Raw genomic sequence first — 144,179 nt, forward strand, 5'->3', positions numbered from 1 at the left:
ACCTATTCCTTCTCGGAGTCTGAAACGTTCCGGAAAGTGTCCCTTATGTATTCCTCCGGGGTTACGGTTTCAATAACATTGGTTTCAACATTTATGGGATTACCTGAGATATAATGTTTCATTCTTTGACCGTTTACCACCTTCGGATTTGTGCCTTCGAAGTTGTTGATTTTTATGGCACCGGAATGGTAGACCTCCTCGATAACGTAAGGACCTTCCCATTTAGAGAGAAGTTTTCCTGCACAAAATCTTAAACGAGAGTTGTATAGCAATACATAATCACCTACATTAAACTCACGCTTTTGTATCCTTTTGTGATGCCATCTTTTAACTTTTTCTTTAAACAACTTGGCATTTTCGTAGGCTTGGGTTCTCCATTCATCAAGTGAGCTAATATCAAATAAACTCTTCTCACCGGCAAGTTTAAAATCATAATTAAGTTCTTTAATAGCCCAATAAGCCTTGTGTTCTAGTTCGAGAGGTAAGTGACATGCTTTTCCATACACCATTTTATACGGAGACATACCCATAGGATTTTTATATGCAGTTCTATAGGCCCATAATGCATCATCTAGTTTCTCGGACCAATTCTTTCTAGACCTATTAACAGTCTTTTGCAAAATTAATTTGAGTTCTCTATTACTCAATTCTACTTGACCACTAGACTGAGGGTGATAAGGAGATGCAATTCTATGATTAACATCATATTTAGCAAGCATTTTACGGAAAGCACCATGAATAAAATGTGAACCACCATCAGTCATTAAATATCTAGGGACTCCAAATCTTGGAAAAATAACTTCTTTAAGAATTTTAATAGAAGTGTTATGATCAGCACTACTAGTTGGAATAGCTTCTACCCACTTATTAATGTAATCAACAGCAACTAAAATATGTGTATATCCAATAGAGGAAGGAAAGGGTCCCATATAGTCAAAGCCCCAAACATCAAATGGTTCAATAACAAGTGAATAATTCATAGGAATTTCTTGACGTCTACTAATATTACCAATTCTTTGGCATTCATCACAAGATAAGACAAACTTACGGGCGTCCTTGAAGAGAGTAGGCCAATAAAAACCAGATTGCAGTACATTATGTGCAGTTCTATCTCCAGCATGGTGTCCTCCATAACCTTCGGAGTGACACTTGCGTAGGATATGTTCCTGTTCATGCTCAAGTACACAACGTCTAATAACACCATCCACTCCTTCTTTATAAAGATGTGGGTCATCCCAAAAGTAATGCCTCAAATTATAGAGGAACTTTTTCTTTTGTTGGTATGTGAAACTAGGTGGTATAAACTTAGCAACAATGTAATTAGCATAATCAGCATACCATGGAGCAATATGAGAAGCATTTATGACATTTAATTGCTCATCAGGAAAGCTATCATCAATAGGTAGTGGGTCATCAAGCACATTTTCTAACCTAGACAAGTTGTCTGCAACGGGGTTCTCAGCTCCTTTTCTATCAACGATATGCAAATCAAATTCTTGTAGCAAGAGAACCCATCTAATAAGTCTAGGTTTAGCATATTTCTTTTCCATAATATATTTAATAGCAGCATGATCAGTGTGAATAATTACTTTAGAATCAATAATATAAGGTCTGAACTTATCACAAGCAAATACAACTTCTAAGAATTCTTTTTCAATAGTAGCATAATTTGTTTGAGCATTGTCAAGGGTTTTACTAGCATATTGAATAAAATTTAGTTTCTTATCAACTCTTTGTCCTAGAACAGCACCTATAGCATAATCACTAGCATCACACATAATTTCAAAGGGTAAATTCCAATCAGGTGGCTGAACAATAGGTGCAGAAATCAATGCTTTCTTAAGTATTTCAAATGCTTCTACACAATCATCATCAAAGACAAATGGTATATCTTTTTGTAATAAATTAGTCAGAGGCCGAGAAATTTTTGAGAAGTCCTTAATGAACCTCCTATAAAAACCGGCATGACCAAGGAAACTTCTTATACCTTTGATGTCCTTGGGACATGTCATCTTTTCAATAGCATCAACCTTGGCTTTATCAACTTCGATACCTCTTTCAGAAACTTTATGCACCAAGACAATACCTTCATTAACCATAAAGTGGCACTTTTCCCAATTCAAGACAAGATTAGTTTCTTCACATCTCTGCAAAACTCGATCAAGGTTGCTCAAGAAATCATCAAAAGAAGATCCATAGAAGGAAAAGTCGTCCATGAAAACCTCACAAATCTTTTCACAAAAGTCAGAGAATATAGCCATCATGCATCTTTGAAAGGTAGCAGGTGCATTACATAAACCAAAAGGCATACGTCTATAACCAAAAGTACCAAAAGGGCAGGTAAAGTAGTCTTTGATTAATCTTTGGCTGACACAGGTATTTGAGAGAAACCAGAATAATCATCTAGAAAGCAAAAATGTGTATGTTTGGAAAATCTTTCTAGCATTTGATCGATAAAAGGTAAGGGGTAATGATCTTTTTTAGTATCCTTATTTAATTTGCGGAAATCAATTACCATCCTATAACCTGTAATAATTCTTTGAGGAAGCAATTCATCTTTATCATTAGGAACAACAGTAATACCTCCCTTCTTAGGGACACAATGGACAGGGCTTACACACTGACTATCAAGAACGGGATAAATTATACCTTCCTCAAGGAGCTTTAGTACCTCCTTTCTTACCACTTCTTTCATTTTAGGATTCAGCCGGCGTTGATGATCACGAACTGGTTTAGCATCTTCTTCCAAATTAATTTTATGTTGACATAGAGTGGGACTAATGCCCTTAAGATCATCAAGAGTATACCCAATAGCAACATGGTGCTTCTTTAGAGTTTTCAATAATCTCTCTTCTTCATGTTCTGAAAGGTTAGCACTAATAATAACAGGATATATCTTTTTCTCATCAAGATAAGCACATTTAAGAGTATCAGGTAACGGTTTAAGATCAAACACAGGATCACCCTTGGGTGGAGGAGGATCCCCTAGGATTTCAACAGGTAAATTGTTTTTTAGAATAGGTTCCTGTTTAAAGAATACTTCATCTAATTCCCTTCTTTCATTCATAAACATATCATTTTCATGGTCTAGCAAATATTGTTCTAAAGGATCACTAGGAGGTACGGCAATAGAAGCAAGACCAATAATTTCATCCTTACTAGGTAATTCTTCTTCACGGTGTTGTCTACTAAATTTAGAGAAATTAAATTCATGAGTCATATCATCTAAACCGACAGTAACAACATCTCTTTTGCAATCTATGCTAGCATTAACAGTGTTTAAGAAGGGTCTACCAAATATAATGGGGCAAAAGCTATCTTGTGGGGAACCAAGAACAAGAAAATCAGAAGGATATTTAGTTTTCCAACACAAGACTTCAACATCTCTAACAATTCCCATTGGTGAAATAGTATCTCTATTGGCAAGTTTAATTGTGACGTCAATATCTTCCATCTCAGCAGGTGCAATATCATGCATAACTTCTTGGTATAAGGAATAAGGTATTGCACTAGCACTAGCCCCCATATCACATAAGCCATGATAACAATGATCTCCTATTTTAACAGAAATAACAGGCATGCCTACCACAGGTATAGGTTTATCTTTATCATGGGGTTTAGCAATTCTAGCAGTTTCATCACAGAAATAACTAACATGCCCATCAATATTATCAGACAGGAGATCTTTAACAATAGCAATATTAGGTTCAACTTTAACTTGCTCAGGAGGTGTATATGTTTTAATATTGCTTTTACAAACTACAGTTGAAGCTTTAGCATGAGCCTTTATCCTAACAGGGAAAGGTGGTTTCTCAACATAAGAAGTAGGAACAATAGGATCATTATAAGTGATAGTCTTTTCTTCAACTTTAATAGGTGCAGCTACTTTTACTTCTATGGGAGGATGATATTTAAACCACGTCTCCTTGGGGAGATCAACATAGGCAGCAAAAGATTCACAAAAAGAAGCTACTATCCCAGAGTCAAGTCCATATTTAGTGCTAAATTTACGAAAAATATCGGTATCCATAAAAGATTTAGCACAATCAAAACTAGGTGTCATACCTGACTCCTTAACATTGTCGAGGTCCCAATCTTCAGAGTTGCGTTTAATTCTTTCCAATAAATCCCATTTGAATTCAATAGTCTTCAACATAAAAGAGCCAGCACAAGAAGTATCAAGCATGGTGCGATTGTTACCAGAAAGCCGAGCATAAAAATTTTGAATAATCATTTCTCTTGAGAGCTCATGATTGGGGCATGAATATAACATTGATTTAAGCCTCCCCCAAGCTTGAGCGATGCTTTCTCCTTCACGAGGCCAAAAATTATATATGCAATTGCGGTCACGGTGAACAAGATGCATAGGATAAAACTTCTGATGAAATTCCAATTTCAATCGTTTGTAATTCCAAGACCTCATATCATCACATAGCCTATACCATGTCGATGCATCTCCAGGGAAGACCTTCTTAACAACATCTCCGGGTACACCTGCAAGCTTAAATACTCCACAAACTTCATCCACATATATCACATGTTCATCGGGATGTTTTGTTCCATCTCCTAAAAAGGGATTAGCTAGCAGTTTTTCTATCATACCCGCAGGAACTTCAAAGCAAGCATTTTCATTTTCATTTTCATTTTCAGTAGATTCAGTAGGTTGAGGAGCAACTCTTTGCTCTACTAGTCGGGGTGAAGATAACCCAAACAAGCCCCTTTGAGGATTACTTTCCGTAGTAACAAGTGACAGTAAATTTCAGCACACTATATAAATTTTTCCTTACAAAATTCCACCTACCAAAGGCGCTTCACTCCCCGGCAATGACGCCAGAAAAGAGTCTTGATGACCCACAAGTATAGGGGATCTATCTTAGTCCTTTTGATAAGTAAGAGTGTCGAACCCAACGAGGAGCAGAAGGAAATGATAAGCGGTTTCCAGCAAGGTATTCTCTGCAAGTACTGAAATAAGTGGTAACAAATAGTTTTGTGATAGGATAATTTGTAACGAGCAACAAGTAACAAAAGTAAATAAAGTGCAGCAAGGTGGCCCAATCCTTTTGTAGCAAAGGACAAGCCTGGAAAAACTCTTATATGATGTAAAGCGCTCCAGAGGACACATGGGAATATCATCAAGCTAGTTTTCAGCATGTTCATATGATTCGTGTTTGGTACTTTGATAATTTGGTATGTGGGTGGAACGGTTCTTGGGTTCTGCCCTTACTTGGACAAGCATCCCACTTATGATTAACCTCTATTTCAAGCATCCGCAACTACAACAAAAGTATAAGGTAAACCTAACCATAGCATGAAACATATGGATCCAAATCAGCCCCTTACGAAGCAACGCATAAACTAGGGTTTAAGCTTCTGTCACTCTAGCAACCCATCATCTACTTATTACTCCCCAATGCCTTCCTCTAGGCCCAAATAATGGTGAAGTGTCATGTAGTCGACGTTCACATAACACCCCTAGTGGAGAGACAACATACATCTCATCAAAATATCGAACGAATACCAAATTCACATGACTACTAATAGCAAGACTTGTCCCATGTCCTCAGGAACAAAAGTAACTACTCACAAAGCATAAACATGTTCATAATCAGAGGGGTATTAATATGCATATAGGATCTGAACATATGATCTTCCACCAATTAAACCAACTAGCATCAACTACAAGGAGTAATTAACACTACTAGCACCAATCCCGGAATTAGAGACAAGAATTGGATACAAGAGATGAACTAGGGTTTTGAGATGAGATGGTGCTAATGAAGATGTTGATGGAGATTGCCCTCTCCCGATGTGAGGAGTGCTGGTGATGACGATGGCGATGATTTCCCCCTCCGGGAGGGAAGTTTCCACGGCAGAACAGCTCCGCCAGAGTCTTAGATTAGTTCCGCCCAGGTTCTGCCTCGTGGCGGCGGAGTTTTGTTCGAGAAGATGGCTTATGATTTTTTTTCCATCGAAAGACTCCATATAGCAGAAGATGGCCACCCGAGGGCCACCAGGGGGCCCACGAGGTAGGGGGGCGCACCCAGGGGGTAGGGCGCGCCCCCACCCTCATGGGCAGGGTGTGGCCCCCTGGTGAAGTTCATGCTTTCAGTATTTTTTATATATTTGGAAAACATCTTACGTGAAGTTTCAGGACTTTTGGAGCTGTGCAGAATAGGTCTCTAATATTTGCTCCTTTTCCAACCTAGAATCCCAGCCGCCGGCATTCTCTCTCTTTATGTAAACCTTGTAAAATAAGAGAGAATATACATAAGTATTGTGACATAATGTGTAATAACAGCCCATAATGCAATAAATATTGATATAAAATCATGATGCAAAATGGATGTATCACTCAGCTCGTAGAGCTGCAGGAACTCGGTAGGGTCGGCGGTGTCGTCATAGCATGGAGGCAGGTCGGGCTCGAACTTCCCAGGCCAGACGATGCTGCGGAGCCCGAGAGTGAAGGCTCGGCATCCTGCAATTGTCACGGGAGCCCGGCGTGGTGGTGGAGCCTGATCTTGGCGCTCGCGCGCCACCATCACAGGCGGCACGCGGTCTTGATGTGGTGGTGCACAAGGCGCTGGAGCACCTTCTTGTGGCCGCTCGATAGCCTGGCGGCTTTCTTCTCCATGCGCGGGCACCCTGCGCGGCGGTTCACGCCATGGGGCCGCGCGCCTTGGTCGGAGGGAGACTTCTTGACGAGGAGGTGGCGGAGGCACTCCATGGGCTACGTCGCCCGCGGCAGGCGGCTGGTGAGGCAGCGAGAGGGATGGCACGGGAGAGCCCCCAGCGGCACTGGCAAGCTCGGCGATGCGGTCCAACTAGTCTTTGTAGAAGTCATCGACCGGGCGGTAGCGTAGGAGCTCGTGTGCCATGAGCAGTGTAGCATGCCCGTCCACCGCCCTGCGACGAGCGTGAGATGACAAACCGGCCGGAGTTAGCGAGTGGTGGCTGTGCATCCATCACGCCGCATGGAGGGGTGCAGCGATGCAGCTTGCTGCTCATGCCCCGCTGGGCCGGTGGCGGCAGGTGATGGAGAACGACGGGGAGGTCCGCCGACGGGCGCCGTCTGGTCAATGGGAGCGGCAAGAGTTGCCCAATGCTCAACATGGGCTCGACGAGCGGCAGTCATGGAAGTAGTGGAGCGGCAGTGAGTCGCTCGGTGGAAGAGAGGCTCCGAGGCACTCCTACCTGGCACGCCAAATGTCGGATCTGGGGTTCCGCAGACCCTTGAGAGGTTCGAACAATTGTCTGCGTGTGAAGAACTCGTCCTCACCAATCTGCCTGCTGCATGGTTCCTAGGCCTAACTTGACGAACCCAAGGGACAAGAGACATAGTGGTTTACCCTGGTTCAGGCCACCTTGCGGTGTAATACCCTACTCCAGCTTTGTGGTGGATTGCCTCGAGGGGCTAAGGATGAACTAGTACAGTGGTAGAACAGCCTCAGGAGGTGAGGTGTTCTTGAGCTTGATGAGCTAGTGGGTGAGAGGATGATCTGAATGATACATCCCCTTCTATGGTGGTGGCTAAGTTCTATATATAGCGGCCTTGGTCCTCTTCCCAACTACAAGGCAGGAAGGGATCCCATAACGGCCAAATTTGAAGGGGGAGAACTAGTACAAGTTATCCTGACAAAAGTAGTCTTCACCTGCGAAAGCCTCTGGTGGTGGCGCAAAGGTGGGCCCCGCGATGACCTCCATCCTGCTGTCTTGGCATTATTGGTCTTGTTGCACCGATATGGAAACCTTTGCTTGATTCCTCGGGACTCCATGCCTGCTCTTGCCACCTTTGCACCAAAGGGGAAACTGGTACACTCCGCCAGCTGGCGCCCACCTGGCCTTGGTCGTCATGGCTCACGTCATGTGAACCTCGTGAGGTGCACCTCGCCTTGATATCTCCGCTCCTCGGGAGCCAGCCTAGTGAGGCTGCCCCAGGGAGGCCTTGGTGTCATCCGCCTCGCGAGGGTCTTGGGTTGTCGTGGGCCGCAGGTAGGCAAGTCTGGGTACCCCCGTTCCTAGGACGCCGATAATAACCCTTTCTTTGACTGATCCATTTTGAACTTCTTCAAAGCTTTATGAAGGTATGTGCTTTGTGAATGTCCTATTAAGCATCTTGATCTATCCCTATAGATCTTGGTGCCCAATTGAAAGTGCAACTATCCCTGGGTCGTTTTGGTAACTCCTAACAACATATAGCTCATTGAACTAAAGCTCTTTCAAGATGATCATTTCAGAAAGTTTGAAGATTGGCATGGCATGGACTAGGAATGTGGAACCCTCAAAATTCTAAGGACACACATTGGCTCAAGCTCAAGACTCTACATTTTCATTTTAGTGATCCAGGATCACATTGAGTCCATAGGAAAAGCCAATACTATTAAAAGGGGATGAGGTGTTGCTTAATGGCTTGCTTTCTCAAAATGCTTAGTGATATGCTCCAAAAGCCCTCAACCACTTTCTCATATACACATATGTCCCAAACCAAAAGTCAAACTCGGCCCCAACGATTTGATCTATGCTGCGCCACCGAGTTCATTTGACATAGCCATAGCCAGAAACCCTAATTAGTTCGGTCTCACCGATAGGGATCTCTGACTCACTGAGATGGGATTGCAAACTCTCTGTTTCCCTTTGTAACGTTTCGGTCCAACCGAGATGAGCGATCGGTCCCACTGAATTCGCAATGCAAACTCTCTGTTTCCTTTTCATAACGTTTCAGTCTCACCAAAATGAACGATTCGGTCCCACCGAGTTTGCCTGGCCAACTCTCTGTTTGCCTATTACGAAAATTGGTCTTACCAAATCTATGTGTTTGGTCTCACCGACATTACATTATGCCCCAACCCTAATGAAATCGGAACCACCGAGTTCACATGTTGGTCCCACCGAAAAGCCTAACATTCACATTTTGAACTGAATCGGTCTGACCGAGTTTCATGATTCGGTCCCACCGAGTTTGGTAAATTGTGTGTAACAGTTGTATTTTGTGTGGAGGCTATATATACCCCTCCACCCACTCTTCATTCATGGGGAGAGCCATCAGAATGTGCGTACACTTCCAACATACATTTTCTATGAGAGAACCACCTAATCATGTGTTCAGACCAAGATATTCCATTCCAACCACAAAAATCTTGATCTCTAGCCTGCCCCAAGTTGCTTTCCACTCAAATCATATTTCCACCAAATCCAAATATGTGTGAGAGAGTTGAGTGTTGGGGAGACTATCATTTGAAGCACAAGATAAAGGAGTTCATCATCATCACACCATCTATTACCTTTTGGAGAGCGGTGTCTCCTAGATTGGTTAGGTGTCACTTGGGAGCCTCCGTCAAGATTGTGGAGTTGAACCAAGGAGTTTGTACGGGAAAGGAGATCGCCTACTTCATGAAGATCTACCCTAGTGAGGCAAGTCTTTCGTGGGCGATGGCCATGGTTGGATAGACAAGGTTTCTTCATCGTGGACCCTTTGTGGGTGGAGCCCTCCGTGGACTCACGCAGCAGTTACCCTTCGTGGGTTGAAGTCTGCATCAACGTGGATCTATGATAGCACCACCTACCAGAACCACGCCAAAAATCTTCGTGTCTACATTGTGTTTGCTCCCTCCAAACTCCTCCCTTTACCTTCATATGTAATGATTTACATTCTGCTTCTATACTCTTAGATTTGCATGTGTAGGTTGATTGCTTGACTTGTGTCAAGTTGCTAAAATCTGCCAAGACTTAAAATTGGGAGAAGGATAGATTTTTATTTGGTCAAGTAGTCTAATCACCCCCCCTCTAGACATACTTTCGATCCTACAAGTGGTGTCAGATCTTTGATCTCCATTTGCCTTTTTTTACATTGCTATGGTGATCATAGCCTTGGTTTCACAACCTAGGAGAGTATGGCGTCTAGCGAGGGAAATTACCACCGTAGAGGTCCTTGCTTTGATGGTACTAATTTTGCTAGTTGGAAGCATAAGATGAAAATGCATATTCTTGGACATAACCCCGCCGTTTGGGCTATTGTGTGTATTGGCTTGCAAGGTGATTATGTGATGGGAGAGAACTGAACCTTGAAGCTACCGCAGAAGAGTTGAAGATGCCGTAATACAATGCTCAAGCTTGCGATATCCTCTTCAATGGATTGTGCCCCGAAGAATTCAACAAAATCAGCCGTCTTGAGAATGCAAAGGAAATTTGGGATACATTGATTAATATGCATGAAGGTACCGACTCTGTCAAGGAATCCAAATTGGATGTGCTTCAAAGTCAACTTCACAAGTTCAAAATGATGGATGGTGAAGGTGTCACTGAAATGTACTCTATGCTTGCTCTCATCACAAATGAGATTGCCGGCTTAGGAAGTGAAGAGATGACCGATAGATTCATCATCAAGAAGATCCTAAGAGCCTTCGATGGAAGATATGATACCGTGTGCACATTGATCCAAATGATTCCCAACTACAAAGATCTCAAGCCAACGGAAGTGATTGGAAGAATTGTTGCTCATGAGATGTCACTCAAGGATAAAGAAGAGCTTCACAACAAGTCTAGTGGTGCTTACAAAGCCTCATGTGATGCTCCTACATCATCAAGTGAGAAACAAACCTTCAATGAAGAATTGAGCCTAATGGTGAAGAATTTCAACAAGTTCTACAAGAGTAGAAGCAAAGAAAGAAGTTCCAAGTCAAGGTCCTACAATGAGAAACGATCTTCTAGTAGTGAGCGTAATTGATACAATTGTGGAAGACCCAGATAGTACTCCAATGAGTGTATGACCCCCTATGAAAGAAGAGAAGATTCACCCAAAAGGAGAAGTACAAGAGAAGAATCACCTCCAAAAGAGAGAAGGAGTAGAGATGATCGTTATGAACGAAGAACATCTCGGAGAAGCAAGGATTCAGAAAGGAAGGACAAGTCATCAAGGAGCTACACAAAACGAAGGCATCAAGCTCATGTTGGTGAATGGGTGTCGGGTTCCGACTCCGACAATCACTCCGAGAGAAGTTATCACTCCGACTCCGAATATACTCAAGATGAAGGTGTTGCCGGTCTAGCACTTGTGTCAACCAACTCCTACGACATATTTGACTCACCAAATGAAGGAAATTGGAAGATGCTTCATGGCTAAAATCCCAAAGGTATCACACCCCGAGTATGTTGATTTCAATAGTGATGAAGATGATTTGCTAGGTGATGATGATTTACTAGTTGACAACTCTAGTGATGAAAACTATGATGAAATTGCTATTAATCATGCTAATCAAGATAAAATGAATGATGATGATATGAAGGAGATTGAGTGTCTAACTAAAGAACTAAACACTCTTATGTTAGCTCATGAAACTACCTTGGAAGATCATCGAGAGCTTTTAAAGACTCATGAGAAGCTACTCTTTGAAAAGCTCAACCTTGAGAAAGAGCATGGGTTCTTAAAAGCAATCAATGATGATCTTCGCAAGAAAAGTTCTTAATACATTGCCAAGCATTTACTCTTGTCTACTTACATGCCACAAGTTAAATCTAGTAACAAGAACAAGAACGATTCTTCTTCTAGTACTAAAAATAATCATGCTAAATCCAATGTTGTTGCTTCTAGCAGTTCTCTTGATTCCACTAATGATTCTCTTAGCCAAGTTACACTTGAGCAAGAAAATAGCTTGTTGAAGGGAATTATAGAGAAAGGTGTTTACAAGAGCCTTGCCGGAAGTAAGAAATTTGAGGAAATTGTACGCAAGCAAGGAAGGCACCGGAAGAATCAAGGTGTTGGTTTTGAACGAAAGTTCAATGCCAATGGAGTTGAGTGGGAAGAAGATCAATACCCCAAGATGAAGTTTGTTCCTCAAAAAGAGAAGTATGATCCTACTTCTTTCCAAGGGACACAAGCTCAAGATGATCTTCCACCACAAGACCACAAGCAAAAGGGCAAGAATAAGCTTCAAGAGGAGATTGATGCATTTGAAGAAGCTCCCAAGGCCTGGTCAAGTGGGTTCCCAATACTACATCAAGTTCTACTTCATCAAGTACGACTACAACTCCAAGGATTCCCATCAAGATGATGTGGATCCCAAAGAAGAAGAACTACAAAGTTCTTAAGGGTGACTCTGCCAACATACTTCACTCATATCATCTTGGCAAGGACAAGGGAAAACAACTTCCACATCTTGCACTAGTTCAAGGAGTCACAAACACTCTTGTTGGTAAGACAAGGGACAATGTAACCTAATGCTTTCATGGACATCATCTTGTGTGAACTTCACTCTATGTCTATGGATATCCTTGTTTGTTCCTTGTGGGACTAACCCATGTAGGTATTGAAAGTGCAACTCACTCCGAAGGATTGCTCCAAATGATCTACATAAACATTGAGAATCCACATCTTCAACATCTACATGAAGTCATCATCGACAAAACCCAAGGTTAGTTCATCCCTCTTAGGGGGGATATCACATCTAGGGGGATCTTTACTCTAAATATTGGGCTAAAGCAACTCTAATGGTGTGAACACAACAATGCTTTATGTAAAAGAGGTAACCCCATTTGTGCTTAAACGATGAGTATGACCTACGATCAAATGTTCTCATTTGACTCCTCAGTCAATAGACTCATATATAGATGACCTAGTCATCGCAAAATTGCTTGATAGATGCTAGAGTGTTTGTGCATGCTTTGTCACATATTTCATCTGCCATTTTATTGTGTGAGCATGTTGATTGCATATTTTACTCATTTGAGGACATCCATTTGTTTCTTCGGTTTTTTGACCCTTTTTCTTTTGCCAAATGGATGGACAAGAATACCTAAGAACTTCCTCTAGCTATCTATGATTTTCTCGTCTCAAACTCTATTCATGCTACATCACAAAGTTTGATCAAGTCAGATTCAAACACTCTGTGTGAGGAGCACTCGGAGTCCCTGATTCATCGTAGACTTAAACTTCCAAAACCTCTCTGTGCATTTCGGTCTGACCGATTCATCCTTTTCAGTCTGACCGAGTTCACTGAGTTGATCTAGGTTTTCAATCTTGGTGCAACCGATTAGAACTTTTCGGTCACACCGAGTTTTAGTAACCGCTTGCGATTCCGCATCTTGGTGCCACTGAGTTGTTCCACTCGGTCACACCGACAGTGTTAGGATATATATACCGTCGGGTTGAATTTTGTAAATTTCTCCAAAACCCTTCACCCCACGCGTGTCCTGCTCTGCCACCTCAGGTCTCCTGATCATCCTCTCATAGCTAGCGACCTCCCGCCACTGGTCTCCGTCGCCGTCAATGGAATTCAACCCCGCCATTGCCGCTGTAGCGAACTCACCGCCGAACAAGGGTATGAGTTTGAAACTTTGTGCAGTCCCTTACTCCGATTCTTAGCACAAAGAAAATTCCATGTTCTTTACCACGTACGATATCATCCTATCCAACAAGAACATCCCTTAGATTAGGTTTGATTCGAAAATTTAGGGTTAGGTTTCCACCGAAGTCATCTCGGACTGACCGAGTTGTGGAAATCGGTGTCACCGATTTGGCCTAGGCCATTGCACTTGCACTTTTTGGTCTGACCGAAAGTTGCAAATTGGTGTGACCGAGTTCAACTCTTAGTGAAACCCTAGCAATCTCGGAGTCACCGATCTTTGTCTCAGTCCGACTGATTTCACTAGTTTAGAATCCAAAAGTTGCTTCTGTGTCACCGAGTTTAACAAATCGGTATCTCCGAAATGCTTTATGTGGAAAACTAAAACTAAGTTTTTGACTCATTTGTTTTGCAAAAACTCTACATTTTGTGATGCTCATCCACTCTATCTCATCTATAACTATTCACAGGGTCAGTAGTCAGTTTGCTTTGCCAGTATGTCTGATCAGAGTGATAGCCTAAACAAGTCAGAAGAGTAGATGAACCTGAGTGAGGGCACTAGTCCCTCTAGCAGCTATGATGAGGGCAGCATGAGCACTCCAAGCAATTTGCCCAAGGCAGCTACAAGGACAAGGAAGAAGAGAAACCCAGACTCAGAAGATGAGGATTATGTGGCTGCTGAGGAGGAAGTGAGCTCCAAGAAAAAGGTGCTGAAGAAGGAATATGCTGCTGCTGCAACAAAGCCTGGCATGCATAAGAAGGCCCCTGCAAAGAGGGTGCCAACCTTAAAGGTCAGGGCCTCAACTGTTGAAACTTCCAAGTCAAGTGTTGAAGAGGCTACTAGAGAGGGTAAGAAAAGGAAAGAAAGGATCAAGAAGACCATAGAAAAAGTCATTGGAAGATCCTCCATGATGGAAGATCTAGAAGAAGAGGAAGAGGACGATGCACCAGTACCCATGTCACAAAAGCTGATGGGGGATGCCATCAAGTCTGGGGCTGCCCCTTCTAAGCCCAAGACAGCTCCCAAACCGTCCGCTCTAGCGCCAAAGACTGCACCCAAGAGGAGCACAAGAAATATTCCTGCAACCGCAAAGAACAAGGCCCCAGTGCCTGAGATTGATGAATAAGATGCTGAAGCCCAAGTGCTTAGAAACTCAAACCCAAGATTCCAGATCATGATGGCAACCATCCAGTGGCAGAAGACATGAACATCAGGAAGGATGTAGGTCTCAGACTTTGGAGACAAACTGATCCATATGCTGCAAGGAGAAGGACTACTGTGGAGTACATGTTCTGCACCAAGGAGTAGCAAGATTTCTATGAGACCATCTTGCTTGATAAGAAGCCCATTGTGTGTGATATGAAGTGGGCATATTCAGAATACATTGATGAGAATGAAGATCATTTTCCAGGAGTGCATGAATGTTTCAGATCTTGTGGAGTAGATGACTTTGTGGGTCAGAAACTCACTAAGTGGAATGACGAGCTTATTATGCAATTCTACTCCACATCACACTTCTATCCTGATGGTAGAATTGTTTGGATGTCTGACGGTACACTAGTAGAAAACAGGGCTTTGGTTGGAGCCTGCCAAGCCCATTAGGCCTAGTTCAGTCAAGAACCGGGACCCATGGGGGGCATATGTCCCGGTTCATGCGCCCAGGGGCCTGGCCGGGCCTCGGGAGGCATTTGTCCCGGTTTATGTGGACCCATTTGCCCCGGTTCTAGGAACGAACTGGGACCAATGGGCCTTGCTCCTGGCCCACAGCCATTGGTGCTGGTTCGTGCCTAGAACCGGGACAGAAGGGTGGCCTTTAGTCCCGGTTCCAGCCACGAACCGGGACCAATGAGGTGGCTATATATACCCCTCGCCCGCAAGCAGAGCACTCCACACTACTTTGTTTTTTCTGGACGGCGAGGGGAGAGCTTTGTGGTGCTCTAGGTCACCTCCTACGCGCATGAGGTATTCGATGAAATGCCCGAGCCACACTAGTTAAGCTTTCTCCTCTTGAAGCTCGACCCCCAAGCTCCATTTTCCCCGACGATCACCGAGGGTTCGAGGGTCACCGAGGGGCCTAGGGTTCGAGGGTTGAGGGTAACAGAGGGTTCAAGGGTCTTCAAGGGGCCTAGGGTTCGAGGGTCGTCGAGGGGCCTAGGGTTCGATTAACAAAGTATTAAAGAAATCCATGGCTTCATCATTAGCCGGAAGTAACCGGGGCATGATGGTACGAAGTTGTGCAAAGTTGTTCTGGAACGGAGTCCCGGATAGGATAATTCGCCTTTTTGTACGACTTTCAGCAAAGGCCTGCCAAATAGCGATATTCAGATGGCTCTTTATCGGTGTCAAAACCGGCGGATCTCGGGTAGGGGGTCCCAAACTGTGCGTCTAGGCGGATGGTAACAGGAGGCAGGGGACACGAAGTTTTACCTAGGTTTGGGCCCTCTTGATGGAGGTAAAACCCTACGTCCTGCTTGATTAATATTGATGATATGGGTAGTACAAGAGTAGATCTACCACGAGATCAGAGAGGCTGAACCCTAGAAGCTAGCCTATGGTATGATTGTCTGTTGTAGTTTGGTCCTACGGACTAAAACCCTCCGGTTTAGATAGACACCGGAGAGGGTTAGGGTTACACAAGGTTGGTTACAAAGGAGGAGATATCCATATCCGTACTGCCTAGCTCGCCTTCCACGCCAAGGAAAGTCCCATCCGGACACGAGACGAAGTCTTCAATCTTGTATCTTCATAATCCAACAGTCCGGTCAAAGGATATAGTCCGGTTGTCTGGAGACCCCCTAATCCAGGACTCCCTCAGTAGCCCCTGAACCAGGCTTCAATGATGATGAGTCCGGCGCGTAGTATTGTCTTCGGCATTGCAAGGCGGTTCCTCCTTCGAATACACCACGGAAGAATTTGAATACCAGGATAGTGTCCGACCCTTCAACATAAGTTCCACATACCACCATAGAGAGAATAATATTTCCACAAATCTAATTTGCTGACTTGTTTTGGCAACACGACATTATGTCATGGACCGGTAATTATTTGAACCGTTTCCTTTAACCAGCCCCGCACATAACGCGAGGCAGTTTTTTGACACGTCTTGTCAAAGCAGAGATCATGTCCCCTTCTCGCGGGATTCTCATCAATATGGGTGTGGGTAACCCAACCGCGCCATCGATTACAGCGCTCGAGGGATAAGCGAGTTTTACCAGGCTAGTGGGGACGTTTAGTTTCGTCCGCCAATATAAAGGGATAAGGATTCACCTTTTCATCCACGCCTTCTTCCTCCTTTGCTCATCCATTTTCGCACACTCGAGCTCCAGCGCCCAAGTCCGCACTTCCCACCTCAACCTTCTCCAACCATGTCCGGAGCAGGAGGCAGGTGGATGGTCTCCTCCGTCATGGAGGGACACATCAAGAAGCTGAGGAGAGCCGGATATCTGCCCGACGACATCGCGCACCGGCTCCCAGATGAGGGGCAGCTCATCCCCACCCCCAGGCCCCATGAGAGGGTAGTGTTCCTTACCCATTTCCTCCATGGACCGGGATTCCCTCTCCACCCATTCGTCCGGGGGCTCATATTCTACTACGGCCTGGATTTCCACGATCTGGCCCCGAACTTCATCCTCAACATCTCGGCGTTTATCGTCATGTGCGAGGCTTTCCTCTGCATCAAGCCCCACTTCGGCTTATGGCTAAACACCTTCAATGTCAAGCCGAAGGTAGTGGGCGGCCGCCAGGTGGAGTGCGGAGGTGCCATGGTGGGCAAGATGCCCAACGTCACATGGCTCGAGGCTCCTTCGTGGAGACCATAAAGGGGTGGCAATAGGGGTGGTTCTACATCACCGAGCCGCGTGACCCTGCATGGGCAGCGGCCCCCGAGTTCCGATCTGGCATCCCCACGCGGCTCACCTCCTAGAAAGAGAAGGGTCTGTCTTGGGGTAGTTCAGGAGAGCTGACTGGACTCCAAACGTGTATTCAAAACATGGTGAACAAGAAGCTCAAACTCGTCAACGTAGTCCAGGTCATGATCATCCATCGGATCCTCCCGTGTCAACAATGTGCCTTCAACTTGTGGGAGTTCGACCCGGCCCAGCACCAAACTCTGAACAGGCTCTTCGATACAACACACGAGGATGCCTGGAAGGTGCTATTCAAGGGTGCTGAGGTTCCTCCTCCTTCTACCGAGGATCGCGGATTCTGCACGAAGCGCCAAGCCAGCGCGGTAAGCTGTTTTACCTCTTATAGGATACTTGTTTTACATGGTTTGACTCTATGCGGGATCTAAGCTCCATTCCTTTGACAGGACTGGCAGGAAATGGCCGGACATATCGACTGTCCGGCTCCTTTGCCCGAAGGCCCAGCAAACGCTCTCCCGACGGAGATGCTGACTCCGGCTCCTTACAAGGTGCCAGAGAAGACCAAGAAGGCCAAGGGAACCCGAAAGAGTTCCCGACGCCAGGTGTTATCGGACTCATCGTCCGATGACTTTGCGGCACACTCCTCCCCCGGAGACGAGGAGGAAGAAGAAGATGCTCCCCCTCCAGGCGGGGGAGACAGGAAAAGGAAGGCCGCCCCAACTGGGGGGGGCGAAGGGTCCAAGAAGGGAAGGACTCTCCTTCCGGACAGCTCCACCGCCGCCGCCGAAGGCGAAGACGACTGGTTGCCCAGGGCCAAGCCCCCGGGGAGGTCGTGAGTATTCGGATACTAGAGTAACTCATAGCATTCCTTTGTCGCACTGCTTTCCCTAACGCCGAATATGATTATGCAGGCCACCACGAGCCCGTATCGATGTATCGTCGGACCGCTCCCTGGGCTCGTCGGATATGGATAGTGATCCACTTCCGACCGCCACCTCCCCTTGCCCTGCGGAGGTGTTGACTCAAGAGGCACCGGGTCGAGGGGAGACAGTCCCGGAGGCACCTCAAGGCAACCTTCCGGACTCCGGGAGCCGAGGGGACAAGGCCCCTGAGGGCCCCGAGTTCGGCCCTCAGCCGAACACCGCGCCGGAACCTCTAGCGGTTCCGGATTCGGGCAGGCGGCCTCCTTCCAAGAGGGGCAAGATGCCTGTGCCGGTGACCTCTGTCCATCCAGAGGCACCGGACAATCTGTTGGGAGCGCTTCGCAACGCTTCCATCGACGAGGAGCACCGCACTATTATGAGTGCGGCGGTCCAGAAGGTTCAGTCCGCCAAGAGCGGATTGATTGAAGCCTGTGCCAGCCTTCTAACAGGCTTTGAGGTAAGTGTTAAAATATAGGAAAAATATTACCGCATAGACAGTAGCCCCTGATGCTTGTTCGGTGTTCACAAAGAAAAGCCGAACAGAGGATCAAACAACATCGCAGGAGTCTAATATAAGTATGTCAATATGCGTATGCAGGCTTCGCTGCTGGCCTCAGCCGCACTGACTGCGGAGGTCACCACACTGAAGCAGGACCTCGAGGGGTCCAAGAAAGAGCTCGGCCTTGCCAAGAGGAAGCTCGAGGAGAACAAGGGTAAGTAATACCCTGTCTATGTATATATAAAAGAAGACGCGATTGCAAAATGACAAGATCATCGTATATTTGCCAAGGGCAACGACCGAGGTGGCGACCCTGAAGCAAGCGCTAACTGAGGCCGACGACAAAGCGGCCAAGGAGCGAACCGAGCGGGAAAGGTAGGAAGCACGGGTGGGCGAGGTGCAGCAAGAGCTCCAAGCTCTCGTGTCGAAGCATGAGGCGTTGGAGCGTGACTCGAAGACGCGAGAGTCCGAGCTTGCCGCCACCCGTGAAAGTGCAAAGAGTGCCAAGGCCGAAGCATAGAAGGCCCTCCAGGAGATTCATGTGATGAGGAAGATAGCGGCGGGTAAGGCATTCTATATGCAAAGCAAGCATGTGAGAGTAAATTACCTGTTACTTACCCGACTCCGGAGCTCTCCAGGAGCATTCACAGATTTTCCCCACAGCGTGTCGGATGCCGCACAGTTTTACCAGGCCGAGGAGGGGAGCTCAATGGAGAAGTTGTTCTTGTCTCAGTATACTGGGACCGAACACCTGGTGCCTATGAGAAACCAGCTGAAGCAGCTGGTCGAGCTACACAAAGCGGCCGAACATGCCATGAAGGGCTTTATAGTCCAGCTGTGGCCTGGCGACGCCCTTCCGAACAGCTACTTCGGCCTGGTGAGGCGGCTTGTGGATGCCTGTCCACGGCTGGAAGTCGTCAAGCGGTCCTTCTGCATTGAAGGTGCACGCCGGGCTTTCGCCCGTGTGAAGGTGCAATGGGCCAAGCTAGACGCCGTGAAGCTCATCAAGGAAGGACCGCCGCAGGGCAAGGAGCATCGCACCCCCAAAATTTATTATGAGGGTGTCCTGAAGGGTGCCCGTCTTGTAGCGGACGAATGTTCAAAGGATGTAATATTTGAGTAAACTTGCTCGTGTGATCCTGTATGATGAAAACCTGTTTCATATGCGCTATGCAATGCTTGTTTGAATTTAAAATATTACCTTCTGTTTGGCTGTTTATCCAATCTGAGAGATGGCTAGTCCTCGGCTTCTGCCCCCATGCCGCGAGTGCTAGGGTGTTCTTGATAAACCTGAGCACTCTTGTTCCCATTTTTGGGTCCTTCGAGGGAGTGCTCAGCACAGCGAACAAGGCAACCGGACTAATAATGCTTTATCACTCTCACTTAGCCATAGAATTCTATAATTTTAAATTTCGGCGAAGCCCCTGGTATTCGGAAGGCCGAATTCGGGGCGCGATACATGCCTTTAAGCCGGACAGGACCGACTCCTCGCTCTAAGCGGCATAAGTCTTTAGGGACTCGAAACATCGCCGAACAGCGACCAGTCTCTCGCCTTATCATGACAATCAGTTTTAGCTTTCTCTACTGAGGTGCTTAGCCCAGCAGAACTGGGGCACAATCGCAGTAGTTCTCCTAGCGCTACCTTAGCCGATGGAGCGGAACGTAAGGTACCAAAACATAGTAGCCGGGCAAACCCAACATTTGACCAAAGACATGATTCGGAGCTCATGCATATAATGCTATAAGTTCGGTGTGCCGCACTTGTGAAAGTGTTCGGACTTCTCACACCAAATTGTGGGGTACTTAAGCCCCTGGTGTGTTGGTCATACCAAAGTGTATGGTTGCAAGGTGTCATTAATGAACACACATATATATATATATATATAACAAGAATGCAATAATAGTCGTAATGTTATTCGTTGTTTATTCAAAAAGATGCGTTAAAGCAGAATGATACAGATAGTGCGATAAGCAAAAAGTAAGACTATGTCCCTTCCAAGGGCAAGCTAAGGAATAGTATTAAACAAATATTTCACTCGTTATCGTAATCCACCTGGGAGTTCCGTGGTGTGACGTAGCTTTCTACCTCCTTGGTTGCTGCATCGTGTGTTCGACAATCATGCTGCCGCACAGGGTTTCCAGAGATTAAAGTCCTGAAAGAGAAAAATAACAAAGCGGGAAGCCCCTAGTGCGGTTTAAGCCGCGTATTGGGGCGTGTCGTAGTTGTGTCCCCCTCCCCGCCTGTGCCCATGGTATTTTTAATGCGTAATTATGTACGCGTGGCACAAATTTCGCCGTTTGGCTGGGACTGGGGTGGGGGCCGCATTGCTACACGAGCTCAGATCGTGCCAGGCGGTCTAGTTGCCGATTACTCCGAGCGCGCTTGAGGGTGTCCGGGTCTTGAAACACCGAACTGGTGGATTGCCTTGAGAGGCTGCTTTGCGCTTCTGCTGCGAGGGCCGCAGTGTGCTCCTCCGTACGGATAGAGCGCTCTGTGTTTCCATTAACTGTGATGACCCCCCGAGGTCCTGGCATCTTGAGCTTGAGGTATGCATAATGCGGTACCGCATTGAATCTTGCAAATGCGGTTCGCCCAGCAGTGCATGATAGCCACTGCGGAACGACACTATATCGAAGATTAATTCTTCGCTTCGGAAGTTATCCGGGGATCCGAAGACCACTTCCAGTGTAATTGAGCCTGTGCAATGGGCCTCCACACCTGGAATGACGCCTTTAAAGGTCGTTTTTGTGGGTTTGATCCTTGAGGGGTCTATACCCATTTTGCGCATTGTGTCCTGATAAAGCAGGTTCAGGCTGCTGCCGCCATCCATAAGGACTCGAGTGAGGTGAAATCCGTCAATGATTGGGTCTAGGACCAGTGCGGCGAATCTGCCATGACGGATACTAGTGGGGTGGTCCCTGCGGTCGAAGGTGATTGGACAGGAGGACCATGGGTTGAACTTTGGGGCGACTGGCCACAACGCATATACGTCCCTGAGCGCACGCTTCCGCTCCCTCTTGGGGATGTGGGTTGCGTATATCATGTTCACTGTCCGCACTTGTGGGGGGAACCTCTTCTGTCCTCCGGTGTTCGGCTGCCAGGGCTCTTCCTCATCATCGCTATGTGGCCCCTTATCTTTGTCTTCAGCAATTAACTTGCCGGCCTGCTTGAAGACCCAACAATCCCTGTTGGTGTGGTTGGCTGGCTTGTCGGGGGTGCCGTGTATTTGACACGAGCGATCGAGTATACGGTCCAAACTGGACGGGCCCGGAGTGCTTCTTTTGAATGGCTTTTTCCGCTGACCGGGTTTAGAGCCTTTGAATCCGGCATTGACTGCCGTATCTTCAGTATTATCGCTGTTAATGCGGTGCTTATGCTTGTTGCGATGTGACCTGCTATTGCCGTCCTTGGTATCCGAAGTACCATGGTTCTTTGACATATTGTTACTGCGAGCCAGACAGCTGTCTTCTCCCGCGCAAAAGCGGGTCATGAGTGTCGTGCGGGCTTCCATAGATTTCGGCTTTTCCTGACCAAGGTGCCGGGCTAGCCACTCGTCGCGAATGTTGTGTTTGAAAGCTGCTAAGGCCTCTGCATCCGGACAATCGATGATTTGATTTTTCTTTGTTAGGAACCGAGTCCAGAATTGCCTGGCCGATTCTTCTGGCTACTGATTTATGTGGCTCAAGTCATCGGCATCTGGTGGTCGCACATAAGTGCCCTGAAAGTTGTCGAGGAATGCGGCTTCCAGATCTTCCCAACAGCTAATGGACTCTGCTGGCAAGCTGTTAAGCCAATGCTGCGCTGGTCCTTTGAGCTTTAGTGGGAGGTATTTGATGGCGTGTAAGTCATCGCCGCGGGCCATGTAGATGTGGAGGAGGAAATCCTCGATCCATACCGCGGGATCTGTTGTGTCGTCATATGATTCAATATTTACGGGTTTGAAACCCTCTGGGATTTGATGATCCATTACTTCGTCTGTGAAGCTTAGGGGGTGTGCGGCGCCTCTGTATTGGGCTATATCGCGACGCAGCTCGAATGGGTCTTGCCCGCTGTGTTTGTCCCGGCCGGATTTACTTTTACTGTATCCGGCGTGACGTTTATTGTCTCGCATAGTGTCGCGCCCCCGTGATCCGTAGATCGATCTTGCATGTTTTGCTTTGTCCTCCAATACGTCTCGCAGGTCTGGTGTATTTCCCCATGCTTTTTTATTTGAATGGCGTCGGGGTGCGGGCTGAGTTTTTGGCTGGAATGCTTCTCTATCATAGCCACGAGGTGGCCGATCAGCCGCGTCATACGCTTCTTCCTCCAGTCGAGGTAGCAACCTGCATTTTGGGTAACTCTTGGAGGGGCGCTCGAGTTTATATTCCTCGGCCGCGAGGACTTCAGTCCATCTGTCAGCTAGCAGATCTTGATCAGCTTGAAGCTACTGCTGCTTTTTCTTAAGGCTATTTGCCGTGGCCATAAGCCGGCACTTGAAGCGCTCTTGTTCGACGGGATCCTCTGGCACGTCAAATTCGTCATCGCGAGGCTTGCCTTGTCTTCGGAGGGGGGCATGTAATTATCATCCTCCGCTTCTCCGTCTGCCGCTCTCTCAGGAGGGCTGGCTCCTCCATCCTCCTGCTCTAAATCTTGCTGGAGGGGATTGTTGTTATCTTCGGCACTATCCGGAGTGTTATTATCTCCTGTGCCGGTATCACCACTTTTGCTTTGGCGGGACTTAGAGCGGCGCTGCTGACGTCGGCGTTTGGGTTGCTTCTTGGAGGGGTTATCCTCTGTTGTCTCGTCGCCATTGCCTTCTTTGGGTGTATCCACCATGTATATATCGTATGATGAGGTGGCTATCCAGTGCGCTGTGGGCAGTGGTTCCTCTTCATCTCCCGCATCGTCGTCCATACCGTCGATGTCTTCGGAGTCGAAGTCGAGCAGGTCGGTTAAGTCATCTACAGTGGCTACTAAGTGGGTGGTGGGTGGGCTGCGAATTCCTTCGTCGTCCGCATCCCAGTCCTGCCGGACATAGTTCGGCCAGGATCCCCCTGACAAGGAGAGAGACCTTAGTGAGTTCAATATGTCGCCGAAGGGCGAGTGCTGAAAGATATTCGCGGAGGTAAACTCCATGATCGGCGCCCAATCGGATTCAATCGGAACGGGCGTAGGCGGTTCGGAGTCCGGGGCCGGAGAAAGATCCGGCGGTTTAACAACACGGCTCTCGTGCAAGGTAAGGTCGATGTTCGGCTCGATCGCCGCTGAGGGTAAGGCCTTCGTGGCGGGGTCCGTCCACCCGTCCATGGACAACGCAACTGGCTCCGAATTGAGGGTCGGAGCGACTGCCGGTGCGGTCTCCTGAACACTGTCAGATGGTAGAGCTAAATCGTACTCATCATGACTGCATGACGCACAAGGCAGAGGCTCGAATCCATCGAAGATCAAGTCACCGCGGATATCGGCCGTGTAGTTTAAGCTTCCAAATCTAACCTGATGGCCAGGGGCGTAGCTTTCAATCTGCTCCGGATGGCCAAGCGAATTGGCCCGCAGTGCAAAGCCGCTGAATACAAAAATCTATCCGGGGAGAAAAGTCTCACCCTGGACTGCATCACTAACGATGATAGAAGGAGCCATCAAGCCTAACGGCGACGACACAGAGGAACTCTCAATGAAAGCACCAATGTCGGTGTCAAAACCGGCGGATCTCGGGTAGGGGGTCCCGAACTATGCATCTAGGCGGATGGTAACAGGAGGCAGGGGACCCGAAGTTTTACCCAGGTTCGGGCCCTCTTGATGGAGGTAAAACCCTACGTCCTGCTTGATTAATATTGATGATATGGGCAGTACAAGAGTAGATCTACCACGAGATCAGAGAGGCTGAACCCTAGAAGCTAGCCTATGGTATGATTGTCTGTTGTAGTTTGGTCCTGTGGACTAAAACCCTCCGGTTTATATAGACACCGGAGAGGGTTAGGATTACACAAGGTCGGTTACAAAGGAGGAGATATCCATATCCGTACTGCCTAGCTTGCCTTCCACACCAAGGAAAGTCCCATCCGGACACGAGACGAAGTCTTCAATCTTGTATCTTCATAGTCCAACAGTCCGGTCAAAGGATATAGTCCGGCTGTCCAGAGACCCCCTAATCCAGGACTCCCTCACTCTTGCTGAACTTTGTACGAAAAAGCAAATTATCCTATCTGGGACTCCATTCCAGAACAACTTCGCAGAACTTCGTACCATCATGCGCCTGTTACTTTCGCCTAATGATGAAAACATGGTTTTGTTGAATCCTTTGACACTAGAAAAACGTGACATGAGGGGGTTGAGGGTGAGGAAATAGGGTAGAGGGTCGTGGATCGTCCGAGCGGTCGGGTGTCGAGGATCGCCGAGGGGTCGACAGGTTGCCTAGTGTCAAAGTATTGAAGAAATCCAAGGCTTCATCACTAGCCGAAAGTAACCAGGGCATGATGGTACGAAGCTGTGCAAAGTTGTTCTAGAACGGAGTCCCGGATAGGATAATTCACCTATTTGTATGAATTTCAGCAAAGGCCTTCCAAATAGCGATATTCAGAAGGCTCTTGCTAAACTTTGTACGAAAAAGTGAATTATCCTATCTGGGACTTCGTTCCAGAACAACTTTGCAGAACTTTGTACCATCATGCGCCTCTTACTTTCGCCTAATGATGAAGACATGGTTTTGTTAAATCCTTTTACACTTTACAAATGTGACATGAGGGGGCCGAGGGTCGAGAAATAGGGTAGAGGGTCGTGGATCGTCCAAGTGGTCGAGGTTCAAGGATCGCCGAGGGGTCGAGAGGTTGCCTAGTGTCAAAGTATTGAAGAAATCCATGGCTTCATCATTACCCGGAAGTAACCAGGGCATGATGGTACGAAGTTGTGCAAAGTTATTTTGGAACAGAGTCTCGGATAGAATAATTTGCCTTTCTATACGAAGTTATTCAAAGGCCTTCCAAAAAGCGATATTCAGAAGGCTCTTGCTGAACTTTGTACGAAAAAGTGAATTATCCTATCTGGGACTCCATTCTAGAACAACTTTGTAGAACTTCGTACCATCATGCGCCCGTTAGTTTCGCCTAATGATGAAGACATGGTTTTGTTGAATCCTTTGACACTAGACAAACGTGACATGAGGGGGTCGAGGGTCGGGGGTCATCCAGGGGTCGAGGATCTAGGTTTTTCAATAATGCCCCCATTATGGATGTGCACAAGTTGATCAAAACCCTAGAAGCGCTGCCGAGGCCACCCAAATTTACCAAGTTAAAAGAGTGTTGTCGTCGAGGCCACCCTGAACCCTAGAAGCGTTGCCGAGGCCACCCTAAACCCTAGAGTAGCGTCGAGGCCACTAATATGATTCCTTGTTGTGATTAGCTAGCTAGGTCTACGTTTGCCACTAATATATCCATATGTCATGTTTGTATAGTAATTGCCATGTTGTAATATTTGCAGAAACTATGGAGCACGGCCGAGACGAGGAAGCAGAACAGGTGTTGGGCGACATAATCGCAGCCGGAGGTGATGTCATGTCGTATCTCAATGACACTGATGGTCTAGAAGGAGAGGGTGAATTAAGCTACGGTTATCAAACAATGGAGGAGGAAGGACATGATTATGATGGCTCCGGTGACCGAATGTCGGTGCAACAAGGAGACCGTGATGACCACTCCGATGATCGAACAGAGTCCGGCTAGGTATATATATTAAATAAGCCTATGCTGACTAGCTAATTGATGCGTTCATTGTTTTGGTATGTACACATATTAACTCTTATCTTTCTTCTTTTTTCTAGCCCTACGGATCGAGCACAACTTCGGTAAAGAGACGAGGCCTGAAGAAAAAGTTGCGCTCAGATGAAAGGTTCACGATCATAGCAATCGCGCGCGATGGCCAACCGATTGAACCCATCCGGACCAAGGAAGCATCTTCTGCTCAGTGCGGGGTTCTTGTTAGGGACATGATCCTGATCAGCATCCAACAATGGAATAAGTCTAAGAAGGAAGACCCTGAGGTGTCTTATGTCAACGATAGGCAGAAAGATGATCTTTGGGACGCGCTGAAGGCAAATTTCACCCTACCGCTAGAGGAGGATCTGGAGAAGCCAGTTAAAGAGCCATTGATCAAGTCTCATGCTCTTAAGAAGATAGCAGATCTATTCAGGAGGTGGAAGAATGAGCTGAAAACAACGTTTGTCGACAAAGAAAAGACACCAGAATTCACCGTCCGATATGAGAAGATCAGAGAATACTAGGATGCATTTGTGGACCACAAGACATCGGACAAGAGTAAGAAGATGTTAGCGACAAGCAAGATAAATGTTGCGAAGAAGGAGCATCACCATCGCACGGGGTCAGGTGGCTACCCCAAAACCCGGCCATTGTGGGCCAAGGCTGAGAATGACCTGCTTGATAAAGGGGTCGAACCAGAGACATTGAACTGGCCAGACCATTGCCAGACTTGGTTCTTCGGGGTTGGCAGAACCTTGGACCCTGTAACAGGGAAGTGCGTTTGGACGAAGGAGCAACTGCGAATACCCGTCATGAAGCTTCAGGACTATATCGCCACAGCACAGCAAGGGATGTTCGTTCCAGACAGAGAGAACAACGAGCTCACAATGGCCCTCGGGAATCCTGAGCACCCTGGACAGACACGAGGCACGCCAGGCTCTGTTCCATGGAAGGCTGGGTTTCTGGACGCAGGAGGTTACAAATGCCAGGAGAGGAGGAAGAAAGTGGAGCATACCCAACTGCAGAAGCTGCACGCAAAGCGCTAGAGGAACGAGAAGCAGTTCACATCAAGCAACCTGCCAAAGCTACCCCCGCCATCTCAGCAGAGAAGCAGCGTGGCTTCCACCGAGCTGCTTCAGCTAGAGCCTGTCTTCACGGCTACTGCTAGCTACCCCGTGGATGCTATTACGAAGTCTCAACATTGCCACCTTATGACGCAATGGCGGAACTTCAAAGTCAAGGCGGCTGTCGGCTCTGTTCGACCTCCTGAACCCGACGCAACTTTTCACTGCCGGCCAATTCCAGAAGGATATGCTAGGGTGACGGTGGACGAACTAACGGAGGGATTTGAGGAGCTCGACCTTGACCACCCTACCGGTTAAGGGGAGACTCGGGTGGGTTCAGCTCTCAAGACATCATGCCTATGGCGGAAGAAGCTCATCAACCTTCCAAACTGGACGCCTCCGCCTCCTCCTCCGGCGAGTCAGGGCACTTCGCCTCCTCCTCCGGTGAGTGATCAGGGCACTCTGCCTCCTTCTCCGGCGCGTGGCGGCACTCCGCCTCCTTCTCCACCTGCGTCGGCGCACCCAAGCAGCCAGCCTCCTCCTTGTCCTCTTCGTCAGCAAGGGCGGAAGAGACCCGCCGCTGCTCCGGATACTCCAGCGCGTTGTAGTCCTTCTCCTCCGCCTCGTAAGCAAGGAAAGAAGAAAGACGCGGCCACTCTGTCTGCTGCGGTGTCTGGCAGTACAACCAGAGGCGGGAGGCAATATAGACGGTCCATCGCTCAAGCCTCTAGAGAACTTACCATACGAGAGGACTGTGGAGGAAAACACGAAGATCATGGAAGCCGAAGTGAGGGACTTCTTTGAAGCGGTGAAGGCAAAGAAACATCCACCTTTGGAGGAGAAGATAGATCCGGTGAAAGCAAAGCGCACACTCAATGCCCTGAAGAAACCACCACCGTCTCCGCCGAAAACCAACTATGAGCGCATTATTGGAAAGTCATTTATCGAAGTGGAGCGGTCAAGAAGTACTATCAGTGATCAAAGGTTAGCAGAACGACGAGCTGGGAAAAAATTGACCAGCTCAGCGAACAAGCGAACCAATCGTGCCCCCCCTCCCCCGCTCAAGGTGTCTAGCGATATCGTCGCTAATCATCCGGTGATTTTTTCCAGTACCAATCTTGGAGATTACCTGCCCGACGATGCATATTATGATATAATGGAGGTGGACAAACACAAATACCAGTATGGGAAGCCTCTCGTGAAAGATGGAACTACTCTGACAATGATGATGCGAAGATTCCATGATTGGTACATGAGAACATGCAGTGAGTCTAGGGGGAAGGATACTTTGATGCTGAGAGTTAAAGAGGAGCACGACCTTGTTGGAATTGAACTGTTGTCTGTTCCATTTGAGGATTTCTTCTAGTGGTTCAATCAAAAGACCCTCGATAAATTAACGGTCACTTGCTACTGTCTCTAAGTACTACTTTTGTCATTAAGTCTCTCTATATATATAGCTCAGCTCTTTCATTGCATGTATATATAAATATCCTCACTATATTATGCAGATTGAAGATCGTCGAATGCAGAAAAGCAGAAATCTATGATATTAGGTTCATTAACTCAAAGCTCATGGATGTATATACGGTTAAATTTGATGCCAAAGAAACCGAGGCCAACTTACTACGATCGTTGCTTCAAAATCAAAACAAAGATAAAATGCTCTTTCCTTACGACTTCAAGTGAGTGTTACTGTCTTGTGCATATTCGGTTTCCCTTATTACTCGAGGTTATAGTAATGTAATTGATGAGTTATGCATGTGTGCGTAGGTTCCACTATATTCTCCTAGAGATTAAGCTTGAGCAGGGACTAGTAACTGTCTTAGACTCGAGACGAAAATCTCTCGAGGACTATGCGGACATGACTAAAATTCTCGATAAGTAAGTTCAATCAATCATTATCGCACCATATTGAAAACTTTGTTCATTTCCTGATATCATGTAATTGTTTTCTTTGTCTCGCAGTGTTTGGAAAGTATTCACCGCTCAAGCTCCGGGACTGTCGAGGGAGCTGCGATGGACATACCCGAAATTAAGTAGTACTAGCTAGCTAGTTCCACGCATCTCTATCCCGTTGATTCTAGCTACTTCCATCAATACCATTTATAATGCTTCATTATCAGTTTGATTGACCTCTAGTTCTCGTAAAGTGCTTGTGGCAGGAAACCGGGAATGATTACTATGGATACTACGTTTGCGAGTTCATCTACAACACGATTCGCAAAAAAACCTTGGACTACTCTAAAAGACAATTTGATGTGCACAAGCAATAATATTCACGACTTCATTTTATTACCATGATTTGTGTTAAGTTTCATTCATACATCTGTATTGACCCCCTTCTTCAAATTAGATGTCGCAGATGCGGGATGAACTCCTACCACAAGATCGCATAAAAGCAATTCAAGAGAAATTGGCGGGATTGTTTCTTGACCACGTCATCAATAAAGCTGGAGAATACCATGTGGAACTTGAGTTCATATGCTAGGGGATTGTAAGAGATCTTACATTGTATCTCTCCCTAATAATAAAGCACGGATTGACTTTGTCGGGTTCACCGTCACAATATGCTTCTTCCCGTGATTTTACGCTTTCAGTTTTAATTTAAAACATAATTGAGGTGGTACTAATTTTTGTCTCTACAGTATTATCGAATTTCATACGTCGTCCTCGCTGCCATACTGCTTCATAAGTAACGGCCCATTTTTTTATGGGCCACTAAAAAGTTGAACTTCACGGCCTGCTCTGATGTCCCCTCGCTAGGTATAGGTAAACAGAGTTTGATTATGCCTTTGCTAAACTTTTAGATCCGAAATAATAGTCCCACCCTGCCCCTTTACATCAAAACCTATCAACTTATATGCTTTTGGACTTGCAAAAATCAACAAGCCAGGGAAAAAGGTGAGATGTGATTCATGTTTAGCCAAGAAATTGAAGAAAGATGCCTACCGCATGTATTATGCGTCATCAATCGAAAATGCTAAAGCGAGAAAATGAGGACAGGCCCATGAATCCAAAGAAGAAATATCATGGGGTGCCTAGCCATTTGCCGTTGCAGCTAAAAAATAGATCATAAAGAAGCAGAGAGAGAGCCTGAAGAACAGTGTCACAAGCAGCATGGGGTGCCCAACCATTTGCCGTTGGAGCTAAAAAATAAATCATAAAGAAGCACAGAGAGCCTGAAGAATAGTGTCACAAGCAGGCCATTGATTTCTACAGAAACAGACGAGCTCTCGCATACTCCTTGCGCCACCTGCAGCCACACGCACGCTAGCACCAACAACCTCAAGTCGAGCGGCATCCGCCCTAGCGAAGCCCGGCAGCAAGGCGTCGCCCACACGACCACTCTGGATCCGGAGCCCCGAGGGGGCCTCGACGCTGATCCACGCCCCCGCCCCGGCAAGAGCCGCCGACGACCCTGAGCAGGCCACTTCTGTGTCAACCCATCTCCTGCGCGTGCAGGCCGCCCGCCAGGAGCCCTGCCTCCTTCGCCCCATACCGGAGGGGCTCCCCACCACCACGGCACGGGGATGCCGCCCCGTCCGCAACAACAATTTGTGTTGCCAAAACATCCCGTGCCACCTTGGCAGCCTGGCCCGTCGCCGCCACAGCATGGGCTGACCGCAGTGTCGGTGAGGTGCCCGGCATATAGAGGTCGGGGGCGCTGGGTTCGACCCGATATCGTCCTGGGGAGCGACACGGGAAAAAAAACTGGCAAGCACATGTGTGGGTTCCCATACGATGCAGGAGCGCCAGTGATGCACCTGGTTTCTTCTAGCAATTAGCTGATGTGTCGATCCGTAAATTATTTTCCTATTTTTATTAATGACACAACCCCCCCCCCCCCCCCCCGCAAATAAGGAAATTGCATCTAGGTCCTTGAGGAACCCAACAACCACTCACTCCACCGCAAATTGAGGGCACAGTGCCACTGTCGACGGTCTCTGAAATCCATAGTCGGACCTTTTGCAGACGGGAATTCTTCCAGCAATGGCCCCATCGGCCTAGCGCACCAGAGAATAGGCGGAAAGGATCCACCACCACACCTCCCTCACCATCGACGAAGAAGGTAATAGAACTGGCGTCGCTCCTGTACAACAACCATGCGCCCAGATCAAAGGACGACGAAGAAGAGCCTCCCGTCCAAAGGGATTTGGTGGAATACAAATTTGGCACCGCCGCCATATAGAACAATGGCAAACGACGACGACCAAACACACTATCTTACCACTAACCGGCGAGAAGACCAGACCTCCAACTCATTAACGACCGAATCACGGGGACGGGGAATGAGTTAAGGTAGAAATTATTCCCTGTGCCGCCGTATCCACCATCCAGGCATTAATTTTTTTATTCCCTTGCAACGCATGGACATATTTACTATGAAAACTAATCCACTGTCTTTGTCTTACTGTTTTAGTCCTTGGTTCCAATTAACCCGAACATTAAGAAAAACTTGCAGAGGGACGCATGGTCCGCTATTTATATTTATAATAAAATATGCTCAATTAGTGAATCTATACATAATAATAAAGGACGGAAGATTTCATGGTTCTCCATAGGTCATTCTTTTATATCTGTTTATTTTGTTTTAAGTATAAAAACCGATGGCTGAGATTAAAAGTATGTCTACAGTTGATTAAAATTACCCACCAATGTCACCCATAAGTGAGGAAAAAACGATTGGTTTTTCTTCTTGTCCGTCAAAGAGAACAATTCATAAAAAACAATCTATCAACATTAGCCAGTATACGTCAGGGGAGTCGAATTCGCCTCTTAAGCCCAGCTCGAGCCCTACTAAATCTGTGACACTCGACAAAGGGACGCTCGCAGCATCTCTGGCTGGCCTTGGTGGATTAGGTCGAGCATCTGGCGCGGTCCATGCACGTCCGGAACACTACAGCTCATGGTGGTAGCACGTGATGCTCTTAGCCAGCCGGGCCAAGGTGCGTGGGCGCTCGGGGTGCGGTTGCTAGCAATGGCATGGTAGCGACGATTAGGAGCGGTGCGCCGACTGCTGCTGGTAGGTGTGAAGCTCGCGGCAGTGCACATGGGTTGAAGGCCAGTGGACAAGAGTGAGTGACGCGCATCTACCGGCACAGGGGCTCGGCACACCATCAGCAGCTGACAACATAGTGGGCGGCCAAGGCACGTCTGCAACACTACGGCTCTCGGTGGCACACTAGCATGATGGTGCGTGTTTGCAACCCGGCAATGACCAGCTGGTGTGGCTCGTGCGATGTGATGGTGGTAGTATACGTGCTGGCAGCGTGCCAAGCCAAGCGCGTGGTTGGTAGCGGCAACGGTCCATGGTGGTGACGACTAGGAGTGATGCGGCGACTCCTGCTGATAGGCGTGAAGCTTGCGTCAGCACATACATAGGGAAGGTTGCCAGGCGAGAGTGTTTGACGCGCATCTGCTGGCATGGGCTCAGCAAACTAGCGGTAGCCGGTAACGTAGTGGGCGGCAACATCAGACCACGAGGTTAAAGCTAGCAGTGGTGCGAGCAAGCATGACAGTCTGAGGAGCCAAAGCACGGCGGCGTGCTCGACCAGCACTGGCGTGTGCTCCTTTTTATCTCCCGTTGCAACGCACAGGCATTTTTGCTAGTGAAAAAAAGGCCTAAAAGACACTTAGAAACAGCTGCCCTAAAAGTGCACCATTCACAAAGAAAGTGTTTAGTTTTTGTTTTTCTTGGCCTTTACTCACTAGGAAGCATGGCCTCCAAGTCCAACGACACATACATTTGCTAGACTTTTTCTAAAGATCACCTGCTTCAAATAATAGTTCTTCTTCATGTTAGGGATATTTGAGGTGGGTCATAAATCAAATAATCACTTATGGTTTAGGCCATGCTTATTGTCATCACTCATATTTTAGGCCATACTTATGTTTTTTTAGAGAATTCATAATGATTAGATTAGAAATAGCGGAGTCGATGAGATTTTCTCCCGTTGCAACGCACGGGAGCATGGATTGACTCCATGGGTTCACCGTCACAATACGCTTTCTTTCTGTGAATTTACGCTTTCGGTTCAAATTTAAAACATATACGCGAGGTGGTACTAATTCGTGGTCAAAACCGAATCTGATCGAAAGAATCTGCCTGGACCACACGCAACGAGGCCGAATTATTCCAGCCCGAGCTGGGCCTAATTATTCCGGCCCACATTCCGGCGGCCCGAAAAATGTTTCATGTGTTGGCCTTGGGCCTCGGCGCGGCCTTTATAGGGCGAAAAAAATGAGAAGAGAACGACATCCTATCCTCTCGTCAATGTGTACGCACGGCATCACATGGTCCTCTCCCTGCACGACACCGCCGCCATGGATCGCGCCGCCGCGCGCGGCCCATCTTCCTCTGCAGCTACTCCTCCAGCAGCGTCGCCGTCGCCGTATTCTTCTTCCCCTCCCCACCTGCCGCTGACTTCTCACCCCACCCTCATCCACCTCGAGGCGGACGTCTCCGATTTAGATAGGATTCGACGGTGTGTTCACATAGGACTACTGCTCCAACACGTAGCCATGGAGCCAACCTAGATTTCACACCAATTTCCCTGGCATAAGAAGAAACCCTAGAGTGAAAGCACAAGTAAATTTCATTGCATGTTCGTGAGACAAAGTTGCTCTGCGGGAAACGTCCAATGTCGCCTCCACCTACTTCGCTGGAAGACCATTGTAACGCCCCAAGCCAGAGCTTCAGATGCCTTCCATGTTTTCTGAGATTTCGTTGTGTGTTTTGTTTTTGCTTGTTGTATTCATCATTGCATCATGTGCATTGCATCATGTCATCATGTCTTTAATCTTTCCAACTCAACTAAATAAACCATATGGATCTTCGATCCATTTAAATTGAGGGAACTCACATGGTGGTTTCTCTTTATAACATACCCTCTTGATATTTAGGGAGATATTATAAAATATTACATTGTTTTAGTATCACCCATGAACCCACTTGCATATTAAATCCCTTGTCCTTTTTCTTCTTCAAGTTCGACTCTTTAGCCTTGCCAATAATTCTTTTACCATTTTCCGGAACTCTACCAAAATTCTCAACATTTTTGGATACTCCTAAAACCTCGTCCTAGTTCAAACCCATCTGAATTAAATTCAAATGAGTTTGAATTCTTATCGTTCGATCTGGCCTTTTCTAATTTTCTCGAACCGAGCATATTTTTGTGAGTTCGGGAAAATTATCCCCATGCCCAAAATCTTTTCCATACCCTCTATTTATTTGCCTTTTTTTTTCTTTTATGCTAAAGAGATATGAGGGAGAGAGACAAGCCCGGCTGGACACTTGGGCCTTAGTGCCAGGCCGACATGGTTCCCCACTATCCCACCTAGGCCCAACCCCCCTAAATCCCACCTAACCCTCTAACCCTAGACCGCACCCTAGCACCCCTGGCCCGATCCCCTCACCCTCTTCCCTCGTACCCTTCCACCCAGCGCCGCCAGGGAGAAGCCCGACCCCATCCCCGTACGCTCGAACCCCCACTCCTCCCTCTCGATCTTCAACACAGCTAGCCACGCCGCCGCGCCTCCTGCCACTCCACCTCCGACCACCTGCCATGGCCTCCTCCTCGGCTTGAAGCCCCACGCCTTGGTCTTCTTCCCCGCCTCCTTGCCATGGCCACGTGCCCCTCGAGCCAGCAGGTCGATGCCCTGCCTCGCCGTCGTTCGCCTCCGGCGAGCAGCCGCGCCATGGCCTTCCTCCTGTCCCGCAGCAGAGCACCCCAGCGCCCATCTCCCGCGCCTCCCCGAGCAGGAACTCCGCCTTCCCTGTGCCCATGCTTCGCTGACCGGAGGCGTCGTCCTCGACCGTCGCCAGCACCGCTGCCCCCGCCTACGTCCTCTGCTCCGTACGTCTCGTGCACTTCCTTCGTCTGCGTGCCCAGGGCCGCGTCAGAGCCGTCTCCCGGGCCAAGCTGCTGCCATGCTCCGGCACCGCCCTCTGCTTCCAGCGAGCCGCGCCGCTCCGCTACACCCCCTCTCCTGCCTTGACTCCAAGGCCTGGACGTGCTCTGCCGTCTGCCATCTCCAGATTGCTCCCTCCTGCAGCTCGTTCATGCCCCGGTCACAAACCTCCAAGGCCATCGTTCAACGTTGAGACCTCCGCCCCGGAGTACCTCAAGTTCGTCTATACAAAACTACAAAGTACCTCTACGCACGGATACGCCAAGACCGTCCAGGATTCACCAAGTATCGGTTCGAGTACGACTACCGTCGAAACCCCGAGGACACCGAGTACGACTACACAGGATGATGCATCAAGTTTCGTGGCTGTCTACATGGAAGTACCACTACCGTCATCGTGGATTCGTCAAGACCCGTATGCCACTACCGCCTCTGAAGAACCGTGTAACGATACGTCAAGTTCGACTACGACTTGTGAACAACTACGCGGGATTCCTCGGATGCCAAGTTCAACAATGCGTCAAGTTCCTCGTTGTGACCCCGAACATCTATGGACAAACTTGTGCTTATAAGAACGTGAACGCCTACCTATGACCCTCCAAGTTCGTCCACGATTCCTATGTACCACTACCATCGACGTGAACCACTACTTCCACTACGGCATGTACAACTACCGTCGCGAGAACGTCTACTTTCACCACTTCCACTACGAACTCGTTCCGCTCCGTATTTGCACTTTTGGAATGTATAACCGACGGAATGACGCCCGTGAACAAATGAATGCATGTTGTATGAGATGCACCCTTGTTCGCCTCAAGTCCGATTTGTTGGTGCACGTTGCCCCTCTTTTGCCTTGTCACCAACATGTGGGAACCCGGTATCCGGGATCACCCCACCATCCTTGTGTGACTCGCTCCGCACACTTGCTCTTTTGCACCGGTACTCCAACGAGTTACCGGAACCGATATGTTGTCGTGGCATCATTTTTTGGATTCGTTGCCGTGGCACCCCTTTCATTTCCGCCACGATGACAAATGCTTCATATCATGTTCATGTCAGCTTTTTCATAAAATTGCATCCAACTTGAATAGGTTATCCGCATCATGATAACAACTTCAAGAATGTTTAAATTGTTGTTTGCTTCATTTGCTAAATGCACATGGGGATTTTCCGGAATGGTTGTTGTTATTTCCGGCCTCATTTAAACTTGCCTAAATAGTTAGTTTAATTATGCTTCACCTCTTGCCATGTTTAACAATATTTAATATTGTTGAGTACCTAAACGAGAGAGAACTAAATAATTGATGTGGTGTTTTGTCAATATGCATCCCGTTGCATATTGAGCTCCACTTAACTTGTAGTTTTGTTTGTGCACTTTGCCATGCCATGCCTCTTTTAAACCAGACATGCATCAACCTTGGTTGTGCATGATGCCATGATTATGTGATGGTTGTTTACTATGTTGTTTGCTTCTTTCCGGAGTTGCTTCTTCGGATTAGTTCCGATAACGTCGCGTTTGTGAGGATCCGTTTGACTACGTCTGTTTGTCTTCTTCATGGACTCGTTCTTCTTTCTTGCGGGGTCTCAGGCAAGATGACCATACCCACGAAATCACTTCTATATTTGCTTGCTAGTTATTCGCCTTATTGCTATGTCGCGCTACCTACCACTTGCTATATCATGCCTCCCATATTTCCATGTCAGCCTCTAACCCAGCTTTCTTAGCAAACCGTTGTTTGGCTATGTTATCGATTTTGCTCAGCCCCTCTTATAGAGTTGTTAGTTGTAGGTGAAGATGAAGATTCTTCCATGTTGGAACATGGATATGTTGGGATATCACAATATCTCTTATTTAATTAATGCATCTATATACTTGGTCAAGGGTGGAAGGCTCGGCCTTATGCCTGGTGTTTTGTTCCACTCTTGCCACCCTAGTTTCCGTCATACCAGTGTTATTTTCCTTGATTTTGCATTCCTTACGCGGTTGGGTGTTATGGGAACCTCTTGACAGTTCGCTTTGAATAAAACTCCTCCAGCAAGGCCCAACCTTTGTCTTACATTTATCTCACCTAGCCTTTTTCCCTTGGGTTTCCGGAGCCCGAGGGTCATCTTTATTTTAACCCCCCTCCCCCCCGGGACAGGGCATCTCTGAGTGTTGGTCCAACCTGAGCGATGTCTGGCGCCCCCTGGGCAACCAGGGCCTATGCCAACCCGACGTCTGGCTCATCCGGTGTGCCCTGAGAACGAGATATGTGCAGCTCCTATTGGGATTCTGGGATTCCGAGTCTGATCGGGTCTTCCTGGGAGAAGGAATATCCTTCGTTGACCATGAGAGCTTGTGATGGGCTAAGTTGGGACACCCCTGCAGGGTATAAACTTTCGAAATCCATGGCCGCGGTTATGTGGCAGATGGGAATTTGTTAATGTCCGGTTGAAGAGAACTTCACACTTGACTTAATTAAAATGCATCAACCGCATGTATAGCCATGATGGTCTCTTCTCGGTGGAGTCCGGGAAGTGAACACAGTTCTTGTGTTATGTTTGAACTTAAGTAGCTTCAGGATCACTTCTTGATCACTTCTAGCTTCTCGAACGTTGCATTGCTTCTCTTCTCGCTCTTATTTGCGTAAGTTAGCCACCATATATGCTTAGTGCTTGTTGCGGCTCCACCTCACTACCCTTTCCTACCCATAAGCTTAAATAGTCTTGATCTCGCGGGTGTAAGATTACTGAGTCATCGTGACTCACAGATACTTCCAAACAGTTGTAGGTGTCGATGATACCAGTGTCGGTGACGCAACCCAGCTCAAGTCGGAGCTCGATGAAGATCTTGATCGTTGTTTTGTTTCGCTTCCTGTTGATCAGTAGTGGAGCCCAGTTGGGACGATCGGGGATCTAGCATTTGGGGTGGTCTTTCTTTATTTTGGTTACGTAGTCAGACCTTGATTGTATTCTGGATGATGTATGATATATTTATGTATTGTGTGAAGTGGCGATTGTAAGCTGACTCTTTATCCCTTTCTTATTCAGTACATGGGATTGTGTAAAGATTACCCCTCTTGCGACAGACCTACCATGCAGCTATGCCTCTAAGTCGTGCTCCGACACGTGGGAGATATAGCCGCATTGTGGGTGTTACAACCATGTTCGACGATGCTCCAAACATCGCCGAAACTCTGGGTGCCGGTTCTCGATGAGGTATTGCAACTAAAGCCATAATTAGGATTGGAATTATCCTATTTGTTTTTTTTTTCTAAAAACCTACACTTAATGAAACAAACACAAACTGAACCTTAATGTGCTAATTCCTGATCTTTCATTAACAATGTCTAAGGTATTAATTCAGTATGTACATGTGGCCATCATGACATGTCCGAAGTTATAGTTAGGTGTTGTCCTTTTTTGTCCCTCCAACAAAATCTGGGCACTCATGGCGAGATATATATGCATGCTTTTCATTTTTGCTGCACCTTTTTTTGTTTATCTTTGCTGCGCCTTTTTAGTTTTAGTTGGTGGTTACCTTCATCCTACTGAATTGAGCAATCGGAGGTGCTGCGGTCTTTTGGCAAGCATGTTCTATGTTCTATGGTTATGCATTTGCAGGATACCATCTCAGGTCATGGATCCAATGTGGCCGCTTCGTCCTTCACTGAGGACCTTCTCATCCCCACAGAGATCAGATGTAACCCAAACAGTTGGAAATTGTTGCTCAAGTTCTTGCTTCAACAAATTTTGTTCCAGTTATAATTTATGGCCATACCATGTATTAATTATTCCTATAATGGTCATCTGAATTTGCAGAGAAAAATAGATTATGGAAGTAGGATCCTTACCTTATAAGATGGATGAGCTGTAGGATTTGATTCTATTCAGCTTGAATTAGTTTTTGACTATCATGTTATTTGTATTAGGAGTTCATGCCTTCCATCTCTAAATTTTTCGGGTTGTTGGTGCATCCTGGGAGTCACATTGTTATGCATGCTAACAAACATTACGATTGGAAGTCTTACCCTGTACGTTATTAATATCTTTTCCACTATACCGAGGTTCAACAATTTATTTCGTGTTAGTCACACAAGAAGTTTGGTTTTCAGATTTGTTTTGACAAAAGTATTTGGTTCAGCAATTTAATTCATACTGAGGTCACACAAGCAGTTTCATTTTCAGATTTGCCTCGAGAAACATATTTTGCAGATTATCCTTGCATAAGTCATTGATTTCTGCAAGTTCCTTTCTTCTTATTTATTTCTTCTCTTGGTTCTGATGTACTTCTATTTGTTTTCATGATGATTCATGTGTTTTGTAGTTTTTATTGACACAATCTTCTCTCTAAACAAGATCGAATCCCATTGTTACAGTGAAGTAGCTACCGGGCAGTGAGTCCATCGAGTAACACGAGACCGCTGGATGGCCTGAGAAGCACGGGAGGTGTGTGGCGGGGCGGAGAAAACCACGAGGAAGTGTGGCAACGGAGTGCAATCCTAAAGAAGACGAACATTGCGAAGATAGACCCTAGCCAAGCACCACCCAATTCGCTTTCGCAGACCCATCTAATGGCCATCAATTCCATTGGTCCAACCTGCTGCATTGACCTTCCCATGGATTCACTATTCGCTACTTCCTTGCTCAGCTGCTTCTGCTATGTTTCTTCTCCATGGCATTGCTGGCTGCTGGCGTGCCTGGCATCCTGCCTTATGTGACCTGATATGATGCTCCTCCACGTGTTCCACTCACCCCAGTTCCCATGAGGAGAGATGTTGTTATGCGGTTCTGTAGATCTACTCCATGGCGATGATGAAGTCGCCTCCAGATGCATAGCATGATCTCGGGATCATGGTCAGGTTACTGACTCAACTCTTCGTTTGGCTCTGTTCGTGTGGATCTATTCAAGTGCATCTGTAAACTTTGTTTATGTACAACTATTGTTCTAGCGCTTGTGTCTATTTTTTGGTAAAAAGAAGATTTCTTAATCTAATTAAATTGAGGTTTTATATTGACATGAAATTATAACTGAATTTACTATTTAGCTGACAATTACAACAATTATTTGTATTGTATTTGTTGTATAGAGCTGTCTACACAACGGCCAAGGGCATGTGCTTCTCCTACCACTCACGCCTTCATCCTATTTGAGTCAGAATGGCTTTGGTGCCCTCTCTCGCTCATGGTGAGGCCATGCACACTTGCCATGGATGTGGCTACGAAATCTTAGACTGAGTCGCTTCGGTCGGGCAGTATTCAGGTACAACACACTTTGCTCCACCATTGTTGGTTGTTGTACATCATATGCTTGACGAAATTTCGGAGGTGGTGGTGATCTAGCTCTTGCTAGACCATCCTTATTATGAATCATTATTGGGTTCTAGCAAAGGCTTAGGAATTGATAATTTCTCATTTTTATCGCTGAAAATGAAGTTCTTACAAGATTCCCACTGTCAAATTGTTATAGCAGCACAAGTGAAAATATGTCCCTATTAAATGCTTAGATTCTATAGCAACCTCTGATCTATAATTCTATATCCTAAATTACTATATTGTGTGCTTTTGTGAAATAAACTGTATTGATTCAATTTATATATATACATGGTTTTGCTCACATCACAAATATGTAACAATAAGAGAGGTCCTGAGTTCAGTTCCAACCAAAACATTTAAATTCCAGTTCAACATTGCATACTCCTATCTAATAAATGGTCATATGTTTTGGATTAACGTGTGAATTTCTAGAAAATTCCTCCCTTACGGGGATGCCAGATTAGAATTTGAAGGAGTGCTTGGCCCTGAGCAGGCAGTGCCTGAGAACAACGATGACAACATCCTGGTGCATCAGGGCGCACATCATAACCAAGCTATGTCGCAAGCAACTAGGCACGCCTCAGGCTCAAAGTCCGGTCACCGTGCATGCGAGCGGTAGCAGCCACTTACGTCTCTTCCAAGAAGGTCGGTGCCGCCTTGGAGGAGCACAATGAGAGAAGCAAGTCGACACCGGCTGCAGCGGCGCACGATCCAGAAAAGGGGAAGGGCCGTTGGGAACAACAGACACGACGGGGGAGCATGCTAGGCATGCCGATCATCAGACACTGGCAGCGATGCCGCCCCCGATGCCATAGTACACGCAGTCGTTGTAGCAGCCGCCACCGCATGACATGATCTATGGGCAAGTGCCTGCTCAGCAGATTACAAGAGAGGCCACGGCAGGGCCCCACTCGCCGAGACGATACTTCTCCTATTGTGCTTACTTGCTGGCCTTCTATGTGGCGACGAGAAGGAGCTGGAGGTTCAGAGGCTCAGGTTGGCATCGCTAGGTGAGTTCCCTGCTGATTTGTCGAGCACGTGATTTAGACTGTAGTCGGGCTCCTTCCCAACTCTGCTGGGCCTAATGAAGAGAAAGAATCAACTTTTGAGCATAATTGGTTTTGTTTAGAGGTGTAGTCAGCTAGATCCTGGCAGGAAGCTGGACAACATCGTCAAGGAGAAGATGAGAACAATGCGATGCTCAAGAAGCATGCTCCAGTTTTGGTAAATGAGTAGTGATGTTGTTGCAACCACCAAAACAAATCTGAAAAATAGGACAAAGAAAAACAGTTTGAGAAGTTGGTTAATGATATGGAAGATCAAGTAAAAAAGGTGAATTATTGGTACTTGAACTTGATCACAAGGGTCGGATCGTGCAAGTACATGTTGTATTAGTTTACTAGGCTAGGACAGGTCGTAATGGTGGTTGCTGGCAGCATTCTGATTCTATTCACATGGTCGTCAGGTTGAATAGATAAAAGAAAACCTAAACAAACACGAAAAAGGCCCTAAGAGAGATGCAATTTGGATTTATAGGAACAATCACTTCATTATTAGTAGTGGAGATAAAGAAATATGAGACATGAAAACATGATGAGAGAGGAAAGATCACTGGTCCCAAGAAAAAAAAAATGTAAATCCCATGTGATTCTGCAATAGGAGAGGGCTAGACACTTTATTTTTTTTAAATTCTAAAATCACATTTGGTACTTTTGAATACTTTTAATACTGTTTTGCTTAAGTCAAAAGGACATTGTTGTTGGAAATATGCCCTAGAGGCAATAATAAAATGGTTATTATTATATTTCCTTGTTCATGGTAATTGTCTATTGTTCATGCTATAATTGTGTTATCCGGAAATCATAATACATGTGTGAATACATAGACCACAACATGTCCCTAGTGAGCCTCTAGTTAACTAGCTCATTGATCAATAGATAGTCATGGTTTCCTGACTATGGACATTGGATGTAATTGATAACGGGATCACATCATTAGGAGAATGATGTGATGGACAAGACCCAATCCTAAGCATAGCACAAGATCGTGTAGTTCATTTGCTAGAGCTTTTCCAATGTCAAGTATCATTTCCTTAGACCATGAGATCGTGTAACTCCCGGATGCCGTAGGAGTGCTTTGGGTGTACCAAACGTCACAACGTAATGGGGTGACTATAAAGGTATACTACAGGTATCCCCAAAAGTATCTATTGGGTTGACACGGATCGAGATTGGGATTTGTCACTCCGTATGACGGAGAGGTATCTCTGGGCCCACTCGGTAATGCATCATCATAATGAGCTCAATGTGACCAAGTGTTTGGTCACGGGATCATGCATTACGGTACGAGTAAAGTGACTTGCAGGTAACGAGATTGAACGAGGTATTGGGATACCAACGATCGAATCTCGGGCAAGTAACATACCGATTGACAAAGGGAATTGAATACGGGATTGATTGAATCCTCGACATCGTGGTTCATCCGATGAGATCATCATGGAACATGTGGGAGCCAACATGGGTATCCAAATCGCGCTGTTGGTTATTGACCGGAGAATCGTCTCGGTCATGTCTGCGTGTGTCCCGAACCCTTAGGGTCTACACACTTAAGGTTTGGTGACGCTAGGGTTGTAGAGATATTAGTATGCGGTAACCCGAAAGTTGTTCGGAGTCCCGGATGAGATCCCGGACGTCACGAGGAGTTCCGGAATAGTCCGGAGATGAAGATTTATATATAGGAAGTCCAGTTTCGGCCATCGGGAAAGTTTTGGGGGTAATCGGTATTGTACCGGGACCACCGGAAGGGTCCCGGGGGTCCACCGGGTGGGGCCACCTATCCCGGAGGGCCCCATGGGCTGAAGTGGGAGGGGAACCAGCCCTTGGTGGGCTGGTGTGCCCCCCATGGGCCTCCCCCTGCGCCTAGGGTTGGAAACCCTAGGGGTGGGGGGCGCCCCACTTGGCTTGGGGGCAAGTCCCCCTTGGCCACCGCCCCCCTAGGAGATCCCATCTCCTAGGGCCGGCGCCGCCCCTTAGGGGCCCTATATATAGTGGGGGGAGGGAGGGCAGCCGCACCCAAGTTCGTGGTGCCTCCCTCTCCCCTCGTAACACCTCTCTCTCTCTCGTTGGAGCTTGGCGAAGCCCTGCCGAGATCATCGCTGCTTCCACCACCACGCCGTCGTGCTGCTAGATCTCCATCAACCTCTCCTTCCCTTGCTGGATCAAGAAGGAGGAGACGTCTTCCCAACCGTACGTGTGTTGAATGCGTAGGTGCCGTCCGTTCGGCACTTGGTCATCGATGATTTGGATCACGACGAGTACGACTCCATCAACCCCGTTCTCTTGAACGCTTCCGCTCGCGATCTACAAGGGTATGTAGATGCACTACCCTTTCCCTCGTTGCTAGATGACTCCATAGATTGATCTTGGTGATGCTTAGAAAATTTTAAAATTCTGCTACGTTTCCCTACAATTGTTTAGCTACTTGCAAAGCTGTTTGAATGGTACATTATTTTAAACTAATTTTTATACCCGTTGCAACGCACGGGCATTTTTACTAGTATATATATATAGCCAGTAGCGTCGGATAGATATACGACAACTTGTTTGACCAATCTCTCAGAGAAGGAGAGGTCGATAACTTCTCTCTGTATATGTTCATGAAGATCTTCTGTACTTAATTGTTTCCTTCATTTGCTTACTAGCTAGCGTGTCGAGTCCTCTCTATACGTATAGTACGTAGCGTCGACCAAGCACGGAGATTAGAGAGGGCACTTCTCTCTATTAGCTAGCTAACACAATATGTGAAACCCCTAAATTAACCCTACAAAACCCCCCAAAACCCCCAACCCCCCCTTTCAGAAAAAAACAAAAATCCTAGCCCATCAACTGCTGACGCGTGGAAGCTTATTGGTCCTGGTTGGTGCTACCAACCGGGACAAAAGGCCCCCTGCCTGGGCAAGCCGCAGCGGCCACGTGGAGGCCCATCTTTTCCGGTTGGTGTAAGAACCGGGACTAAAGGTGTTGGGCTTTAGTACCGACCCTTCAGTCCTGGTTGCCGAACCGGGACAAATGGGCCTTATGAACCGGGACAAATGGGACTTTTTCTACTAGTGGTACAAGGTACCAAACAATAGTTTGCTAAGTGGGAATTTTTTCAATGCCCCTGAAGAGCATGAGTATGACTTGGATGTCTATGCCAAGAAGAAGAAATACCACAACTCAATGGCCAACGTGTACAAAGAAATTCCACACAAAGCCCTGGAAACTCATAAGCTAGGATCTGCCCATTATCTGTTATCTGGTTTGGCCACACTAAACACTATATTGAGGCATACATTGTGTCCCAAATCTAGAGATCATAGGATGATTAGTGGCCATTCCATCAACTTGCTGCAATTGTTTGATGTGCCCCAGAAATTCAAAGTCATGAGCCTGATAGTGGAAACAGTCAAGAGGACAGCTGCAGATAAGAAGAGATCATGTGGGTATGTTCCACATATTCAGATGCTCATCAACTCCAAGATGGGCACTAGAACCTACTGGTTAGATAAGGAGCATCTATCGTTGAGACCAGATTTTGAGGACAACACTATTGTCTTGACTAAAGAAGATCCTACATTTGCATAGGCACAAGAGAAAAGAGAGAAAGCCAAAGCTAAGAAAGCTGCAAAGATGCCAAGTGCTGAAGAAGCATCTCAAGTGTTTCTCAAGAGAAAACAAGATCAACTTGGATATATGATTCAAGCCACCTTGAGAATTGAGAAGGGTTTGGCCACCCTGACTCAGAACCAAGAGAGCTTGGAAAGGATCATTGAAACAAAGTTCTATGATCTTGATCTAAAAGTGATAGAGATGCAGACAGTAGTTGAGCAGCTCCAGGAAGAAGCTGAGGAGTGGAATGGGCAGGCTACCACAGATGGCTTTCAAAGAGTGCCAAGAGGTCAGAGATCTGCTGTAGTGCCAGTGACTGACACTAGAGCTACTACATCAGCACCTGCAGGCCCAACCATAGTGCCACCTCCAGTTGCCACTCTGTCGGTGTCAAAACCGACAGATCTCGGGTAGGGGGTCCCAAACTGTGCGTCTAAGGTTGATGGCAACAGGAGACATGGAACACAATGTTTACCCAGGATCGGGCCCTCTCAATGGAGGTAAAACCCTACGTCCTACTAGATTAATATTGATGAGTATGGGGGTTACAAGAGTTGATCTACCATGAGATCAGAATGGCTAAACCCCTAGAAGTCTAACCTATCTGATTATGATTATGATTCTCTATCTCTACGGACTAAGCCCTCCGGTTTATATAGACATCGGGGGGGGGATTAGGGTTGTACAAAGTTGGGTACAGAGAAAGGAATCTTCATATTGGGATGCCAAGCTTGCCTTCCACGCCAAGGAGAGTCCCATCCGGACAAGGGCGAGAATCTTCGGTCTTGCATCTTCACAGTCCATCAGTCCGGCCCACGTACCATAGTCCGGACGCCCGAGGACCGCCTAATCCAAGACTCCCTCAGTATCCCCTAAACCAGGCTTCAATGACGAGGTGTCCGGTGCGTAAATTGTCTTCAGCATTGCAAGGCGGGTTCCTTCTCCGAACACTCCAACACAGTCTTCGGACGCAACGAATGTGTCCGGCTCTGCAAAACAAATACCGCACACCACCGCAGAGGAAATAATATTTTGCGAGTCCAATCTGCTAACAATTTTTTTGTGATGTGATATCACGTAACCACCTGGTTATTATATCGAACATTTTCCTCCGCTTGCTGTTCCACGTTCCGAGACTCGGTTTCATTGGCATGTCTTGTCGAAGCAGAGATCGTGTCCCCTTATTGCGGGATCCTCATCAACACGGGCGTGGGTATTCCAACCGCCTGATTGGCATGATTCCTTAAGAATAGGCAGGTTTCAAGGTCGAAAAGGAGGCGTTCGATAGTTATTACCTTTATAAAGGGACTAAGGACCATATGGCTTCTTTATGCCAACCCTTTCCTCATCCTTTCCAACCTCGAGCTCCAGCGCCCAAGGTTTCAATTGTTTCAAGCTTCCCACTCATGGTCGGCCCCATTCCTCAAGGTCGGTGGGTGCCTTCCTCCGTCACAGAGGAGGACATTGTGAAGCTCCGGGCGGCCAGATACCTGACCACAGAAATCTCTCACAGGCTTCCTGCTCAAGGGCAGGTTATTCCTACTCCCAGATCCAGCGAGAGGGTCGTATTCATCTCCCACTTCCTCCAAGGGCTGGGGTTCGCCCTCCACCCCTTTGTTCGAGGGCTTATGTTTTATTACGGGCTAGATTTTCATGATCTAACTCTAGACTCCTTCCTTCATATCTCGGTGTTCATTATTACGTGCGAGGCTTTCCTCCGTATTACCCCACACTTCGGCTTGTGGCTTAAGATGTAACACCTACAATGCGGCTATATCTCCCATGTGTCGGGGCACGACTTAGAGGGATAGCCGCATGGTAGGCATGTCGCAAGAGGGGTAATCTTTACACATTCCATGTACTGAATAAGAAAGGGATAAAGAGTCGGCTTACAATCTCCACTTCACACAATACATAAATAATCCATACATCATCCAAGATACAAACAAGGTCTGACTACGGAACCAAAATAAAAGAAGAAAACCCCAAATGCTAGATCCCCAATCGTCCCAACTGGGCTCCACTACTGATCAACCGGAACAGACACACACAACGAACAATATCTTCATCGAGCTCCCACTTGAGCTCGGTTGCGCCACCTGCACTGGTACCATCGGCACCTGCAACTGTTTGGAAGTATCCATGTGTCACGAGGACTCAGCAATCTCACACCCGCGAGATCAAGACTATTTAATCTTAAGGGTAGGAAAGGGTAGTGAGGTGGAGCTGCAGCAAAGCACTAGCATATATGGTGGCTAACTTACGCAAAAGAGAGCCAGAAGAGAAGCAAAGCATGGTCGAGAAACTAATGATGATCAAGAAGTGATCCCGAAGCTACTTACGCTCAAGCATAACACAAGGCCATGTTCACTTCCCGGACTCTGCCGAAAAGAGACCATCACGGCTACACACACGGTTGATTCATATTAATTAAGTTAAGTGTCAAGTTCTCTACAACCGGATATTACCAAATTCCCATCTGTCCATAACCGCGGGCACGGCTTTTGAAAGTTCAAAACCCTGTAGGGGTGTCCCAACTTAGCCCATCACAAGCTCTCACGGTCAACGAAGGATATTCCTTCTCCCGGGAAGACCCGATCAGTCTCGGAATCCCGGTTACAAGACATTTCGACAATGGTAAAACAAGACCAGCAAAGCCGCCCGATGTACCAACATCCCGATAGGTGCTGCACATATCTCGTTCTCAGGGCAACACCGGATGAGCAATCCATACAACTAAAACCAGCCCTCATGTTTCCCGAGGTGGCACTGCAAGGGGCTCTAGTTCGGACCAACACTTAGACCAGCACTGGCCCGGGGGGGTTAAAATAAAGATGACCCTTGAGTCTGCAGAACCCAAGGGAAGGTGATAGGTTGTTAGGAAAATGTAAAACCAAGGTTGGGCCTTGATGGAGGATTTTTATTCAAAGCAAACTGTCAAGGGGTTCCCATAACAACCAACCGCGTAAGGGACGCAAAATCAAGGAACATAACACCGGTATGATGGAAACTAGGGCGGCAAGAGTGGAACAAAACACCAGGCATAAGGCCGAGCCTTCCACCCTTTACCAAGTATATAGGTGCATTAAAGTAAATAAGATATAGCAATGATATCCCAACAATATCCATGTTCCAACATGGAACAAAACTTCATCTCCACCTGCAACTAACAACGCTATAAGAGGGGCTTAGCAAAGCGGTAACATAGCCAAACAACAATTTGCTACGAAAGGTGGGTTAGAGGCTTGACATGGCAATATGGGAGGCATGATATAGCAAGTGGTAGGTATCGCGGCATAGAAATAGAGCAAACAACTATCAAGCAAAGATAGAAGTGATTTCGAGGGTATGGTCATCTTGCCTGCAAAGTTCTCAAAGTTGACGAAAACTTGATCCTCGTAAGCGTACTCAACGGGTTCCTCGATCACGTACTCGTCTCACGGCTCTACCCAAGGCAAGACCACAAGCAAAGGAACCAAGAATCAATCACGGTGCAATGCACAAGCAACATGATGCAAAACATGGCATGATATGCGAGATGTGATATGCAATGCATATGCGTGCTTCAGAAGGGAAAGATCGAACTAGGCATCAACTTGGCAAACCGAGTGTAACGCTGGAAATATGAGATGATTTCGGTCGAAATCGATATAAATATCACCGGAATCGGATGCACGGTTTGCAAATGGCAAGCAAAACAATAATGGCACAATTCTGCGATTAACAGCACGATGCCATCTAGAATGCAACAAGAAACTAAGCTACTGCACTCCAACATAGCAACAAAGCACATGGTAGTGATCTACTCAAGATGCTTCACAAAACATGAACACTGAGCTACGGCTAAAACACACTAGAACATGTTCAAACAAACATGGAAAAGGAGCAAAAGATATCAGCTTCACAGACTTTGTGAAAATACTAACATGCCAGGAATTAGCATCAGGAAGACATGTTTAGAGCAAGAAAACAACATGCTACAGGAACAGATCATAGCAAACAAAGGCATGGCATGAATCTACTAAAATCATAGAACAAAAGTCTCTTACTGACCATGAGCCAAAAAGGATCAGAAGATATGATGGCAGCCATGTAAACATAGCAAGTTTTAATAACAGTTTCAGACTTAGCAGAAAACTGAGCATGGCATAAACAGAATTATGAAGGCATCTTTGCGAGCTCAAATCACTCATCACAAAGCCTTGCATGACAAACTAAGCATAGCATCCGCAAGAAGACATGTTCATGAAGCTAACCATGGCAAGAGAAAGTTCATAGCATGCATGGATCAACTAGAACAACCATGGCAAAATTGATTAACATGTAAACAATCTACCAGGAACATTTTATAGAAAAAGTAGAGCAAGATTGAGACATGCTAGGGCACTCCATAATTGCAAAAAGGGCATGGATGGATAGAGCACAACCATATGTCCAAATCATCCTTACTAAAGCAACTCAAATAAAGCATGTATCTCACTGTAGCAACATGGTTACATGGCATCAAAATAACAACAGACAAAAGACTTAGCCAAAATCCTGAGATCCTGAAATCAGCAATAACACGAAGGCTATTTGCATGCTTGTGCTAGTCACCACATTGATCACAAAAATACATGGCAAGCACCCCTGTAAAGATGGCATGGCATAGATCAAAACACATGTAGAGCTCATGCCCATATGCAGCACACAACAAATGTGACAAAAATGACAAATCATCATAATCTGCTAAGAACCAGCACCTAACAATTTATAGCACTCTTGCATCAGTGATTTGAGCATCAAGATGGACTCAAACAAGCATGCCACAATGGAATGAAATGAATATCATCTCCCAATGAACATTTTGATATAACATGCGCACAAAACGGAGCATCACACAAGAAGTTATGGCATGTCAAAGGAGGCACCCGCATGCAATAATTAACAGACTTAGGATTATTTCGGGGTCAACCTCGAAAATGGATTTGGATTTGGACTGGGGAGTTCGCCAGACTTGGCACCAGAGACGAGGAAGGAGAGGGCCAGCGATGGAGGAGGGGCTTGCCGGAGTGCTCCCGGCGACGAGGGCGACGCGGAGGCGCGAGATCCGGTCGGGAGGCGCGGGAGCGGGCACGACACGGCGGGGCGGTGACCGAGCGGCGACGCGGAGTTCGCCGGCGGCGAGGCGCGCGACAGGGCGCGGGAGGCGGCGGCGGTGGTGGGAGGCGGCGGAGCGCCACATGGCGTCGCGCGGTTGGCCGGACGCGGTGGCACGATTTGTCCGGCCGGACCCGGACGTGTCCGGCGACGGCGGGGGAGGATTTTTAGGGTTTTGGACCTGGATTTTGGATAGGGAGGACATATTTATAGGTAGGAGGAGTTTAGAATGTCCAAATGAGGTGTAGTTTTTGCCCACATGATCGTGATCCGACGACGGAGGACATGGGAGTGGTTTGGATGGGTTATTCGGCCGTTTTGGAGGGGTGTTGGGCTGCAACACACAAGAGGCATTCGCGGTTACCCGGTTAACTGTTGGAGTATCAAACGGACTCCAAATGGCACGAAATTTGACAGGTGGTCTACCGGTGGTGTACCAAGGCCGCTTGGCAAATCTTGGTCCATTCTGAGAATGTTTAACACCCGCTCACGAAAAGAGACAAAAAGGGACGCCGGTTTAAGTAGGATTGTTGGATTGAGAAACAGACAACGGGGAAAATGCTCGGATGCATGAGACGAACACGAATGCAAATGAGATGCACATGATGACATGATATGAAAAGCATGACATGAACAAAAGAAAAACAAAGACGAAACCCAACCATGAAGGGAAAAACATATCACATCTCTAGAAAAGGCAAGAGTTGGAGTTAGAAATATGGAAAGTTGTATCCGGGGCGTTACAACACTCCACCACTACGAGAGGATCTCGTCCCGAGATCTAGGATGGCACCAGGAAAACGGGAGAGGAAGGCGAAGAGGTAAAACTAAGTTGCTTCTTTGACAAACGAGTGAAACCAAAGAACCTTGAGAGGTTAGCCAATTTCGAGAAAAGAATACAACGGAGATGATCGAAGTTGAAAACACTCCGTTAGAAAAGAGGAACAAGGAAGAACAAATTCGAACAACACTCCGGTTGAAAAGAGATGCAAGACTTGAAAAGATGAAAAGAACCTGAAAAGAGGACACAACACTCCGGTTAAATGGATAAGCATGCAAAGAACACGATCCTCGCAACTCAAGATGATTTGAGAAGAGAGCAAGAACACAATGCCTCTGGAAGAAAAGAAAGAATGGAATGGCATGAATGGAGGGCAACAAGATCTTAAGAGAGCATGCTTACAACAAATGCTAGAACAGAGTTGTTGGATTATCAACAACGAAAGGATAAGCTTGATGTGGTCTTATCGAAGACACCTCAAAATTATGAGGTGACAACCTGCCACTCACGGAAAAGATTTGATTGGGAGCTAGAAAAGATAAAAGCTTCTTCCACCGAGGTGATAAGAGAACTTGGATCATAGGTAATCATCACAAAGAGCAACATTCCCAATGGAAGGATTTAGGTGAAATATATACCAAGATAACTCCAAGGAATAAAATGATGGGTTTAAATATCTCATTCCTGAACTTGTGAATCGTGAAACACCAAGCAATTGTCAAAATGACGTAACACCACCTCAAAAAGATAAGGTTGAACGAATTGCACTTCAAAATGCAAGATGGAGAATGCTTCAACTCCTCAAAACAAGAAACGAATCAAGCACCATGTTTATTTTTAGAGTATAGCTTGGCGGAACTTAACTTCGAAAGAAATCTTGAAGAACAATTGAAGAATGAAAAGAATCCTTGATGAACCACCATGTAGAACCTCCCAGAAGAACTCTGGTAAACAAAAGGATGATATAAAGAAAGATAAGTTGAAAACACAAAGTGAAGCCTTGCGATGATTTAGATGGAGCTTTGCAACGAGATAATGTGGAAAACTTGGAGCTCCGGGAAAGAAAAGATGAAGCATCTCGAACCGAGAAATGTCACATGACGAACAACTCTGGAACGAAGAAACTAGATCACTTGGATGAAACAATAATTAGAATTACGTTATGCTTATCCTTCACCAATTAAATTGATGACAAGCAATGGATTTGGTATACTACTTATTCTCATAGAAAGGATTAAGAGAGATATGGTGCAAACTTGGGAAGGTCTTCAACGAATCACCGGTCGGGATTGGAAAGAACAAATGAATTGATATGAGAACATAGGAAGAGGAATCTTGAACAAACCACCGTAAGAATTGAACATGAAAGTAGCAAAGGCACAACTCACTGGGAAGACATGGAAAACGAATGAAGATACTTGAGGGGATTTTATACAAGAGAAGGAAGAGATCACGAGCTGATTAGAGAATACTTGAATGAAGCACCAGTAAGAATTGGAGAATGAGAGCAGAAAGCTGAGAATGAATAAACCCGAAATGATGGCCTTCGGAGAATCAAACTGAAAAGACTCTTGAATTGCTCCGGAAGGGTGAAAAGCATTCTCAAAATCGAAAACAATTACACGAGGATGGCATCAAGCTAGAATCACGAATCTTTGAGAGAACAGATAAGATTTGGAGGAAAACTCTTCTTTGGTCTTCAAAAATCCAAGAATGACGACGAGAAACACCACCATGAATTGTTGAGACACTCCGGGATGAAAATTAGAAAGGTTGAACCGACGATGACAAGAATTTGACAGATCTTGGAGAAAGACATTTGACTGATGACAAATCATTCTTATGTCAAACTTTGAAATGAATTTGAGGATAACTCCGAAAAAATTAGAAGAGTCAGGTAAGATCCTGGGAAAGACTTGTGGGTTAGGGCCCACTCAAAAGATACACCGTTGAGTGATTTGAAAGAGAGATTGCACTGGTTGAATTAAATGGCTCGAAATAGATAACAACATCGAGATATCTTGAACGAATTAGCAATGGAAACATGAATCTTCTGAGATGTCTTCAGCACTCCGAAACAATTGAATAGCGAGAGGTGAATAAATAAGAGAGTCTTCGGTAAGGACTTCCAACATGGAAAGCATGTGAATCAATGAAAAAGATATGATCAACACCGAAAACTTGCATTGAATCCACCGGAGAAGGAAAAGAACGAAGAATGATGAACTTGTAGAGCATCTTCATGAGAACCACCGGGTAAGAACATTGACGGAAAAGAATGGAGAGACTTCACATCAATAAAAGGATACTTGATTAAGACATCTGATTCCTTGAAGAAAAAGGGTGAGAGGGCAGGAAAGCAAAAGGCGGCTCGGGACGGATGAAACGAACACCATTGAGAAGAACTGAAATTTGATCTCGCGAATGTTGAAATGGTCGGATCCACTTGAAGAGAAGCATACCGGTTAGAAAAGAATTAATATGGCCATCTCGATGATCTGAAAGATTAGTATTCACATAGAAATATGAGAACACCGCTTGGAAAAGGTATGGAATCAACATTTTACTTTGAAGCAACTCGAATACCACAACAAAAAAACAAAACAAGGATTTGGCTTGCAAAATAAGCTGGAAAAAAACATATGATAGATCCCATATTGTATCATGTGTTTGTTGGAAAGATATCCTACGAGATACTTGATTTCCCACCTATAAACTCCTGAAACTTTCTAGTTATGCAATCAGGTGTAGGGGATACGTGGGAAGCATAATATCTCACCCAAACTAACAATACCTACATCCAGCTGTATCCATCTTTCAACACATAACCAAGAAAACTTTGGAAATCGTGTACCTCAACCTTCGAAAAGCATCCGTTATACGAGTTATGGAAATACTCCTGAACTCCCGCCCCAGTACTGGGTGGCGTCGAGGTTATCTCACCAACAACTGCATAAAAGAGATTTTCATTGTCGGCGAAACTCAGGTATTCCAGAACTGAAGCGATAAAATTGTGACGACAACACCTCGGAGCTCAACTCCCCGGGACACTGCCACAACCCCTAAATGTCAGGAGGCACCAAGAATAATGTTCTCGTCACAAAACTATTGGAACAATTCCAAGATACCTGCGTGATCCTAAAATTTTTTTCCTGAAATTTGAGGAGACAAGAGTCAAAACTTCTACGTCAGGAGGCCTCACCAGAGCGACGAAGGGACTGAGGAGTAAAAGAATCCTACTCTCCGATATATATAATCCTAAGACTCAAAACATTTTGGTCTAGGCTCAACAACGTCAGTGATTCGATCAAGCAGGGGGCTCCTAAGTCAGGAAAGGCTCTGATTACCAACTTGTAACACCAACAATGTGGCTATGTCTCCCACGTGTCGGGGGAAGACTTAGAGGCATAGCCGCATGGTAGGCATGTCGCAAGAAGGGTAATCTTTACACATCCCATGTACTGAATAAGAAAGGGATAAAGAGTCGGCTTACAATCGCCACTTCACACAATACATAAATAATCCATACATCATCCAAGATACAAACAAGGTCCGACTATGGAACCAAAATAAAAGAAGAAAACCCCAAATGCTAGATCCCCGATCGTCCCAACTGGGCTCCACTACCGATCAACCGGAAAAGATACAAACAATGAACAATATCTTCATCGAGCTCCCACTTGAGCTCGGTTGCGCCACCTGCACTGGTATCATCGGCACCTTCAACTGTTTGGAAGTATCTGTGAGTCACGAGGACTCAACAATCTCACACCCGTGAGATCAAGACTATTTAAGCTTATGGGTAGGAAAGGGTAGTGAGGTGGACCTGTAGCAAAGCACTAGCATATATGGTGGCTAACTTACGCAAAAGAGAGCGAGAAGAGAAGCAAGGCATGGTCGAGAAGATAATGATGATCAAGAAGTGATCCCGAAGCTACTTACACTTAAGCATAACACAAGGCCGTGTTCACTTCCCGGACTCCGCCGAAAAGAGACCATCATGGCTACACACGAGGTTGATTCATTTTAATTAAGTTAAGTGTCGAGTTCTCTACAACCGGATATTTCCAAATTCCCATCTGCCCATAACCGTGGGCACGGCTTTCGAAAGTTCAAAACCCTGTAGGGGTGTCCCAACTTAGCCCATCACAAGCTCTCACGGTCAACGAAGGATATTCCTTCTCCCAAGAATACCCGATCAGTCTCGGAATCCCGGTTACAAGACATTTCGACAATGGTAAAACAAGATCAGCAAAGCCGCCCGATGTGCCGACATCCCGATAGGAGCTGCACATATCTCATTCTCAGGGCAACACCGGATGAACAATCATACAACTAAAACCAGCCCTCATGTTTCCCCGAGGTGGCGCTGCAAGGGGCTCTAGTTCGGACCAACACTTAGACAAGCACTGGCCCGAGGGGGTTAAAATAAAGATGACCCTTGAGTCTATAGAACCCAAGGGAAGGTGATAGGTTGTTAGGCAAATGTAAAACCAAGGTTGGGCCTTGCTGGAGGAGTTTTATTCAAAGCAAACTGTCAAGGGGTTCCCATAACACCCAACCGCGTAAGGGACGCAAAATCAAGGAACATAACACTGGTATGACGGAAACTAGGGCGGCAAGAGTGGAACAAAACACACGCATAAGGCCAAGCCTTCCACCCTTTACCAAGTTTATAGGTGCATTAAAGTAAATAAGATATATCAATGATATCCCAACAATAACCATGTTCCAACATGGAACAAAACTTCATCTCCACCTGCAACTAACAACGTTATAAGAGGGGCTGAGCAAAGCGGTAACATAGCCAAACAACGGTTTGCTAGGAAAGGTGTGTTAGAGGCTTGACATGGCAATATGGGAGGCATGATATAGCAAGTGGTAGGTATCGCGACATAGCAATAGAACGAACAACTAGCAAGCAAAGATAGAAGTGATTTCGAGGGTATGGTCATCTTATCTGCAAAGTTCTTAGAGTTGACGAAAGCTTGATCCTCGTAAGCGTACACAACGGGTTCCTCGATAACGTACTCGTCTCACGGCTCTACCCAAGGCAAGAACACAAGCAAAGGAACCAAGAATCAATCACGGTGCAATGCGCAAGCAACATAATGCAAAACATGGCATGATATGCGAGATGTGATATGCAATGCATATGCGTGCTTCAGAAGGGAAAGATCGAACCAGGCATAAACTTGGCAAACCAAGTGTGCCGCTGGAAAGATGAGATGATTTCGGTCGAAATCAATATAAAGATCACCAGAATTGGATGCACGGTTTGCAAATGGCAAGCAAAACAATAATGGTACAATTCTGCGATTAACAGAACGATGCCATCTAGAATGCAACAAGAAACTAAGCTACTACACTCCAATATAGCAACAAAGCACATGGCAGTTATCTACTCAATATCCTTGACAAAACATGAATAGTGAGATACAACTAAAACACACTAGAACAGGTTCAAATAAACATGGCAAAAGTGCAAAAGATATCAGCTTCACAGACTTTGCATGCTTGTGCTAGTCAGCAATAACACGAAGGCTACTTTGCATGCTTTTGCTAGTCACCACATTGATCATAAAAATACATGGCAAGCACCCCTATAAATATGGCATGGCATAGATGAAAACACATGTAGATCTCATGCCCATATGCAGCGCACAACAAATGTGACAAAAATGACAAATCATCATAATCTGCTAAGAACCAGCACCTAACAATTTATAGCACTCTTGCATCAGTGATTTGGGCATCAAGATGGACTCAAACAAGCATGCCACAATGAAATGAAATGAATATCATCTCCCAATGAACATTTTGATATAACATGCGCACAAAACGGAGCATCACACAAGAAGTTATGGCATGTCAAAGGAGGCACCCAGATGCAATAATTAACAGTCTTAGGATTATTTCGGGGTCAACCTCGAAAATGGATCTAGATCTGGATCGGGGAGTTCGCTGGAGTTGGCACCGGAGACGAGGAAGGAGAGGGCCGGCGATGGAGGAGGGGCTCGCCGGAATGCTCCCGGCGACGTGGAGGCGCAGGAGCGGGCGCGGCATGACGGGGCGGTGACCGGGCGGCGGCGTGGAGTTCGTCGGCGGCGGGGCGCGTGGCAGGGCGCGAGAGGTGGCGGCGGCGGCGGCGAGCGCGGGCGGCGCAGTGAGCGCGCGGAAGCGAGGCGGCGGCGGGGGCGCTCGGGCCCTGGGTGCGCGGCATGGGCCTGCCCTGTGCCAGGCGGGCCGGCGGCGGTGGGAGGCGGCGGAGTGCCACGTGGCGTCGCGCGGTTGGCTGGACGCGGTGGCGTGATCTATCCGGCCGGACCCGGACGTGTCCGGCGACGGCGGGGTAGGTTTTTTAGGGTTTTGGACCTGGATTTTGGACTAGGAGGACATATTTATAGGTAGGAGCAGTTTGGAGTGTCCAAATGAGGTGTAGTTTTCGCCCACACATCGTGATCCGACGACGGACGACATGGGAGTGGTTTGGTTGGGTTATTGGGCCGTTTTGGAGGGGTGTTGGGCTGCAACACACAAGAGTTATTCGTGGTTACCCGGTTAACCATTGGAGTATCAAACGGACTCCAAATGGCACGAAATTTGACAGACGGTCTACCAGTGGTGTACCAAGACCTCTTAGCAACTCTCGGTCCATTCCGAGAATGTTTAACACCCGCTCACGAAAAGAGACAAAAAGGGACGCCGATGCAAGTAGGAGTGTCGGATTGAGAAACGGACAACGGGGAAAATGCTCGGATGCATGAGACGAACACGAATGCAAATGAGATGCACATGATGACATGATATGAAAAGCATGACATGAACAAAAGCAAAACAAAGACAAAGCCCAACCATGAAGGGAAAACATATCACATCTCCGGAAAAGGAAAGAGTCGGAGTTACAAATATGGAAAGTTTTATCCAGGGCGTTACACTTAAGACCTTTAATGTGAAGCCAAAGGTAGTCGACAGGGGACGAGCAGAGTGCGGTGGTGCTACAATGGGCAAACTTATCAACGCTCCCTGGCTAAAAGGATCCTTCACAGAATCTTCCAACTTATGCCGGCGGGAGTGGTTTTACATCACTGAACCCCGTGGCACCAAGTGGGTAGCTATACCTACGTTCTGATCTGGCCCTCCAATTCAGCTTGCATCATTGGTCAATAAGGGGTTGGACTGGGGATCAACCGATGAAGTGCAGACTCTACAGAGCCGCATTCGGAGTCTCCTTGAGAAGAACACCGAACTCATCGACGTGATTCAAGTAATGCTAGTCTGTCAGGTCCTCCCGTGCCAAAGACGGCCCCTCTGTATGTGGGAGTTCAATCCAGAAGGACCACGAACCCTTCAACACTTCTTCGGTGCGACGCACAGAGGAATGTGGAAGTTTTTTTCGGGAAACGAAAACAGTGGCCGGATACTATAGAGGCAGTTGGCCTTGACTGCAACCATCCGGATACCTCGGTAAGCACATGACTCTCGAATACATCTTAGATACGCACCTCCTAATAAGATGCTGGGAAAACCATCTTCTTCCAGGGCTGGATAAAGAAGGCGGAGTGAATCAGGTGTTCGGCTCCTCTTCCCGAAGACACAGCTAGTCTCGTATTAACAAGGATGCTGGTCCCGACACCATACCAGGCGCCGGTGGAAGAGGAGAATGAGGAGAGCGGGGGACCCAAAGGTGGCTTCCATCCTGGAGGCAAACCACACACTGTGTCCGGGGAGACTAGGGCTCCCTCTTTCGAATACAAAAGAGAAGGAGAAGCTGACATCCCTTCTTCCTATGGTAAGAAAAGGGCCACCTCCGAGAGTTGGGAGGTAAGGGCTCCTATGCGAGGCAAAACGCCCCTGTTGGAAGGTGTCGTTGTCGCACAATCCCTTCATAAGGACATGCCTCCAGCCGAATCGTAAGTGAACAAAGATATTTTAAACATGCCCTGTTCCTTTTTTTCTTTGCAAAGGTAACATCTAGAATATGTGTTTTGTAGTCCGGCACACAGTCTTCCTCAACAATCCTCCTCCTCGAGGGACCTTCTACCAGAGATAATGGAAAGCAAAACGCCTCCACAAGCTTCCTCGCCCAACAGGGCAGACGATGTCGAGGTGTCGTCCCGGAGGGTCTTTCCCGATCAGGGGATAATGGAGCCGGCACCCCAAGATGAAACTTCGGCCGCCCAGGGTCCAAAGTGTGCAATCCTTACAAGGGTTAACCATAAACCCTCCGGACTATCCATTTTACAGCCGGAGACGACTCTAGGGTCAAGTAGACATACCCTTTCAAAGGGAGTTCGTACTGTCACAGTTGCTTCCGGGAATCCGGATGCGCCGGATACACGGACAAACATGTTACGGTATTCGTCAATCTCAGAGGAGCATCGTACCTTGATGGGTACGGTGGTTGAGAGGATTCTACCCATGAAAAGCGGATTGAATGAAGCCTTCATGGGCCTGCTAAGAGGCTTTGAGGTATGTAATGTTATATTTTCGATTGTGCTCTGTACGCAAAATGCACCTGTGTATAGATAGTAGCCCCTGAGACTCTGGTTGGCGCCCATAGGTAGGTAATCAGAGGATTGAAAAAGATGTCCCCAGGTAATAATCTAATGACTGGAAACACAGGCTATTACCTGCATGACGAATGCCCATGCTACAATGGTTGTAGGTCTGGAGCATAAGCTTGATGTGGCGGATAACGACATCACGCTTATTAACAGGCGACTCGACGAGGCGCAAGGTATGTGTTAGAGTATGTATAGTAACATGAGCACGAAGCTAGAATTATGTTCTGAGACATGCATATCTGCAGATGGTGCTGCCGCGGTTGAGACCCTTCGGCTGAACCTTCCCGAGCCAAGGAGCAAGCCCGGATGAGTAATGTGGCTGCCAAGAAGGCAGCTGATGAGTTAGAAGCCAGACAGGCTGCTCAGCGCCAGTGTGAGGAGAGAATGGCCACTATGGCGCGCGAGCAGCTGAAGGAAGCCACTGTCCGGTGCGAATTCCTCGAGAAGGATAACAAGGCCAAAGAAGTCAATCTCGACAAGGCATTACAAGAGGCAAGAGAAGCACGATCTGAGTCTAGAGCGGCTCGGGAAGAGATCCAGTAAGTTGGGGAGATAGCGGCCGGTAAGCCTTTCTTATTACACACTAAGTTCGGAGATCCGAAGTATGCCCCGCTTAATCAAATGTGGAGCTCCCCAGACGCCTTTTTGGACTTGCCGAAGAGTGCCTCCGATGCAACGCAGTTTTATGAAGTGCAGGAAGGGCATGCAACGGAGAAGCTTTTTTGGTCACAATTCGGCATGCCGAAGCGCCCACTGTTGCTGAACGAATAGATGGCCCAGTGGGCTGAGCTCCACAAGATATCCGGTTCTGCCATGAAGGATGCCGTAGTGCGGATGTGGCCGACTGAGCCAGTTCCAAAGAGTTATTTGGGTTTGGTACGGCGACTAGGTGATGCGGTGTCGTGTATCGACGCTATTAAGCGGTCCACATGCATTGAAGGTGCACGGATGGCCCTTGCCCGTGTGAAGACGTACTGGGCGAAGATGAAGGCCACCGATGTTGCAGCGAAAAGTCCACCTGAGGGCAAGGAGCATCACACGCGAGAGTATTATTTTGAGGATGTCTTAGAGGGTGCCCGCCTGATAGAGGGTCAGTGCTCGAAAGAGATGATGTTCGAGTGAAATGTATTGAAATTGTAAAAACAATATTAATATATTTGAAGATTATGCCTAGAAGTTGTGTTTCCTCCTGTGCGGCCGTTTTTGTATAATCTGGAACTTTTCCAGTCGTCGGCTTCAGCCCCCTCGCATAATATACGAGATTGTTCGGTAGAGCACTTGATCACTCTTGATCCAACCTCTTGGTCCGTGAAGGAGGTGTTACTGCGGCGAACTAGGCAATCGGACTATTGGGCTTTAGCACTTTCACTTAGCCATAGGAGTTTGACGGTGGGTCTATGATATAGCCCCTGGTATGTACGCAGTTATCCGAATATGGTGCATTACATGAGTGACCAGAAGAATGGTCCTTCGTGCAATACGGAAGGAATCGTGAAAGATTCTAATAAGTCATCGAGTGGTTGACCAGCTCTCGCCGCATCATGACAATCAGTTTTCGGCTTTCTCTACTGAGGCGCTCATTTGGATAAACCGGGACACAATCGTAGTAGTTCTCCCTTTACTACCCTAGCCCATATAGCGGAACATAAGCTAGTAAGCACAGGAGCCGGGCAACCCAACTATTGACCAAAGACATGATTTGGAACTGATGCATATAAGGCCAAACTTGCGACGCCGAAGTGTGCTATAAAGCTGTTCGGACTTGTCGGCAATTCATTTGTTCCCATATCAAGCCCCTCGCAACCCACGCCGAGGTGAGAGTGTGAAACAACCGGAGAAATTCAGCTTTTTTGGAAAAAGTGAATACTGGATATGGATTATGTTTACTGGGATCTGATCGATATGTCAATTGCCATTTTACAAATAGTAATGCCACGACCCAGGCTATTTGACATGCCGGTGGTCGAAGGCTGAGGGAGAAGGCACTATACAGGCTCAAAATAGAGAGTGTGGTCTACAAAATTATTTGGACCTCATGTCGCACGTCTGCGCCACGTTGCCTCGGTTAAAGGATTCCTTTAACAGGAACAACCTTGGGGTAAGTGTATGAAGCCGAACTCCGAAAGAGTGTGTGAGATGACCAATATTTTGCGTCACCTGTGATAAGATAAAAAGAAATAGTTAGAAATGAAAAGGAGGAAATGGGAGTGCTTGTAGGCTTGCCCGTATTGTGCCTCTGCCGATGGCCAGGGTATTTTAAGTGCATAATTATGCATGCGCGGTACAAACTTCGCATGATTGTGAGGCGAACGACAGAGGCTGAACTGCTAATTCTGCTCTGAGACAGATTGGTTCCATTTAATGGAAACCGGCAGCTTAATGGCCGATGAGTTGTGCGGCTTGACGAGGCCGCTTTGTGCTTCGGCTGTAATGGTCGTAGTACAATCCCCTATACGGAAGGAGTGTCTCGTATTTCCGTTTATTATTATGACGCCATGCGGACCGGCCATTTTATGTTTTGTGAGGGCGTAGAGTGGGACCGCATTAAATCGAGCAAAAGCGGTATGCCCCAGAAGTGTGTGGTAGCCACTTTGGAATGGGGCAATATGAAAGGTCAAGCCCTCGCTTCGGAAGTTGTTTGGCTAACCGAAAATGACATCCAGTGTGACGTAGCCCATGCAGTGAGCTTCTACGCCGGGTACTGCTCCTTTGAGGATTGTTGTGGTCGGTTTGATTTTAGAAGGATCAATGCCCATTTTGTGGACAATGTCTTGGTACAGTAGATTAAGGCTACTGCCGTCCATAAGGACTTTCGTGAGGTGGAACCGATCAATGATTGGATCGATGATCAGAGCTGTCGATACTTCGGGACGGGTATGACTAATTTTTTGGGGAACCCGCTCTATGGCGGATGTGTCCTGTAGTGCACGCGTGTGCTCCCCTGTAGGGGTGTGCGTCGCATATACCATTTTTACGGTTTTCATTTCAGGGTGGGGGGGATTGCTTCTGAACCCCGGTATTCAGCTGGCGAGTTTCTTCGTCATCGCTATCACTGGGAGGCCCCTTCCCCTTGTGTTCGGCTTTTAGCTTGCCGGCTTGTTTGAAGACCCAGCATCTTCTGTTAGTATGAGTAGCTGGTTTATCGGGGGTGCCATGAATGTGGCAGGGCCGATCCAATATCTTACCGAGGTTGGATGGTTCGTCTCTATTTTCCTTTGATGGCTTTTTCCGTTAACCGGGCTTGGAGCCACTGAATCCGGCGTTAACTGTTGTGTCTTGTGTTATTTCATCATTATTATGACACTTTTGTTTATTGCGTCATGGCTTTCCGTTGCCATCTCGGACTTCGGAAGTGCCCGGGGTCGCTAGCGCCGTTGCTCCTACGAGCGAGCCAGCTGTCTTCTCCCGCACAAAAGCGGGTCATTAGAGCGGTAAGGGCTGTCATGAATTTTGGTTTTTCTTGACCGAGGTGGCGAGCGAGCCATTCATCCCGGACGCTGTGTTTGAAGGCCGCGAGGGCTTCGGCATCCGGACAATCAACAATTTGGTTCTTTTTAATTAAGAACCTATTCCACAACTTTCTGGCTGACTCTCTGGGCTGCTGGATGATGTGACTTAAGTCATCGGCATCTGGTGGCCGGACATATGTACCTTGGAAGTTATCGTGAAAGGCGTCCTCCAGGTCTTCCAAGCTGCCAATGGAGTTCTCTAGAAGGCTATTTAGCTAGTGTCGAGCTGGTCCCTTCAGTTTTAATGCTAGGTATTTAATGGCGTGGAGATCATCGCTGCGGGCCATGTGGATATGGAGAAGATAGTCCTCAATCCATACCGCGGGATCTGTTGTTCCATCGTATGATTTGATATTCATGGGTTTAAACCCTTCTGGGAATTCGTGGTCGATTACTTCGTCGGTGAAGCAAAGTGGGTGAGCGGCGCCTCTATATCGGGCCACACTGCGACGTAGCTCGGATGGAGTCCGTCTGTGGTTCTCGGCCCGGGCGTGAGGATGACTATTGCATCTGGCTAAATAGTCGTTATCACGTGTCGGGGCACACTCCCATGATCCATAGATCGATCTGTTCTGACCTGCTCTACCGTCCAAGTCCTGCCGTAGGTCATATGTGTGTCCCTGAGATGTTTTATATCTTCCTTTACGGTGAGGTATGGAGGCTGGTGTTTGGCTTGAGTTGCCGCTCTATCCCGACCGTGTGCTGGTCGGTCAGCCGCACTGCGCGATGATGGTACGGGCTCCAATGCGTCGCCATCGAACTAAGGTAGCAATTTGCGCTTCGGGTAACTTTTTGCTGGGCGCTTGAGGCCCTATTCCTCGGCTACTAGGACATCTGTCCATCTATCATTGAGAAGATCTCGATCAGCTTGAAGCTGCTGCTGTTTCTTTTTTAGGCTCCTTGAAGTGGCTATTAGCTAGAGCTTGAAGCGCTCCTGCTCGAGAGGTTCCTCAGGCATGATAAAATCCTCAGTGCCGAGGCTCGCCTCATCCTCAGAGAGCGGAAGATAATTACTGTCCTCTTAGTCTTCGTGTGTGGCCTGTTCATCAGAGCTAACTTGCCCGTCTTCCCGTTCATCTTGTCTGGAAGCTGCCTCAACGGGGTCTTCATTGTCATCGGCACCGTCCGTAGTGTTATCTTCTCCTATGCCGGTGTTGCTATCTTTGCTGTGGCATGACTTAGAGCGGCGCCGCTGATGCCAGTGCTTTGGTTGTATCTCGGGAGGTTTATCCTTGACTGGATCTTCCTTATCATCGCCGCTATTCTCTTTTGGTGCATCCACCATATATACGTCATACGAGGAAGTGGCCATCTAGCGTTCGGTAGACAGCAGGTTTTGGTCCTCTTCTTCTCTGGCATCGTCGTCCATACAGTCAATGTCGTTGGAGCCATAATCGAGTATTTCAGTTAAGTCTTCGACAATGGCTATTAAGTGGGTGGGGGGGGGGTGGGAAGCGAAATTCTCCGTCATCAGCCTCCTGTTCGAACCGCTAAGGAGAGTGTTTTTAATGAGTTTAGCACGTCGCCTAAAGGCGAGTGCCGGAAGATGTCCATGTAGCTGAATTCAACGATCGACGCCCGATCAAGCTCATCGTGCATGGATGCACATGCTTCGGTACCTGTAGTCGGAAACGGGCCCGAGGTTCTGGTAACACAGATCTCACTTGAGGTTGGGTTTGTGTGCGGCTCCAACGCCGCTGAGTCTGTGGCCTCTGTGGCGGGGTTGAGCCTCCCGTCCTTGGATGGCATGATCTGCTTCGGATCTAGAGCCGGAGAAATTGCAGGTTCTATCTCCTGGGTGTGGTTCGATGATAGATTTAAGTCATGTTCATCATGGTGATAGGGAGCGGCTACTGCCGCGGTCTCGAATCCGTCGAAGATCAAGTCTTCGCGGATGTCCGCGACATGTTCAAGCTTCCAAATTTGACCTAATGTCCAGGGGTGTAGATATCGATCTGCTCTAGATGGCCAAGCGAGTTGGACCGTGGTATGAAGCCGCCGAACACAAAGATCTGTTCGGGGAGGAAAGTTTCTCCCTGGGCAATGTTGTTGTGGATGATTGACGGGGCCATCGAACCTCTTAAAGACGACACAGCAGAACTCTCAATGAAAGCACCAATGTCAGTGTCAAAACCGGCGGATCTCGGGTAGGGGGTCCCGAAGAGTGCGTCTGAGGTTGATGGTAACAGGAGATAGGGAAAACAATGTTTACCCAGGTTCGGGCCCTCTCGATGGAGGTAAAACCCTACGTCCTCCTAGATTAATATTGATGAGTATGGGGGTTACAAGAGTTGATCTACCACGAGATCGTAATGGATAAAACCCTAGAAGTCTAGCCTATCTGATTATGATTATGATTCTCTGTCTCTACGGACTAAGCCCTCCTATTTATATAGACACCAGGGGGGACTAGGGTTGTACATAGTCGGTTACAGAGAAAAGAATCTTCATATTGGGACGCCAAGGAGAGTCCCATCCGGAGACGGGTGAGAATCTTCGGTCTTACATCTTCACAGTCCATCAGTCTGGCCAACATACCATAGTCCATGACGCCCAAGGACCCCCTAATCCAGGACTCCCTCACACTCCACCATCTCCAACAAGTTCAACAGATGCATTCGTCCTAGGAGTCTCTCAACACCACCTCCCGAAGATCAAGCCTAGAGAGATCCATAGCACTATGCATTTTGAAACTTTTTGGTAACTTGTTTCCAAAGGGGGAGAAATGAATAGATCCTAGGCTTCAAGAGAGAGAGTGTGTGTGTGTTTTTGCTTTGCTTCTTTTGTATCTCTTGTTATTTGGTTGATACTTTTTGTGTGCTTGCTTGATACTCTATGTCTATGTGTGTGAGATACTTATTTGATCATGTGTTTGATCATATCCTACATTAATGCTTGTTCTTGAATGATGTTATCTTTTATATCTCTTGTATGACAATTCACTTTGCCTTGGTGATGAGTGCATGTTTTTACCTTCTATCATTTTGAGCGCTCCACCAAAATGTATGTGACATGGAAGAGTAACCCATGATCCTTATTGATTGTGCATTTGCATTCAAAAGAAAATTTTAAATAAAGCACAAATTTAGGGGGAGCTCTTGCTTATCACATACTTCTCAAAGCGACGATGTATTTAAAATCTTATTATCATTTGTTGAAGCTTTGATCTATATGTTGTCATCAATTACCAAAAAGGGAGGGACTGAAAGTGCAACTATCCCTGGTTCGTTTTGGTAATTCCTAACAACATATAGCTCATTGAACTAATGCACTTTCAAGATGATCATTTTAGAAAGTTCAATGATTGGCATGGCATGGCATGGAATAGGAATGTGGCCCCCTCAAAATGCTAAGGACACACATTGGCTCAAGCTCAAGACTCTACATTTTTATTTTAGTGATCCAAGATCACATTGAGTCCATCGGAAAAGCCAATACTATTAAAAGGGGATGAGGTGTTGCTTAATGGCTTGCTTTCACCAAATTCTTAGTGATATGCTCCAAAAGCCCTCAACTACTTTCTCATATCCACATATGTCCCAAACCAAAAGTCAAACACGGCCCCACCGATTTGATCTATCCGGCGCCACCGAGTTCATTTGACATAGCCATAGCCAAAAACCCTAATTAGTTTGGTCACCGAGATGGGATTGCAAACTCTCTGTTTCCCTTCATAAAGTTCCGGTCCAACCGAGATGAGCGATCGGTCCCACCGAGTTTGCAATGCAAACTTTCTGTTTCCTTTCGTAATGTTTCAGTCTCACCGAAATGAGTGATTCAGTCCCACCGAGTTTGCCTGACCAACTCTCTGTTTGCCAATTATAGAGATCGGTCTTACCAAGTTTATGTGATCGGTCTCACCGAGATGACGTTATGCCCTAACCCTAATGAAATCAGTCCCACTGAGTTGACATGTTGGTCCGACCGAAAAGCCTAACGTTCACATTTTGAACTGAATCGGTCTGACCCAGTTTCATGATTCGGTCCCACCGAGTTTGGTTAATTGTGTGTAATGGTAAGATTTTGTGTGGAGGCTATATATACCCCTCCACCCACTCTTCATTCGTGGAGATAGCCATCAGTACGTGCCTACACTTCCAACATACATTTTCTGAGAGTGAACCACCTACTTGTGTGTTGACACCAAGATATTCCATTCCAACCACAAGAATCCTGATATCTAGCCTTCCCCAAGTTGCTTTCCACTCAAATCATCTTTCCACCAAATCCAAATCTGTGAGAGTTGAGTGCTGGGGAGACTATCATTTGAAGCACAAGAGCAAGGAGTTCATCATCAGCACACCAGCTATTACCTTTTGGAGAGTGGTGTCTCCTAGATTGGTTAGGTGTCACTTGGGAGCCTCCGTCAAGATTGTGGAGTTGAACCAAGGAGTTTGTACAAGAAAGGAGATCGCCTACTTCATGAAGATCTACCCTAGTGAGGCATGTTCTTCATGGGCGATGACCATGGTGGGATAGACAAGGTTGCTTCTTCGTGGACCCTTCCTGGGTGGAGCCCTACGTGGACTTGCGCAGCCGTTACCCTTCGTCCAGCTCCTTGCCCGTCACGCTCCTAAGGCGCAGCCTGGTCTCGTCCATCACGCCCTGGAACACCCACATGGGCCGCGTGTGCAACTGGAGCAGCGCTAAGTGCTACGTCAGGAACTCCTTCATGAGCATGCCCTCCATCAGCACCTTGGCCTCTATGTGCGAGGTCATCCTCCTCAGGATGGGCTCTGCTCGGGAATCAGAGAGCTTCTCATGGCTCCACCTCTTGAGCTGCTCGGTCATCTTGGTCGGCAGCTCCAGCCGTGCATTGAGACCCTTGGTGTCCAGGAAGACCTAGCTGTGCCGGAAGCCTTCCACCTTCTTCCTAGCCATCATTAGCACATTTCCCTTGTAGACTACGATGAAGGACAAGCAAGCAGAGTGCTATGTGGAATCGTGCAGCCACAGACAGAAGAAGTTGCAAAGGAGCGGCATGAAGGGCCTCACACCCACAAAGGCCTCATAGTAGAATGCGAAGACGGATAGGAGGAGGATGGAGTTGGGTTGAAGATGAAGGGCCTGGATCTGGTAGTGTTTGAGGTCGGCAACGAAGAACTCTGAGAGGGCGGAACGAGCCCCACAAAGCTTCTATGGAGGAAGAAGGGATGGACCGACCGCGCCAAGGTCCACTGCTCGGCGGAGCCAGCCCAGATGATGGTCTCGCCCCACTCATTGTCTTTGCTCGCCGTCTGCGGGAGCACGGGGTCAAGGTGCCCCACCTCGGCAATGGAGGACGTGACAAGTGCTAGCATAGGAGAGGATAAGGAGCTTGTGGCCTGCGCCAAGGGCTACGACTTCCCGGGCGGCATTCGCATGGTCACGGCGCCGGAGAAGGAGAAGGAAGGGGGTAGAGTGCGATTGGATCTAGAGAAGCCTTTGGCCGGGAAAGGGGATCTAGAGCAAGGCTAGGGGAAGCAATGATGGCTCAGTGGCGGGCGCCAGTCTTTTGTCAGCCTGGGCAGTTACCGAGGCGACATGGGAGAGCGAGGGCGTCCGTGTCCCGTCAAGTGCCACATGTCAAGCTTGGCCCGCAGGCAGTTAGGGCCCGCGGTGCTTCGATCCTCCCCATTGTCTTCTCCTCGAAGCCAGCTCGAGCACGCCTTGGGCCCCAGGGCTACTGTCGGCATTCTAGGAACCAGGGTACCCAGACCTGCCTGCCTACGGCCCATGGCGTGGCTCCCTTGACGGCCTGGTATGGCCTAGCTACAAGGCCTCCTAAACAATACCCTCGGGAGGGCCGTGGCCACACAAGGAGAACGACGCCAAGACCTCTAGAGAGGCAGCCTCTCGAGGAGCAATGATTTCTATGCAAGTACCCAGCCTCATGAGGCTGCAATGACGTGAGCCATGACGACCAGGGCCAGGCAGGCGCCAGCGGGTGGAGAGGAGGCAGTTTCCCTTTCGGTGCTAAGGGAGCAAGGACGAGCACGGGTTCCAGAGGAATCCCCCAAAGGTTTCCATTCCGATGCTATTAGAGCAAGACCACGAGCTCGGCAGGACGAATGTCATCACCGAGCCCACCGCCGCATCACGACCAGAAGCTTTGGAAGCAAAGATCACCTTTTCATCAGGATTAGATGTACTTCTTGTCCCCATTCAAATTGGCCACTGTGGGATCCCTTCCCGCCTAAGTTTTGAGGGAAGAGGACCAAGGCCACTATAAATTGAGGTTAGCCATCACCGTAGAGGGGGATCGGATCCTGGATCAGATCCTTTCCACCCTCACCACCATAGCCCTCACGAGGTTGTTCATCCTCTGCACTTTTTCATCTTCAACCCCTCGTGAGGCCAATCCACCACGAAGCAGGAGTATGGTCTTACACCGCAAGGTGGCACAAACTTGGGTAAACTGCCGTGTCCGTCTTCTTCCCCGCTCGAGTGTGCACCCGACGAGGCTAGGCTGTAGGTCGACGAGCTCGAGACTTGAGAGGTTGAGAGCTTCGCACACGCCCTAAAGTTTGAACCTTCTTGGGTCTGCGGAGCCCTGAATCCGACAGATATGGTGGACTCTCAAAATAAGATTTGGGATTAAGGCTTTTTCGATACACAAGTAGTATCTCTACTTAGTGCGGATTTTTTGGCTAGCAAAGATAGAGGGCAAGCACCACATGTTAATGGATCTATGACAATATAACTTCTATGTGAATATGAACAAGCATAAATCATTACGTTGTCTTCCTTGTCCAACATCAACAATTTTGGCATAAAATATTTTGAGGGGGCTCAAAATCATAAAAGATGTCCAAGATAGTGTATTTTCATGTGAATCTTCTCTTCCCTTATTAATTCTTTCATGAATTGCATCATTGACCAATGCTATGTTTGTCAATCTCCAATAAATTTCACTACTTATACTTTTGCTTATGTGATGTCATTACTTACCATAAGATTAGCATATGATCTTTTTTGTTATTATTTTCTTTTTATTCCGATTGAAACAGAAAAGTAGAGAAAGCAAAACTTGAACTAAACTTTATTATATATCTTGCACATGATTACAAATATAGATGGATCACTAAGCAAAAACACTCGAGAAGGATCGAACTAAACTTTTATTCAACTAATTCAAAAGATAACTGAAGATCGAACTAAGATAAATAAGGGCAAAAGTGGTGGTGTCGTATGATACCGGGGCACCTCCCCCAAGCTTGGCACAAGCCATGGGGAGTTCCCATACCCGATACTCAAGTCTTCTTTGGTTGTGAAGAAGGTGATGGTGGTGGTGGTGACGAGGTAGTAGCTTCACACTTACTGCTCAACTTATGCTTAAGGATGGAATCCCCCCCCCCTCAAGTCATCAATCTCCTTCTCGAGTGTTAGTATCTTTTTGCATAACTCCTGCTTTGTCTTCCTCTTGAGATAGTGTTTGATTCTTTGCCCATTGACAACCTTCGGTTAGTACCTTCAGCATTATTTATTTCAATAGCTCTAGAGCGATAAACCTCTTCGACAATATATGGCCCTTCCCATTGGGAGAGAAGTTTTCTTGCAAAGAATCTGAAACGAGAGTTGTACAAAAGAACATATTCTCCAATTTTAAATTCCAGCTTTTGGATTATTTTATCATGCCATCTTTTAACTTCTTCTTTAAATAATTAGGCATTTTCATAAGCTTGGGTTCTCCATTCATCTAGTGAGCTAATATCAAATAACCTCTTTTCACCGGCAAGTTTGAAATCATAGTTGAGTTCTTTAATTGCCCAATATGCTTTATGTTCTAACTCAAGAGGCAAATGACAAGCTTTTCCATAAACCATTTTATAAGGAGACATACCCATAGGAATTGTATATGTTGTTCTGCAAGCCCAAAGTGCATCATCTAATTTCTTAGACCAATTCTTTCGGGACCTATTGACAGTCTTTTGTAATATTAGTTTTATTTCTCTATTTCTAAGTTCAACTTGACCACTAGATTGAGGATGATATGGTGATGCAATTCTATGGTTAACATCATACTTTGCAAGCATTTTAAAGAAAGCACCATGAATAAAGTGTGAACCACCGCCAGTCATTAAATATCTAGGGACCCCAAACCTTGGGAAAATAACTTCTTTAAGCATTTTAATAGAGGTGTTGTGATCAGCACTACTAGTTGGAATAGCTTCTACCCACTTAGTAACATAATCAACAACAACCAATGTATGAGTATACACATTAGAGGAAGGAAAATGTACCTTGTAATCAAAACCTCAAACATCAAATTGTTCAATAGCTAGTGAATAATTCGTAGGCATCTCTTGACGCTTACCGATATTACCAATTCTTTGGCATTCATCACAAGATAAAATATACTGGCAGGAATCCTTGAAGAGAGTAGGCCAATAAAAACTAGATTGCAATATCTTATGAGCAGTTCTATCTCCTGCATGATGTCCTCCATAAACTCTGGAGTGACATTTCTATAGGATTTGTTTCTGTTCATGCTCAAGTACAGAACGTCTAATAATACCATCTACCCCTTCTTTGTAGAGTTGTGGGTCATCCCAAAAGTAATGTCTTAAATCATAAAAGTATTTTTTTATTTTGTTGGTATGTTAAACTAGGTGGTATATATTTAGAAACAATGTAGTTAGCATAGTCATCATACCAAGGAGTGTTATGAGAGAAATTTATTGCAGCTAGTTGTTCATCAGGAAAGCTATCATCAATAGGAAGTGGGTCATCAAGAATATTTTCTAACCTAGACAAGTTATCCACTACGGGGTTCTCAGCTCCTTTTCTATCAGTAATATGTAAATCAAATTCTTGTAACAAGAGAACCCACCTCAGGAGTCTAGGTTTAGCATATGTTTTTTCCATAACATATTTTATAGCAGCATGATCAGTGTGAACAGTTAATTTAGAATCAATAATATAAGATCTGAATTTATCACAAGCAAACACAACTGCTAAAAATTATTTTTTAGTAGTAGCAGAATTTCATTGAGCACTTTCTAGAGTTTTACTAGCATAATGGATAACATTTAATTTTTGATCAACTCTTTGTCCTAGAACAACACCAACAACATAATCACTAGCATCACATATAATTTCAAAAGCCAAGTTCCAATTAGGCGTTCTACTATAGGTGCAGAAGTTAAGGCTTTCTTAAGTGTTTCAAAGGATTCTACACAATCATCATCAAAAACAAATGGAACATCCTTTTGTAAAATATTTGTAAGAGGCCTAGAAATTTTAGAGAAGTCTTTAATAAACCTTCTACAGAAACCGACATGACCGAGGAAACTACGAATAGCTTTAATATCTTTGGGACATGGCTTTTTCTCAATCGCATCAACTTTAGCTTTCTCCTCCCCAATACCTCGTTCAGAAATTTTATGACCCAAGACAATGCATTAATTAACCATAAAGTGGCACTTCTCCCAATTCAAATCAAGATTAGTTTGCTCACATCTCTGCAAAACTCAATCAAGGTTGCCTAAGCAATCATCAAAATAAGTTTCATAAACAGAAAAATCATCCATGAAATCCTCAACAATCTTTTCACAAAAATTAGAGAAAATAGCAGTCATACATCTTTGAAAGGTAGCAGGTGCATTGCATAAACCAAAAGGCATATGTCTATAAGCATATGTTCCAAAAGGCTTGTTGAAGATGTTGAGGGAGATTTCCCTCCCAAAGATGAGAGCATTTTTGGTGATGACGATTTCTACCTCTTGAGCATGCGTTGGTTTTCCCTCGAAGAGAAAAGGGTGATGCAGCAAAGTAGCGTAAGTATTTCCCTCAGTTTTTGAGAACCAAGGTATCAATCTAGTAGGAGATAACGCACAAGTCACCCAGTACCTGCACAAAGAATCAAGAACCTTGCAACCAACGTGATAAAGGGGTTGTCAATCCCTTCATGGTCACTTGGAAAAGTGAGATCTGACAGAGATAATAAGATAAATATTTTTGGTATTTTGTTGTATAGATTGGAAAGTAAAGATTGCGAAATAGTAAAGGTGATGCGATAATAAAAGAGATGCAATATAATAAGAAAGAGACCCAGGGGCATAGGTTTCCCTAGTGGCTTCTCTCATGATAGCATGTATTATGGTGGGTGAACAAATTACTGCCGAGCAATTGATAGAAAAGTGCATAGTTATGAAGATATCTAAGGCAATGATCATGAACATAGGCATCACATCCGTGTCAAGTAGATTGAAATGATTCTGCATCTACTACTATCACTCCACACATCGACCACTATCCAGCATGCATCTAGAGTATTAAGTTCATAAGAACAGAGTAACACATTAAGCAAGATGACATGATGTAGAGGGGTAAACTCAAGCAATATGATATAAACCCCATCTTTTTATCCTCGATGGCAACAATACAATACGTGCCTTGCTGCCCCTACTGTCACTAGGAAAGGACACCACAAGATTGAACCCAAAGCTAAGCACTTCTCCCATTGCAAGAAAGATCAATCTAGTAGGCCAAACTAAACTGATAATTCGAAGAGACTTGCAAAGATATCAAATCATGCATATAAGAATTCAGAGAAGAACCAAATAATATGCATAGATAATCAAGTTCATAAACCCACAATTCATCCGATCTCGGCAAACACACTACAAAAGAGTAGTACATCGAATAGATCTCCAATAACATCGAGGAGAACTTTGTATTGAAGATAAAAGAGAGAAGAAGCCATCTAGCTAGTAACTATGGACCTGAAGGTCTATGGTAAACTACTCACACTTCATCAGAGAGGCTATGGTGTTGATGTAGAAGCCCTCGATGATCGATTACCCCTCTGGCAGATTGCCGGAAAAGGTCCCCAGATGGGATCTCATGGGTACAGAAGGTTGCGGCGGTGGAAAAGTGGTTTCGTAGCTCCCCTCGATGTTTTTATGGTATAAGAGTATATATAGGCGAAAGAAGTATGTCGGTCGAGCTCCATGGGGCCCACGATGGTGGGGGGAGTGCCTACCCCCCTGGACGCACCCTCCTATCTCGTGGCCGCCTCACGGAGTTCCAGACTTCCACTCCAAGTCTCCTCGTTTGCTTTCGGTCCAAGGAAGATCATCGCGAAGGTTTCATTCCGTTTAGATTCCATTTGGTATTTCTTTTATGCGAAACACTAAAATAGGCAAAAAAACAGAAACTGGCACTGGGCCTCCGGTTAAAAGGCTAGTGCCAAAAATAATATAAAAGAGTGCATTAAAGCCCATTAAACATCCAAAATAGATATTATAATAGCATTGAACAATCAAAAATAATAGATACGTTGGAGACGTATCAACGATGACGATGATTTCCCCCTCCAGGAGGGAAGTTCCCCCGGCGGAATCGCCACGTAGGAGAGCAAAAGTGCTCCTGCCCAAGTTCCGCCTCGAGACGGTGGCGCTCCGTCCGGAAAGTCCTCTCCTTATTTTCTTCTAGGTCAAAATGACTTATATACCAGAAGAGGCGCACCAGAGGTGGGCCGAGGAGGGCACAACACACCAGGGCGCGCCCAAGTGGGTTGTGCCCACCTAGTGGGGCCCCTCTGGTAGTTATTTGCTCCAATATTCCTCATATATTCCAAAACAATTCTGCGTAAATTTTCAGCTCATTTGGAGATGTGTAGAATAGGTAACTCTGATGTAGCTTTTTCAGGTCCGGAATTTCAGGTCCCGGCATTCTCCCTCGTTGTATAAACCCTGCATATTATGAGGGAAAAGGCATTAGAATTACTCCAAAAAGCATTATTATGCATAAAAACATATGAAATAAAATTAGGTAAACATGATGCAAGATGGACGTATCATTACCTCTCAAACTACATGATTGGTGGCCGACCATCACAAGGGGTTGGACCAGAGTCGTGCGTGCTTTTTGCATGGAGGAGAGCACAATAGGGGCATTCTGCTTCACCTTGTTCAGCAACCAGAATGTCCCTCGCCTCTTTCTTTACCATCTTTTATTAATAGTACAAGTATACAACCCTGGTTCATCATTCTTTATTTGGTGCTTATGTAATTCTTTTTTTGATGTAATTGTTGAACATACGTACCTGTGAATTCAATAATGCATTGGTTGTTGAACCCGATGGATATGAATGAAGTTATAGCCTCCTTTCAAATTGAAATTATTTACAATTTTAAATAGCAAAAATTAAATTAGGGCGAAAATACGCTCTGCATGTCATTACGGCGCACACAGTCTATAAAGCACAACGTGTGTGATATACGTCATATTCCGAGATGGTTCATGAAGAGGAAACGTGTGTAACCATGCACACAGTTGCCATTTGCAAAGCGTGTGTGATGTCAGACAATATCACAAGCGGCGCGAGAAAACTAAATGTGTGTGATTATCCCCATATCATACAAGCTTTACAGTCATGAACTGTTTGTGATGTGGCGCGCATCGTAAATGTAGAGCCAGTTTGAATGTGCCTGGAAAAATACCCGTGCATGGATTGTCCCTAGACTGCGCCTATTAGGTAAAACTACAGAAGGCCGACTGCGATGGTAATGCGAGCACAAACAAGTAGCAAGGTTGGACCGTTTGGGATATGCATGATATCACAAACAGTTTTCATAAGACTCGCGTTTGGGATACATGCTAGCAACGCATACGCTTCGTTATCGAAAACGTATGCATTCTACTCCCTATCCCTGATGGGTTCTGGGTCGTGTGGGAAGGACCCCCCTATCATCCACGCTCACTAGGCGACGGTTTAAAATGTTGTCGTGGAAAGGGGTTAAAAACCGTGTGTATAGCAACTCGCTGCACCAGTGATAGATGTTCGTTGGTAGACATGCGTACCTATGCATAGAGTATAGTTGCGAGGAAATTGGGAAGAGTCACATGCATCCTTGGAAGTTTTTCAGAATAAACCGGTTGAGGAAATTTTACCCTTAACATCTTAACGGAATTCACTAAGTGTTCTTGACTTAGGTTCTAGATTTGTACATATTGAAGCAATTTCACATTTGAGGAGTCTAATAGTTAAGCATAACTTAGATGAGATTCTCAAGACTGGCCATAAGGAAGTGCTGAAGAATTGAAGGTGAGGTAAAAACAACACTTGAAGATTTTTAGGTAGAGAGGGGATCAAACTGGATAGTAAAGATAAACTTTTAATTACCCCAAGGATGAACTCGATGATGAAACGAAGGAAATCGTCAGTTCAGATCTTCCGTGTTGTAACTTGGTGACAGAAGACAGCTACGTGTTCGTACACGAACACATCCCGTGTATCGCAGCTCACGTCGAAGGAGTCTCACCAGAAGCGCGACTCGCAAGACGACTGATGAGAACTTTTGAAGACCCAAAATCCCACACGCCCGTGAGGGACCCTGTTAGGGAGTGCAGTCAGTATAGTCTTCCCTAAGTTGGTCCAACCGGCCCAAGATCCTCGGGATTCGTAGCTCTCCAACATGAAGAATGATGAAGCAAGAACGGGGGAGGGACAAAACGTAGATGAAAAAGTAGTAGATGTGTTTTTGCGATTGTGTGTTGTTCAATCGACCGTCGCCTCTCATCTATTTATGAGGCAGCTGGACTTTTCGTAGAAGAGCAGGACTAAAAATTCCATCCAAAACATCAAAAACCCTAACCTAAAACGGACAAGAATCTTTGGCAATTTGTCGGATCAACTCAGAGCCACTGAGTGGTTTGCTTCGGTCCCACCGAGTGAACAGGGTCAACCTTCTATAGTCTTCCATATCTCACTCATAATTTCTGAGTGGTTTCACTCCGAAATACCGAGTCAACTCAGTCTCACCGAGTCAAATGAACTCGGTCTGTCCAAAATGACTTTGCAGCTTATGTTTTTGACCTTGTTTTGGCTCCACAGGTTGCATACGACCTCGGATTAAGATGATTATTATATCAAAATCAACAGTTTTGACGAGACAGACAACTTCTTGTTGATTTTTTTATCCGAGGGGAAATTAACTGATTGTGGTCATTTTAAAATCTGATTTCAACACGAGCATCTCTGAAGTTGTCATAACTTTTGCATCCGAGCTCCATTTTGAGCCATCTTCGTATCCACTTTGATCTTCTAGAAAAGATCTATTCGGATGTGACTTAAAATCATAAGTTTGAATTAGTATTGATATAGACTAAGCTGATTTTATGACCGTGCCACTTTTGAATGTCAACACAAGCCCCCCTATTTTTCGGCAAAGCTAGCGTGCCGAAAAATAACTTGTACCAAGTTTATTATAAGGATGATGTCAACACTCTATCGGCCATTTATATGTTCTTAGGATGATAAGTATATATCGTCCATGTATTTGCTTAGGGCAATAGTTATATATCGGCCATTGCCTTTCTAGGCTTCTTGACACAGACTCGCATGGTACTTCTTTAAATATTTGCCATTGAGAGTTCGAGGTAACAATGTTCCTTGTATGCATTCCACCAGATATGAGTTTCCAAGAACTACTCATGTAATATGAAAAGGACCTTCCTAACTTGGGGAGCACTTCCCGAATTTGCTGTCTTCCAAACCAATTGGTAGGATTACTTTCCACACGAGATCGCCAACTTGAAAATTCTTCAACTTGACCTTCTTAGTGTAAGCTCTTTCCACCCTTAACTTATATTTTTCTATGGCCTTCAAAGCATTCAATATAAAAAGATATATATGATCATAAACTCAAAGTTCATCGATCCCAACAAACACACCACAAAAGAGTTACGTCATATGGATCACCAAGAGACCACTGTATTGAGAATTAAGAGAGAGATAGGAAGCCATCTAGCTACTACCTACGGACCCAAAGGTCTACAAAGAACTACACACGCATCATCGGAGAGGCACCAATGGAGGTGGTGAACCCCATCCGAGATGGTGTCCAGATTGGATCTGGTTGTTCTGGACTCTGCGGCAGCTGGATCAATATTTCCTCGACTCCCCTAGGGTTTTGTAAATATTGTGGTATTTATAGAGCAAAGAGGTGGAGCGGGGGCATCCGAGGTGGGCACAACCCACCAGGGCGCGCCTTGGCCTCCTGGCGCGCCCTGGTGGGTTGTGCTTCCCTCGGGGCACCCTCAGGCGCAGCCAAGGCCCATTATGTGCCGGATAAAAATCTAGAACACAGAAGAACGTAGAAACAGAGAGAGACAGAGAGACAGATCCAATCTCGGAGGGGCTCTCGCCCCTCCGCCGCCATGGAGGCCATGGACTAGAGGGGAAACCCTTCGCCCATCTAGGGAGATGGTCAAGGAAGAAGGAGAAGAAGGGGGGCCCTCTCCCCCTCTCTCCTGGTGGCACCGGAACGCCGCTGGGGCCATCATCATCACCGCAATCTACACCAACACCTCCGTCATCTTCACCAACATCTTCATCAACTTCCCCCATCTATCTACAGCGGTCCACTCCCCCGCAACCTACTGTACCCTCTACTTGAACATGGTTCTTTATGCTTCATATTATTATCCAATGATGTGTTGCCATCTTATGATGTCTGAGTAGATTTTTGTTGTCCTACCGGTAATTGGTGAATTGCTATGATTGGTTTAATTTGCTTGTCGTTATGTTGCTATCCTTTGGTTCCCATCATATGAGCGCACGCGTGGATCACACAATAGGGCTAGTTGTATGTTGATAGGACTATGTATTGGAGGGAAAGAGTGACAGGAGCTTCAACCTAGCATAGAAATTGATGCATACTGGATTGAAGGGGGACCAATATATCTTAATGATATGGTTGGGTTTTACCTTAATGAACGTTAGTAGTTGCGGATACTTGCTAATAGGTCCAATCATAAGTGCATAGAATTCCAAGTCAGGGATGACATGCTAGCAGTGGCCTCTCCCACATAAAACTTGCTATCGGTCTAGTAAAGTAGTCAATTTCTTAGGGACAATTTCGCAACTCCAATAACAGCCCCTTTTTCCACACTCGCTATACTAACTTTATTGCTTCTTTACCTAAAACAACCCCTAGTTTTTATTTACATGGTCTTTATTATCTTGCAAACTTATCCAAAAACACCTACAAAGTACTTCTAGTTTCATACTTGTTCTAGGTAAAGCGAACGTTAAGCATTCATAGAGTTGTATCGGTGGTCGATAGAACTTGAGGGAATATTTGTTCTACCTTTAGATCCTCGTTGGGTTCGACACTCTTACTTATCGAAAGAGGCTACAATTGTTCCCCTATACATGTGGGTTATCACGCCTCCTTGCACATGCCCGCAAGTAGTCTCTAGCGCGTTCGCCCCTGATTTCACTAAAGGTCGGGTTCCAACCAACAGCCACTGCTTCCTTGTCCTCCTGGTCACATATCGTTTTCATGCCGTAAAATCCTACCACACCCATATGATGGGGGTGTATGTTCCTCTTCTGAAGTTCCGAGTGCTTGGCACTCTTCGTAGCAAACTCTGTAGTTGCCCTGACGCTTTTGAATTCTACCCAGTCTGCCTTTGTAATTTGGGCTTATGCAGGGATTGGGTCCTTGCCTTCAATCAAGTACTTCGTGTACAACACGTGCTTCCAATTTCTCCAAGCATCTCTAGCCTTCTTCAATGCAGCGTGTTCCACCTGCACTCTCCACCGCTCTGGAATGTTGAAGTGATCCATGATCTCCCGGACTATCCTTTGTCGTGTTTCTGTGTCAGCCTTCCAAAACCCCGGAAGATTAATGTTGAGCCTTGCCCTACCAACAAATCCACACACACTCCTGAACCTTGTGTGTGCTTTATCTGGTTTAGTTGGAGCCCAAGACTTTAAATCGATCTTGGTTACTTCATATACACCTTTAGGCTGGCGTGTGGGCTTCGTTGGAGCATTCCTCCGTGTCCTAACCGGAAGGGTAATTGCTGCAGCTCTATCCCATTCCAGATTACTTGATCCCTCACCATCTGCTGAAGACCTACGGTTGTCGGAATCAGATGAAGATACATTGCCTGAACCATGAGTGATGTCACTGCTACTCGGCATCTACAGAGAACACATGCGAAACTTAGGAAAGGAGGATAAGCATAAAGCTAACAACTTTGTATCAAGTTGTCTAAACATGTCATGCAATAATTTAGAAAATGTACGGCTTATTTGTTAAGTTTGTGTCACTCGGGCGCCCATGATCTGTAAATCGATAGTAACTTATTGGAACAAATACAACTTATATGTATTAGTTAGGAAGGTAGATAATGAACATATATACGCTCTCCTGTCAGGACCCCGATCCTAAGTCACACCGATCTAGCATGTAACACATCATATCACTTTACGGCCTCACGCACGGTATTCCCACAGGTGCCACCTTACTTGGCCCGGGACCGTTTGCGCTTTTTGGCTCACGTATATGATAGTTTCGCTAGCATCCATATGACTGAGAACCCAGGTAGACATGACTAGTCGTGAACCCAAAGTGGCACTGACTTACGGGGACAGACATACATGAACCAACATCGAATGTGTCGGTCATCAGCGTGTGAATCCGGGCTGTAGAAACTGGGCTAATAGGACTCCGGGAACCCGGGCTGTAGCAGGCAAGAAGGACTCCGGAATCGACGGCAACAATGGCAAAAGCGGCGGCCGGAGTTTGGACCTTGATAGAAACGATGCTACGGGGCGTCTCCGGGCAAGCTGGTGGTGACTGCGGGTACCTGGAGGCGCGGTGAGGACGAAAACGTGCTCCGACGCGATGTGTGTGGGCTCTAGCCACGGCGGCGACATAGCCGGTGGCGAGCAAGCGTTCGGCCTCGACGGAACTAGCGCTAGAGGACGTGCGGGGCAACGAGAAAAGAGGCGAACGGCAGAGGAGCTCACAACAGACTCGCTGAGCAAGCCAGTGGGCTCGGGGAGGCGATGAAGAAGGGGAATCAGAGTCGCCAATCAGCGGCGTCCGAGGTTGAAGACGATGGTGATGACGACACTACGGCATACCCCGGCTTGCTTGGCTCGGTGGATATGACGAAGACGACATCGCGGAGCTCATGGGAACGTCAAAGGGGCGAGGCGGAGATGGTGGACACGGCAACGATGAGCAGCAGCGACAGCCGCGCTCGGGTGAGCTCGGGGAAGGGTTAGAGAGCGAGTGAGAGAGTAGAGAGTGAGGGAGAGGAGCGAGGGGTCACGGGGCATCCCTGTGGCATCGCTAGAAGGGACGGGGAAGAAGCAGGAGGTGGCCAGGGGCGAGCGCGTGCGCGATAGCGAGCTGCTCCTACTGGTAGGAGGAAGACGACAGAGGAGGCCAGTGGGCTGGGCCGCACAGTGTTGGGCCGGCTGGGGGTGCCAGGTAAGCCAGGTAAGTTTCTCTCTCTCCCTTACTTCTGTTTTCTATTATTTGCAGTTTGTTTTGATTTGATTCAAAAAGCAGATCATTTCATGAACATCTGAAAATTATTATGTGGCCTCTTTAAAAAGTATGCAAAGCCACTCACAAACTTTCAGAATTATTGGAGTTATATTTAATATATAACAAATATAAATCCAATGCAAATAGTTATTGCATTAACTGAAATGTCCAAAATAAACATTTCTAAAACTTAAAAAAATATTGGTTTGAATTTTACCTCCTGCCAATATTTTTATAGCTTAACAAGAACATTTTCTTGGGTTTATTTGAAGAAATTTTTAATGTTGATCATTTTTAGAAATGATTTCTGTGGCTTTCCACTTTCCCCAATTCAACTTTCATGAATTTAAACATGATGCAAGATGATTGATGCAAGGACAAGCAGTGACTAGCTAGGGATGTGACAGCTCACCCCCACTAAACAAGAATCTCGTCCCGAGATTCAACACGTGAGGTAAGGAAAAAGGTGGTCACAAAACTATAACAATCCTGATGATCGATTTGCCCTTCTGGTAGTTGTTGATTCATTGCATCATATTGATCTTGACGTCTTTGCCTTCGAGATCTTTGTCCAGCACGATGACGAAACGAAGAAGCTCTACAGAAATCGATCTTCTCAAAGATCGAGCAACTCAAGATCAACTCATGGAGTGAGACGTAGAAACTTCTCTGGAGCTGAGGCAAAACATGCATCAGGAGGGACGGAAGAAACAATTTGACGAGGGTTTCAAAGTAGCGAGGAAACAATTACCATGAACCCATAAAGGGGCACCTTAGAGAATGATGACTCGTAGAATTATCCCTTAAGTGGCAAAAAGAATTACTTTTGATTCAAAGATCAATAAAATTCTGTATACCAGCCTAGGGCAAATCTCGAGCAATCGTTTGAAGGAGTTCGAAAGAATGACATTACTCTGACTAGAATGGATGATGTGGAGTACCTTGCTAAAAATGATCGGAAATGGATGGAACCCGTGGTAGGATGGCACAACGGCGGTGCAAGATGGGAATAAAATGCAAATGCTGGGAATGATTCTAGTAACTAGGGAGAACCCAACAGTAGAGAGTGAGTCCACTGTTTGAAAATGTTATAACATAACCAAGGAAACTGGGAGCAAATCCCAATTAATGCCAATGATAAAACCTAGTTCTTGCGCATGCTCTCAAGAACTTGAGCATTTCCATATTCATGAAGGTTTTACCAATATCCGTGTCAAGGATCCTGGCAACACAACATACTACCATGATGAATGGTGATGGATGATGCAGATGCAAAGGAAGCTAACTCCTTCTCAGATTTCACCTTAACCAGGCCAAGGAAACAGAATCTAGATGATCGACCGAGAGACATTTAGCACTCCACTTATAATGTTCTCCTTGATGTGCTAGCGTAACCCATTTATTGATATGGTTTGGTATCTAGGCCATCAAGTAGAAGGTCGGACTTCGGGAACACAAGAATCCATAAGGAGCAACTTCTAGAGTATATCCTATCAGATCGTTATGGGGAGGTTGCCAATTTCCTCAACCAAGATACTACAATAATAGGTCTTCCGGCTGGGTGTGTTGGCCACGACATTCACTTTACCGGGTTATAGAGAGACCAATATTACAGTTCTTGGGAAACATTCCAACCATCATATCTGCCTGAGATTTAGATCTGGTTGGTGTCAGGATATTCCAGACTCATCAAGTCTAGAAAGAAAAATGAAAGTTTGCGACACAAATTGATGAGACGACGTTGTGATATTATCTGGGAGTGAACTACGATAGCAAGCTCCAAAACATGAGCTGGTTCTGGTACATACATGTGAACATGTTGTCCAAGACAAGCATGACCACATAGTAGTCTTACAACGAAAAACTACCAAGTTCTGATTGGGAACCATCATCTTGGACATCGAAGTCCTAACATAAGTCATGATTCTTAAGAAGGAACTTCTTCTCCTTGAACAAGTCAATCAGTGGCTTGGTGTGCTAGGAAACACATATGGAGTGGAGGCGGCCAACCTATCAAACCATAGAGTACTTCACACTTATTCGTGACTAACTTGGTATGATTCCAGAGGAAGCAAAAACAAGCTTTCTTGAATTCATAGCGGCAACTTGCATCAAGTGCACATTAATTAGAGGAAGTCACTTCTTTCATCCAAACGTATACCTCATGAGCAGAACATGAAGGCAATGCTTACAAAGTTTCCAATGCTAGCTTTAATGTTCATCATGAATCATGGAGAAGATAAAATGCTGTTGATGGGCTCAACAACAAGTCATCAAGATTTCCATGAAGATGGAATTCCACAACTATGTGAACAAGGCGATAGTATTGGTCAGACCCAAAAGATATAATGGTGTATGCTTGAGGGACAACTGCAAGTAAGACAACATTATGAACATCGTTGGTTCTGATTTGATTTGAGGATAGCACATACTCAAATCAAAGATTGGTAAGATAGTAAATCCAACAACTGATCACAATGGTCAATCGATGAAGATATCATGTTTCTTCAACACACACACACAAAGATATCCCTTCAGAATGAACCAAATTCGGAAAAGCTTTTTATCTTCCAACTCTCCAAGTTGTTGTTTAGCTTAACCAACTAGCTCAGGGATATCCAACATAGATTCTTGGAGAAGGGGTGGCTTATAAGAAACAAACTTGATCACGAACTCAACCTAGTGGTCAGGTGACAACCTAGTTATACTTCCGAGAAGACTTTCGGAAAATCACGAACCACCGATATGTTACTAAGCTCGAGAACAATCTTGCTTTCAGGGCAAGACGATATGATCAAGGAGCGAGGAATTCTCACAATCCTAACTCATTGATCGAAGAGTGCACCATAAGTAAGGATTAGGTAGCACAATCAATCTTAGAATGATAATTCAATAACAAACACACTAAGAAGGAAATTATTGTCCTTTAACTACCAAGCAACACAGTTGCTAGGAGTATTGATTTCACACATCATGATTTAATTGTTGGTATTTCGGTTATAATAACACGGAGACCAAGGAATGAACGATGATGGAGAGGAGTATCACTCTACAAAGGGTTCATAGGAGGTGGTGCAATTCCCACAACATTCTTGATATAAAGATGGTAATACTCAAAGGTAGAACAGAACAAAAGCTGGATTAATATTTGATCTGCGGAAAACAACTGCTTTGACCCAATACTGGATATGGATGAGGTACTGGAGTTTGTTTCTCCTAGTCATTCTAGAATAGAATGGCTTGACGAACCACAAGCGTAATAGGTATCAATAACATGAGTGCACGACTACTCCTGACCACAAATTGATAGACGGAGGTCAGAAAACAACTAATGAGGGACAACTCAAAGAACATATGATTTTCTGAGTTGCGGATGCATAGATTTAGTATGTAAACAAGTTCAACATATTTCTTCCAGATAATCCATGCAGAAAGGTAGGACTGGCAGATTCACAATTATGAATGGAGAACTCCTCAAGAGTACTCTGATTGTGATCTTTTGGCTCAAAGAACTTCTGCCTTAATGGTTCATGGTATTTGGAAGAAGGAAATACCATGGACCTCGAGGACCATCGCAAGGTTACTAATATTCTAAAGGAACGAGCACCACTATCTACACGAATTAAGTAGAGTGAATCTTGGGTTCAAGAACCCAGAAATAGAATGCCTGCTATCTAAATGGCATCACGGGTTGCTTTCGAGAATGATGGCCAGAATCATCACACTAGGAATATAAAGCATTGCTAGATTACTAGGTGACTCCCTAAGACACCTAGGGTCATAATAATAGCACCAACATAAATGCCGAGGCAGTAAAGTACCTCAACACACTAATTAGTGTGGTTGATCTGGCACAAAGGAACTTCGAAATGGTAGGAAGGAATTTGCAAATGCATCAGATTATTTAGAAACCTGGGATGACTCAGACAGCATAACGGCTGTAAATGCTCAAAAAGATTTGAGACATCCTGCAAAATGGTGGTATAGCCACTCAACATCACAATATCAAGGTTCCGAGATCAACTATGAACACACAGAAGTAGTCGAAACTGAACTGGGGCTTGAATCCATCAATCCTATAGGTCTACAGCTTAGTAACACGTGATCCTGATAGAAAAAAGAGGAAGCCTAGTTCTTAATCCCCGCAGAGAAGAAGAGGTTGACTCAGATCAGAAGGGCATAAGGTAAAGAAGTAAAAAAGAGCCTTACGTTCCCTTCCCCAATCAATTCCCTTACATATCTAAAGAATTTCTAGACTCAACTTCGACCAGTTTGGCTTGGTAATCCTACAGGCAGTCAGGCTCTGATACCAAAGCTGTTAGGACCCTGATCCTAAGTCACACCGACCTAGCATGTAACACATCATATCACTTTGCGGCCTCACGCACGGTATACCCACGGGTGCCACCTTAACTGGCCCGGGACCGTTTGCGCCTTTCGGCTCACATATATGATAGTGTCGCTAGCGTCCATACGACAGAGAACCCGGGCCGACATGACTAGTCGTGAACCCAAAGTGGCACTGACTTACGGGGACAGGCATACATGAACCAGCATTGAATGTGTCGGTCATCAGCGTGTGAATCCGGGCTGTAGCAGCTGGGCTAACAGGACTCCGAGAACCCGGGCTGTAGCAGGCTAGCAGGACTCCGGAAGTCACAACGTGACATTTCCCCGAAGGGACAGACACAAGAACGAAGTGGATCACATGCTGGCCAGTCTAAGTGTTCCGGAGCAGTAGTTACTGGGCTACCAGGACTCCGGTAAACCGGGCTGTAGCAGACTACCATGGCTTAGTGGAAGCACTAGACTACATTTCCCCATAAGAGAGGCTACCAAGGATAAACAACTAGGTTGTCGGATCCCAGACATACCAAGCGTTTCAATCATACACACAATATGCTCAATATGTTAAAATACAACATGGCATCACAACAAAACTCTATGACTCAAAGTATTTATTCATTAGGCTCCGAAGAGCCAGATATTACAAACATGGGTCTGAGGACCCAGCATTCAAGTCATACAAGGAACAAGCACAAGCGGAAGCTTAACTTGTTTGAATACAGACAACTACAAATGAAAAAGGCTGAGAAGCCTGACTATCTACAAGATCCTGCTGAGGGCACAAGATCGTAGCTAACGTAACAAGCTAAACGTTGAAGTCCACGCGGAACTACTAGTGAGACTGAAGTCTCTACAAAACCATAAATTCAGCACACGTGAGTACAAATGTACCCATCAAGACTTACATCAGAACTAACTACATATGCATCATTATCAACAAAGGGATGGTGGGGTTTAACTGCAGCAAGCCAGCTTTGACTGGGTGGCTATCCTGAACTACGACTGCAAGCAACTCTTTTGAGGTGGCGCACATGAGTCCACATATTCACCATATCAATACACCACTATGGATCCGCTCCCGTCTCCCTACGAGAAGGCCATCAATAATACTCACGCTTATCTTGCGCATTTTAGAGTATCCACTTTCACTTGTTTATGAACTGTACAGGCAACCCAGAAGTCCTTTACCGTGGATGCGGCTATTCGAATAGATCATTTATAACCCTGCAGGGATGCACTTCTTCACACACTCTCTTGCCACTTACCACCATGTACACATCGTGTATCTCGGCAACCTTCAAGCGGAAGCCTGGCGAGGGAGTCGACCACGGCCTGACTAACCACACAAGTCTCTAGTCTAGGTTTATCGCCTATTCGGGTTCCACCCGCGAGGAGATCCGGCCGGGGTTTCGCTCACAGCCCCAAATGATGTGTGCAGGGTTCCCGAGACACCAAACGGGTGCCCGGTACATCGTGCCATGGTGTATCTACCGCATCATAGCCCACCCCTAGGGTCAGTGCTACGCAGGGCCTCCAAACATATCCTACATACACCAGAAACTAGTTGCAACTCCTAGACAGAGATCAAGGCGATTAATAAGTCGAGAGTGTCAATTAAGGATCCCAATGTGTGGTAGTAGCTGTTCATGGATCACAAACACAGAACTCAGTTCCTGAGGACGATTTCAATGAGACAACCCACCATGTACTCCTACATGGCCTCTCACCGCTACCTTTACCAAATCGTGTTCACACACTTAGCTCACACACAGTAGGACATGTTCATCACCATTCCAATTCATCCCCGATGAATCATACTTGACTCAACTCTAAGCAGTTGCAGGCATAACAAACAAGCATGAATGAGTAGGCACATCAAGTCTCAAACAACTCCTACTCATGCTAGTGGGTTTCATCTATTTACTGTGGCAATAAAAGGTCATGCAGAGGAAAAAGGGGTTCAACTACCGCAGCATGTAACAGCTGAATCGTTGTTGTCCTAATGCAGTAAAAGAGAGAAGGAGCGAGAGAGCGGGATTGTATCGGAATGAACAAGGGGTTTTTTGCTTGCCTGGCACTTCTGAAGATAGTATAGCTCTTCATCAGTGTCATCGAACTCATCGTCGGAACTATGTCCATTGAGAGGGGACAAATACCGGCAAACAGAGAAATAACACAATCAATGCAATGCAACAATATCATGCATGATCATGACATGGCAATATGTTGTTGATTGAGCTAATGTAACTAGCAACACAATTAAATGAAGTTGGTTTGAACCAAAGGTTCAAATTCAAACTCCACATGTGGTTATTTAAATGCCATTTATTTGATTTTTCCTAAACAATAGCCATAAGTTGTTTAAACATGCATGAAAATGGTACATATGGATAGATTGGATTTTTCTGATCATTTTTCATATATAAATTATCTTATTTGGAGCTACGGTTGATTTTCTATGATTTTTAGAAGTTTTAACTATTTTCTGGAATTTCTGAATTATCTTTAATCCAGAAAATGATTAACTGCGTCAGCATTGCACCATGCTGGCGTCAGCAGGTCAACAGGGCCGCCCCAGGGCAAACCTGACCAGTGGGGTCCATTGGTCAGTGACACAGTGCTGGTTAGTGTCGCCGACAGGTGGGGCGGGGTCAACAGACACGTCGGCAAGTCAATACTGACGTGTGGGGTTGGTCAACATGTGATGTGGCCAGGTCAAACTGACATGTGGAGCATGTGGGTTTAGTTTAATCTAAACACAAACAAAACCTGGGTTAGTTAGGGCGTGGGGCCCAGCTGTCAGTGTCACTGAAGGGGTTATTTAGTGGGGCTGTTAGCTGCTAATGACGGCCATGTCATCTCACTGGAGTTCAACACCGGCGAGCACACAGACGCGGCAGTGTCCACCCTGGAGGCCACAGCAGCGGCAACTGAGGGCACCAGGGGGTTGCCCTTGCCCGTGCGCATCTAGCAGAGGCTGTAACAGGTTGCGAGGCCACCGGAATCGAAGGTAGTGATGGCAAAAGTGGCGGCCGGAGTTTGGACCTTGACGGAAACGACGCTACAGGGCGTCTCCAGGCAAGCTGGTGGTGTCTGGGGGTTCCTAGGGGTGCGGTAAGGACGAAAACGTGCTCCGACGCGATGTGTGTGGGCTCTAGCCACGGCCGCGACATGGCCGATGGCGTGCAAGCTTTCAGTCTCGACGGAACTAGCGCTAGAGGACGTGCGGGGCAACGGGAAAAGAGGCGAACGACAGAGGAGCTCACAGCGGACTCGCTGAGCAGGCCAGTGGGCTCGGGGAGGCGCTGAAGAAGGCGAATTGGAGATGGGAGTCGGCGGCGTTTGAGGTTGAAGACGATGGTGATGACGACGCTATGGAGGGCCCCAGCTCGCTTGGCTCGGTGGAGATGACTAAGACGACGTCGCGCAGGTCGTGGGAACGCCAGAGGGGCGATGCGGAGATGGTGGCCACGGCAACAATGAGCGGCGGTGACGGCCGTGCTCGGTTGAGCTCGGGGAAGGGCTAGAGAGCGAGGGAGAGAGCAGAGAGTGAGGGAGAGGAGCGAGGGGTCACGGGGCATCCTCGTGGCATCGCTAGAAGTGCCGGGGAGGAAGGACGAGGTGGCCATGGGCGAGCGCGCGTGCGACAGTGAGCTGCTCCTCCTGGCAGGAGGAAGATGACAGAGGAGGCCAGTGGGCTGGGCCGCATAGTGTTGGGCCGGCTGGGGGTGCCAGGTAAGCCAGGTAAGTTTCTCTCTCTCTCCTTTATTTTCTGTTTTATATTATTTGCAGTTTGTTTTGATTTGATTCAAAAACCAGATCATTTCATAAACATCTGAAAATTATTATGTGGCCTCTTTAAAAAGTATTCAAAGCCACTCACAATCAGAATTATTGGAGTTATATTTAATATATAACAAATATAAATCCAATGCAAATAATTATTGTATTAACTCAAATGTCCAAAATAAACATTTCTGAAACTTCAAAAAATATTGGTTTGAGTTTTAACTCTTGGCAATATTTTTATAGCTTAACAGGAACATTTTCTTGGGTTTATTTGAAGCAATTTTTAATGTTTGTCATTTTTAGAAATGATTTATGAGGCTTTCCACTTTCCCCAATTCAACTTTCATGAATTTAAACATGATGCAAGATGATTGATGCAAGGACAAGCAGTGACTAGCTAGGGATGTGACATCTCCATTATTTTATATCCAATTTGGGAACATACGGAATGAAATAGGAAGAGGGATTGTGAGGAAATATGCCTCACCGTGATGGAGAGCGGTAACTAACATGTTTCTTAATGCAAACCCGGCTGGACTACATGAGAGGCAAGGGTTACTAGATCGATATGCTTGCGGGTGGCTGGCGAGCAAACAAACACGGCGAGGCGCAGGCAGCTGCATGTTGGGAATGACAGTGGAGGTAGGGTTGACACTGAAGAGCGGGCACACGACCGGGTTGAGCATGCCGGCGCCGGAGAGGGTTGAGCATGCCAGCGATGGAGATTGGGTGGACTAATTGAGTGAAACGCGGGCAGGCGGTGGGGGGTGTTGGCGACCTAGGTGAAAAGGGTAAAAACTATCCCCAGTCGCGACGCAGAAAGGCCTATGCAAATGGTTGCCTCTAAGCACTCGTGTGCACAAACAACATAATTTTTTTGAAATGAAGACGTGCTAATGTTGAAATGAAGACGTGAGTTCATCATTTCACCTCTAATTTTTTCCTATGGTAAGCAATCACCATTATACCACAGTTTGATTTGCTGGTGCATTTCAAGTCTTGCATGCTATACTTAAGACATTTTTTGGCATTTACCGTGCATTTTGGCGTATAAATCAAATCCTAACCGGAACTATATGTGCTGATGAAAAGGATGAGAATTGCCGCTCGACCTGGGAGCATCCAACAGTGCAGACATACGATCCGTGGGGTTTGGGTTGTGGCCAATCAGAGCGCATGACTCAGATCGCGCGCGCAGCAGGGAGCATCGGCCACGGTTTGGTAGGCACACGGCTTTTTGAGTGAACCTTCTGCTATTTGAAAACATTTATATGAACTAACATCATATTTTTGTTTGAATGAAACATGAGTTCATTGTTTCACCTCCAAAAAAATTTCATGGTAAGAAATCACCAGTGTACCCTATAGTTCGATTTTCTGGTGCATTTGAGGTATCGTTTGCTATATTTAAGTCATTTGCTATAGTCGCAACTACATGTGGGTGTTAGCAAGATAATTTGTGTGTCGCTTTGGGAGTTTTCATTCATTGTTGGAGAAACGGGAAAAAAATTCAAACAGTTCGACCGCAGGATTCGGCCAGAGGCATAGGCCTTGTTGGTATTTTAATTACAGGAATGCATATAGAGTCCGGAAATAACGTAAATCGGTGCGTCATCGTGGCGTGCTGTCATGATTCCATGGAATTTTTTTGGTAAAGTTTGGCACAAGGTTTGATGCTCACACCTTCCAAATTGGAGCATCTCACAAGAAGGATCATAGTTTCCAAACGTAGATGCGACACTTCGCACTCCAATCATCAGTGACTACATTGTTACGCCTCAAAAAAATTCACGGTAAACAATCACGTATATACCCTAGGTTTGATTTTCTGGCCCATTTTAGGTCTTGTCTACTATATTTAAGTCATTTTTCACATTTAATGCATATAAAATCAAAACTTTACTACAACTACATCTGTGTGTTAGTTAGCAAAGAAGGTGTACAAGTCATTTGTGTGTCGCTTTGTGAGTTTTCATCCATTGTCCGAGAAGCGGGGAGAAGTTTCAAATGTTTTGGCCGTGAGGTGTGGCCACCATCGTAGGACTAGTTGTTTTAATTACAGGGAATTTAGATGGAGTCCAGACATAATCTAATTACAGGGAATTTAGATGTACTACAACTACATATGTGTGTTAGTTAGCAAAGAAGGTGTACAAGTCATTTGTGTGTCGCTTTGTGAGTTTTCGTCCATTGTCCGAGAGCGGGGATAAGTTTCAAACATTTTGGCCGTGAGGTGTGACCACCAGCGTAGGACTAGTTGTTTTAATTATAGGGAATTTAGATGGAGTCCAGACATAATCAAAATTGGCGTGTGCTCGTGGCATGCTCTCACGACCCCGTGGAAAAAATTGGTGAAGTTTGGCACAAGTTTTGATGACCGCTCCTTGCAAACTGGAGCATCTCACAAGAAGGATCATGGTTTCCAAAAGGAGACGTGTCAATTCATACTCCAGTGGCCGGTGACTTCATCGTTTGGCCTCATAAAAAATTTACAGTACGCAATCACCCTTATACCATGGGTTTGATTTTCTAACGCATTTCAGGCATCGTTTGCTATATTTAAGTAAAATCACAACCGGAACTGCACGTGCCATCGAGAGGGATGAGGATTGTTGTTCGGTCAAGGAGAATCCAACGGTGCAGACGAATGATCTGTGCGGTTTGGGTTCTGGCCAATCAGAATGAACGACTCAGACCATGCGCGTGGTAGGGGGCGAGGCATTGGCCATGGTTTAGTAGGCACACGGCTTTCGTGAGTGAACCGTGTGCTATTTGAAAACATTTCCATGAACTAACAACATATTTTCGTTTGAATGAAAACATGAGTTCATCGTTTCGCCTCAATTTTTTTTCCACAGTAAGAAATCATGATTGTACCCTATGGTTTGATTTTCTGGTGCATTTTAGATCTCATTTTCTATATTTGAGTCATCTTTTACATATATATATAGTAATACTATTCATCACACAGGATGCAGAATAAGTTATTCTTCAACCGAGGTAATCTTATGATCGCTTAATAAATAAATTATTTTTGAAATACAAATAGTTACATTCATAATGATTCCCTACATAAAATTTGGTTTAAGAAAACATAAAAATAGGTTATAAGACCAGAAATATCGCATTTTATGTATGTTTTACACTATGTTTTTACATTTGTAATTTTACGTAACATACAATATTTTTCACATCGTTCTCTTTTTACGTATGAAATAAGACAAAATTTACGAAACCTAAAAACGGTGCATTGAAATCAAAATAGAGAGGGGGTTAAGAATAACTATTCCTCACCCAGGGTGATGAATAGCGTGACCCATATATAGTAATATATAGCAACTATACGTGGGTGTCAGAAGGATATTTGTGTGTCGCTTTGTGAGTTTTCATTCGTTGTCCGAGAAACCGGAAAAAACTTCAAACAATTCGGCCGCAGGGTGCGGCCAGAGGCGTAGGCCTTTTTGGTATTTTAATTACAGGAAATGCATATAGGGTCCGAAAATAACGAAATCATTGTGTCACCGTGGCGCCCTCTCACGATCGCATGGAAAAAATTTGGTAAAGTTTGGCACAAGTTTTGGTGCTCGCACCTTCCATACCGGAGCATCTCACAAGAAGGATCATAGTTTCCAAAAGGAGGCGCGGATGTCGGTGTTCTGGGAATGGGGGTCCCCAGACTTGCCTGCCTACGGCCCATGGTGCAGCTTTGCTAGCAGGCATGTACGACGCATCTTCATCAACAAGGCATTCAAGACACTCGTGAGGGGCCAAACCTCATGAGGCGGACAACGCAAGACCTCCTTAGGAGCGGCCTCGCCAGGTAGGCTCGCGGGGGGCAGAGAGTTCAAGGCTAGGCAAACCTTGCGAGGTTCTAGTGACGTGAGCCATGACGATCGATACCAGGCGGGCGCCAGCACACGCAACGTCCTTGTTTCCTCTTTGGTGATAAGGGGGCAAGCGCAGGTGTGGAGTACCGAGGCATCAAGCAAAGGTTTCCATATCGGTGCAACGAGACCAAGAATAGTAGGACAGAAAGACAGAGGTCACCGTGGAGCCCAAGGCGGCGTCACCACCAGAGCCTTTTGTAGGCGAAGACCACTTTTGTTAGGATAAGCTGTACTAGTTGTCCCCTTTCAAATTGGCCGTTGTTGGCTTCCTTCCCGCTCAATATTTGGGAAGAGGACCAGGGCCTCTATAAGTAGGACTAGCCACCACCATAACTAGAGAGAGCTCAGATCGAGAGTTAATCAGATCCTCACACACACAAGTTCACCAAGCACAAGAACACCTCAACCTCAGGAGGCTGTTCTTCCCCTAGTACTGTTCATCATCAGCCCAGAGGCAATCCACCACCACCACACCGGAGTAGGGTATTACACCATAATGGTGGCCCGAACCAGTATAAATCATGTGTCCTTTGTGTTGCGAGTTCGTCAAGTTAGTTCGTAAAATCTTACCCGAGCTAGGATGTGGATCGGTAGGGGGGAAATCTTCACGCGCACCCCAGTGTTCGAACCTTAAGATTTTTGCCGGAACCCGTGATCCGACATTTGGCGCGCCAGGTAGGGGTGCGCCGAAGCTTCCCTCCCGTCGCTCCGCGTCGCCTCGCTACATCATCTCCATGGCGGACGCACGCCGCGCCCGTGCCGAGCGCTGGCTGCCCTCGCCACCCGCGTTGCTCAGACCGCCCTTGTTGGCGGGCCACCCCGTCGCTCTCCGTCGCCTGCCGCCACCGGCCCGGCGGGGAACGAGCAGCAAGCATCCTCGCTGCACCCCTTGGTGCGACAGGACTGCCGCATCGCCACTTCATCACTGACTCCCGCTGGTTCGTCGTCTCACGCTCGTCGCGTTCCCGCGGACGCACGAGCCACGCTCCTCATGGCGCACGAGCTCCTGTGCTACCGCCCAGTCGACGACCTCTGCGAGGACTGGCTTGACCGCATCGCCAAGCTTGTCCGAGCCGCAGGGGGCTCCCCTACGCCGTCCCACTCCCTACCTCACCCTCCGCCAGCCACAGGCGACGGAGCTCATTAAGCACCTCCGCCACATCTGCACCAAGACGGTGCCCTAGAGCCAAAGCGCGCGGCTCCACGGCGCGACCCACCGCGTCCGGCACCCGCGCGTGAAGAAATAAGCTGTCAAGAAATCCCTCGACCGCAAGCGAACGCTCCGCGAATCCTCGCACCACCGCGCCAGGATTGTTTGCTGCGACAAGGCCCTGCGCCGCTTGCCGTAGCGGCGCGCGAGTGCCAAGACCAAGTTCCACCTCCAAGGCGGGCCCTAGTGACCACAGCCGGCTGCGCGTGCGACCGCCCCGGTCGCGGGTGATGTGCGCTGCATCAAGCAACAACAAGGAGAGACCCTGCAGAAGTACATCCAACGCTTCAACAACACGTGAATCAAGATCCCCAAGGTGACCGACAAGGCCATCATCTCAGCGTTCTCCGACGGCATCCACGACGTCAAGATGAAGGAGGAGCTCGCCATCCATGAGGAGTTGTGCACGACCTTGGAGCTGTTTAACACCGCGACCAAGTGTGCAAGATCTGAGGAGGGGCACCTCTCTCTCCTCGACCTCCCTGCTGCGGACCCAGAGGAGAAGAAAGCCAAGGCCAAGGACGTGAAACGCAAGGGTGCAGTCGTGCTCATGGCGGAACCAGACACCAAGCGTGATAGAGACCAGCCCGAGTCATCCAAGAGCAGTCGACCGTTCTACTCCTTCCATAACCTGCATACCCACAACACCAGCGACTGTCAAGAGCTCAGAGCCATTCGAGAAGGACGCTTCGGTCGACGCCCCGAGAACAGTGACCGGAGCTACAGCCGAGGAGGAGGACGTGCTGGCGGACGCTAGGACGACCGTGGCCCGCGCCAGGAGTGGCACGACCGGCCTCGTGAGGACCGCTGGCAGGATCAGCCTCGCGAGGGCGCCTGGTGGGACCAGCCTCGTGAGGATCGTCCTCAAGGCAACGCTGGCCTTCCTCCACTACCGCCACCACCCAGAAGGAATGACGACCACCATTAAGACGAGGGGGCTGGGGGCTTCCAGGAGTCATGCGCTATCGCCTGCATCTTGGGCAGAGCTCAAGCCCCAGCCTCGTAGCGTATCTTCAAACAGTTTGCTCGTGAAGTGACTGCAGTTCTCCCCAAGCTCGAGGCCACACGCCTGCTCAGGTGGTCCAGGTGCCCCATCACGTTCAGTTCGGCAGATCAGCTCAAGTGCGCAGCTACTACAGGCGTCCTCCCAATGCTTTTTTCACCAGTCATCAGCAACGTGCAAGTTACCGAGACCCTCATCGATGGCGACGCAGGGCTCAATGTCCTATCCGTCGACATGTTTGACAACCTCCAAGTACCATATGAGTAGCTCCAGCCTACCAAGCCTTTTTCAGGAGTGACCGATGGCTCTACTACCCATGTCGGGCAGGTCCGCCTCCCCGTTACCTTCGGAGAACGCAACAACTACCGCACCGAACTCATCGACTTCGACATCGCCTACATCCGCCTGCCATACAACAACATTCTCGGGTATCCAGCCATAGCCAAGTTCATGGCGGTGACCCATCATGGCTACCATGTCCTCAAGATGCCGGGAAGCGGTGGAATCATCACAGTCTCATGCGAGGAAAAAGACGCGGTGTGCTCCCTCGAGCGTGCCTTCCAAGCTGCAGCAATCGACGACCCCGACAGCTAGGGCGAGCGCCCTCCTGAGGCCACCCCCATGAATAAGAAGCAGCTGCGCCATGCAGGGCCTCAGGCAAGCAGCACCTCTTCAGGATCGACGCTCGCGCCTGGGGCGCCTCCCTCCATCGCATAGGAAGGCGCGCCCAGTGCCCCTCTCAGGCAGGGCTCAGGGGCTCTCTTCTGGAGGGCCTCAGACTTTGCCAGCATCACGAGGGAGGTGCTTGGGCACCACTTGGAGGCGTGCTTCGCGGTACGTTTCCCTCAAGAGAACACATGGCAAGGAGTACCCACCATTCAGGAGTTCATCACCAAGACCACTTAGTAACTGCAAGACGCAAGCGCCATGTGCGGCGGCCGCCGCTCACCATGCGCAGCCCCCTATCCAGGCGAGGATGCCGGGATGCGCGTCTGCTTCAACGTCCCAGGGCTCAACCGGGCCTCCTCTCAGGAGCTTTTCTGGACTTCGCGCGTGGGACGCTATGAGGGCCTGCCTCACAGCTACGTTCGCATGCCTTTTGGCCTGCCGAGCGTGGCGACCGCCTATCAACGCAACCTGCGGAGCATCTTGGCGGCTCAGGAGGCCAGGCACCACACTGTGCTGACGGAGATGAAGACGGTCCTCAAGGAACCCCTTGGACCCCCAGAGCCTCCCGAGGCTCAGGGCCCTGGTGGCTCATGAGGAGTAGCCCCTTCGCCGCATACCTTCAGCTGCCCCAACTCTCCTTCACCAACAGAACCAGGTGACATTTTCCAAGTTCATTCAGCTGGGAGCGCCCTCAGGGCTACATCATTCCCAGGCCGCGTGGGTCCGTCCCTGTGGCATGTATCCCTTTTTATGTCTTTAGCTTAACTTGTTGGGGGCGCCCCTCGAGCTGCATCATCCCCAAGCCGCTCGGGCCGGACCTAGTGGCATGCATCTTCCCTGCATTTACTTAAGCCATGCTTTCCATGCTTAATCTATCTATGACTATCACCTGCTTGATCGCCACCCACCATGGGAGCCGCGTGTCGGCCGTCTTTCTTCAGGACCCTTCGTGTTGTCTAACCATCTCCCGGGACCAAGACAGCGAACAAGAACCAAGACCAGGTGCAACCCGCCTTGAGTTAGGGCCTCGTGAGTCCCGCGCTGGCTCACGAGTGCCCAGACACCCCTCGTCCAGCACTGCCATGCAAGCCACGTGTCAGGGTGGGGCTATACACCACCCAGGGGCTCTCCGCGGTAGCGAGTCCCCTCTCATGCGCCAGAAGCAAACCAGCAATCACCACGGCGATCGGTGCCCTTCCTCGCGCTAACTTGTAGGGACCTCCTGAGGGCCAGAGCAGGCGGTACGGCGGACTCTCCCTCTTCTCTCATGAGATTGGCTTGCACATTAAAAGGATGGCTCCTGAACATCGTGCCCCAGGAGCTCTTACTGGCTCTCCAGCCCTCAATCCCTGGCCTTGACAACGGCACGCAACCTGGCATACCAGCGGTGGCTGAGCTCTCTCGAGGGTCGGGACCTGAGGACGCAGAGTATCAAGAAGAACATGGAGGGGAGGGGGAGACCCGCACGGGCCTGACCTAGCTACACTACGGTGACCGACGTACGAGTCCGGCACGACTCGAGGAGCCGACCCCGGACAACCAAGATAAGTTCTCACTTTGGATCCACCAGTCGCTACGGCACGAGACCCTCGCTCATTCCCTTCGCTGCCCTGCTGCGGCAATGTTTTGTTCCTTTCCCATCCTAAGACAGCTGCTTGCGCGCTAAAGGGGACCTCTTGAGCATCGCGCCTCAGGAGCTCTTACTAGACCTTGGGCCGCTCACCTCCTGGCCTTGACCACGGCACGCGACCTGGCATACCAGCGATGGCTGCAGCCTGCCTGGGGACCGGGGCCTGTCAGCGTAGAGCACCAAGCTGCCGCAGGATTGGAAAGGGGAGGCCAAACCTCGGCAGGATATGCTCACGCAAATCTTCATAATGAGGGCTATATTGACAAAAGGCATTACACACGCTTTACATGCCCCCACGAGGTTCATTTCTTGATTCCTCGCAGGGAACAAAGGGAAGGAATTCCTAGGAGTTCTATCTACATGCACCAGACGTCGCCAACGCCATCATCAACAGTGGCCCACGTGAGGCCGGTGCCAACCCCATCCAAATCAGCGGCGACGGTGGCTGGACACCGCAGCCCTGCTCCGGGCTCGGTGGGAGCTCGGGGGCACGTAGTTGTCATTGCTCGTCTCAGGAGACTCCGCGAGCTCAGGAGAGTTGATGGACCACCAGGAGTCACCACTGACGCTGGAGGAGCTCCAGCCGAGACCTGTGGCGGGCCTAGCACCCACTGCAGTGTCGTCCTGGAGACCTCCTTCAGGGAAGTACTCCAGGCGGCTTTCCTCGTCGAAGACCTTGAAGAACAGCATGGAGGCGCCATCGTACTCGAAGTGGATCGCGAGGGTGCCCTCCGCATGGCAGACTCGACCAATCTCGCCCTAGCCTTGGGTCATGAAGATCTTCCCGGAGGCAACGGCTCCAATCTCCGCTCCAGTCGCTGGGGCGTCGCAATCGGCGTGTTGCAGCCAACGCACGTGAAGGCCCCTCGGCGGCATCTCGGTGGCGAAGAACTGCGGGAGGTGTATCCATGTGCTCGGGGGCATCGCCGCCCACAGCACGAACTCGCGTGAAGAGTCCGCACCTTGGACCCCGGGGGCCACGGCGTGCGCCTCCGTGGCACGGCGACCATGACCCTAGCGCGAGCGGCGCCGCTCACTGTTCCTCCCTCTGGAGTCGTCAGCATGAGCGTACAAGGGTAACGGGTACCCAGGAGGCGGCCTCTCATATCAAGGCCGTGACACCACCGGCCTCACGACCATCTCGCGGCGATGAGACCTCCTCTTCTTTGGCGGGAGCAGCTCGGGCTCGTTGAGGGGAGCCTTGCCCTTTTCCGCGGCCGATAACCTCCAAATCCACGCCATGTCTGCACAAGCTAGGAGTGGATCTAGGAAGGAGAAGAAGCGGGACAGGCAGAGGAAAGATGGGGGACATGGGCTCTGCCCTCCTCCTCCCATTTGTACCAGGAAAAGGCCAACCAGCACCCCCCAAGATCACTGGTAATGATGGTTTTCCTTACATGTCACAGGGACTTGTCAAGTCATGTAGTTGTCGAGGCAGCGTGGGGAAGCGGAGATGCCCATGACCAATTAACCGCCACACGTCGACCAAGGCCGCAGGCTATGGGGGCCCGCGGCGCTCCACACTTGACCTTTGGCTTCGCCTCGAAGCCAAGCCCGAGCGCACCTTCGGCTCGGGTGCTACTGTCGGTGTTCTGGGAACGGGGGTCCCATACTTGCCTGCTTGTAGCCCACGGCGCAGCTTTGCTAGCAGGCCTGTACGGCCCATCTTCATCAACAAGGCATTCAAGAGCCTTGCGAGGCGGACGACGCAAGACCTCCTCAGGAGCGGCCTCGCTAGGTAGGATCACGAGCGGCAGATAGTTCAAGGCTAGGCAAACCTCGCGAGGTTCTAGTGACGTGAGCCATGATGATGAAGACCAGGAGGGTGCCAGGCGGGCGCCAGCGCGCAGCGTCCTTGTTTCCTCTTTGGTGCTAAGGGGGCAAGCGCAGGCGCGGAATACCGAGGCATCAAGCAAAGGTTTCCATATCGGTGCAATGAGACCAAGACCAGCAGGACGGCAAGACAGAGGTCACCGTGGAGCCCAAGGCGGCGTCACCACCAGAGCCTTTTGCAGGCGAAGACCACTTTTGTCAGGATAAGCTGTACTAGCTATCCCCTTTCAAATTTGTCGTTGTTACCTCCCTTCCCGCTCAATATTTGGGAAGAGGACCAGGGCCTCTATAAATAGGACTAGCCACCACCATAGCTAGAGAGAGGTCAGATCGAGAGTTAATCAGATCCTCACATACACAAGTTCACCAAGCACAAGAACACCTCAACCTTAGGAGGCTGTTCTTCCCCTTGTACTGTTCATCATCAGCCCCAGAGGCAATCCACCACCACCACACTGGAATAGGGTATTACACCACAGTGGTGGCCCGAACCAGTATAAATCTTGTGTCCTTTGTGTTGCGAGTTTGTCGAGTTAGTTCGTAAGTTCTTAGCCTAGCTAGGACGTGGACTGGTAGGGGGGAATCTTCATGCGCACCCCAATGTTTGAACCTTAAGGGTTTTACCGGAACCCGTGATCCGATAGAGGCACTTCAGACTCCAAATCGTCAATGACTACATCGTTCCGCCTTGAAAAAAATTTACTGGTAAACAATCAGGGGTATACCCTTGGTTTGAATTTCTGGCCCATTTCAGGTCTTGTCTGCTATACGTAATTCATTTCTTTTGCACTTACCTTCCATTTAGTGCATATAAAGTCAAAACGCTACAACAACTACATGTGTGTGTGTTAGTTAGCAAAGAAGGTGTACAAATGATTTGTGCATCGCTTTGTGAGTTTCATCTGTTTGTCTAAGAAGCGGGGAGAAATTTAAAACATTTTGGCCGCGAGGTGCGGCCACCCGCATTGGCCTAGTTGGTATTTTAATTACAGGAAATTCGGATGCAGTCCGTAGATCATCAAAATCGGTGTGTGCCCGTGGTGTGCTCTCTCACGACCTCATGGAAAAAATTTGTAAAGTTTGCCACAAGTTTTGATGATCGCTCCTTCCAAACCGGAGCATCTCACAAGAAGGATCATGGTTTCCAAAAGGAGATGTGACACTTCGGACTCCAAATCATCGGTGACTACATCCTTCCACCTCAGAAAAAAAAATCATGGTAAACAATCACGGATATACCCTTGGTTTGATTTTCTGGCCCATTTCAGGTTTCGTCTGCTATATTAAAGTTTTTTTGCACTTACCTTGTATTTAGTGCATATAAACTCAAAACCCTACTACAACTAGATGTGGGTGTTAGTTAGAATAGTCACAATGGGTGGTAACTTAGACTAGTAACATGCATATGTTACTAGTCTATGTTACTACCTCTATAATGGGGAGTAACATATGTGTGCTGTCATGAAAACTTCATTTATTAGGTTGTAGACTCATCTTGTCTTGGTATGCGTGTGATGTTACATTAACTAGCTATGTTACCACATGCCCCTATTTCCTCATTAATTACTCACCACATCATCTGTTTTGCTTAGAGATGTGTGATGTCACCACCTATGTTACTCCCACTATGGTTAGTCTTGGCAAAGAAGGTGTACAAATCATTTGTGCATCACTTTGCGAGTTTTCATCTGTTTGTCTGAGAAGCGGGGAGAAACAGTAAGGCCGCGAGGTGCGGCCACCGGCATAGGCCTAGTTGTTATTTTAGTTATAGGAAATTCAGATGGAGTCCAGACATCATCAAAATCGGTGTGTGCCCGTGGCTTGCTCTCATGACCCCGTGGAAAAAATTTGGTAAAGTTTGGCACAAGTTTTGATGATCTCGCCTTCCAAACCGGAGCATCTCATAAGAAGGATCATGGTATCCAAAAGGAGATGTGTCAATTCAAACTCCAGTGGTCGGTGACTTCATCGTTTGGCCTCATAAAAATTTCCACGGTACGCAATCACCATTATACCAAGGGTTTGATTTTCTGGCGCATTTCAGGCATCGTTAGCTATATTTAAGACATTTTTTGAATTTAACGTGCATTTTGTGCATATAAATAAAATTACAACTGGAGTTGCATTTGCTGTCGAAAGGGATGATGATTGTCATGCGATATGGGAGCATCCAACAATGCAGACCTATGATTGGGGTTTGGGTTCTGGCCAATCAGAACACACAACTCAGATCATGCGCGCGGTTTGGTTGGCACATGGCTTTCAAGAATGAACCGTGTATTGTTCGCAAACCAGATTGCATATCTTCTATTCATACCTACTGGAGTGAGATCAATTGAGTGTGCTACCTCTATGGTAGAATAATAATAATAAATAGTTCATATTCATTGCCTGAGCTGACAGCATATCAAGATCGACATATTAACAGTTCTTACATCAACAAAAAACCGGGCATAAGTCAAAAATTCAGTACACATGACAGTTCTAAATTGAACGAATTAAGTTGTAGGGTAGGCATAAAAACTAGTCTTACGACTTAATTCCCATGTACATGGGGAACTGGGATCATTACATTGACCCTGAATGAACTTGGGTGTTCTAATGATTCTACGCTTCTCTGTTAGAGGGGTGCATGATCCCTTGGCTGGCAACTCAGCAAATTCATCGTACTCGTCCTCATCGGCAACATCCTCGACACCAAGTACCCTCCTCTTCCCATGCATCACTACATGGGAGTTCTTACACAAGGGGCCTTCCGCATATAAAATCTAGGTAGCATCACTGGCAAGAATGAACAGGTCTGCGTGATATGCCACCATTTTCCTGTTAACACAGGTCTTCCTATAATCATCAACCTTTACCTGACTAAGAGGGATCCATGTGCACCTCAATAATGCCACCTTAATTTTCACATAGTTAAGCTCCAAATCTCTTTGATGGTTCCATAGTATACCCTTTTATCAACTAGTCATGCATTCTATTCGAACAGAGTTGTTGTGATATGAGGTCTTCTCATCATGTTCCTGAGTGTAGAACATGCATCCATTTATGTCACATGCTTGGTACGTCAACATCATAGGTGATGGCTTTTGTGCCAACCGCGTAGCAATGTCATCGATGGATCCTTGTGCGAAATGATTCTTCAGCCATTCAACATAGTTCTTAGTGTGCTCCTTCATCTCTGCACCTAATGGATACACCATTGGTAAGAAGCTTTGGCATATTCATTGCTTGCGCACAATTTCCTCGAATTGCTTACTCCCGGCAAGGCTTTTGTACACTCCTTTCTCTATAATTCCCTTCAATAAACTATTTTCTTGCTCAAGTGTAACTTGGCTAAGAGAATCATCAGTGGAATCAAGAGAACTACTAGAAGCAACAATATTGGATTTAGCATGATCATTGTTACTACTAGAGGAAGAATCTTTCTTGTTCTTGTTACTAGACTTGACTTGAGGCATGTAAGTGGATAAGAGTAAACGCTTGGCAATATAAGAAGAGCTTTTCTTGCGGAGATCATCATTGATTGCTTTTAAGAACTCATGCTCTTGCTCAAGATTGAGCTTCTCAAAGCGTAATTTCTCATGAGCTCTTAAAAGTTCTCGATGATCTTTGAAGATAGTTTAATGAGCTAACTTAAGAGTGTTTAGTTCTTTAGTTAGAGCCTCAATCTTCTCCTTATCATTGTCATTCGTTTTATCTTGATTAGCATGTTTAATTGACGTTTCATCATAGTATTCATCACTAGAGTTGTCAACAAGCAAATCATCACCTAACAAGTCATCTTCATCACTATTGAAATCAACATACTCGGGGTGTGTTACCTTAGGACCTTTGGCCATGAAGCATCTTCCAATTCCTTCATTTGGTGAGTCAAATATGTCGTAGGAGTTGGTTGACACAAGTGCTAGACCGGCAACACCTTCATCTTGAGTATCTTCGGAGTCGGAGTGATAACTTCTCTCGGAGTGGCTGTCGGAGTCGGAGCCAGATACCCATTCACCAACATGAGCTTGATGTCTTCGTCTTGTGTAGCTCCTTGATGATTTTTCCTTCCTTTCCGAATCCTTGCTTCTCCATGAGTATCTTCATTCGTAACGATCATCTCTACTCCTTCTCTCTCTTGGTGGTGATTCTTTGCTTCTTCTTCTTGGAGAATCTTCTCTTCTCTTGTAGGGAGCCGTACACTCATTGGAATAGTGTCCGGGTCTTCCACAATTGTAGCAGTTTCGCTCTCGACTAGAATATCTTTTGTCATTGTAGGACCTTGACTTGAAGCTTCTATCTTTGCTTCTACTCTTGTAGAACTTGTTGAAGTTCTTCACCATTAAGCTCAATTCTTCATTGAAGTCTTGTTTCTCACTTGATGATGTAGGGGCTTCACATGAGGCTTTATAGGCACCACTTGATTTGTTGTGAAGTTCCTCTTTATCCTTAAGTGACATCTCATGAGCAACAATTCTTCCAATCACCTCCGTTGGCTTGAGATCTTTGTAATTTGGCATCATTTGGATCAATGTGCACACGGTATCATATTTTCCATCCAAGGCTCTTAGAATCTTCTTGATGATGAACCTATCGGTCATCTCTTCACTTCCTAAGCCGGCAATCTCATTTGTGATGAGAGCAAGCCTAGAGTACATTTCAGCGACACCTTCACCATCCTTCATCTTGAACTTGTCAAGTTGGCTTTGAAGCACATCCAACTTGGATTCCTTGACGGAGTCGGTACCTTCGTGCATATCTCAAAGTGTCCCAAATTTCCTTTGCATTCCCAAGACGGCTGATTTTGTTGAATTCTTCGGGGCACAATCCGTTGAAGAGAATATCACAAGCTTGAGCATTGTATTGCAGCATCTTCAACTCATCCACGGTAGCTTCACGGTTTGGTTCTCTCCCATCAAAGAAGTCACCTTGCAAACCAACACACACAATAGCCCAAACGGCGGGGTTATGTCCAAGAATATGCATTTTCATTTTATGCTTCCAACTAGCAAAATTAGTACCATCAAAGTAGGGACCTCTACGGTGGTAATTTCCCTCGCTAGACGCCATACTCTCCTAGGTTGTGAAACCAAGGCTATGACCACCAAAGCTATGGAGATCAAATCAAATGGAGACCAAAGCTCTGATACCACTTGTAGGATCTAAAGTATGTCTAGAGGGGGGTGATTAGACTACTTGACCAAATAAAAACTTAACCTTTTCCCAATTTTAGTTCTTGGCAGATTTTAGCTAATTTAGGACAAGTCAAGCAATCATCACATAATTCAAGCAAGCATGCAAAGAGTATATAGGCAGCGGAAAGTAAATCATGCAACTTGCAAGAATGTAAAGGGAAGGGTTTGGAGAATTCAAACGCAATTGGAGACACGGATGTTTTTCCCATGGTTCGGATAGGTGGTGCTATCCTACATCCACGTTGATGGAGACTTCAACCCACAAAGGTTAACGGTTGCGAGAGTCCACACAGGGCTCCACCCACAAAGGGTAACGGTTGCGCGAGTCCACACAGGGCTCCACCCACGAAGGGTCCACGAAGAAGCAACCACCCACAAAGGGTCCACGAAGAAGCAACCTTGTCTATCCCACCATGGCCATCGCCCACACAGGACTTGCCTCACTAGCGGTAGATCTTCACGAAGTAGGCGATCTCCTTGCCCTTACAAACTCCTTGGTTCAACTCCACAATCTTGTCGGAGGCTCCCAAGTGACACCTAGCCAATCTAGGAGACACCACTCTCCAAGAAGTAACAAAAGGTGTGTGGGTAATGAACTCCTTGCTCTTGTGCTTCAAATGATAGTCTTCCCAACACTCAACTCTCTCTCATAGGATTTGGATTTGGTGGAAAGAAGATTTGAGTGGAAAGCAACTTGGGAAGGCTAGAGATCAAGATTCATATGGTAGGAATGGAATGTCTTGGTCTCAACACATGAGTAGGTGGTTCTCTCTCAGAACATATGAGTTGGAATGGTGTGTGTGTTCTGATGGCTCTCTCCCTGAATGAAGAGGAGGTGGAGGGGTATAAATAGCCTCCACACAAAATCCAACTGTTACACACAGTTTTCCAATCTCGGTGGGACCGAATCAACAAACTCGGTCGGACCGAAAATGTAAACCTAGTGACCGTTAGAGATTTTCGGTGGGACTGACATGCAACTCGGTAGGACCGATATGGTTAGGGTTTGGGCATAACGTAATCTCAGTGAGACCGATTACACAAACTCGGTGAGACCGAATTTGGTAATTAGCTAACCAGAGAGTTGGTCAGGCAAACTCGGTGGGACCGATTTGCTCTTTCGGTGAGACCGAATGGAACTCGGTGAGACCGAAAAGTTACAAAGGGGAAACACAGAGTTTACATTGCAATCTTGATGGGACCGATTCGCTCTTTCAGTGAGACCGAAAAGTTACGAAAGGGAAACAGAGAGTTTGCAACCCCATCTCGGTGAGACCGAGATCCCTATCGGTAGGACCGAATTGCTAGGGTTTGGCAGTGGCTTATGACAAATGAAAACTCGGTGGCGCCGGATAGGAAGAATCGGTAGGACCGAGTTTGGCTTAGGGTTTAGGTCATATGTGGATATGGGAAAGTAGTTGAGGGTTTTGGGGCATATCACTAAGCACATGAAGCAAGAGGCTCATTAAGCAACACCTCATCCCTCCTTGATAGTATTGGCTTTTCCTAAAGACTCAATGTGATCTTGGATCACTAAAATATAAAATGAAGAGTCTTGAGCTTTTGAGCTTGAGCCAATCCTTTGTCCTTAGCATTTTGAGGGTTCCACTTTCACATCCATGCCATGCCAATCATTGAGCTTTCCTGAAATAATTATCTTGGAATAGCATTAGCTCAATGAGCTATATGTTGTTATGAATTACCAAAACCACCTAGGGATAGTTGCACTTTCAATCTCCCCCTTTTTGGTAATTGATGACAACATATAGGTCAAAGCTTCGACAAATGATAATAAGCATGAAATATATCGTCGCTTTGAGAAGTATGTGATAAGTAAGAGCTCCCCCTAAATTTGTGCATATTTAAAATTTGCTTTGGACTGCAAATGCACAAGGAGTTAGAGTCATGGGTTACTCTTCCATGTCACATAGATCTTGGTGGAGCGCTTAAAATGATAAGAATGAAATACATGCACTCATCACCAAGAATAGTGAATGACCACATAAGATAGATAAGATAATAGCATTAAGCAAACATTAAGTGTAGCTTATGATCAAACACATGATCATCAATGTCTCACAAATAATGACGTAGTATCTCAAACACTCAAAAGCAAACAAGTTCGAAAAACCACCAAATAAAGCAAGAGAGAAAAGCAACACTCTCTCTCTCTCGAAGCCTATGATCTATACATCTTCTCTCCCTTTGGCAACAAGTTACCAAAAAGTTCCTAGAAAATGCATAGTACTAGATCGACGCTCAGGCTTGATCTTCTGGGGTACATCAAATACATGTAGCAAGTTGATAGCATGGCCTCTAATCATCTTGTGATCTCCAGACTTGGGCAATAAGGTGTGCCTCAAGATCCAATTGATGGTTGGCAGTCCTGATAGAAGATAGTGCACTGAGCCAAATTTGAAAGTGTCAAGTGCCTCATTGGGAATTTCCTTGTACATGTTGGACATAGAGTTATGGTCCATTTTCTTCTTGGCATATATGTCCAAGTCATCATCATGCTCCTCTGGGGCATTAATGAGCTGTGCCCACTCAGCAACTGTGGATTGGTACCTTGTACCCTCAGACATCCATGTGATCCTCCCATCTGGATAAAAATGTGCCGTGGAGTAGAACTGCATTATAAGCTCCTCATTCCACTTTGTGAGCTTCTGCCCAACAAAGTCAGCTACTCCACAAGCTATGAAGCTGTCTTGCACTCCAGGATAGTGCTCTTCGTTTTCCTTGATATATTCCCAGTCGACCCATCTCATATCACATACAATGGGCTTCTTATCTAGCAGCACAGTATCATAGAAATCTTGCTGCTCCTTGGTGTGAAATCTGTAGTCCACAGCAGTCCTTCTCCTTGAAGCATATGGGTCTGCTTCTCTCCACTTCCTCAGCCCTGAATCTCTCCTGAGCTTCATGTCCTCAGCCACAGGATGAGCATCGTTGTGGTCTGGGATCTTGGGCTTGAGCTTTCTCAGAACATTCTCTTCCTCTTCTTCAGCAATAGTCTCAGGCACTGGGGCCTTGTTCTTCTCAGCTGCAGGAATGCTCCTTGTATTCCTCTTTGGTTTTGGCTTGGAGGCAGCTTTGGGCTTAGATGCAGTAGCCCTGACCTTATGGCATCACCCATCAGCTTGGGTGCCTTGGGTGCTGGTGCAGCTACCTCTTCTTCCTCTTCCTCTTCCATGATGGAAGCCTTTCCTAGCACTCTGGCTATGGTCTTCTTGACCCTTTCCTTCCTCTTCTTTCCCTCAGCAGCAACTGGCTCTTTAGGTGCAGGCTTTTCAGTTGAAGTTCTTGCCTTAGACATGGGTTGCCTGCCTGCTGGCCTTTTGATTTTCAGGCCTGGCTTTGTGCCTTGAGCTGGCTCAACTCTCTTGGAAGTGGCCTCTTCCTCTGCCACATAATCTTCATCCTCGGAGTCTGAAGTTCTCTTCTTCCTCTGTCTCGTGGCAGCCTTTGGCAAGTTGCTAGGGGTGCTCCTGCTGCCCTCATCTGAAGAACTTGAGGGACTAGTGCCCTCACTCATCACCACTTGCTGTTCTGACAGATTTTGGCTATCAGTTTGATCAGACATGCTGCAAACTCTGACTGCTGACCCTGTGAATAGGTTATAGATGAGATAGAGTGGATGAGCATCACAAAATGCAGAGATTTTTGCAAAAGAATGATCCAAAAACTTAGTTTTAGTTTCCCACTGAAATCATCTCGGATCTACCGATTTTCAAACTCGGTGATACCGAAGTAGTTTTGGCACCTGAACTGGTGAACTCGGTTGGACCGAGTCACAGTTCGGTGGCACCGAGACTGCTAGGGTTTCACAGAGTTCCAAAATCGGTCACACCGATAAGTAATTCTCGGTCAGACTGAGTCACACTTGTGCAATGGCATAAGCCAAATCGGTGGGACCGAGTTTTTCAACTCGGTGGGTCCGAGATGGTTTCGGCGGAAACCTAAACCTAGAATTTTCGAATCAAACCTAATCTATGAGTTCATTGACTGGATAGAAGTTTATCAAACGTGGCTAGAATCAATATGATCACAATGTGCTAGGAATCAGATTGGGGAATAGCACAAAGATCGAGTCCATACCCTAGTTCGGCGGAGACTCGCTACGGCGGCAACGGCGGGGCAGAATTCCCATTGACGGCGACGGAGACCAGCGACTGGAGGCGGCTGGCGGCGAGAAGACGATCCGAAGACCACGAGGGCAGAGCAGGCTATCGCGCGGGCGAAGGGGTTCGGAGAAATTTCCAAAATTTTGCCCGTGACTATATATATCCCGACCCTGTCGGTGTGACCGAGTGGAACAACTCGGTAGCACCGAGATTCATAACTGTGTGCAGTTACTGAAACTCGGTGTGACCGAAATGTTCAAATCGGTTGCACCGAGATCGAAAACCTAGATCAACTTAATGATCTCGGTAGGACCGAAAGTGGGGTATCGGTCAGACCGAGAATCATAAAGAGGTTTTGGAAGTTTAAGTCTATGACGAATCGGGGACTCCGAGCGCTCCTCACACAGAGTGGTTCGAATCTGACTTGATCAAATTTTGTGATGCAGCATGAATAGAGTTTGAGACGAGGAAAGCATAGATAGCTAGAGGAGGTTCTTAGGCATTCTTGTCCATCCACTTGGCAGAAGAAGATAAAACCAAACAATCAAAACAACAAGTGGATGTCCTCGAATGAGTAAAAGATGCAACCATCATGCTCACACAATAAGATGGCAAATTAAATATGTGACAAGGCATGCACAACCAATTCTAGCATCTATCAAGCAATTTGCGATGACTAGGTCATCTATATATGAGTATATTAACTTAGGAGTCAAGTGAGAACACTTGATCATAGGTCATACTCATCGTTTAAGCTCAAGTGGGGTTACCACTTTTACATAAAGCATTGTTGTGTTCACATCTTTAGAGTTGCTTTAGCTCAAGTCTTAGAGTAAAGCTCCCCCTAGATGTGATATCCCCCCTAAGAGGGATGAACTAACCTTGGGTTTTGTCGATGATGACTTCATGTAGATGTTGAAGATGTGGATGCTCAATGTTGATGTAGATCACTTGGAGCTATCCATTTGAGTGAATTGCACTTTCAATACCTACATGGGTTAGTCCCATAAGGAACAAACAAGGATATCCATAGACATAGAGTGATGCACACACAAGATGATGTCCATGAAAACTTTTAGGTTACCTTGTCCCTTGTCTTACCAACAAGAGGGTTTGTGACTCCTTGAACTAGTGCAAGATGTGGAAGTTGATTGCACTTGTTATTGCCAAAATGATAAGAGTGAAGTATGTTGGCAGAGTCACCCTCAAGAACTCTCTAGTTCTTCTTCTTTTGGATCCACATCATCTTGATGGGAATCCTTGGAGTTGTAGTCGTACTTGATGAAGTGGAACTTGAAGTAGTCTTGGGAATCCACTTGACTAAGGTCTTTGGAGCTTCTTCAAATGCGTCAATTTCCTCTTGAAGCTTGTCCTTGCCTTTTTGCTTGTAGTCTTGTGGTGGAAGATCATCTTGAGCTTGTGTCCCCTTGAAAGAAGTATCATACTTCTCTTGTTGAGGAACAAACTTTGTCTTGGGGTATTGATCTTCTTCCCACTCAACTCCATTGGCATTGAACTTTCGTTCAAAACCAACGCCTTGATTCTTCCGGTGCATTCCTTGCTTGCGCACAATTTCCTCGAATTGCTTACTCCCGGCAAGGCTTTTGTACACTCCTTTCTCTATAATTCCCTTCAATAAACTATTTTCTTGCTCAAGTGTAACTTGGCTAAGAGAATCATTAGTGGAATCAAGAGAACTACTAGAAGCAACAATATTGGATTTAGCATGATCATTGTTACTACTAGAGGAAGAATCTTTCTTGTTCTTGTTACTAGACTTTACTTGAGGCATGTAAGTGGATAAGAGTAAATGCTTGGCAATGTAAGAAGAGCTTTTCTTGCGGAGATCATCATTGATTGCTTTTAAGAACTCATGCTCTTGCTCAAGATTGAGCTTCTCAAAGCGTAATTTCTCATGAGCTCTTAAAATTTCTCGATGATCTTTGAAGATAGTTTAATGAGCTAACTTAAGAATATATAGGCAGCGGAAAGTAAAGCATGCAACTTGCAAGAATGTAAAGGGAAGGGTTTGGAGAATTCAAACGCAATTGGAGACACGGATGTTTTTCCCGTGGTTCGGATAGGTGGTGCTATCCTACATCCACGTTGATGGAGACTTCAACCCACAAAGGGTAACGGTTGTGAGAGTCCACACAGGGCTCCACCCACAAAGGGTAACGGTTGCGCGAGTCCACACAGGGCTCCACCCACGAAGGGTCCACGAAGAAGCAACCACCCACAAAGGGTCCACGAAGAAGCAACCTTGTCTATCCCACCATGGCCATTGCCCACACAGGACTTGCCTCACTAGCGGTAGATCTTCACGAAGTAGGCGATCTCCTTGCCCTTACAAACTCCTTGGTTCAACTCCACAATCTTGTCAGAGGCTCCCAAGTGACACCTAGCCAATCTAGGAGACACCACTCTCCAAGAAGTAACAAATGGTGTGTGGGTAATGAACTCCTTGCTCTTGTGCTTCAAATGAGAGTCTCCCCAACACTCAACTCTCTCTCATAGGATTTGGATTTGGTGGAAACAAGATTTGAGTGGAAAGCAATTTGGGAAGGCTAGAGATCAAGATTCATATGGTAGGAATGGAATGTCTTGGTCTCAACACATGAGTAGGTGGTTCTCTCTCAGAACATATGAGTTGGAATGGTGTGTGTGTTCTGATGGCTCTCTCCCTGAATGAAGAGGAGGTGGAGGGGTATAAATAGCCTCCACACAAAATCCAACCATTACACACAGTTTTCCAATCTCGGTGGGACCGAATCAACAAACTCAGTCGGACCGAAAATGTAAACCTAGTGACCGTTAGAGATTTTCGGTGGGACTGACATGCAACTCGGTAGGACCGATATGGTTAGGGTTTGGGCATAACGTAATCTCGGTGAGACCGATTACACAAACTCGGTGAGACCGAATTTGGTAATTAGCTAACCAGAGAGTTGGTCAGGCAAACTCGGTGGGACCGATTTGCTCTTTCGGTGAGACCGAATGGAACTCGGTGAGACCGAAAAGTTACAAAGGGGAAACACTGAGTTTACATTGCAATCTCGGTGGGACCGATTCGCTCTTTCGGTGAGACCGAAAAGTTACGAAAGGGAAACAGAGAGTTTGCAACCCCATCTCGGTGAGACCGAGATCCCTATCGGTAGGACCGAATTGCTAGGGTTTGGCAGTGGCTTATGACAAATGAAAACTCGGTGGCGCCGGATAGGAAGAATCGGTAGGACCGAGTTTGGCTTAGGGTTTAGGTCATATGTGGATATGGGAAAGTAGTTGAGGGTTTTGGAGCATATCACTAAGCACATGAAGCAAGAGGCTCATTAAGCAACACCTCATCCCTCCTTGATAGTATTGGCTTTTCCTAAAGACTCAATGTGATCTTGGATCACTAAAATATAAAATGAAGAGTCTTGAGCTTTTGAGCTTGAGCCAATCCTTTGTCCTTAGCATTTCGAGGGTTCCACTTTCACATCCATGCCATGCCAATCATTGAGCTTTCCTGAAATAATTATCTTGGAATAGCATTAGCTCAATGAGCTATATGTTGTTATGAATTACCAAAACCACCTAGGGATAGTTGCACTTTCACCCGCGGCGTGGCTCCACCAGCAGCCCTGTACGACCCATCATCACCAGCAAACACTCAAGACCCTCGCGAGGAAGACGACACAAGACCTCCTCAGGGGCAGCTTCACTTGGCAGGCTCGTCAGGGGCGTAAAGATCAAGGCAAGGGACACTTCGCGAGGTCCCTGTGATGCAAGCCATGATGACTAGAGCCGGACGGACGCCAGGCAGGCGCCAGCGCGTGCAGTGTCCTTGTTTCCTCTTTGGTGCTTAAGGGGCAAGCGCAGGCGAGGAGTCCCGAGGCATTAGGAAAACTTTTGCATATCGGTGCAACGAGACCAAGACCAGCAAGATAGCGGGATGGAGGTCACCGTGGAGCCCAAGACGGCGTCACGACCAGAGCCTTTGGCAAGCGAAGACCTACTTTAGTTAGGATAACTTGTACTAGTTGTCTCCTTTCGAATTTGGCCGTTGTGGGATCCCTTCCTGCTCAATATTTGGTGAGAGGACCAGGCCCTCTATAAATAGGAATAGCCACCACCGTAGGAGGCAGCTCATATTGGATCGGAGCCAGTCCATCCATAGCCTCACACAAGTTCACCAAGCGCAAGAACACCTCTCCTCAGGAGGTTGTTCTTCCCTTGTAACTGTTCATCCTCAGCCCAAGAGGCAATCCACCACACCAGACTGTAGTAGGGTATTACACCACATTGGTGGCCAGAACTAGTATAAATCTCGTGTCCACTTGTTCTTTGGGTCCGTCGAGCTAGGCCGTGAGATCATGATGTGCGCGAGCTAGAGAAGGGGGAGAGATCTTCATGCGCACCCCAGTGTTCGAACCTCAAGGGTTATGTCGGAACCCGAAATCCGACATTTGGCGTTCAAGGTAGGGGTGCGTCAGAGCCTCTCTTCCATCAGTTGATCCGCCAACACTCCGTAGTTCCGATGTCCATCAACCCAAGGATCAACGCCGACCACTGGGCAGCTTGGCTAGCCCGGGCGGCGTTGTCTGCCCAAGAAGACCTCAACCCTGCGCCCCAGGAGGCACGTGCACCGACGAATGCTGCGGGGCACGGGCGGCGCGGTCAAACGCCATCCACCCTTACTCCACAACTGAAAGTGCGTTATATCGACTAGAGGGGGGTGAATAGGCGATTTTTATGAAAGTCTTCAAAACGTGGAAGTTATGAAGACAAACAGTAGAGATATGCCTATCACTATGCAGCGGAAGTTAGATTACACTAGGCAAGCCATGGTCAAGTATTCAATAGAGTGAAAGCACAATGACAAGTAGCTGCAGTGTAATAAGGATCAGGTAGGAAGAAGTTATGAAGCCAAACAAATCATACAGTTACGTTGTGAAGACAAAAGATATAGCAAGCATGCAATGGCTTCACAATGAGTAACAGTAAGTAAAAGGAAGTGAAGATGAAACCAGTGACTCGTTGAAGACAATGATGTGTTGGACCAGTTCCAGTTGCTGTGACAACTGTACGTCTGGTTGGAGCGGCTAGGTATTTAAACCTTAGGACACACAGTCCCGGACACCCAGTCCTGAACACGCAGCTCAGGACACCAAGTCCTCACCATATTCTCCTTGAGCTAAGGTCACATAGTCCTCGCCCAATCACTCAGGTAAGTCTTCAAGGTAGACTCCCAAACCTTCACAGACTTCGTTCACTGGCAATCCACAATGTCTCTTGCATGCTCAGAACGCAACACCTAACCGTCTGGAGGATGCACAGTCCTCAAGTGTAATAAGTCTTCAGATCACTCAGACAAGAAAACTTAAGTGATCCCCAATTTACTCTGGCTCTGGGTGGTTAGGGCTTTCTCCTCGCCAGGAATTTTCTCTCAAAGGCTTCGAGGTGGGTTGCTCTCAAACGACAAAAGCCGTGCACTGAAATCTGAGCAGCCAACCATTTATGGTTGTAGGGGGTGGGCTATTTATAGCCACTTGGCAACCCGACCTGATTTGTCCGAAATGACCCTGGGTCACTAAGGAACTGACACGTGTCCCAACGGTCAGATTTCAAACTCACATGGCAACTTTACCTGGGCTACAAGCAAAGCTGACTTGTCCGGCTCTGGACAAGATTCGCTCTCATTGTCTTCACTCGAAGACATAGGTTTTTGGTTTAGGCATCACTTCAGTCATTCTGACTGGTTCTCCTGGACCCCACTTAACAGTACGGTGGTTCCTATGACTCAACACAAAAGAAAAAGAACTACGAAAGATCTAAGTCTTCGAGCTCCATAGGCTTCATAATGTGTCTTCTTTTGTCATAGTCTTCAATGTGAATATCTTCATATACCACCTTTCACTTCAATGTCTTCATACGGTTTTAGGGTCATCTCTGGTAGTAAAACCGAATCAATGAGGGACTTCTACCTGTGTTATCCTGCAATTCTCACAAACACATTAGTCCCTCAACCAGGTTTGTCATCAATACTCCAAAACCAACTAGGGGTGGCACTAGATGCACTTACAATCTCCCTCTTTTTGGTGATTGATGACAAACTAGTTGAAGTTTTCAACGGGGAATATTGTCTGTGAAATTGTAAAGGATAAGGAATTGTCTTCATAAGTTGTAAGGGCTCCCCCTGAAGATGTGCATATAAGTTAGTTTGCTTTTGGAATGCAAATGCACATGGCAGGTTGTACTTGTGGAGATCCACTTCAGCTTATGATGACAATCCACTATGCGTGTGAAAGTATATGAAGATAATGACATGCATAATGGAAAATGGACATCTGCAGAATGAGATAAGTGCGGAATTTATCGTCGCACATGCGGAATTTATCTTCGCAAAACAGGGTGGCAAACAAGTAGCAGACGACCATCTGGTTTAAGTGTTACAACTCATAAGAACCAAATGTAGCAAAAACGAGAGTTGTAAGCACGAGGAAAAATATAAGGCACCCGCCCATATGAACCCGCTTGAAGACTATCAATATCTCATATGCTTCTCCCCCTTTTGTCAGTAATGACCAAAAAGGTTTGAAGACATAGAGTCTCTACTCGTTCCCATGAGGAGTAGGAGAAGTAGCAGGGTTGTTGTTGTTGGTTGGCGGTGCAGAAGAGCTTGGAGGTGCTGAAGCATATGGCGGTGAAGTAGCATCGTCTTCTTCCTCAATGATTCTGGCAGTGACTGTGGCAGCAGAGGAAGAAAACTCAGAGTCTTCAAGAGATGGAGTTCCCAGCAGCACAGCTCTTCGAGGAGGTGTGGAGTCAAACTTGAATCTTTTAGTGAAGCCATCCTCTTGAAGATCAGCTTCAGAAAGCATCATTGTTAGCCCTTTCCATGTGCGGCGACAGGTTTCATGGGCAACGAAAGCGTTCTTGGTGGCAAGATTTCGGATGCGATTTACATCCACCAAGAGGCTTTTCATCTGTCTCTTCAACCAGCCATGATGCCTATCCTGCTTTTGATGAAGGGCCACAAGAAGCTCTCGGTCGTTGAGAACACGAGTGCGCTTCTTGGGTCTTGAAGCAGTGGCACTGTCAGTGGCTTCGGTTGAAGCAGGGTGTGGTGCACGTGTAGTGCCAGCCAAAGGATACACCCTGGAGATGGCTTCAACACCTTCAACGTTTTGAGTGAAGCTCTGGTGTTCTGCATTCTGAAGACTCAGAGGTTGCTTGGCAGGTTCAGGATAGATGGCTTCAGCAGAGGTATCCACATCAGGCAAGAAGATCCGATGGTTGCGGGCTGAGGGCTGATACGAGATGGCAGAGTGAAGTTTGATCAGCCTCATTACCCAAGGAGCATAGAACTTTAAACCAAACAGATCTGAGCCTGATGCAGCTAGTTGGCGTATGAAGAAATCCTGTGCGTTGAAGCATTTGCCATGAAGGATACAGAATATCAGAGTCTTCATTGCACCCTCGATCTTGGCATTTGGAGAGTGTCCTTTAATGGGCCAGAGAGTCCGCCGGATGATGTGATAGATGGTCCTGGGCAGGTACTCAAGGTCTTCAACGAAGAACTCTGTGGGATAAGGAGCATCGTGGGGCAATGGCTTCATCATGGAGAGCATCTGACTCATATTCGGTTCAGGCCTCTGAAATATGCTCTCAATAGCTTCAGTGTGTAGCCGACAGCCTTGCTTGAAGAATTCGCCTGGAGTGGGCAGGCCAGTGAGCTCAATGATATCAAATGCATTGGCTTCGTGATGAACGTTGCCGGTCATCCACTCCAGGACCCAAGTCTTTGGATCTCTGTTGTATCCTTTGATGTGCAGTGTGGCATAGAATTGTAGCAGGAGCTCTTCGTTCCAATGCTCTTCATCAGTGACAAACTGCAGCAGACCCACTTGTTTGAAGCAATCCAATGCTTCCTCTAGACAGGGCAGACCAGCAATAGCTTCAACATCAAGGCGCTTGTGCGGGAAAATGCGACCTTGGTTGTATAGTATGCAAGAGTAGTTGCTGCGCTGAGGATAGCTCCAGAACCTATCTGATGAAATCCTTTCCCTTGAATAGGGGTTCTTGGAGCTATTGAAGAAAGTATTATCTGTCCTGAAGCCATTGATGTTGAAGGAGCCAGGTGCTGATGCAGGACCTGGAAACCTTGGCAGTCTTGAGATTGGCTTCTGGACCTGAGGCATGTGCTCAACATGATAGTTGAATTGGGGACCGGCAGCAGACTCAGGAACAGAAGCGGTGGGTTCAGTGGCTTCGCTGTCTTCAGAAGCTTTTGCTGGGGAGGGCTCCACATTAGCTTCGTTGTTGGTTGTGGCAGCCTCAAGATTTTCATCCTCCGCTTGACTAGCAGGAGGGTTTGTCACAAGCACGTTCTCCTGGAGAACTGCTTCTTGGTGGAGCAGAGGAGTGGGCTCTTGTGGTACTTCTTCTGCGGCTGATGCAGCCAGAATGTCTTCAGCATAGACTTGAGGCCTTGGACCTTTGCGAAGCCTGCGGAACATAGACGGCGCCTGTGGGGTTGGAGTGGGCTGGGCCTCATAGTCTTCTTCCTCTTGAGGGCGATCCGCCCATGAAGCATCCTGTGCAATTGGCGTCAGTGGACGACCAATGCTGATGAGTTCGCTGTGTTCTAACTAAGGAAGGGCTGCATCATCTTCTACATTGTCACGATGACCAATGTCTTCAGCAGCGATGGGATCAGCTGCTGGAATATCTTCAGCTTCAGGAGCCTCTGTGGAAGCAGGCTCATGAACCGTCAGTTGACGTTCTGCGTCAGGGTGAACCATAGAGATGGGTTCAACTATCAAGGGCTCTGTGGGAGCAGCCCAAGCTTTCTTGATCTTTCTCTTTTTCTTGCTGGGGGCAGTAGGAGAGGCTTCAGAGCTTTTCCTCTTCCTTGCTTCAGCCTCAGCAGTTCTTGTCTTCTTGAGCTCTGAAGCTGTTGACCGGCTCTTTGGCTTCGAGCCAGTCGTTGCAGTTGGGAAGACAAGCGGAACTGCTTCCTGCCTTGGTTCCTCTGGTTCAGCTGGAACAGTCTTCTTTTTCTTTGCGGCCATCTTAGGGTCGATGCCAGGACGCCCAAGTGCCTTGCGCTTCTCAGCCTCATTGTAGGCTTGCACACATCTGTCAGCCAGAGTCTTCATCCGCTCACGTGAACCCTGAGCTTCTGCACGCTTCTTCAGAAAGTTTTCTTTTAGCTCATGCAACATGATCTTGAAGCTCTTCACTTCTTGCACGCTGAGCTTGGCCATGTGCTTCTTGAACTGAGCCTTTTCATGATCAATTTTCTGCTTCAGTTCAACTATGCGCTGGGCAATAGCAAGTTCTGAAGCAATAGCGCCTTGGAAGGCGACGCTGAGGCCAACGGGCAGCTGTAGATCTTCAAAGATGATGTTTGGTGTGGCAAACGACTCGTCAATGAAGTTGTGGATGATGGCGACATCAAAGAGAGGCAGATTGTTGAAGATTTCTGCTTCTTCTTTGCTCTTGATGAGTTGCTCAAGAGCGTCATCTCCAAGATCTTCATCACTCGACAGATCAATGGCTTCACTGCGCAGGATGGCAGCAGCTGTGAGCTCTTTGCCAGTGTGAGACAGAGGCATCTTGGCCTTCTGGTGCCTTGAGACGCGCGATAAGTCTTCAGACTGCACACTGTCTTCAGGAGGTGCAGTCGCCAATGGTTTCGCCTTTGAGATTTTTGGTGAAGGGGCTGGCTTTGAAGCTTTTGGCTTCTTCAACTGCTTCGGCTTCGGCACTGCAGGCACTGCAGGCACTTCATCAGACTCAGTGTCAGCTGCAGGCTCATTCACTGCAGTCCCTTGAACCAAGATGTAGGTGATGAGGCCTTCAAGGTTGGCATACGGACCGATGACATTGGGTTCTCCTTCTCGCGTGCCATCTGCCCTTGGTGCTGAGGGACCAGGGTTGAAGTCTAACCCAAATTTCTTCTTGTTCTGCTTCGCTGAGTTTTGGGCAAACTGGAAGTTGCGCTTGAACAGATTGTCGTCACGACACCAGAGTAGTGACGACGGATGTGCATCATCAGGCTGTGGCCCATGAACCATGCATGGATAGAAGCCTTGGGCAATAGCTTTATCTCTGGACCTGGGTACAAGGTTCTTGAATAAGATGTCTCCCCACGGTCTTTTGATGGCACTCTTCTCAGCATACTCTTGGGTTGTGAAGCGGTATTTGAACCATTGTTCTGCCCAATAGCGTCGAATCCATTGGATTCGGGTCTTGCGCTGACCATAATTCTCTTCAGGATCTGTTTTATACATTTCTGCCAGTTCATCAGGCAGATCTTTGGATGTTCCTCCACGTCGCTGTCTACCCCCCTTCCTTGCTGCTGTTTCTGAAGCCATAAACTTTAACTTGAAAGGCTTCAAGACGTTCAAAGGCTTCACGGGCTTTTTCTTGATGGACCAATAGGAACTGGCTTCAGGAGAATTTATGTGATGCTGTAAGAATTCTGCAAATGAATTCAGACTATGAGAACCAAAGGATTCTCCCACGGACATGTACCTGTGACAGCATTAAGGTGCGAGGGAAGGGGAAGAGGTCATATGCATTCTCAGAAGATTTTGAAGATAAATCAGTTTCGAAGACATTGACCTCATCGTGCGAAGACATTCACTCATAGATAAGAAGTTGGTTCCAGATTTGTACGAATCCACAGATCAGTACAAGTGAGGAATCTAACTACTTTGTGAAGCACAAGTGAATATTCTAGGCATGTTATGAGATGCAGTTTGAGAGAGATCTAGTGTGTGTGAGCATAAACTGCTTGTGGTAGAAAGTGACAGATCAATAGGATCAACGGTGCTGTAAAAAGGGAGTTTTATTTACCACACTGAGAACTGCTAGACGGAACGAGAGATGAGGCCGAGCAGTTCACTCGTCCATGCCCTAACTTGGCGATGGAGGAGACCTACGGCGACGGCGGAGAGGACGATGTCCGCGGTCGGCGTGAAGACGGCGTCGGAGAGGTTGCGGCAGCGAAGCGCTTTGTCGCTGGCGTCATCGAGAGCTAGCGGTGGCGCTAGGGTTCGTGCGAGGGTGGAAGAAGAGATAGTTACCGCTGTGAGTGTGTATTTATAGGCACAGGGGCGGCACTGTGCTATTACTCAGGTGCCCCTGGCGATTCGCATCTGAGGAACGCGTGGCCAGTTTGCGGAAGTTTGGGGTTTGTTCCACGTCCCATGCACGCCTGGATTGTCGGGTGGTCATTCCTGCTTCTCCAGATTTTATGTGGAGGAATGAGCATTGAAAATGGACTTTATGGTTGTCTCTATATCTTCTGCTGACAAGGACGCAGTGAAGACATTCGACAGTTTCAATAGAATGCATATGACTTAGAGAGATAGAGTTTGAGATAGAAATCATAGAGAAGTTGGGGTCCGATCACATTCACTTAGTTCAAAAGATTCAACACGAAGATATAGCTATAAGTGAATGCTGTAGAGGACAGAACACTAGCATATATATATATATATATATATATATATATAATCAACATAGTGAAGATAATCATGAAAATATGTTGAGTTCAAAGCCAAACCAAATGCGAAGACATTGCAAGGTAACGCCATGAGAGAAACACTTCAAAATAGAACGTTTGGTGGTGGCGTTACCCACCGTATAGGAAGTATTAGACCCAGACACGGCGCACAATTATCGTGGCGCTCCGAAGTCAAATTCCACATTAATGTATTCACACTTAGAATGTATGTCTTCATTGATTGAAGATATACTTCACTTCGTGTGTTGCACATCTAAGTCATCAATATGCATAAGGGTTAGGATGTGTGCCTGATCACAGGACATTTGAGGATTCCAGGATATTTAGCTCACACCGTAACTTGCAAAACCTCTTCTCATCAAAGGGCTTGGTGAAGATATATGCCAATTGCTCTTCAGTGTTGACGTGTATGATATCAATGTCTTCCTTCACAACATGATCTCTGAGAAAGTGATGACGAATTTCAATGTGCTTTGTCTTCGAGTGCTGAACTGGGTTGTTGGCAATCTTGATGGCCCTTTAATTGTCGCAGTAAAGTGGCACTTGCTTCAGATGAATGCCATAGTCCTTGAGTGTTTGCTTCATCCACAGAAGTTGAGCGCAGCAAGATCCAGCAGCAATGTATTCAGATTCAGCAGTGGAGAGAGATACACAGTTCTGCTTCTTTGAAGACCAACATACAAGTGATCGTCCCAGAAAGTGACATGTGCCTGATGTAGACTTGCGATCAACTTTGTCACCGGCATAATCAGCATCCGAGAATCCAACCAAATCAAACTCTGAGCCCTTTGGATACCATAATCCTAGAGTTGGGGTGTGAGCCAAATATCGAAGAATTCGCTTCACAACTAAGTGATGCGACTCCTTTGGTGCCGCTTGAAATCGAGCACACATGCAAACACTAAGCATAATATCTGGCCTAGATGCACATAGATAAAGTAAAGAACCAATCATGGAGCGGTATACCTTTTGATCGAACTCTTTACCATTTTCGTCAGGACCCAGATGATGTTTGGCTGGCATTGGTGTTGTGAAGCCTTTGTAGTCTTGCATACCGAACTTCTTCAGGCAATCTTTGAGATACTTCTCTTGAGATATGAAGATGCCATTGCGTTGTTGTCGTATTTGAAGACCAAGGAAGAACTTCAGCTCCCCCATCATGGACATCTGATATTGCTCTTGCATCATATATCCAAACTCTTCACTGTACTTTTGATTGGTGCAGCCGAAGATAATGTCATCCACATATATTTGGCACACAAACAGTTCACCATCATATGTCTTCGTGAAAAGAGTGGGATCCAGGGAACCAGGTATGAAGCCTTTGCTCTTCAGGAAGTATTTGAGTGTGTCATACCAGGCCCTAGGGGCTTGTTTGAGGCCATACAGTGCCTTGTTGAGCTTGTATACCATGTCAGGATGTTTTGGATTTTCAAAGTCAGGCGGTTGTGCAACATACACTTCTTCTTCAATCTTGCCCTTGAGAAAGGCACTCTTCACATCCATTTGATATAGAAGTATGTTATGATGATTTGCATAGGCCAGCAGTATGCGTATGGCTTCAAGCCTAGCCACAGGAGCAAATGTTTCATCGAAGTCAATGCCTTCCACTTGAGTATATCCTTGAGCAACGAGACGAGCTTTGTTTCTGACAACTTGACCATGCTCATCTTGCTTGTTGCGGTATATCCATTTGGTGCCTATTATATTGTGCTTACGTGGATCAGGACGCTTAACCAGTTCCCGTACATTATTTAGCTCAAACTGTTGAAGCTCTTCTTGTATAGCTTGAATCCATTCAGGTTCCATGAGGGCTTCTTCAACTTTCTTGGGTTCTGCAATTGAGACGAATGCGAAGTGCCCACAAAAATTTGTCAGCTGAGTTGCCCTTGAACGAGTGAGTGGACCAGGTGCATTAATGCTGTCAATTATTCTGTCAATCTGCACTTCATTGGCAACACGAGGATGTACAGGGCGAAGACTTTGCTCTTGCTGATCTGTGTTGTTGTTGGGAGGAATGTCTTCAGGCTGAGCATTGTCTTCATGTTGATCAGGTGCTGAGATGATAAGTTCTTCTTCAGGATGAGCTTCAGAAGGTATAATCTCTCCAGTTCCCATTAGCTTGATTGATTCACTAGCTGGAATTTCATCTAGCACATTTGGCAGTTGCTCTCTTTGTGAACCATTTGTCTCATCGAACCGCACATCCACTGTTTCAACCACTTTGTAATGAAAGAGATTGAAGACTCTATAGGAGTGCGAATCCTTTCCATATCCAAGCATAAAACCCTCATGTGCTTTTGGTGCAAACTTTGAGGTGTGGTGTGGGTCCTTGATCCAGCACCTTGCGCCAAATACTCTGAAGTAACTGACATTTGGCTTCTTGCCAGTTAGGAGTTCATAAGATGTCTTGTTCAGAAGCTTGTGAAGAGAAACACGATTGATTGTATGGCATACAGTGTCAATGGCTTCAGTCCAGAATTTTCTTGGAGTCTTGTATTCATCTAGCATCGTTCTGGCCATCTCAATGAGTGTTCTGTTCTTGCGTTCGACGACGCCATTCTGCTGTGGCGTGTACGGAGCTGAGAATTCATGTGTGATGCCCAAGGTATCAAGATATGTATCAAGGCCAGTGTTCTTGAATTCAGTGCCATTGTCACTTCTGATGTGCTTTATCTTGGCGCCGTAATTGTTCATAGCTCGATTGGCGAAGCGTCTGAAGACATCCTGCACTACAGTCTTGTAAAGGATTATGTGCACCCAAGTATATCTAGAGTAATCATCAACAATGACAAAGCCATAGAGGCAAGCAGTAGTGGTAAAAGTTGAGTAGTGAGTGGGACCAAAAAGATCCATGTGAAGCAGTTCGAAGGGTCGAGTAGTGGTCATGATTGTCTTCGAGGGATGTTTTGCCCTTGTCATCTTCCCTGCTTCACAGGCACCGCATAAGTGATCTTTCTTGAACTTGACACCCTCGATGCCTATGACATGCTTCTTCTTCGCAAGGGTGTGGAGGTTCCTCATGCCAGCATGCCCAAGCCTCCGATGCCAAAGCCAGCATTCTGAAGCTTTTGCAAGAAGACATACTGCAAGTTGTGGCCCTGCTGAGAAATCTACCACATACAAATCATCTTTCCGATACCCTTCAAACACTAGAGACTTGTCAGATTCCATTAGTACCAGGCAACGATATTTTCCAAATATTACGACCATGTTCAAATCGCAAAGCATTGAAACAGACATTAAGTTGAAACCAAGGGATTCAACAAGCATGACTTTATCCATGTGTTGATCCTTTGAGATTGCAACTCTACCTAGACCCAATACCTTACTTTTACCAGTGTCGGCAAATGTGATGTGGCTCTTGTCGGATGGACGTAAGGTTGAGTCCATAAGGAGGCTTCTTTTGCCAGTCATGTGATTTGTACACCCACTGTCAATAATCCATTCTGAAGACTTTGAAGACACTAGTGTCGTACCCTACAGTGCAGTTAGGGGGATAGGCTTCATGAAGAGAATTGTGAAGCAAAAAACATTTGACGAACCAGTGGGTTATGAAAACTTAGATCCAGATTAGGACTAATAGGGAGAGTAGCATGCGATTCAGGAACGAAGTACATAATGATGCCATTCGGGCATTTTATCTTGCGCCCTACAAGATTTTTAAGGTCCCCAGCAATAGCGTCAGAAGATTTTGGTTTTCTGCTGGAGACCTTTCCCTGCAAAAGAGAGTTAAGCTTTCTTAACCACCCACATCTTCAAGGGTGGCTTAGAAGCAATAAGTCTAAGTGCAGCATCTGAGAATTTTGGTTCTGGAGCCCTAGCAAACAGTCTAGCAGGCGGACAATAGTACTCATAAGAATAGGCAGAATAGTTTTTGGTCATATGAACATGACGGTTTGATGAACCGCTCTCATATTCATATGCCTGAGTATGGTTTCCCTGCAAAACATTTGCGTTAGTGCGACTCAGGTGAGTCCTCTGTCTGTATGAAGCCTTTAGACCGTATGAAGCCTTTGGTCTGAGGTTTTTCTTCTTCATGTGAGGTCTCATGAAGGCATTCACAGGAAGATTTTCCAGACACTTTTTCGGAACCCAGATCTTCTTCATAGGCGGTCCATTCCTGCAGTTAGTACCAATGTACCTGGCAAACACTACACCATTCTGATTTTTAAACAGTACATAGTTTGCATCAGAGGATTCATCAATGATAATGGGGTTAGCACAGGTGAAGCCAGATAAATTGGATGGATCTGCTGAAGGTTCCTTTGCAGCAACCCACTTGGTTTTGGGGTACTGCTCAGGTTTCCAGTAAGAGCCATCTGCATTTATTTTCCTTACGAACCCAACACCCTCTTTCCTAGGGTTTCGGTTCAGAAACTGCTTCTTGAGGACATCACATAATGTCTGATGTCCTTTAAGACTTTTGTACATCCCTGTTTCAAGCAATGTCTTCAACCTAGCATTCTCATCAGCAATAGCAGTGGTATCCTCAGCAGAGGGGTTAGTTACCACATCAACAGTTGAAGATATTGCAACAGCAGTAGCAGTGGAACATTCAGCAACAGAAGTAGCATTATCACGCTCAATGCATTTAAGACATGGTGGTTCAAATCCTTCCTGAGCGGAACTGATCTGTTCGGCGCGAAGTGACTCGCTTTCCTTTTGAAAATCTTCATGAGCCGCTCTCAATTTATCAAGTTCTTGCTTCCTTTGAAGATAATCATAGGAAAGCTTTTCATGAGTTGTTGAGAGAGTGTCATGACGATCTTCAAGTTCCTGATACTTAACGTGAAGATTTTTTATGTCTTCAATTAAGGATTCAGATCGAGTCATTTCAGCACCCAACAGATCATCGCTTCTGTCTAACAGTTTTTGAATATGTTCCATGGCTTTCTGTTGTTCATTTGCAATTTTAGCAAGTGTTTTGTAACTGGGTTTTGAATCACAATCAGAGTCATCATCACTAGATGTTTGATAGTGAGTAGTGCGTTTGTTTACCTTGGCACCGCGTGCCATGAAGCAGTAGGTAGGAGTGGAGTAGTCCTTGTCATTTGCATCGGTGTCGGTGATGAGGTCATTGTCTTCAGTGTTGAAGATGGACTTGGCGACGTATGCTGTAGCCAGACTTGCAATGCCAGAATCAGACTCCTCCTCAGACTCCACCTCTGCCTCCTCAGAAGCGGACTCCTCCTATGAATCCATTTCCTTGCCAACAAACGCACGTGCCTTGCCAGATGAGCTCTTCTTGTGTGATGAAGACTTTGAGGAAGACTTGGAAGAAGACTTTGTGTATTTCTTCTTCTTGTCGTCTGAGTCATATTCCTTGCTCTTCTTCTTCTTTCTGTTCTCATTGTCCCACTGTGGACACTCAGAGATGAAGTGTCCAGTTTTCTTGCACTTGTGGCATGTTTTCTTCTTGTAGTCATGAGCTGAAGCTTCATCATTCCTTGAGCTTGATCGTGAAGACTTTCTGAAGCCTTTCTTCTTGGTGAATTTTTGGAACTTCTTCACTAGCATTGCAAGTTCCCTTCCAATGTCTTCAGGATCATCAGAACTGCTGTCAGATTCTTCTTCAGATGAGGAAACAACTTTTGCCTTCAAGGAACGAGTTCGCCCATAGTTTGGACCGTAGATATCTCTTTTCTCAGAAAGCTGAAACTCATGTGTGTTGAGCCTCTCAAGTATGTCAGATGGATCGAGTGTCTTGAAATCAGGACGTTCTTGAATCATCAGGGCTAGGATGTCAAACGAACTGTCAAGTGATCTCAGCAGCGTCTTGACGACTTCGTGTTTGGTAATCTCAGTGGCGCTGAGGGCTTGAAGCTCATTTGTGATGTCAGTGAGTCGGTCAAATGTGTGCTGGACATTCTCATTGTCATTTCGCTTGAAGCGGTTGAAGAGATTGCGAAGGACACTGATTCTTTGATCTCTCTGGGTTGAGATGCCTTCATTGACCTTGGAGAGCCAGTCCCAGACCAGCTTGGATGTCTTCAAAGCACTCACACGGCCATACTGTCCTTTGGTCAGATGACCACAGATGATGTTCTTGGCAGTAGAGTCCAGTTGAACGAATTTCTTGACATCAGCAGCAGTGACACCTTCTCCAGCCTTGGGAACGCCGTTCTCGATGACATACCATAGGTCGACGTCAATGGCTTCAAGATGCATACGCATCTTATTCTTCCAGTAGGGATATTCAGTTCCATCGAAGACGGGGCATGCAGCGGAGACTTTAATTATCCCTGCAGTCGACATAGCTAAAACTCAGGTGGTTAAACTGAATCACACAGAACAAGGGAGCACCTTGCTCTGATACCAATTGAAAGTGCATTATATCGACTAGAGGGGGGTGAATAGGCGATTTTTATGAAAGTCTTCAAAACGTGGAAGTTATGAAGACAAACAGTAGAGATATGCCTATCACTATGCAGCGGAAGTTAGATTACACTAGGCAAGCCATGGTCAAGTATTCAATAGAGTGAAAGCACAATGACAAGTAGCTGCAGTGTAATAAGGATCAGGTAGGAAGAAGTTATGAAGCCAAACAAATCATACAGTTACGTTGTGAAGACAAAAGATATAGCAAGCATGCAATGGCTTCACAATGAGTAACAATAAGTAAAAGGAAGTGAAGATGAAACTAATGACTCGTTGAAGACAATGATGTGTTGGACCAGTTCCAGTTGCTATGACAACTGTACGTCTGGTTGGAGCGGCTAGGTTTTAAACCTTAGGACACACAGTCCCGGACACCCAGTCCTGAACACGCAGCTCAGGACACCAAGTCCTCACCGTATTCTCCTTGAGCTAAGGTCACATAGTCCTCGCCCAATCACTCAGGTAAGTCTTCAAGGTAGACTTCCAAACCTTCACAGACTTCGTTCACTGGCAATCCACAATGTCTCTTGGATGCTCAGAACGCAACGCCTAACCGTCTGGAGGATGCACAGTCCTCAAGTGTAATAAGTCTTCAGATCACTCAGACAAGAAGACTTAAGTGATGCCCAATTTACTCTGGCTCTGGGTGGTTAGGGCTTTCTCCTCGCTAGGAATTTTCTCTCAAAGGCTTCGAGGTGGGTTGCTCTCAAACGACAAAAGCCGTGCACTGAAATCTGAGCAGCCAACCATTTATGGTTGTAGGGGGTGGGCTATTTATAGCCACTTGGCAACCCGACCTGATTTGTCCGAAATGACCCTTGGTCACTAAGGAACTGACACGTGTCCCAACGGTCAGATTTCAAACTCACATGGCAACTTTACTTAGGCTACAAGCAAAGCTGACTTGTCCGGCTCTGGACAAGATTCGCTCTCATTGTCTTCACTCGAAGACATAGGTTTTTGGTTTAGGCATCACTTCAGTCATTCTGACTGGTTCTCCTAGACCCCACTTAACAGTACGGTGGTTCCTATGACTCAACACAAAAGAAAAAGAACTACGAAAGATCTAAGTCTTCGAGCTCCATAGGCTTCATAACGTGTCTTCTTTTGTCATAGTCTTCAATGTGAATATCTTCATATACCACCTTTGACTTCAATGTCTTCATACGTTTTTAGGGGTCATCTCTGGTAGTAAAACCGAATCAATGAGGGACTTCTACCTGTGTTATCCTGCAATTCTCACAAACACATTAGTCCCTCAACTAGGTTTGTCGTCGATACTCCAAAACCAACTAGGGGTGGCACTAGATGCACTTACAGCAACAAGCGCCGGCAGCCGCAAGGGCCTCAAGCTACGCTGCGGCCACGACGCCGCACACCCGACGGGAACAAGCAAACATGAGGGCCGCGCTCCCGATGGCTCGCGAGCTACTGCGATGCCGGCTGATGGAAAGCGGCCGGGATGCATCGCTGGAGCGCTTCACCGAGCTACTAGACGCTGCGGCCTCGGGAGCACCGCCCTTCTGCTCCGTGCTTATGCCTCAGGTTGTGGCCGGATCTCATGGTGGGCCTCGCCATGCCCGCGTGCCCCCGGGCACGCTAGGAGGTTTCATCGACACCGGCGCGACCAGTAGCACCGGACGCCCAATCGCACCAGCACCACCTCCGATGAGCGCGGGCTCGAGCGCTGCCACCCGCGGACCCAGTGGGGGTGCCGCCTTACCATCCTCAGGGCGGCGCAATGGCCGGGCAACATGGAGCGTGGGGCACTTCGGCAAGGTCTTCAGGGCGACGGCCTCGGAGGCCTACATGCCCCGCATGATGGACCAGGAGTACGCGCTGGAAGACGACCCTGGCTTGTTCCTCGTGCTAGGCTGGGAGGAGGAGGCGTTAGAAGCTGAGGCCTTCCAGGAGCCTCCCGGGAGCCTCACCAACCATGCCGGCGACAACAGCTACAGGGTACCACTAATCTCTCAGGAGCAAGCTTACGCTAACCATGGGTCGCAGCAGGATCAGGTCACAGCAACGGACGGCGGCCCCAGCTCGACGGCCTCCCTTCCACCAGGAGGAGCGCACTAGGGGCTGCAGGGAAGGAGCCGGGAGCAAGGCCCCTCCCCGCATCGCGCGGAGCAGGGCGCCCCCCGGATGTAGGCCCTCTGCCGGGGAGGTGCTGGTGAGCCTTCCCCCGGCAGAGGACCCATGGTCGCCGAGGGCGCCGCTGGCATCCCCTTTGCCCCTTGGCTTCGTCCTGGTTTCCGGACACCCCAATGTTGGTCGAGGGTGGCGCAAGGCGGGGCCCTCATCCGGCAATATGAAGTAAGGCTCGCGCCTGTGAAGGTCTCTGCTCGTGACACTCTCACGTAATAGTGAGTGGGGCTGTACATGCCCCGGAGTCTCATGAGTGCCGCCCTCTGGCCTCGGGGGCTCCCTCCCACGTCCTAGTGGCAGCACTTAGCTCCGCGTTGGTGAGAAGACAAGAAGACTAGACTAGGAGCCGAACGCGGCCATTTGCTTTTATTCTCTTTTCTGTAGCCCCGTTTTCTAGCTTTGAATTTAAGTTTGAAGTTGAATTTTCATTGGTGTGCGCGGGGGTGCCTTTTCTCATTCGTACGATTTCTTGCAATCTGGTTCCTTGCCTTGATTCAAAGTTCGCACCTGCTGCCTCCTCCCTCACGAGCTCCTCGCGAGCGGGGGCCGGGCGCGGCGCACGCGCGCTACGCACACGTCCTTCCATGGCTGGCGCTTGCTTCTCGCGAGGCCCTCTCGGACGGATCGGTAGGCCCCTCAGAAGCTCACAACCAAGGTAAATTATAGCAGTAAGCTCGCGTGGAACTCACGGGCTCATAAAAACACATCTCTGGCTTGGCCTAAGGAATAGAAGCAATAATCTGTTTACATGAGGGGCCCCCCCTCCCAAAATGCTCTTACAACTTTCAGGGTTGTGCCCGAGCTTTCGCATGCAGGGTCGGCAACAAGGAAGCATGGGCTCAATCAGACATGTCGCTCACTGCGTCCTCCGGGTCACCCTCAGACGCGTTGCTGGCATTGCTGTCGCTGTCGCTGGCCTCGTCGTCGCCATTATAGGCGCCGCCCTCACCATCGTCGACCACATCGCCTTCATCCGCAGCGACCACCACCGCGTCGTCCTTGGAGGTGAAGGCCCTGACTAGAGCATCCACATTGCCTTCAACACAGCGTGACAGGTCGCCCCGGATGGCCTCAGACACAGGGGCAATGGCGGTGTCAAAATCGAAGTTGGGGTAGGTGTTCTGGAGGTGGCTGAAGACGCGGGAGAACGCACGCCTGAGCAGGCCGCAACTCCTCTCTTCAACAAGCTCGCGAGCCCTCTCGGATCGATTCTCCAGGTGTGTCAGCACATCGGTGAAGAACAGGAGGTGCCTGGCGTAATCGTTCGAGTGGGGATGAGGGGCATCTTCGTCGCAGATGGTGCCCAGCACCGCGTTGGCTCTGATCCTGAGGCTTTGGAGCATGGGGGCATGCACGCGCTCCAGCGTCCGCCGCTGGAGCGCTTCCTCCCTACTCTGCTATGAGGAGGAATCGGCGTTGGTGACCTGCTGCTGAAGAGAAAGTAGCTCGGCACGGGCAGAAGCCAGCTCAGCTTGCACTGACATCAGGATGGCTGCGGCGGCTCTGTCGCGCTCTCCAGCCTCAACCAACCCTGACTTGAGGACTGTAGTCCTGCCCACAGCTTCGGCTTCCACGAACTTCAGCTTCAGGTCTTACCTGCCTACAAGATCTGCGCGAGCCTCGGCCACCCGGCGATCGACCTCCTCATGGGCCATGGCCTTGCGCGCGTCGACAGCATCCTCCGCATGGGCGACTTGGCGCTCCCTCGTCTCCAACCGATCAAGCTCAAGGCTGCGCTCCGTGGCTTGCAGCGCCAGCGCTTCCTCGCACTTCAGGATCTATTCCTCCTTGGCAGGCGTACCCTTCATCGACGCTACAGCCTTGCGCGCATCCACATGCTGCTCCAAGGAGGCACTCCAGGCTTGGAGCTCCCACGCGCGTTTCTCTGCGATCTCGCGGCGACAATCATCATCCCGGGCTTCTTCCAAGGCGCGAGCGCAGGCCTCACGCGAGGTCGCAAGAGATTCCTCGGCCTTCGCATTATCAAACTCACGATGGTGGCGCCCGAGGGTGATGGCAACCTTGTAGGATCGAAAGTATGTCTAGAGGGGGGTGATTAGACTACTTGACCAAATAAAAATCTAGCCTTTTCCCAATTTTAGTTCTTGGCAGATTTTAGCTATCTTAGCACAAGTCAAGCAATCTCCACACAATTCAAGCAAGCATGCAAAAGAGTATATGAGCAGCGGAAAGTAAAGCATGCAACTTGCAAGAATGTAAAGGGAAGGGTTTGGAGGATTCAAACGCAATTGGAGACATGGACGTTTTTGTCGTGGTTCCGATAGGTGGTGCTATCGTACATCCACGTTGATGGAGACTTCAACCCACGGAGGGTAACGGTTGCCCGAATCCACGGAGGGCTCCACCCATGAAGGGTCCATGAGGAAGCAACCTTGTCTATTCCATCATGGCCGTCGCCCACGAAGGACTTGCCTCACTAGCAGTAGATCTTCATGAAGTAGGCGATCTCCTTGCCCTTACAAACTCCTTGGTTAAACTCCACAATCTTGTCGGAGGCTCCCAAGTGACACCTTGCCAATCTAGGAGACACCACTCTCCAAGAAGTAACAAATGGTGTGTTGATGATGAACTCCTTGCTCTTGTGCTTCAAATGATAGTCTCCCCAACACTCAACTCTCTCTCATAGGATTTGGATTTGGTGGAAAGAAGATTTTAGTGGAAAGCAACTTGAGGAAGGCTAGATATCAAGATTCATATGGATGGAATGGAATATCTTGACCTCAACACAAGTGTAGGTGGTTCTCTCTCAGAAAATGTGTATTGGAAGTGTAGGTATGTTCTGATGGCTTTCTCCATGAATGAAGAGTGGGTGGAGGGGTATATATAGCCTCCACACAAAATCTAACCGTTACACACAATTTGCCAAACTCGGTGGGACCGAATGGTTAAACTCGGTCGGACCGATTCAGCAAACCTAGTGACCGTTAGGATTTTCGGTGGGACTGAGATGCAACTCGGTAGGACAGATATGGTTAGGGTTAGGGCATAACGTAATCTCGATGTGACCGATTACACAAACTCGGTGGGACCGATTTTGGTAATAAGCTAACCAGAGAGTTGGTCAGGTAAACTCGGTGGGACCGATTCGCTCATCTCGATGAGACCGAAATGTTACAAAAGGGAAACAGAGAGTTTACATTGCAATCTCGGTGGGACCGATCGCTCATCTCGGAAGGACCGAAACGTTACGAAGGGAAACAGAGAGATTACAATACCATCTCGGTGAGACCGAGATCCCTATCGGTGAGACCGATCCGCCTAGGGTTTGTGGCAGTGGCTATGACATTTGAAACTCGGTGGCGCCGGATAGAAAGAATCGGTGGGGCCGAGTTTGACTTTTGGTTTAGGTCATATGTGGATGTGGGAAGGTAGTTGAGGGTTTTGGAGCATATCACTAAGCATTTTGAGCAAGCAAGCCATTAAGCAACACCTCATCCCTCCTTGATAGTATTGGCATTTCCTATAGACTCAATGTGATCTTGGATCACTAAAATATAAAATGTAGAGTCTTGAGCTTCAAGCTTGAGCCGAACTTTTTGTCCTTAGAATTTTGAGGGATCCACTTTCCTCATCCATGCCATGCTATTCATTGAGCTTTTCCTGAAATACTAATCTTGGAATAATGTTAGCTCAATGAGCTATATGTTGTTAGGAATTACCAAAACCACCCAGGGATAGTTGCACTTTCAATCTCCCCCTTTTTGGTAATTGATCACAACATATAGATCAAAGCTTAGACAAATGATAATAAGAGTGAAAGATATTGTCGCTTTGAGAAGTATGTGAAAAGCAAGATCTCCCCCTAAATTTGTGCATATCTTAAAATTTGCTTTGGACTACAAATGCACAATGAGTTAGGATCATGGGTTACTCTTCCATGTCACACACATCTTGGTGGAGCGCTCAAAATGATAAGAATTAAATACATGCACTCATCACCAAGCAAAGTGAATGATCATATAAGGATAATTAAGATAATATCATCTAACAAGCATAAGTGTGATCAACCACATGATCATCAATGTCTCACAGATAATAGCATAGTATCTCAAGCAATCAAAAGAACAACAAAGTTCAACCACCAAAGCAAGAGAGAATAAAAAGCAATGCTCTCTCTCGAAGCCTATGATCTATACATTTTTCTCCCCCTTTGGCAACAAGTTACCAAAAAGTTCATAGAAAATGCATAGCACTAGAACGTATCTCAAGCTTGGTCTTCAGGTGGTGGTGTCCGAAGAACGCCAAGGACGAAGGCTTCAGTCAAAGTAGATGGAGTTGATGGAGTTGGTGCTGGAGCTGGTTGCGCTGGAGCTGTAGCTGGTGCAGATAAAGTGACTCTAGTGTCTGGAACAGGCACTGCAGCAGATCTCTGAGCTCGAGGCACTCTGGCAAATGCATCAGTTGTTGTCTTGCCCTTCCTCTCCTGCATATCATCTTGAAGTTGGTCCACAACAGACTGAATCTCAGTTACCTTCACATCCAAGTCATAGAATTTTTGTTCCACGATTCTTTCCAAGCTCTCCTAGTTTTGAGTCACGGTGGCCAGTCCCTTCTCAATCCTCAGAGTGGATGCAATCAGGTAGCCAAGCTGATCTTGCTTGCTTTTCAAAAATTACTCAGATGCCTCCTCTTGAGTTGGCATCTTGGCAGCCTTCTCTTTCTTTGCTTTCTCCTTCTTCTCTTGAGCTTGTACTGATGATGGTTCATTCTCATTCATCACAACTTGATTGTCCTCAAAATCAGGATAGATAGGCAAGTGGTCCTTATCCAACAGGTATGTGCTTGTGCCCATCTTTGAGTTTATCAACTCCTGGATTTGTGGGGCATATCCACAACTTCTTTTCTGGTCAGCTGCAGTATTCTTGATAGTCTCAACTATAAGGCTCATGACCTTGAACTTCTGTGGCACATCAAATATATGTAGCAAGTTAATTGCATGGCCTCTGATCATTCTGTGATCACCAGACTTGGGCAAGAGAGTGTGCGTAAGGATCCAATTGATTGTAGGCAGCCCTGATAGCAAGTGTTTTACTGACCCAAACTAGTGAGTCTCAAGATCATCTTCAGGAATCTCCTTGTACATGTTTGCCATAGAGTTGTGATCCATCTTCTTCTTGGCATAGACATCCAAGTCATCTTCTTCTTCCTTAGGAGCATTGATCAGATTTTCCCATTCCTCAATAGTTGAGTGGTACCTTGTACCTTCAGACATCCATACTATCCTGCCATCTGGATAGAAGTGTGCTGTGGAGTAGAATTGCATTATGAGCTCCTCATTCCACTTTGTGAGCTTCTGCCCAACAAAGTCTGCGACTCCACAAGCACTGAAGCTGTCAAACACACCAGGATAGTGTTCCTCATTTTCCTTGATATACTTCCAGTCGACCCACCTCATTTCACACACTATAGGCTTCTTGTCCAACAACACTGTCTCATAGAAGTCCTGCTGTTTTCCTTTGTGTGGAACCTGTAATCAACAGCAGTCCTTCTCCTGGTAGCACATGGATTTGTCTCTCTCCATAGCCTCAACCCTGAGTCTCTCCTGATCTTCATGTTCTCAGCCACAGGATGAGCATCATTGTGGTCTGGAATCTTGGGTTTGAGCTTTTTCAGGACTTGTCCTTCATCATCTTCATCAGCAGCAACTTCAGGCACTGGGCCCTTGTTCTTTTCAGTAGCTGGTATACTCCTGGTATTCCTCTTAGGTGCACTCTTGGGCTTGGAGGCTGATTTGGGTGCTTCTTTGGGCTTTGATGAAGTAGCCCCTGTCATGATAGCATCACCCATAAGCTTCTAGGCCTTAGGTGCTGGTGCAGCAACCTCTTCTTCCTCTTCCTCTTCAGAATCTCTCATGATTGATGATCTCCCAAGAACTCTAGCAGTGGTCTTTTTGATCCTCTCCTTCCTCTTCTTCCCTTCTGCAGTAGCCTCTTTGGGTTCAGATCCCAAAGGGACATGAGTAGATGCTCTGGCCTTAGACATTGGAATTCTCTTTGCAGGAACCTTTTGCTTCATGCCTGGCTTGGTGGCAGCAGCAGTGCTATATTCCTTCTTAACCACTTTCTTCTTGGAAGTGGCCTCATCCTCAACTGCCACATAGTCTTCATCCTCAGACTTTGAAGTTTTCTTCTTCCTTGTTCTGGTGGCAGCTTTGGGCAAGTTGCTGGGAGTGCTCCCGCTACCATCATCTGAACTGCTAGAGGGACTAGTGCCCTCACTCAGGTGAACCTGCTCCTCTGACCTGTTCTGGCTGTCACTTTGATTAGACATATTGCAAACACTGACAGCAGACCCTGTGAATAGATATAGATGAGATAGAGTGGATGAGCATCACAAAATGCAGAGGTTTTTGCAAAAGAATGAGTCAAAAACTTAGTTTTAGTTGTCCACAGAAAGCATTTCGGATCAACCAATTTGTAAACTCGGTGATACCGAAGCAGCTGTTGGAACCTAAACTAGTGAACTCGGTCAGACCGAGTCACAGTTCGATGGCACCGAGACTGCTAGGGTTTCACAAAGTCCTGAACTCGGTCACACCGATTTGGAATTCTCGATCATACCGAAAATTACATGTGCAATGGCCTAAGCCGAATCGGTGGTACCGAGTTCCACAACTCGGTGGGTCCGAGATGGTTTCGGCGGAAACCTAACCCTAAATTTTCAATTCAACTCTAATCTACAGAGTGTTTTGACTAGATAAGATTGTTTCAATCGTGGTAGGAATCGTAATGAACACAATGTGCTAGGAATCAAACGGGGATAGCACTGTGATCGAGTCCATACCCTAGTTCGGCGATGAACTCGCTACGGCGGCAACGGCGGAGAAGAATTCCGTTGACGGCGGCGGAGACCAGCGACGGGAGGCGGCTGGTGACGAGGAGGACGATCCGGAGACCCAGGAGGCAGAGTGAGCTATGCGTGGGCGAAGGGGTTTCAGAGAAATTTCCAAAATTTTGCCCGTGAGTATATATAGCCCGACCCTGTCGGTGTGACCGAGTGGAACAACTCGGTGGCACCGACATTCATAACTGCAAGCACTTACTGAAACTCGGTGTGACCGAAAGGATCAAATCGGTTGCACCGAGATTGAAAACCTAGATCGACTTAGTGATCTCGGTATGACCGAAATGGAGGAATCGGTCAGACCGAAAAGCACAAAGAAGTTTTGGAAGTTTAAGTCTATGACGAATCGGGGACTCCGAGTGCTCCTCACACAGAGTGGTTCGAATCTGACTTGATCATACTTTGTGATGTAGCATGAATAGAGTTTGAGACGAGAAAAGCATAGGTAGCTAGAGAGGGTTCTTAGGCATTCTTGTCCATCCATTTGGCAAAAGAAAAGAAAACCAATCAATCAAAACAACAAGTGGATGTCCTCGAATGAGTAAAATATGCAATCAACATGCTCACACAATAAAATGGCAATTGAAATATGTGGCAAAGCATGCACAACCAATTCTGACATCTATCAAACAATTTGCGATGACTAGGTCATCTATATATGAGAATATTGACTTAGGAGTCAAATGAGAACATTTGATCATAGGTCATACTCATCGTTTAAGCACAAGTGGGGTTACCACTTTTACATAAAGCATTGTTGTGTTCACACCATTAGAGTTGCTTTAGCTCAATTCTTAGAGTAAAGCTCCCCCTAGATGTGAGATCCCCCCTAAGAGGGATGAACTAACCTTGGGTTTTGTCGCTGATGACTTCATGTAGATGTTGAAGATGTGGATGCTCAATGTTGATGTAGATCATTTGGAGCTATCCATTGGAGTGAGTTGCACTTTCAATACCTACACGGGTTAGTCCCACAAGGAACAAACAAGGATATCCATAGACATAAAGTGATGCACACACAAGATGATGTCTATGAAAGCTTTTAGGTTACCTTGTCCCTTGTCTTACCAACAAGAGGGTTTGTGACTCCTTGAACTAGTGCAAGATGTGGAAGTTGATTACACTTGTTCTTGCCAAGATGATAAGAGTGAAGTATGTTGGTGGAGTCACCCTCAAGAACTCTCTAGTTCTTCTTCGGGATCCACACCAGCTTGATGGGAATCCTCGGTGTTGTAGTTGTACTTGATGAAGTGGAACTTGAAGTAGTCTTGGGAACCCACTTGACCAAGGCCTTAGGAGCTTCTTCAAATGCATCAATTTCCTCTTGAAGCTTGTCCTTGCCTTTTTGCTTGTGGTCTTGTGGTGGAAGATCATCTTGAGCTTGTGTCCCTTTGAGAGAAGTAGGATCATACTTCTCTTGTTGAGGAACAAACTTCGTCTTGGGGTATTGATCTTCTTCCCACTCAACTCCATTGGCATTGAACTTTCGTTCAAAACCAACATCTTGATTCTTCCGGTGCCTTCCTTGCTTTCGTACAATTTCCTCGAATTGCTTACTTCCGGCAAGGCTCTTGTAAACACATTTCTCTATAATTCCCTTCAATAAGCTATTTTCTTGCTCAAGTGTAACTTGGCTAAGAGAATCATTAGTGGAATCAAGAGAACTACTAGAACCAACAATATTGGATTTAGCATGATTGTTGTTACTACTAGAGGAAGAATCTTTCTTGTTCTTGTTACTAGACTTGACTTGAGGCATGTAAGTGGATAAGAGTAAACGTTTGGCAATGTAAGAAGAACTTTTCTTACAAAGATCATCATTGATTTCTTTTAAGAACTCATGCTCTTGCTCAAGGTTGAGCTTTTCAAAGCGCAATTTCTCATGACGGCTGATTTTGTTGAATTCTTCGGGGCACAATCAGTTGTAGAGGATATCACAAGCTTGAGCGTTGTATTGCAGCATCTTCAACTCTTCCGCGGTATCTTCACGGTTCAGTTCTTTCCCATCAAAGAATTCACCTTGCAAGCCAATACACACAATAGCCCAAACGGCGGGGTTATGTCCAAGAATATGCAATTTCATCCTATGCTTCCAACTAGTAAAATTAGTGCCATCAAAGTAAGGACCTCTACGGTGATAATTTCCCTCGCTAGACGCCATACTCTCCTAGGTTGTGAAACCAAGGCTATGACCACCAAAAGCTATGGAAATCAAAGCAAATGGAGACCAAAGCTCTGATACCACTTGTAGGATCGAAAGTATGTCTAGAGGGGGGGTGATTAGACTACTTGACCAAATAAAAATCTAGCCTTTTTCCCAATTTTAGTTCTTGGCAGATTTTAGCTATCTTAGCACAAGTCAAGCAATCTCCACACAATTCAAGAAAGCATGCAAAAGAGTATATGAGCAGCGGAAAGTAAAGCATGCAACTTGCAAGAATGTAAAGGGAAGGGTTTGGACGATTCAAATGGAATTGGAGACACGGATGTTTTTGTCGTGGTTCCGATAGGTGGTGCTATCGTACATCCATGTTGATGGAGACTTCAACCCACGGAGGGTAACAGTTGCGCGAGTCCACGGAGGGCTCCACCCACGAAGGGTCCACGAAGAAGCAACCATGTCTATTCCATCACGGCCCTCGCCCACGAAGGACTTGCCTCACTAGCGGTAGATCTTCACGAAGTAGGCGATCTCCTTGCCCTTACAAACTCCCTGGTTCAACTCCACAATCTTGTTAGAGGCTCCCAAGTGATACCTAGCCAATCTAGGAGACACCACTCTCCAAGAAGTAACAAATGGTGTGTTGATGATGAACTCCTTGCTCTTGTGCTTCAAATGATAGTCTCCCCAACACTCAACTCTCTCTCATAGGATTTGGATTTGGTGGAAAGAAGATTTTAGTGGAAAGCAACTTGGGGAAGGCTAGAGATCAAGATTCATATGGTTGGAATGGAATATCTTGACCTCAACACAAGTGTAGGTGGTTTTCTCTCAGTAAATGTGTATTGGAAGTGTAGGTATGTTCTGATGGCTTTCTCCATGAATGAAGAGTGGGTGGAGGGGTATATATAGCCTCCACACAAAATCTAACCATTACACACAATTTGCCAAACTCGGTGGGACCGAATGGTTAAACTCGGTTGGACCGATTCAGCAAACCTAGTGACCGTTAGGATTTTCGGTGGGACTGAGATGCAACTCGGTAGGACCGATATGGTTAGGGTTAGGGCATAACGTAATCTCGGTGTGACCGATTACACAAACTCGGTGGGACCGATTTTGGTAATAAGCTAACCAGAGAGTTGGTCAGGTAAACTCGGTGGGACCGATTCGCTCATCTCGGTGAGACCAAAATGTTACAAAAGGGAAACAGAGAGTTTACATTACAATCTCGGTGGGACCGATCGCTCATCTCGGTAGGACCGAAATGTTACGAAGGGAAACAGAGAGATTACAATCCCATCTCGGTGAGACCGAGATCCCTGTCGGTGAGACCGATTTTCCCAGGGTTTGTGGCAGTGGCTATGACATTTGAAACTCGGTGGCGCCGGATAGAAAGAATCGGTGGGGCCGAGTTTGACTATTGGTTTAGGTCATATGTGGATGTGGGAAGGTAGTTGAGGTTTTTGGAGCATATCACTAAGCATTTTGAGCAAGCAAGCCATTAAGAAACACCTCATCCCTCCATGATAGTATTGGCTTTTCCTATAGACTCAATGAGATCTTGGATCACTAAAATATAAAATGTAGAGTCTTGAGCTTCAAGCTTGAGCCAAACTTTTTGTCCTTAGAATTTTAAGGGATCCACTTTCCTCATCCATGCCATGCCATTCATTGAGCTTTTCCTGAAATATTAATCTTGGAATAATGTTAGCTCAATGAGCTATATGTTGTTAGGAATTACCAAAACCACCCAGGGATAGTTGCACTTTCACACCTTCAGTTTATGCCGCTCCTCCATCAGCCGAAGACCCTCGGCCTCGAGGCGCACGTCTACATCCACGAGTTCTCCGCCGAGCCGGCTCATCGCGCCCATCGCCTCCCAAAAGAGCTCGTGGCGGACGACACTCCATTCATGGGCAAACTTAAGCATGCGGCTGATCCCGTCCTCCACAGCGGGGGTCGCCGAAGGGGTTCGAAGCCCCCAGGGGACTGGTGACTGGGGGCTGGCGCCCCCGGTCGCCGACTAGGCTTCGGCGGGAGCCCGGTTGAGTTGAGGCTCGCTACTCGAAGGAGAAACCAAGACCGAAGACATCCAACCACCGTCTACAACCAGATGAGGAGCCCTTGGCACGCTTGTCGCACCCCTGGCGAGGCCACAAAGAAGAGACGACAGGAGCGCGGACTCGTGGCGCCAAGCTAGCGTGTCTGCCTCTCTGTACGATTCCGTGCTGGGGGCGGCATGCTGGTTTGGAACGCTCAAGGTCAGCAGGAGATTCGAGGCAGGAGGAGGTTGCTTCCCCGGAGGCTTCACGGCCTTAGCAGATGGGATCCAGAAGAGCCACCGCCAGGATGGGAAGCAGCACTCGAGGAATCACAAAGATAAGGTACTTACTCATCTATGGCGATGTACTTCCTCTCTTTCAACGGCCGAAAGGTGCTGCCGCTGCAACTTGGTGACCCCTTCCTTTTGCGGAGCGCATCAAAGTCTACACGGAGCTGGCCGAAGAGTCGGACGTGGTGACCAGTGTAGGGCACGACTGGTGAAGCGCCCGAGGAGGCGACCTCAGGAGCGCCAAGCTGGGGAGAGCCATCGGGTTCCTCCTCGCGATGACATGGTGAGGCCTCAGGAGCTTCGGCCTTAGGAGCAGCGGATTGCGTCGCCCCCTCAACTGCCACCCCGGAGCGAGAGTCACGGGCTCCTGGAGATGGTGCCTCAGGAGCCACGAGCGGCGGTGACACCTCGGCACCCGCGCCTCTGGCCTCAAGTGGTGATTGCCCCCCTGCGTCCACTCTTGGGGCAAGTTCGGTGTCGGTGACAAGGAGGGGAACCACGGTGACGGGTTTCTCGCGGGACCCCTCAAGGCCGACTGGATGCAGCCCCCATTCGTCAAAGGGGGGCATCTGCTTCGTGAACTCCACCCTGTTTGAGCAGAAGTACAAGAGACAGCCCTCAAGTGGCATATCGGCTGGCGAGGGGTCACCCGCCAGGACCTCGAGCACCGTTCTTTGCGCCTCGAGCGGAAGCCCTGACTCCTGAAGCCTCATGCGATCCTGGCCGACAGACAGGGCCCACATCGGCTGCAAATGGCGCTGGGTTGGGGCGACGCGGCGTCGGAGGAACTCCTTCATCACCATGGGTGCAGTCAACCCAAGATCTTTCAGCCTCTTCAACCAGAGCCAGACGAAGGCAAGGCAGGGGCTCGCGAGCTTCTCCTGATCCCATCCGGAGCTGGGGACGGTGGGCACTTATAGAGGCAAGAGCAAAGGGTTGTGCACTCCAACGTCCACATACAGCCACCGCATCCGGAACCTGCTCGCAAACGGTGGGAGTTCAAAGTCAATCCCCGAGCCGGTCTTCGGCGCCATGGCCTGGAAGCTCAGGCACCCCGAGCATTGTCGGGTGTCGGTCAGGTGCAGCGAGAAGAAATGGCGCAGAAGGGCCACAGAGGGGGCGATGCCTACCATGGCCACGCAGACAAAGGCAAAGACGGCAAGAAGAGTGATAGATTGGGGATCTAGGTGCAGCATATGAATCTGGTAATGGGAAAGCACGACGTTGAAGAAGGCGGAGAAGGGAGGGACCAAGCCGGCCCACAGGGCATCGTTGAAGAATTGGACCTTGGTGTCTGTTCTATCGACAGAAGCTCGGGACGCAGGCCAGGCCACCGTCCCTCCCCATTTGTTGAAGATGGTGGTGAGCGCAGGGCAGACCTTGTCCATGGCCTCCCGATTGAGCACCCATGATCCGCCGACAGCGGGCTCGACGGCCAGAGGCGGGCTAGCTGAGGAAAGGGGATTCTTCCCTTTCTCCGTTCGGTTCGGCGCCATGGCGACGGAGAGGACTAAGCTTAGGTCAGATTGGGAGAGGAAGCTGAGGTTCGAAGAAGCGAAGGAGTTGGGGAGTGTGTTGCCAGCTATGGGGAAATAACTGTTTAGAACGCCATGGCCGCCTAGCTAGGTGGATATCAAGGCCCGTGGGGAAGCGTGGCCGCCGACGTCCAATCGATCGCCACACGTCGAGCGGGGCCGCAGGCTGTTGGGGCCGCGGTGCTCCGCACTTGCCCTTTGGCTTCGCCTCGAAGCCAAGTCCGAGCGCGCTGTAACACCCCGGATGTAACTTGCCATATTTGTACTCCGACTCTTGCCATTTCCGGCTTTAAGTTCTGAGATTCCTTCGTCGTTGGGTGTTTGTCTTCGTTTTTCATTTTGTTCTTGCCATGCATTTCATATCATGCCATCTTGTGCATCTCATTTGCATACGTGTTCGTCTCTTGCATCCACGCATTTTCCCCGTTGTCCGTTTTGCAATCCGACACTCCTACGTGCACCGGCGTTCCCCTTTTGTATTTTTTCGTGAGCGGGTGCTAAACATTCTCGGAATGGACCGAGATTTGCCAAGCGACCTTGGTACACCACCGGTAGACCGCTTGTCAAATTTTGTGTCATTTGGAGTCCGTTTGATACCCCAACGGTTAACCGGGGAACCGCAAAGGCCTCGAGTGTGTTGCAGCCCAACACCCCTCCAAAATGGCTCAATAACCCTTCCAAACATCTCCCATGTCCTCCGCCGTCGGATCACGATTGCATGGGTGAAAACTACACTCCATTTGGACACTCCTACCTCCTCCTCGCTATAAATATGTGCCCCTCCCCGAAAATTCATGCAGATGAAACCCTAGCCTAGCCCCTCTCCGTCGCCGGACACATCCAGATCCCACCGGATGAAAATTGTCGCCGCGCCTGCACCAATTGGAGGCCGCCACGTGGCACCCTGGAGCTTCCACCGCTGCCGGCCCGCCAGGCCCGCGCGGGGCCCTCCCGGCCCGTGCGTCGCCACCACCCGAGCGCCTCCCTGCCGCCGCGCTCCACCGCGACCTCGCCGGCGCGCCCCGCAGACCCTACTGACCTCGCCGCGCCGCCCCCGCCGGAGGCACGCCCGCCGCCCGTCGCCAGCGCCGACGCCGGCCAGATCCACCGGCCCCTCTTCTTCCCTGACTCCGGTGACTCCCTCCAACTCCGGCGAGCTCCGGGTCTGCCTCGGTTCACACGCTCGGGGTCAAACCCTGATATGGAGGTCTAAGATTTCACTAAGTCCCTTTTCTGCAACTTTTTCAGGCTCTGTTCAACGCATCATAACTCCATGACCATAGCTCCGTTTCATGCGCGTGATATGTCAAAATGTTCATCATGATGTGCTCTTCATTTTGTTCATCTGGGTGCCCAAATCATTGATGCAAGAGTTCTATAAAATGTTAGCTCCTGTTACTTAGCAGATTATGAGGATTTGTCATTTTTGTCACATTTGATGGGTGCTTCATATGGGCATGAGCTCTACATGTGATTTGATCTATGCCATGCCATATTTACATGGGTGTTCTCCATGTATTTTTGTGATCAATGTGGTGACTAGCACAAGCATGCAAAGTAGCCTTCGTGATATTGCTGATTTCAGAGACTTAGGATTTTGCCAAGTCATTGTTCTACTGTTATTTTTATGCCATGTAAACATGATACTACAGTGAGATCCATGCTTGTTTTGAGTTGCTTAAGTAAGGATGATTTGGACATATGATTATTCTATATCCATCCATGGCCATGTTTGCATTTATGGAGTGCACTAGCATGTCTTAATATTGCTCTACTTTTGCCATAAAATGTTCCTGGCAGATTGTTTACATGTTAATCAATTTTGCCATGGTTGTTGTAGTTGATCCATGCAAGCTATGAACTTGATCTTGCCATGGTTAGCTTCATGAACATGTCATCTTTCTGATGCTATGCTTATCTTGTCATGCAATGCCTTGTGGTGACTGAATCGAGCTCGCAAAGATGCCTGGATAATTCTGTTTATGCCATGCTCAGTTTTTCTGCTAAGTCTGAACTGT

Source organism: Triticum urartu, chromosome 6A (genome assembly GCF_056163025.1).
Source record: "Triticum urartu cultivar PI428250 chromosome 6A, HENAU_Tu73, whole genome shotgun sequence".
NCBI lineage: Eukaryota > Viridiplantae > Streptophyta > Magnoliopsida > Poales > Poaceae > Triticum > Triticum urartu.